Source organism: Cebidichthys violaceus, unplaced genomic scaffold (assembly GCF_023349555.1).
Source record: "Cebidichthys violaceus isolate CVI_PGR_0920_01 unplaced genomic scaffold, fCebVio1.0.p SCAF_6, whole genome shotgun sequence".
NCBI lineage: Eukaryota > Metazoa > Chordata > Actinopteri > Perciformes > Stichaeidae > Cebidichthys > Cebidichthys violaceus.
Genome location: NW_027176816.1, coordinates 13,993,872 through 14,138,050, shown reverse-complemented (window position 1 = coordinate 14,138,050; position 144,179 = coordinate 13,993,872). Strand labels below are relative to the sequence as shown.

Genomic DNA, 144,179 nt, shown 5'->3' with positions numbered 1-144,179 from the left:
TAAGAGAAATTTGTGTGGCGGGACTTTATCTGTCATCCTGTGGGCTCACCACCTGCGGGAGGAACCGCTGGGGTCGGGTGCGCTGCCCCATGGGTGGCAGTGAAGGCCAGGGACCTCGACGGACCAGACCCGGGCGGCAAAGGCTGGCTCTAGGGATGTGGAACGTCACCTCTCTGTGGGGGAAGGAGCTGGAGCTTGTGCGAGAGGTGGAACGCTACCAGTTAGATCTGGTGGGGCTTACCTCTACACACTGCATCGGTTCTGGAACCGTACTCCTGGATAGGGGTTGGACTCTTTTCTTCTCTGGAGTTGCCCAGGGTGTTAGGCGCCACGCGGGTGTGGGGATACTCACAAAACCCCGACTGAGTGCCGCTGCGTTGGAGTTTACCCCGGTGGACGAGAGGGTCGCCTCCCTACGCCTGCGGGTTATGGGGGGAAAAACGCTGACTGTTGTCTGTGCATATGCACCGAACAACAGTTCAGAGTATTCGGCTTTCTTAGAGACTCTGACTGGAGTCCTGTATGGGGCTCCAGTGGGGGACTCTATAGTTCTGCTGGGGGATTTCAACGCGCACGTGGGCAACGATGGGGATACCTGGAGAGGCGTGATTGGGAGGAACGGCCTCCCTGATCTAAATCCGAGCGGTCGTTTGTTGTTGGACTTCTGTGCTAGTCATGGATTGTCCATAACGAACACCATGTTCGAGCATAAGGATGTTCATAAATGTACGTGGTACCAGAGCACCCTAGGCCGAAGGTCGATGATCGATTTTGTTATCGTATCATCGGATCTGAGGCCGTATGTTTTGGACACTCGGGTGAAGAGAGGGGCGGAGCTGTCAACTGATCACCATCTGGTTGTGAGTTGGGTCAGAGGGTGGGGGAAAACTCTGGACAGACCTGGTAAGCCCAAACGGGTAGTGCGGGCAAACTGGGAACGTCTGGAGGAGGCCCCTGTCCGGGAGATCTTCAACTCGCACCTCCGGCGGAGCTTTTCTAGCATCCCTGTGGAGGTTGGGGGCATCGAATAGGAATGGACGATGCTCAAAGCTTCTATTGCCAAAGCTACGGCGGTGAGCTGTGGTCTCAAGGTCTTAGGTGCCTCAAGGGCCGGTAAACCTCGAACACCGTGGTGGACACCGGTGGTCAGGGAAGCCGTCCGACTGAAGAAAGAGGCCTTCCGGGATATGTTATCCCGGAGGACTCCTGAGGCAGTTGCAAGGTACCGACAGACCCGAAGGGCTACAGCCGCTGCCGTGAAGGAGGCAAAGCAGCGGGTGTGGGAGGAGTTCGGAGTAGCCATGGAGAATGACTTTCGGTTGGCACCAAGGTGTTTCTGGAAAACCATCCGGAACCTCAGGAGGGGGAAACGGGGAAACATCCAAGCTGTATACAGTAAGGATGGGACTCTGTTGACTTCAACTGAGGGGGTAATCGGGCGGTGGAAGGAGCACTTTGAGGAACTCCTGAATCCGACTAATACGCCCTCTATGGTAGAGGCAGAGCTGGAGGCTGATGGGGGAGCATCATCAATTTCCCTGGTGGAAGTCACTGAGATAGTCAAACAACTCCACAGTGGCAAAGCCCCAGGGATTGATGAGATCCGTCCAGAAATGCTGAAGGCACTGGGTGTGGAGGGGCTGTCTTGGACGCCCAAAGTGAGAGCTGTGTCCGGGTTTTTGGCAGTAAGTCGGACTCGTTTCCGGTGAGGGTTGGCCTCCGCCAGGGCTGCGCTTTGTCACCAATCCTTTTTGAGGTATTCATGGACAGGATATCGAGGCATAGTCGTGGGGAGGAGTGTTTACAGTTCGGTGGGCTAAGGATTGCATTGCTGCTGTTTGCAGATGATGTGGTCCTGATGTCTTCATCGGGCTGTGACCTCCAGCACTCACTGGATCGGTTCGCAGCCGAGTGTGAAGCGGTTGGGATGAAGATCAGCACCTCTAAATCTGAGGCCATGGTTCTCAGCAGGAAACCGGTGGATTGGCCACTCCGGGTAGGGAATGAGTCCTTACCCCAAATGAAGGAGTTCAAGTACCTCGGGGTCTTGTTCGCGAGTGAGGGAACAATGGAACGTGAGATTGGCCGGAGAATCGGAGCAGCTGGGGCGGTATTGCAGTCGCTCTACCGCATCGTGACAAAAAGAGAGCTGAGCCGCAAGGCAAAGCTCTCTATCTACCGGGCAATCTTCGTTCCTACCCTCACCTATGGTCATGTGGACTGGGTCATGACCAAAATAATTAGATCGCAGGTACAAGCGGCCGAAATGGGTTTCCTCAGGAGGGTGGCTGGCATCTCCCTTAGAGATAGGGTGAGAAGTTCGGTCATCCGTGAGGGACTCGGAGTAGAGCCACTGCTCCTTTGCGTGGAAAGGAGCCGGTTGAGGTGGTTCGGGCATCTGGTAAGGATGCCACCTGGGCGCCTCCCTAGGAAGGTGTTCCAGGCACGACCAGCTGGGAGGAGACCCCGAGGGAGGCCCAGGACCAGATGGAGGGACTATATCTCCAAACTGGCCTGGGAGCGCCTCGGGATCCCCCAGTCAGAGCTGACTGATGGGGCTCGGGAAAGGGAAGTTTGGGGTCCCCTGCTGGAGCTGTTGCCCCCGCGACCCGATCTTGGATAAGCGGGTGAAGATGAGATGAGATGAGACTTTATCTGTGTTTATTAAACCACTTGTTTCAGCGCTTTTAATATCTGTTAACATCATTGTTGGACAGTGAATTCATGTGTTAGGATTCTGATTATATTGGGCTCTTAGATTTTGTATTCATTCACTGAAGCCATGATTACTGGAAAGTCTGGGTGTGACCCCTCTTATAAATGTTTTTTAGTTACCACCAGTTTGCACTGATATTTGTGAAATTAACTGTTTTTAAAATGAGGCAAATTTACCTCATCTAAATATGTGCAAATAACACAAAAGCACTAACACACTGTTTACTTGGCGCTGCAGTTCAGGGTGCACTTGTTTTTGTCTTATTTGTGCAGGTTTAATCCTCTTGAACCCTAACCCTTATAATAAAGGGAACACTTGTGAGATTTGTTCAGATGTGTAAATATCAGTATATATGTTACTGGTTAAGGGTAAAGGAAGATGGCACACAGCACAAATTGAAAATTTTCAGATTCCCCAAAAATAAAAAGGAAAGCCTTTTCAGGATGATTATTTCTTTGGAATGATGTAGCTTGAAGGTTTAAACCTCTCCCAAATCATAGCACAATATGTGAACAGTCTCTCTGCAAAGTCTGACTTTGATAAAGTGAAGCACAACAAAATTAGAGAGGTTTTAGTACAGAGTTCAGGCGAGGTCTCCAAATTGCTCCTTTTGGCACAATGTGTGCCATTTTAATTTTCTCATGTACCAAACTATATATTTCACTTGTATATCACTAATGGTGTTCAATACATCCAAATACAGCAGTTTTGGCTTTAATTGAAGGCCAGAATCCTCTCTGAGCCCTGTCTGTGTGTTTCTGAATTTCTTTTGTTTTTTTCCGATTTGAGCCCATTGTGTATATGCTGTATCTTAGCCACCCATTGGTCGATTTCAGTGATTGACACCTCTTTCGACGCATTAGAGACAATAGAATTGAGCTACACCACAAGGGGCAAGATTGACAGCACTGTTAGCCAGTCAGAATCAACAATGTGCCGTAAACTGTGAAGTGTACAATCTGATATACTGAAAGTGAAATCCCACCCTACGTCCTGCTGACGCCATGGAAATAGACGAAATCTCTTGAGTGAGACACAGGATATCCGGTGAACATAAACTATGGCGAAAATGCAGCGGATTATTGCTTTTTCCAGCGAATTATTGCTTTTCCCAAAATGACAAAAGTAAGGTGCATTTTCTGATCATAATCGATAAAGTGATTTGTGTTGCTGGTGTCTGTTGGCTCATATCTCGGTGAGGCTTTGATGGAGCGGAATATTGCTGTGATGTGCGTAATCCTCAGATTACAGGTTTTTGTTTGAGCTATCGTCTGTGCGTATTGCATAAAATACCACAGCGGTAGAGCCAGAAATGTGGCGAGTGGGTTGTCTAGGTGGTGCTATATGGATTTTAATATTTGGTAATAACTTTAGTTGGCTGTTTGAGTTGGGTTTGGAGCATAACACTATGGCTTGCATAGTGTTACAGCCCAGGCTCTGCGGTTTAACCAGAACTATAACATCATTATATTCGTTATTTATAAGTACATTCTTATTCACCCTGTACGCTAAACTCTGTATGCTAAAACTCTCAGGTTTAACAAGTCGGCCTCATAAACCGTGCAATCTATTTGTGAATTAGGCTCTTGGAATTTGGACACTAATTAAATGCATAGCTATTATCTAATAAAGTAAAGTATAGTAAATATAGAGTGGTTTGAGACACAGCCCAGGACATGCAACTGTTCAATTATAAATGTGAAAATAACACCACAGCACCACCACAACACCTAAAATGATGATCAGTAAGTGTCAAGGGGTGGTGGACCCAAATGCAGACATAGACCAGGGAGTAAATGAGTGAAAAGGTCTAATTCCAGAAAGACAATGGGGAAATGTAGTGGAGCAGCGTCGGACAGAGGACAAGAGGGCAAGGGTGGGGACCCGGGCAGAACAAGGCAGGGCAGATAGACTGGAGAGCCGGAGGGGATGATTCAAACTAGGGGCCCTGGGAGACAAGGTAAGTACAAGTAAAGGGACAGTAAGTATCCAAAATCTCTATTTACTACTTGCTCACTATTGAGTGTCTGTAGGGAGAAATTAATAAGTGAATGATGTGAATTTTGGACGCAGCACTTGACTAGATGCAGCCTTGGTACTTAGCCATGTAACCATGGTGACAATAAGAGTTCATGGGGTGTAGGGGAAAATCCTAATTGTCTGCACATATTTTCCTCCTGTACTCCTGTACTCCTGTCCTCATGACCCCATCCTTCCAGTTGGGCACAAAGGACTAAGAGTGAGGATGAAAATGCTTCATCTCCCTTCCACTCATACTGTATTCTCCTGTGCTGTGCACTGGAGTGTGCTGCTCAGTCTGACATGGCGCTCCAGTTTTAACATTAGCTGTGTTTGTGCACTGTTTCCAGAGGCTACAGTTTCACTTCACAGCACACATGGGACTGCTATTTGGTCATAAACATTTGCTGTTCACAGCACGCACGTAAAAAAAGATTCTTGTTCAAAACAATCTGTAAGTTATTAACATTGCACTGGATTGATATACTTCATAAATCCACCAGAAGTTCAGAGGGAGGGATGTTACGTTGATTAACTATATGATTCTCTTCAATGCCTCTTAAGTATGAGCGAAGGGAATTGAGTCGTACTTGGTGAGAGACGTTCTTTTTATCGTTGTATTGTATCGTATCTTCAGATCGAGCCGTTACCATGGAGATTCATTCTGTGAGGCTAGCCTGCTCCCGACCAGGCTAACAGCAGGCTTGATCAATCCTGGTGTCTTATTTGTTCAGTTTGCAGTCACTCACCAAGTGTCGGTAGAAATTAGATATAGGGGAAAAAAACATAGTGTAAAGGTTGCGGTTAGCTCCCGCCTTACGCACCCCCTGATCTTGGGAACGGATTGGCCAGGGTTTAATGAATTAATGGGGCACAGTGCGAGGGTGCGTTCGCGACAGACAGGGTCATGTGGTATGTGTGCTGTGCTCAGCGGTGACGCGAGGCTGTCCTGCCCGGAGTGTCAATTGGTAAACCAGCCGGCCATTCCGAGGGCGCCTTTGCGTCCTCTACCATTAATGGAGGTCCCATTCGAGCGAATCGGCATGGACCTCATCGGGCCATTTCACTGGAGTGCACGTGAATAATGCTTTGTGTTAGTCCTAGTGGATTATGCAACACGATATCCCGAGGCAGTGCCTTTGCGCAACATTTCTGCAGCCAGGACGCACAAACCTCATAGAGCACCAAATCGAGACTCCCCCGGGCGTGACGGTGCAGTCACGACCCTACAGGGTACCTGAACACAAAAGAAAAGTGGTTCAGAGGGAATTGGCGGCTATGCTGGAGATGGGGATAATAGAAGAGTCCCACAGTGCCTGGTGTAGCCCCATTGTTCTTATAGTCAAGAAAAATGGATCTATACGGTTCTGTGTGGACTATCGCAGGGCGAGTGTCATGATTCGATGCGTACCCAATGCCGGTCGACGAACTCCTGGACTGACTGGGCACTGCGCGTTTTTTTACGACACTGGATTTGACCAAGGGCTACTGGCAGATTCCTCTGTCGCCAGAGTCCAAGGAAAAATCAGCCTTCTCCACTCCGTTTGGTTTGTACCAATTCACCACACTTCCCTTTGGGCTGTTGGGGGCCCCAGCCACGTTCCAACGCCTCATGGACCGGGTGCTGCGTCCACACGCTGCATATACTGCCGCCTACTTGGATGATGTGATCATCCACAGCACCACCTGGGCGGAGCATGTGCAGTGGTTGGGCGTGGTGCTGGAGTCCCTGAGGCAGGCGGGGCTCACCGCCAACCCAGGGAAGTGTGCAGTTGGACGGAGGGAGGTACGGTATCTGGGGTACCACTTGGGCGGCGGGCAGGTGTGCCCGCAGGTGGACAAAACTGCTGCTATTGCAGCCTGCCTGCGGCCCAAGACTAAAAAAGAGGTTAGGGGGTTTTTGGGGCTGGCAGGTTACTACAGATGGTTCATCCCAAACTTTGCGGAGCTGACCAGCCCCTTGACCGACCTGACCTGGGACGCTCATTCACCCTCTGTTCGGACCACGCCCCGCTCCAGCGGCTCCACCGCATGAAGGATACTAACGCCCGGATCACTCGGTGGTATCTGGCTTTACAGCCTTTTAACTTCAAGGTCCATAGGCCAGGGGCGCAGATGGCTGTGGCCGACTTCCTCTCCCGCTCTCGGGGGGGGAGGGGAATATAGAAACTGTATCTGAGTGTGCTGGAGTCATTGCACTCACGAACCCCACGGTGGTACCCTGAGAGTGTTACACTGCCTAATTTCTATCAGCCTGTATACCGTAAATTCCGGTATATAAGCCGCTACTTTTTTTCACACACGCTTTGAGACTGCGGCTTTTACAACAATGCGGCTAATTGATGGATTTTCACAGGCTAACTAGCTTCCCGTCGCCAACACATTTAACCTCGTCATATCAGACCAATGAAATTACCGAACAGGTCACAGTGGACCAATGAAACTGTTTCGGCAAACTCACTCACATTTAATTCTTCAGATCACCCATTTTGCGCTTCGTGCACGCACCCTCATCATGGAAAAGACACAAAGAAATGCATATGATGCGGCTTTCAAGTTAAAAGCAATCCGTCTGGCTGTCAAAGAAGGAAATAGAGCTGCTGCACGTACGCTCGGCATCAATGAATCGATGGTGAGACGCTGGAGACGGCAGCATGAAGAACTGACTCGCTGCAAAAAGACGACAAAAGCTTCATGTATTTTTGCCGAGAAAATGTGTGACGAAGTAATTTACATACCTTCAGGCTGTTCAATTCCGATACTGAAGAAGACAACTTTAGCACTGTTAAAAGCACTGTTCTGAAAAAAAAGCATTTGCGGTATGTGTGTAGCTGTTACCGGCATTTATTTAATTCTAAGTTTAAAAAAATCTTTCCTGTAACATCTTGCCGCATTAATATCTCATGTTTCAACGGGGACACCTGCGGCTTATAGACAAGTGCGGCTTATTTATGTACAATTTCTTTTTTCTTTTAAAATTAGCAGGTGCGGCCTATATATAGGTGCGCTCTATAGTCCGGAATTTACGGTAAATAATTTTTTTTTTTAAAGTATGGTACAATATCAGTTAAGGACTGCTACTTTAGAATTGTGACCATTTTTATTTGAGATTCAATGTTACTGTTATATTGTGTTTAAGAAGACTGCTGTCTGAATGGTTTGACGTTGATGAATATATTATTGCAGAGCATTGTGGAGATGATGATTAGAAATGGCTGATTAAGTTGCAAAGGCCCAGTTCACTAGACCAATTGTTTTGGATTGTAGTGTGAGCACTGGGGTGTCAGGTGGGTCTGTGTGGAAATGGCAAATGGTTTACATGGCACGCTTTGGCAAAATAATAATTGGACACACAGATTATGCATGTGATATTCTGCAAACTTATAGTCAACGGTCGTTTTTTATCCACCTACAACCCTCAGTTGAGGGTTTGATATGAATATATTATTAGCAGTGTTTTGCTGTCAACATCTACTGTGTATAGGTCCCAAATCTATCGCCATGCCATGTAAAGCAGCAGACCCTGCACATATCTTGCACATATCTTGCACATATCTTCCAAAGGTTGCCAATATCAGTGCTGTAGGAAGATCCTGGCTGGGTGACCTGATGTCCTTTAACTCTTGTTGGAACAAGTTTAAAATGTGTCTGTATTTGTGCTTTATTGTGTCAGAGAACAAGAGAGAGCAACATCCTCAGATCTGGCAGGGACTCTGTGTTTTGCTAAAAAGATACTCGAGGAGGTTAACAGATACTCATGCAATTTTATGAGACAGAACAAAATGTACTTACAGCATTCACATTTCAAAGCAAAATATCTTTATTGTCTCTTTTCAGTTATCACACCTTTGTTTCACACACTGAAAAGTCCTGATCATCTGCAGTAATCAGAACACATAAAGCCCTTTCAAATTGGAGATTACAAATCTAGTTGGCACCCAAGTAACTGCACTCTATCACTGGGAGTCTATACAGGCTGACAGAGCCTCTAATGTCGATCACTCAAAACCCACAAAATAGACCAGCACTGCTCTTTTGTTGAGGTTCATGGTCCCATATTTTTCAAGGCAATTGAAGTTAGCAGTGAGAAAGATTTAGGTTATATGAGAAGGAGCATTCCCATTCCAAAAGTGAAAAACAGGGCAACAATTACTGAAACAGCAAATTGGCCTTTGACAATGAACTGACCAATTAACATCTAGAGTATGTCAAAAGTCCCATGTAATGTCTTCGTCAGACATATCCTGAGGGGAAATATGGGGCAACTGATGATCGATACACAGGCAATAGATAGGAATGTTCCTTGTCATCAGATTGAAACATTCAATTTCATGAAGACAACATAAATAGAGATACTTCCATATACTGCTAAAAGGTTACATAAATGAGCTCATCATATCTGAAACCATATGGAATATCACCCTTGGTGCCATGGACACCATACATATATATATACAGTGGAAAAATATGGAAATAGTCTATGTGCCATAAACCCATAACTTTTTGATGATACCCTCCAACCTTTTTATCAAATCTCTATCAAGAAACCTGTGAGAGGAAATTACTTCAATGTCCTTAATGACAGCCATGGACCTGATCAAGAGCACGATTTCTAATGGACTTATATTTAAAGATTATTGTGGATGGGAGTTTAAATTCAATCCTTGGAGATATTTGAAGACAACAGACAATATAGTGGCTATTGTTCATCTTATTAAGGCACTTCTGGCTTCAGCTTTTGGTCTTGGTGGTGGCTCCTTTGCTACAACCCATGCATGTTATGCTATCTCTATTTGGCATTCCTTTATATATAGGCAGCTACAATATAATTCAACTTGTGTATGAAGCATAATATCATCTATATGGTGCTAATTCAGGTCTGCCCTGTTCTATGTATCTTCAAGTGAATCTACAGTATCTAGTGGCCTGCATGTTGTGCACAACACTGGACCAAATGTAGTTTGACAGGAAACAAAGCAATAATTGTGATGGAAATTTTAGATGTTTACATTTTGGATGTATATAAAAAGTAACAAAGTACATTTGCTCAAGTACTGTCAGTACAATTTCAAGGTACTTGTACTAGTTACACTTTAGAATTATCTTCATTAATAAATGTTAAATTGATAGTCGATTAAACTTTAGTTAATAGTCATTTTACTGTTAACAAACAATGAAATGGTAATTATTTAAGTTCACTGATTATTAGTAAGGTTAGTCAGATTTGAATACAATCATCCCCACAAGGCTTTACAACAAACTGTTTCAGCTGGCTTCCACCAGTCTCTACGTCTCTGGATCTTGGACTTCTTTCTGGGTAAAACAAAGGTTGTCAAAATTAGCAATAGATTTTCAAACTCTTCAACCATCAGCGCTTCATATACCAGTGATTGCATTTCACACACAAATGAATACATTTGCTGATGATACAGCTCTTTGGGGAATGAGTTCCTGTAATGATGACAGCTTACAGGAACAACGTCTCCTGTCTGGTTGACTGGTGTAGCAATAACAATCTGCAACTGAATATCAACAAAACTAAAGAATTTGAGTTGGACTCCCGTAAAAAACAGGGAGAGCCAGTACCGCTGGTCATCAACAACCAGGTAGTAGAGAGAGTGGATCATTTCAAATTCCTCAGGACTACAATCTCCTCCTCCCTGACATGGGAAGACATATTTACCAACATCTAGAAGAAAACCAAAGAGCGTTCTTTTTAAGACAGCTTATGAAATTTGGGGTGTCAAATGTTGCAATGTTACAGTTCTACACAGCAGTAACAGGAGGGGTGCTCACCTTATCAATAACTGTATGGTATGGTAATGTTACAGCCCACAAGAAAAAAACTGATGGACAGAATCAGCGCACAGCTTCAAAAAGAATTGGCTGTGTATTCACCACCATATCTGAGCTATTCCACATTTGCATCCAGCGGAAATGTTTGAGCATTTCATAGGGCTCTACACACCAGTTTATTTAACTTAAACACTTTACCTGCTCACTTGACCCTATCCCCACCGACTTTTTCAAGACAAGGAATGAAGAGAGAGCGATTGTAGATCACTCCCTGCTGACCAGCTTTTCTCCCTCACACTGAAAACTGCTACTGTGAAACCTCTCCGAAAAAAACAACCTGGATCCTTTACTGCTAACCAATCTCTGACCAGACCACTTTTTAAGTAGAATTCTGGAGAAATTTGTGTTCAACAACTAAATGATTACCTATATTTTCGCTGTATAAGTTTCAATCTGGCTTTCATCCTCACCACAGCACTGAGACAACACTAGTTATGGTAGCAAATTACCTCAGAATGAGCATGGATGAAAAGAATCTCTCAGTATAGTGTTTTTAGACTTTTATCCAAGACTAACAGCTCAATCCTCAAAATGATTTCAAAGAATCGAATTAGCTGGATGATTTTAGCCTGATATCAATGTGTTAGCCTAAATTAGTCCATTTACATTTGAAGAACAGGGCCAAGATCTCAGCCCCATCCAACAGGTAAGCTGTTGATAAAACAAATGTAAGTGTTTCAGTAACTTGTGAAAACCAAATGTAAAATGGACAGAAGTTAGACATTCGTACTGTATAACATACAGTAAACTGCAACTGTGCCAAGTTACCAGGATCAGTTTTGAGTACATCTTGAAGAGAAAAATTAAGCTTTTGTTGTAAATACATCAGAAAGCAAATTTTCTAATTCACACAACTGGCCTTTCAACAACTAAGATGCTGTTGGGCAAGGCACTTACTCACCAGCTGTACCAGTGGACCCTCTCAGTAGAGGTCTTGGGAAATTCTGAACCTCTGAAAACCTGCGGAATTCTGCACAAACCATGTCTTTGTAGCCCTCTGCTCTCTGGGTAGGGTCTGACCTAAAACATCAAGAATTTTCTACAGTTACTGTACATTATTTTTGCAATTACTTTCCAAGCACAGCTCAGCTGCTTTGACTGGCTTTGACTATGATTTATTAAGAAGATGTAAATAAAGTTGTGGGTTCTGTCACTGTTGGCCACTGTGGCTAAGTCAAGAGCAGGGTCGTCCTTCAATCAGAGGATTGGCGGTTCAATACCCAGCTCTGCTAGTCCAATGTGTCCTTGAGCAAGACACTTAACCCCAAAATTGCTCCCGTAGCTGTGCCTACGGTGTGTGAATGAGTTAGTCTGATAGGCAGTTAGCACTCAGCCCCTGCCATCAGTGTATGAATGGGTGTGAATGGGTGAATGATGACAAGTAGTGTGAAAGCAATTTGAATGGTCAGAAAGACTAGAAAAACGCTAATCAAGTGCAGTCCATTTACCATTTGTCTCATATGTCAGGATCCAACATAAAGTCGGCCATGTCACGGCAAGAATGTATGAAACTGTGATCGTCTCATCTGACACAATGACCATCTCAAAAGACTAAAGCTTCCTATAGTTTGATCCTGCCATAAGTCACAGTTTATTTTTGTGTTGGGTATATACATTTTTCAGACCTGTGTGGACTAACAGTAAAGGAATGGGTTTTTACTGGTCAGCTCCCACTGGGAGACCTTTTCTTAATGGCACCACATTGTAACATCTGTTGGATGTATTTCCCTTGCAGTGTGCAGTGACGTTTGTCCCTTCACCTCCATCTAGAAGGCATTTAGTATGCTCAGTCTCAATGACGAGGACAGCATACGTATTTTTCAAGAATGGCGTAATAGTCAGTACTGTAGGCAGTAGTAGAAATTGCTACATTCTGTGAATGCAAACCTGCTCACAGAGATTCAAGCCTGTCTGATGTTTTCCAAACCAGTCTCTGATTCCATGATAGCTCAAGTGTGATCTTGGTTTTGACAAGGTAAGAGCTTTCTTGATGTGGCATTTTCCTATAACGCCTTTACTCTACTGCTTCACCACAATCTCTCTTGTGCTCATGTTTTATTGAGTTCTGAGCAAGAGTTTAGCAAGAAACACTTGCATTTGATAACTTCCTTCCCTCTTTCTATTCCCCCATCAGTCGTTGCCCTCTTCCTCATCTCCTTTGCTGCCTTTGCTGAGGCGCTGGAAGCAGTGGACTGTGGAAGCAAGGAAGAAGCTGGCCACGATGGCCGCCACTGAGACGGAGATGCCGGAGAAGATGACGATAAGGTAGTCGGTGAGGGTGAGGGCACCATGGCACTCCCGAAAACTGTCTTCAGAGAGTAAACTTAGGGGAACACGACGCCCATCCAGAGGCAGGGAGCACTCTATCCCCTCCATACCTGGGAAGAGAGACATCAACAAGTTAACCAGCTGACAGGAACCCAGACACTGGACTTCCTGCTTACAAGGGTAAATGTGGCTGTTAGGACTGAATAGAGCAAAAGAACAAGGGGTGGGCTGAATGGTTAAAGCTCACATCACATAACTACAACAGCCACGGTTCGACCCCCCTCCGTTGTGACAATGTTGAGGTAAAATAAAGAATTGTGCTGCTCTTGCTACAAATTAATCTAACAGAAACGTTCACTTGCACGTTTGATTGGCAACCACAAGGAGTTGTTAGATGAATTTGTATTGTTTTGTTTTAAAAGTTGAGGTCGGTACAACTTCTTTTCCCCTGATCACCCCTGTTATTTTCCATGGCCCTCTGCTGTGGCCCAATGGGGTGCTGTGTTCTCAATTAAATGAATGAGAGGGTGACATTTTTTGTGCTAATGATGTTCTACACATGCCTTCATATATACACAATGTGAATTTATGGAAAAAATTATATATATATATATATATATATATATATATATATATATATATATATATATATATATATATATATAATATTGGCCATTGGTGATAAAGCAGGACTTTTTGCATGAAAACAGAATAATGTTTTTCCTTTTTGACACCAAAGAAGTAACCAGATCAGTGTAAGTGGTTCAACATTAGTTATCTAACCAATCATTGCAACAGTGCAACAAACCTTAACCTGGCTCTGGAAACATTGCTTCCTATAATACAGTTAATCTCCAGCTTTCAGATGCATTGTTAGAAACTAAAGGTTTTGAGAGTCGTTGACTCAAACCCCCAAAAAGTTTCAGTTTGAAAAACAGCAAAGCATCCTAATAATCAGACCCACTGTAATATTCTGCCTGTTACCTCATAGAGAAGCTTTGTGTGACTGTACATAATATTACATGATATGTGTGGAGTAACTAATGACATGTCTTCCACTTGATCCATTGAATAAACAGGCACAAAGTCTTCATGGCATATATATATATATATATATATATATATATATATATATATATATATATATATGTATATATATATATATATATATGTATACATATATATATATGTATATATATGTATACATATATATATATATGTATATATACATATATATATATATATATATGTATACATATATATATGTATATATATGTATACATATATACATATATATTGAGCCAAAGAGTGACAGAGAAAAACAGCTTATACAATGTTGCTTAAGCTGTATTTGCTCTTCACCCACACAGTTGTGTAACAAAAACACCACACACACACACACACACACACACACACACACACACACACACACACACACACACACACACACACACACACACACACACACACAAACTATACTCTAAATTACAGTTTCCTAAAGTTAACAAGGGTATTGTCAAAACAACAGTAAAGCCTTACTCTGACAGCTGCAGACTTGTAATGATTGGGGGTATGCATATGCATATGCCCCACACTTGTTGTGTTTGGATTAACAACGTGCAAAATTCAAAAACTGTGTGTGCAACAAGGATGAAGAATGCAGTACATACATACTGTGCACGGAACACGCTTTCAGTTTACTTTTCTAGCGCTTGCATAGCTTGCTTGTCAGTCTGTGTGGTGGGAAATTGTGAGCTGCATGCAGATGTCGTCTCGGACCCCTGACTTGGGCAGATTACTAAATTTATGTAGCACTAACACATGTGGTCACATAGAGGTGGAACCATGAATTAGCCTTTAGACAGTGAATGTGTCAGTGAATGTAGTTGCTACTGATCCAGGTCTGTGCAAGTTCCATGTGCTGCTCATTGTTTACAGATGCAAGGCTGGAGTTGGAGTTAAGAAACGATGTGTACTACTGGAATGTTTCACAAGTAGCCAGTTAACATGCTCATTTTGAACCAATAAAAAGCGATATCATTGTCAGACAATAGCCGCTGGGTTCCCAGATTGCATTTCAGCTAATGGGTTCTGTCTCTTTTGTTCTCCACACAGACTGTCTACTTGCATTCAACCAAAGACAGGTGATTAGTCAATACTTTTCAAATATAAATTAATTTAGCGTAAACCAGCTGATACACAGTAAGCATCGTGCTGTCAGGGCCCCTGGGGCAATTGTGTGCTTAGCCCAGTTGGTAAACCAGCCATGGTGTTATCTCTGTAGCTGCTGTAGTACTGAAGCATAGTTACATTGTTTGAGGTGGTGCATGTACCGCTTGGGTTTGCCTGCAGCATATATGGAAGCTACCTGTTTGGACTTCATTGCTGAGCTGTAACCGCCTGACGCACCAATAGTAATCCAGCTTCACACCAGAATGTATCAAAATAGCAGAAACCACTGGAGGTATTAATATTATTATTTTTATTATATAGCTATTTTGACCCAAAGGCTAAACTTCCAATCTAAAAACAGACTTTTTTGTGTAATCATTTTAGTCTCTGCCAGCCCTTTTTAATGAAGATGGCTTTTCTTTTTGGTACCAATGCACTGTAACTCTAAAACATTCCGTCCACTGCACTTCCATCTCATCCTGATTCCTCTGTAGCACTGCTGCACCCAGGAGTCACGAGACATCATTGTCAAGTCTGTGTATATGTGTGTGTGTGTGTGTGTGTGTGTGTGTGTGTGTGTGTGTGTGTGTGTGTGCGTGTGTGTGTGTGTGTGTGTGTGTGTGTGTGTGTGTGTTTGTGTATGTGTGAGTCATTGTAAGACCAGAAGGGGTTTTCCACATGAAAAGGGACTCAGTAACCTCATCACTTGGTGATATTCCAGTCACGTGGTGCTACAACATGCACACACATATAGGTCAATATAAAAAGGATCAAAAACACAAACACGCAGACATTAGCACATGAGCCACTGAACACAATCCCTTACATATATATTTACAAAGGAACACACAGGAACAAGAACACATGTATGTTCATTCACATGGGCACCACGTGAATACAGACAAAAAAAACCATACCGACAAAAAAAGCGTGTCCACAAACACGTACAGGTTTACACACGGGCAGAAGAGTTGTTTCATGGAATGTGCATATATGTGTGAAGTCAGGTGCATGCAGATGAACACATACACACAGTATATGGCACACAGTTACAAAAACACACACAGAAGAAAACACTGATAGGTGTCCACATACATGTGTCGACAGGAAGACAAAATGGCAATAGACAGGTACATATACTAGCTTGACACATATGTATATACACAAACACACACACACACACACACACACACACACACACACACACACACACACACACACACACACACAGGTGCATACACACAAACACACACCCTTCTGAATGTAGCCAGGATCAAAGATACAAAGTGACTGCAAGAAAAAAAACGTGTTTATTCGCTCACTTCCAGAAGCCATTTAGTTTAAAACAATGTTTGTGTGTGTGTGTGTGTGTGTGTGTGTGTGTGTGTGTGTGTGTGCTGTAGCTGTGTACAGTGTCTTTGTTGTGAGGAAGGAGTCTAGACCTAGGTGTCTGGTGTCAGTGTTGTGGTGTCACAGCATCAGATCTGGTGCTGAATAAAGCATGTTGCTTGTTCACCGTTGACCCGACCGATACAAACAGTGGGGGATTGTGTTGACAGAATGTAGGTTGCCTTGTAACTCATTCTTATTTAAAACTCCAGAACCACCACGGCCCAGTTAAAAACCAGCAGGCTGTGTCATTTCCACTGCTACACTTTGTCACTGTATTAAAAAATGGGTCGTTGTTTTTTCAGTGACCTCAAAGTAAAAAGCAGGAATGACATGTTACTTTTGGCATAACGGGTCAATTTCCCTGTGATTCAACGTTCAACGTGATTGAACTTTGATGTCAAAATCAATCGTAGGTTTGTCGATTGTTGACTCACCTACTCTGTTATAATATAGCAACGTGCTAACTACAGTATAGACCTCATTGTACTGTATGTGAAAGTGTCAAGATAATGTATGTATATTTTGTAACACCCATTAGTCCCATGTGTGTGTCTCCTGAGTGTGTCTCCTGATTTCTCATTCACTACACTTGTGCTCAATCGCCTGCCCCTGGTTTTTCCCTCTTCCATCCCCACACATATACTCCCATGCTTTCCCTGTTCCAGTGCCAGATTGTCTTTGTTCTACTCCGTGTGTTCATCGCCTTCCAGCATTATTCTCTCGTGTTAGTTTCTATGGTTTGTGACTTTGCCTTGTTTTTGTTTTTTTATTTTTTTCTGCTCCCTGTCGGATTTGTTTGCCTGTACGGACTGACTTCCTGTGTATGACTGCTTGGTGCCTAGTAAGAGACCTTGCCTTCTATCTCACCTGGTCTCCTGTGTCTATCTCTGCTCTTGAGTCTCTGTTCTGCCCCAAAACCGTTACATATTTAAGTCTGACCAAAGTCTTCAAAGTAACTAAGAACATTTACTGAACATTTGTATTGTAGTGTACAATTGTCAGGTACTTTGTTTGTGTTTTTATATTGTATGCTACTACATACGTTTACTCTAAGATAATTTCAAGCAAATGATGTAGATTTTATTCCACTACACTTATTTAGCAGCTACAGTTACTAGTTACTTTTGTAGATTACAGTGTGAATTTGCAGAACAAAAATTAGCATGTAAAATATGATGTATTGTTATACAGTAAATTACCAGACACCAAAAGTTCAGGGTCAGTTGTGCAGCTGAGATGCTTTTGGTCTGTGAATGGCAGACTAAAACTGGTTTCAACATCAACTGGTAAAAGGTTTAGGCCATTGTTGTTATCATGTACACATGGCAGTACAGGCAGGTTGGATGACATGACATTTCTGCCTTCCCAACTTGTTTTTAACGTTTGCATAACGTTTGCATAACGTTTGCATATATTGTTGAGCATATTTGTTTCAGTTGATAAAGTTGACATGTTTACTAGCTTGTTTTGCCTGCAAAGGTTTGTGATTCAACTCTGGATAGGAGCAATGGTTTCAAATGAGTGCTGGGCATTGTTGAGAGAGTTAGGATAATGAATGAGAAGCTGGGGTCAAAACTCTGGTTAATGGTACTTTTTTACTTTGCTATGCAGCATGTAGAATGGACCATAACATGACATGAAATGATGTGCCGTATATTTGCAGGTGTGTTTGCAATCATTTATGATCAATTTGTCATAATTTCTAAGCATGTAAGAGATGTCATGGATATGGTATAGCCAAAGACTGCACATCTTTTAAATCAGACTTCCACAGAGAGAAATATACTAGTGTATTTTGTGATTCCAGTCTGTCAGACCAGCTACAACATCATGAAAATATCCTGAAAAATGCTCTTTAGAAATGAGTGGGAACTCTGAAACTCCAACTGCTGATGAATGCTGAGATATACAGTTGAAAGTTATAACGGTGGGTATGTAAATGAAAATAAATGAAAGTGAAAAAAATTTAATTTTCCCAAGGGGATAAATAATTTGAAAAAAAAATCTTCTCCTTCATTTATTGAAATGGCATCTAGAGTGTAGTAGGTACAGTTGGCCTGTGTATCAGTATTTGTTTCTGCACAGTTTATGTTTTTGGTTTGATAATACAATGGGAGTTAATTGTGGTGTACGGCTTGCAGAGAACGTGAACAATATTGTTCCAAACATAAGACAAGAGAAATCAGTGTACCTGTGATAAACATGATAAAGTCTTTGAGTTAGTGAAGATAAACTACATTTAACGGTCCAGAGAAAATAATAGCACTGGCTTTTATATGAGGAAGAATAACACTTATTATATATATATATATATATATATATTTGTATGCAATACATGAATTTTAATCATCAGATCAAATATTATGTATAAATGTTCGGAAAGTGATTGGATTTCCTCTGCTCTAGCATGGGACAAAGACTGAGTCTCTGCTGTAATGAGCTTATGTCTTACCCTGTGGGAGCTTGTGGTGGTTCTCTGTCAGCCACAAAAACAGTTTGGCAAAGTGGCAGTTGCAGAGCCAAGGGTTGCCCTCCAGACGCAACATCCGGAGGGAGGGCAAGGATTCAAGGACCATGACGTCCAGCGCAGTGAGACCATTCCTCTCCAGCTCCAGCTCTCTCAAAGACATCAACCCCGTGAAAGCATCCCTGCCTACCATGTTTAGGTAGGGGTTGTTCCCCAGTCGCAGTTTGATCAGACTCCTTGACTCCCCAAATGTTCCTGAGGAGATTTCTGTCAGGTTGTTGCTCCCCAGGTCCAAGAAGACCAATCTAGAGGAGGTGCTCAGGGTCCCTGGTTCCAACTGGGAGAGAGAATTATTCCTCAGGTCCAGGTAGACCAGATCGCTGTAGAGGACCAAGAAGTCGGAAGGGATCCAGGGAATCCAGTTGTTGGAAAGCAGGAGACGGCGAACATCCAGAGGGATGGAATCTGGGACTCTGGTTAGACCTTGGTTGCTGCAGTCCACAGTGTGGTGGTCTGGACACAAACAACTGGATGGGCAGATGTGGCCTCGTGTAAGCAAGGTTGAGGAGATCAAGGCAAGGAAAGGCTGCAGCCAGTTAATGCATGGTATCATTGTCAAGAGGGCAGCAGCATTAAATAGGAGGTGGGGGGTGAGGGGGTGTCGACAGGTGGTGAGAAGAGAGGTCAGGGACACGGATGGATAGACGGTTTCAGATCACAGAAGGGTAAGGGGAAGGAAAGGCCAGACGATGTTGATGGTGTTCAGCGTGGTGCTGGCATCCTTCCCTGCTCTCTGCCCTGCAAAGCGAGAACAAGCCGAAAAGCCATGGAGTAGCGAGGGAGCGTTGTATTCCAGGAGATCATGAAACCAGCATTCTGGATCAAATGGCAGCCTGCTGGCTTTGAGGGAAGAGAGGGGAGGAGCAAAAGAGAGAGTGTGGAAGAGAGCAGGGAGGGGGGGGGGGGGGGGGATTAACACTGAGGTAAATAGAGACTAACGAACCAGAGGCGAGGGGGCGGGGTTAGGGGGTAAGCCATGAGACATGTTTGTGTCTGTGTGGACTCTCAGGAACAGCCCTCCATGCCTCATTAGTCAGCCACTGAGGTAAACCAGCTGCCCTGTCATCAGTTAGATCAGTGAAGCAGAACCACAGCGAGAGTCCTCACTGCCTGAAACCCTATCAGAGTTCCTTTTTCACCCAACAGACCCCAATGAATATGAGGATTCCATCACCATCCATGACTCACATGTGACGCAGTCTCCTGGAAACACCGCTGTTTCCCCCTCTTCCTCCCTGCCTCCTCCTTCAGTCCCCTTTTTTCTTATTCTCGCCTTGGCTTCACTCGCTGGATGGGGATGGAGATAAGCTCCCGTCACCATGACAACGTGTCCAAAACATCTGCCTGTAGCAAAATTTGCAGACATATAGTGGAAATGTCATTTCGGAAAGCGTCTGCAGCTTCTTGCAGGCTGATCATAAACATTTCTGCTCAGGTGACATTTAACTTGAAGGCAGTGATGTATGTTTAATCCAGCAATGATCAGAACATATACCGTATGTGATAATGTGGTAATCCAATCAAACCCACACTAAGGCCTCAGTTATAATTAAAGCTGCAAGCAGCATTGATCGGGCCCTCGCAACGTCACACACGTCGAGGGTACTGGCAGGACTCTGGTTGATGCGGCAATGCATTTCTGTGACCATCATACACTGCATGCACAAGTTAGATGATATTTCCTGCGTCGACCAGCAGCATAGCAAGACCATGTTGCCAGGTCTTAAGCCTCAAATGTTTTGAGTGTACCTCCGATACAATCATAAATGTAAGCCTGTTAAGATCATTAAGAAAATGAACGTGTGAATGTGCTTCAGTATTTGTAACATAACAGACTGTCAGGTTACTGGGATGGAGTTCAACTCCCTGCAGTGTCCTAGTGATTGTATTTGGACTTACATGAAAGTTAACAGAACAGCAGTGTCATTTGTTTTTACTTGAACACTTTAATTTGACACTGTTTTCATTTTAAGCTCTTCTATAACTTTAGATTGTAGTGTGAAGCATTCATTTTAACATTTAACCTGATTCTCATGTAGAAGCTCTAGACAGATCATTAGGGCCCGATCACCGACGTAGTCGGAGCGGAGGACCTATTGTTATTCTAATGTTTTTTATTATTATTATTATTATTATTATTATTATTAGGGCCCGAGCACCGACGTAGTCGGAGTGGAGGACCTATTGTTATTCTAATGTTTTTTATTATTATTATTATTATTATTAGGGCCTGAGCGCCGACGTAGTCGGAGCGGAGGACCTATTGTTATTCTAATGTTTTTTATTATTATTATTATTATTATCGTACCAGTTTCATCGCAAAAAGGAGGTGCTTGGGATACTAGGAATCTTTTGAAATTTGGCACAAAATTTAATCGTGGTGAAAATTCCAGTATTATTGTGGTGTCCAGCTGCGGCATGACATTTTGGCTCGATAGCGCCCCCTACAGAGTAGCCCCAACTTTGGGTTTCACCTAGCTGTATGAAATTTGGTAGGTATGTGGAACGTGATGGGACGCACAAAAAAGTCAAAATGAGGTATATCCTAAACCAAACAGGAAGTCGGCCATTTTGAATTTTATGACGTTTTTGGACCGTTTCAAGGCGCCGTACTTTAACAAACTCCTCCTAGAGATTAAACCCGATTGCCTTCAGATTTGGTCAGTATGCTCTTGAGACCTTGGCAGTGAAACGATACTCAAAGATCAAAAAGTTATCAAACTATGTGTCCGTGGCGTGGCGGCAAAAAAACACCATTCGCCATGAAACAGGAAGTTGTTGTAACTCGGCTGTACATTGCCTAATCTGCTCCAAATTTCTCATATGTCATAACATCCTGACCCTGAACACATGTATATGACAATTTTGAATCATAGTTATAGTGCCACCTAGTGGCAACAGGAAGTCATAGGTTGTGTACTTTGACACCCTACTGCTCATAGATTAATCGGATCCCTCTCAAATTTTGTCACAAAAGCCTTAAGACCTTGATAATGCTTCATTGTGAAAATTGTAGGAAGTTGTCGAAGCGTGGCGACGTGGCGGCTCTGCGAATTTCGATCCTTCGCCATGAACGAATAAACTGATGTAACTCGACTCCGCATCATCAGATCTTTACCAGATTTCACATGTTTGATGAGTCTGTGGTCCTGAAGACATCTACAGAACAATTTTGTATAATAGTCATAGCGCCACCTACTGGTAACAGAGAAACATGCCAAAGTATAGAGACTTTTACTTCCTAAGTAGATAAATCTGATGAACATCAAATTAGTTCCACACAAATATAAGAAGTTCATAATGCCAGTTCATGAAGCTTTTGAAGTTTCGTCAAACGCTGTTGCCGTGGCGACGCAGTCTTCGCCATGAAAAACGAAGATGCTTTTGAGGGGCTAAAAATGCTTGAAACATAAGCAAACTTGGCACACAGATTTAAAGCCAAACGTTTAGTTACATGTTATGGTTCTATTGCTCTAGAGTGGAGAGTCGGCTCAATAGCGCCCCCTACAATTTTTCGACAAAGCAGCCCTCGCAGTACATTAGACCTAGATGTATGAAATTTGGTAGGAATATGTATCACATGTGGACTTAAATAAAAGTCTCTTGGGGCCATGCACTAAACCCAACCGGAAGTCAGCCATTTTGAATTTTGTATGAATTTCTTGTGGTTTTATTTCCTTTTCCAAGTGGTGCACTACGAACTCCTCCTAGGGAAATAATCCGATCAGTTTAGAATTTGGTCAGAACAACCTAAAGACCTTAACGATTAAAAGTTACTAAAAGCTTGATGTTTCATCGGATAACATGGACTTGGTGTCGCGGCAATTTTACATGATTCGCCATCTTCCATCAAGCTTTTGTAACTCAACCTTACTTTGTCAAAACTGCCCCAAACTTGACATGCTTGATTGCTGTCGTGATTTTAGGACTTCTGCATGCCAATATTAACTCATAGTCATAGCGCCACCTACTGGCAACCACGGACGTAAACAGAATTCTATAATAACAGCGGCCCAAACAGGGTTTGTGGGCACACCATGAGAAAAAGACTTCTCTGATCTAAATATGTGCAAACTAAGATGCTTGGAGAACAAAAGTTAATCAACAGTGTTTTTCAAACCATGTCAGTGGGCATTAGTATAAATGATCTGTCTAGAGCTTCTACATGAGAATCAGGTTAAATGTTACAATGAATGCTTCACACTACAATCTAAAGTTACAGAAGAGCTTAAAATGAAAACAGTGTCAAATTAAAGTGTTCAAGTAAAAACAAATGACACTGCTGTTGTGTTAACTTTCATGTAAGTCCAAATACAATCAGTAGGACACTGCAGGGAGTTGAACTCCATCCCAGTAACCTGACAGTCTGTTATGTTACAAATACTGAAGCACATTCACACGTTCATTTTCTTAATGATCTTAACAGGCTTACATTTATGATTGTATCGGAGGTACACTCAAAACATTTGAGGCTTAAGACCTGGCAACATGGTCTTGCTATGCTGCTGGTCGACGCAGGAAATATCATCTAACTTGTGCATGCAGTGTATAATGGTCACAGAAATGTATTGCCGCATCAACCAGAGTCCTGCCAGTACCCTCGACGTGTGTGACGTTGCGAGGGCCCGATCAATGCTGCTTGCAGCTTTAATTAGGGCCCGAGCACCGACGTAGTCGGAGCGGAGGACCTATTGTTATTCTAATGTTTTTTATTATTATTATTATTATTATTATTATTAGGGCCCGAGCACCGACGTAGTCGGAGCGGAGGACCTATTGTTATTCTAATGTTTTTTATTATTATTATTATTATTATTATTATTATTATTATTATTATTATTATTATTATTATCGTACCAGTTTCATCGCAAAAAGGAGGTGCTTGGGATACTGGGAATCTTTTGAAATTTGGCACAAAATTAAATCGTGGTGAAAATTCCAGTATTATTGGGGTGTCCAGCTGCGGCATGACATTTTGGCTCGATAGCGCCCCCTACAGAGTAGCCCCAACTTTGGGTTTCACCTAGCTGTATGAAATTTGGTAGGTATGTGGAACGTGATGGGACGCACAAAAAAGTCAAAATGAGGTATATCCTAAACCAAACAGGAAGTCGGCCATTTTGAATTTTATGACGTTTTTGGACCGTTTCAAGGCGCCGTACTTTAACGAACTCCTCCTAGAGATTAAACCCGATTGCTTTCAGATTTGGTCAGTATGCTCTTGAGACCTTGGCAGTGAAACGATACTCAAAGATCAAAAAGTTATCAAACTATGTGTCCGTGGCGTGGCGGCAAAAAAACACCATTCGCCATGAAACAGGAAGTTGTTGTAATTCGGCTGTACATTGCCTAATCTGCTCCAAATTTCTCATATGTCATAACATCCTGACCCTGAACACATGTATATGACAATTTTGAATCATAGTAATAGCGCCACCTAGTGGCAACAGGAAGTCATAGGTTGTGTACTTTGACACCCTACTGCTCACAGATTAATCGGATCCCTCTCAAATTTTGTCACAAAAGCCTTAAGACCTTGATAATGCTTCATTGTGAAAATTGTAAGAAGTTGTCGAAGCATGGTGACGTGGCGGCTCTGCGAATTTCGATCCTTCGCCATGAACGAATAAACTGATGTAACTCGACTCCGCATCATCAGATCTTTACCAGATTTCACATGTTTGATTAAACTCCAGGCCTGAAGACATCTGCAAGCCAATTTTGAATCATAGTCATAGCGCCACCTACTGGCAACAGTAAGTTAAAGTCTTTATACTTTGGCTTGTTTCTCTAAGTTGGAAAATCAGATCAACATCAAATTTGTTCCACACAAATGTAAGAAGTTCATAATGCCAGTTCTCCAAGATTTTGATGTTTCGTCGAACGCCGTTGCCGTGGTAACGCAGTCTTCGCCGTGAAAAACGATGGTCATTTGGAGAGGTTAAAAAAGCTCGAAACACAAGCAAACTTGACTCACAGATCAGAAGGCCAAAATGTAATTATATAATATGATTTTATTCAATCAGAGTGTTAAATTGGCTCAATAGCGCCCCCTACAAAATTCCGATGAAGCAGCCCTCGCAGTACGTTTCACATAGAATAACAAAATTTGGTAGGCACATGTATCACATGTGGACTCAAATAAAAGTCTCTTGGGGCCATGCCCTAAACCCAACCGGAAGTCAGCCATTTTTAATTTAGTCTGAATTTCTAGTGTCGTTTTTGCAATTTCCAGGCGCTCTACTTTAACAAACTCCTCTCAGGGAATTAATCAGATCAACTTAGAATTTGGTCAGAACAATCTAAAGACCTTTGTGATTAAAACTTACTCAAAGCTTGTTGTTTCGTGAAATGACGTTGCCGTGGCGATGCATTCCTCGCCATGAAAAACAAAGGTGTTTTTGAGGGGCTAAAAATACTGAAAACAAAATCAAACTTGTCACACACATTTAAAATCCTTAATGTAATTATCTGATGTGATTTTGATGCTTCAGAGTGGCAACTCGGTTCGATAGCGCCCCCTACAATATTTCGACGATGCAGCCCTCGCAGTACGTTTCACTTAGATGTATGAAATTAAGTAAGCAGGTGTATCACATGTAGACTTAAAAAAAAGTCTTAGGGGTCCATGCTCTAAACCCAACCGGAAGTCAGCCAATTTGAATTTTGTATGAATTTTTTGTGGTTTTATTTCCTTTTCCAGGTGCTGCACTACGAACTCCTCCTAGGGAAATAATCCGATCAGTTTAGAATTTGGTCAGAACAACCTAAAGACCTTAACCATTAAAAGTTACTTAAAGCTTGATGTTTCATCGGATAACATGGACTTGGTGTAGCGTCAATTTTACATGATTCGCCATCATCCATCAAGCTTTTGTAACTCAACCTTACTTTGTCAAAACTGCCCCAAACTTGACATGCTTGATTGCTGTCGTGACTTTAGGACTTCTGCATGCCAATATTAACTCATAGTCATAGCGCCACCTACTGGCAACCACGGACGTAAACAGAATTCTATAATAACAGCGGCCCAAACAGGGTTTGTGGGCACACCATGAGAAAAAGACTTCTCTGATCTAAATATGTGCAAACTAAGATGCTTGGAGAACAAAAGTTAATCAACAGTGTTTTTCAAACCATGTCAGTGGGCATTAGTATAAATGATCTGTCTAGAGCTTCTACATGAGAATCAGGTTAAATGTTACAATGAATGCTTCACACTACAATCTAAAGTTACAGAAGAGCTTAAAATGAAAACAGTGTCAAATTAAAGTGTTCAAGTAAAAACAAATGACACTGCTGTTCTGTTAACTTTCATGTAAGTCCAAATACAATCAGTAGGACACTGCAGGGAGTTGAACTCCATCCCAGTAACCTGACAGTCTGTTATGTTACAAATACTGAAGCACATTCACACGTTCATTTTCTAAATGATCTTAACAGGCTTACATTTATGATTGTATCGGAGGTACACTCAAAACATTTGAGGCTTAAGACCTGGCAACATGGTCTTGCTATGCTGCTGGTCGACGCAGGAAATATCATCTAACTTGTGCATGCAGTGTATGATGGTCACAGAAATGCATGACCGCGTCAACCAGAGTCCTGCTGGTATCCTCGACGTGCGCGTAGTTGCGAGGGCCCGATCAATGCTGCTTGCAGCTTTAATTCATTTTATTTTTACTTTATTTATTCATCCTGTTCATGAGAGATGCTCTACTTTAAACTGTTAATTCACAGTAAATTGATAACCACTGTAAGCATAACTCCTCAATGTTTGATCAATCAAATGATTGTACATCATTATATACATGTATAAATGATAATCACTCGTGAATACCATCACGTTTCCCTTATAAGTTTCATAAAACTTGGTGGTGAAACTTTTGAAGTTAGGTTAATTACCATAAAACATGTACAAGTTTTAATGAATCTATCTCATCAGCTTTTCACAGTAATCTGGTTTGACATGAATGTGAGAGACGCAGAATCGACAGATTACTAATTCTAAATCCTTCAATCTTCTGTTTGCGTGTGACGTCAGGCCTGCAAAAACAAATTTAATAGTACATAAATATCCCTAGAGTCTTACTAAGTCCTACAGTGTCTGCTCGGAGAAAAAGTTGACAACAGAAATAAATGCACTAAGTGCGCCTGCCGTGATCTCTATCATGTAGGAAAAGTAGGTCACACCAAGTGCCACATCAGGAAGAGGCAGGGCAGCGTTGAACTGTACTGAAGTCAGTCCAGTGACAATGACTCATTTAGTGATTTGGCTCAAGCAAGTACTCAGGAGCAGCACTGGGCTGAGTTGGGATTTTGGTGTATTGTAAAATGGTGAATATATTTTTCGGAGGTCTGCAGCACAGGCCCCCAGACTCTTTCTCTTTTTGCTTTTGCTGCTTGCAAGTCATTCTCTGGTGTCGTCGGTATAAATACGGTGACCAAACAGCTGCTTTATTGCCTCCTCAATGGTCGGCCATCTAGCTCGCTTGTCCTGCTGGAGGTTGTACCATACTCTTTCTTCCAGGGAGATGGAGACATGGGCCCCTATATCTTCTGTCATCCATAAGATGGGCAGCTGGTTGGGGTCTCTCTATTGGCACTGCCAGTCACCACCACTCTTCCATTGGAAAGACCTCTTCAAGGTGTGCGATGAACTCTTTCATTTTGTTCAGCGTATTCTCCTTTTTTCTGTGACGTTTGCTTTTCCACATTAAACAAACTCTCGAGACAAAGTTGCTTGTTCCAGCCTGATGAATCTCACCTGTTCGTGAGGAGGAGCATGTTTGTCACATTTCATCATTAGCTAATCAACTAGGCTAAAATGACCAATTAAGGCTACATTACCTGCTCACTCGGTTTATGGGCAAGTTTCATTGTTACCAAAGATAAAAAAAAAGTGTTGCAAGTTTCAAGTCCTGCTGAACTTCCTTCAGATTAAAGCAATATGAAGTTTTGTTTGTGTTTCAGAGCAGAGCATCAGACCATTGGTGCTTACATGAGCAGGTGGGTCAACTAACAAACCACACAACATTCATGGTCTAAGAGTCAAGGCAAAGTTATTCTCTGGTTCAGTCTCAGCGCTCTCATCACCAGCAGCAGCAGGCAGCTGTTTACAGTTTGCTCTGCACAAACAGGAGACAGACAGAGCATCTAGCATCTAAAGAGACACATGTGACCAAAAGGAGACTTTTAAAGGATTTATCTTTATCAGGAAGTTTGACACAAATCAAAAATCCCTAACAGCACTCTCAATAAAGTTGCTTATTAATGCTCATGCCCTTCTTCTAAGTTGGCTGACAGCAGCCATTCTGTTGACATGATTGGATTTTGCTGCAAAAGGTAGCTCATTTTAAATGTTGATGTGCCAAAAGCTCTCTAAATGTTTTTGCAGTGTGATAACAAAAAAAAGTGGTAACCTAAGGTGAGTGTTTTTGTGTGCGCATTCTGTACATATGCACGCACAGAACACTATTAGCCTTAGTGTGTCAATGTAGGTGCATATATGAATGTGTTTCAATGAACCCCAGTGTCCCCAAACCAACACACTCCTGCCAAGAACAGAAGCAGACTAAGACCAGCAGCAGTGTGACTTTCGCTTTGCGTGCCAGTCCCACTCCATGCTCCAATGGTGCTTCTCACACATACCTGACACGAGGCCATGCCTGCTAATTATAGGTGTGTCGATTTCTCACTCCCTTCAGTTGTACTAATGCAGTTGCTTCTCTTCCACTTCTCCAATCATTTCTGCTTTCCTTGCTCACGTACATGTTGTGGTTTGTTTGGTCACAAGGCAAGTGAGTCTGTGTACTGTTTGAATGTCATTTCACCACCTTTGAATACATGCTGTAAAATTTAACAGACATATCTCATATTGTAATCACTGTTGTCTCTGTACTCAATGTTCATAATGATATATAATGTCCACATTGTTTTAAGGGAATTGTTTTGATATACAAGGCCGTAGAATTTGGCCAGCTGGAGATAAGGGAGGCACAGAAGAACCAGAACCGGGACTGAGGGGGGGCACACTGTTATACCCCTGACGATAACATATGCAGTGGTTAGTTTAGGTGCCAAATCTGTCAAGACTGAAATGCTGAGCTCATCTGCAAGCCGAGTGAGCAGTCATGTCTTTAAAAGCAGCAGTAAATAACAGGACCCGTCATAATAGGGAGACCTGTGGCTCATCACAACTACCTCACATCACTGGGCCTTGACCCTCTCGAGGAGTTTGGTTCCAGAGCTGCAGTGTGTAGCAGTGAGGCCAATATTACTTCTTTACATCACTCTACCTTCTGGACTAGTTGCAGCTCATTCCCTACCAGAGTGGAGATGTTCCACACCATTCACCTGCTGAAATGCATTAGACCCTTACCCTTACCAGTGGGGTCTTTTTTTAATGTGCCTGTATAGATGGATTGATGTACATCAAGGATGGAAATCCATCAGCTTGTTTAGAAATGAAGGAAAAAGGGTCTTCTTGTAATGTAGATCTGATAAACAGCTGATTCAGATGTTTCCTTCTGTATGACAAGTAATCCATGTGTTTGTTGACTGTGCACTGTGACTGAGAAGTATGACGGATCTTCTTACTTTTACCCAGTGGTGGGTTGGGGCCAGCAAAGCCTTCTCTGTTGGCCAAAACAGAATCACAAAGTTATAGCCATTTTATAATTTAATAATTTTTCATAAATACACTACATGTATTCTAAATATGATATTAGCTTATTATCTCATTGCACAGCTACTGTCTTCCTCAGTTGCCCTGCTTCCAGCCTGCAGCACTGCTTCCGCCACAGCTTGATTTAAGTAGAGCTTTTATCCAATCAGATTTAAAAAATCAATCAAAATCTGCCGGAGGCCTGTAGAATTACAAGTGAAACCCTTTGCAGTTTAAGCAAATGGGGATGATATTGTTGATGGTCATAGTCTTCAACCAATCAGATTTTTTGTTTGATATGTTGGACGTATTCTTTGACGTGCCAGACCTTCTGGATGGCCTGAGTACGTCATCATTAATGTGCGGCGTGATTGGTCAATGGGCTAGCATGACTGTTGTGAAGCTTTCTTAGCAGAACTTTGGAGAAGTTCAAGTTTTTTTACCTAGCTTTGTTTTTTTAACACTGGCGGATTTACTGGTAACGCCTTTCTCGAGAAGGATATTTCAAGAAAAGCTGGACATCAGCCCTGACCCAGCCAGGAAAAGGAGTTGTGTGACACTTTCAGTCCAGCAACTATGAACGGTATTTCTGGCTAACAGCGTCGGAGAAGCGTTGCACATTTGATGTGTTTGGAGCTACGCTGGATTTGCTAACCTGAGTTGCCTAACCAAGGCAGCAACAAGACACCATAGCACGACAGGACTCTTTGAAAACTTTTTCAACCCAAGTGGATCTTCAACTCAATGAACACGTTCGCAGGAGGACCTCTAGCTGGAACTGAACCGCACCGATGTACTGTACAACTGCGGTAATAGACTCTTTGTAATCAAAGAAAGGAGGATATACTTTGTCTTTAAGTGAACAGTAGCTTTGGTAAGTGAAGTGCTTTTGTGTTTTTACATCTGCAGTAGCGTTAGTGCTGTGTTCATTTTTCTATTGTGTTATTTTTATGATATGGTTAATATTGTTCCCTCTGATGTGAATCATATTTGAATGGCTCGTGCTCTTCAGTGTGCAGTGGAATATGTGTTTTAGCGTCACAGGTTTGCTGGATTGATTTGTCATGCTTTGTTGTCATATAAATATATGTGACTGGTTCTTATGAGTTTGCTCGTCATTGAATTAATTACGTTGATTTTGACTATATGCATTGTCCATTAATGACAAAGCTGCTTTTACCCCATGATCATTGAATGCTGATACCTTGCATGACTTGACAGTAGACAGAAAACTGAATAGCTTTCTCTTTTATTTTCCTGTGGACCTCCTCTATTGCATGCAAGTTTAAATAAGTTGAGACAATAAAACAAGTGATTTTGACAAACAGAACAAACAGAGCAGCTCACCTGGGTCTCAGCTATGGAGTCAGTCCATAGTGGAAATAAAGCTTTCAGTTTTGATACATGCAACTACTTAAGTGGTAGGAGGACATTTGGAATAACATGTCAAATATTGAGTAATGTGTGAATGGAATTCATGCCTTCGACAGATACTCATGAAAGCAATGGGTCTAGTTTTAAAATATTAAGAGAAAGCATATTCATTGATTCATGAAAAGTTGTTACAGGAAAACTAAAAGATCCGATAAAATAGAGAATCTGTAAGTATATAAACTGAGGGATAAAAATAAATCATGAATATTGAATATTGTGTCAAAATGACAGTGATTCTCTACTTCCCTCTTCTGTCCAAAGCTTGTATCACAGAGTAAAAACCACTATGTGACTTCATGCCTTTGGCTGTTTCATCTATGGATGCACTAACGTAAAGAAGCTCTACAGTGTAATATGGAATATGCCATCTTGTCTCGTTGAATATCAAACAAGGTATTAAAGAATGATCAGTGATGGTATATCTTTGCAGCATTTGTCTAATAATAATCTGCTCATAATCCAAGCAGAAGTCAGTTCATGTCAAAGAATGAAATGCTATATCTACTGCATGTCACCATTGTTTTTGTTTTTTTATTGAAGACAGTTGCTACAAAACTCAGTTTGTTGTTTTCTTTTCTTTCTTTTCTTTTAATTTTCTTGTTTTATACAAAATAAACCAATAACAGTATTAGAAACAATTACAACTGATACATCATTCACAGGTATACCATTAAATATACATTTATACAGAAAAGCATAAAATAGAAAAACAAAAATCCAAGTGAGATCACAGTGGTAAGGGCTGAGAAGAGAGGCGTGTTTGGCTGTGGGTGACCCCTCTGGAATCTAACATTGACCCCTGTGTCATGTGCTTTGGATCAAAAAGGGTCCAGGAAATACAGTTAGAACTCCTGTCTATGCAGAGTAAAATGTTTTCAGGGCCACCCCGGATCAGGCAAAAAGGAAGATTGTGCAGTGTAAAAGGGAACAGGTACTCCATAGAGCTGAAATATTGGATTCTGAGACTTCAGACTGTAAAACAAGGACACTGAAAATGTACGTACAGTTCAGTTATTCAGAATTTTGTGGAAGTATGACACTACCCTTTAAATGAAGTGTCTTATTTTTCTACCACTGGGGGTGACAGAGTTGGTTCACTTTCTTTCAGACAGTGAGATGAACAACAGCAGGACTCAGTGACTCTGTGCAGTCTGCAGCAGTCGTGATGTCACATTGGGGTTGCCAGGTTCGAGGTTTACAATTTTTGAGGCTATGACCAGTTTGTAATGACTCTTGTAAAATCCGATAACAATATATATTTTTTACAGACATGGCACAGAGCATCATATATATATATATATATATATATATATATATATATATATATATATATATATATATATATAAACAACGTGTGTCATAATTCAAGTAAAACCGTGTTTTGACTCCAGTTCTGTAATACACAGACATGAGGTTGCTATCCATCTGAACATCTCACACCAACAGAGAAAGCAAATGAGCAAATTTCTCATCATTCCTTTAGAGTCAGAAAGTGTAGAATGTGAACACTTCCAACTTGTTTAAAAATAAATAGGAAACCTATTGCCAGAACCATAACCATTTCAGCTCTATGTGAGTACTGAGAAGCTGCCACAGTGCAGCTCAGATATGGGCCAGCATATGGACGGAGCACGGCACACACACACACACACACACACACACACACACACACACACACTGAAACACTTACAAAAAGAGTGGTTCTCTTTGAACTGTACATAGAGAGGTCCTATTCAAGTGAGGTTTCTATTCTCTTATAGCAGTGCATCTGTGGCTGGATCTAAACTTACATTGTCATTTCATAATACAAAAACAAACAAATAGAAATAATATCAAGTGGAGGGAATGAGTGAATGTGTCTTGCTGTATCATCTTTCACTGCTACATAGTAGGGATTTTCAGTTGCTAGCTCTTCACTGAAATATCCAGTTGTTTTGTGTGAAAATGTGACACTTGCGATATATCCCACATACAACAAGTATTCACTTTGCTTTCTTTATTCTTCCAAAATGAATATGTCATTTTGGAAAACAGATTTGTGAGTTAGTGCAATCCAATTGAGTCCATGTTGATAGCAGACATTCATCCAGGCTGACATACGGATCACGTGTACTGTCACTGAGGGCCACATTCACACCGATTGATTATTTTTCCCTTCATTGTTCGAATACTCTTACACAATAACAAATGGTTTAGGGTGAAGGGTGTTTGTCATATTCTCTTCTGTCTCACTTATTTTGATGGAAGAGCACAAATATAACCATCCTGGTCACTAAGCATCATGTTTATATGCTCACATTTGTAAGACAGGCTCTAAATAATTAAAAAGTAGAGGAACTGGAACCAGACTGTGAGAAGTGGATTTCTCAAAAACACATCAAGTGATGCCAGTTTGAACAGGATCAGCTGAAAATTGTGAGATGTGCAGACCATGCATATGTACAGTGTCTTTGTGCATCTGTAAAACATATAGGACCTTTGTTACAGTAATGCCACATGACACAATAGTGCAGACCAATATTGAAAACCCAGACTAACCAATATTTATTGTATATCAAAGGGAGGGAGAAAATAAAAAAAAAGAAAATGTGTTCAAAATAGATGTGGGAGCACTTATTTCATTAAAAATTAACCAAGCAAGTTGTGTGACTCTAGGAAGTGTGACACAGAGCACATCCACAGTTTGCAGACAATGTAATTGTCTAATGCACCTGTGAGATGAGATAGTCTCTTACAGTCCACTAAACATAGAAAATATGTTCAAACAAAAACATGCACCACTGAATATTATAAGTAAGTTCCATGTATTTCTTCAAACTCCAGCGTATGACCTCACTGTGTGTATCAGAGGAGGAGGTCAGAGTGCGGGGTCGGATTAACCCACCACAGCCTTTTGGCCTGGGTTTTCCCACTTTGCCCAGTTGGTAATCCAGCCTGGTGAAAGTGTGAGAAAGACATGAAATAAACAATAATACAAATTCCAGTCTGCACTGCACATTTTAAGTGAGAGTTTGGTTTCTGTTTTACCTCACAAATTGTGATCAGCGAGCAGATCAGAAAGCATTGCATCCCAAAACATCAACTGTTAGCTGGGAGGAAACCTGACGGATTTGGGGGTTCAACGGAATCTGTACATAAACAGTGAGTTGGTAAACCTGTGCTCTGTGCTGGTACAATAAAAGGATGAGGATAATCTTTCTGTCGTCTGAAGTATAAATTATTGTCATAACCACATAGTATTTATAAAAAGCCCAGTTTTATCAAAATTCACCTTTTTAAAAACAAACAAAGTAGTGTTGGGAGAATGATCTGTTTCTGTGAAACCTAAAAATCACCCAAGCCACTGTAGTTTCTGAAACTGTTGGTGCAGTACTCAGCATCTCACCTCAGCAGGTTAATTTTGAACCATAAAGGGAATATGCACATGGACAGATCATCAGATATTTCATGGTGACAATATGGAGAACAGGACTTGCATGTCCAACAGAAAACCTGAGAGGAGAAACACTCACTGTCCTCACAAGAAAAAGAGAGCATCCGCTGTTTGGTCAATAATACATCCTCTGTTTACAGCTCTAATGGCCGAGTTAATCATGTCAGTCACAAGCAAAGGCAGAAATACTGGTACACTCTTGTGCTTTTGGCTGCCCGAACCAAATCAAACCTTAACCATAGGGGACGACAGTCACATGGATTGTCATGTAATGGTTTTGGAAGCTACTGACAAATGCTGTTGGCCTTCCAATTTCGGCATAAGATCAAAAAAACACTCAAATCGGTTTTGTTTTCTAATAACTTTTGAATTTGGATATATTTAGATATTGATACACTCAAAGTGGTGACTAGACACCGTTCAGCTTTTTGTTGGGGTCTATGTCAAAATAAAGCAAAGTCTATTCATATATAGATATGTAAGATAACGACTGTGACTTTTCATAAACAACTGCCTGTAAAAAATGAAGCATCGCTCCTTTACCTCCAAAACACAGGTGCAGCACTGAGAAGACTTGGATTGCAATGTATTATTTGCTGACTCAGACTTAGTAACTCTAATGCTTCACAGTGAATAGGACAGTGAAATCTCAGTGAAGGACAGACAGTGTATAGTCTACATTTGCATATCGTGCATTTCAGGTGTATGTCAAGGTTAACAATGGTATTTTCTTGGCAAGAAGAGTTGTGTAAAACATAAAAATATCAACCGATTGGCTTTTAAAAATATCAGTAGTCATGCCATTTTGTGGCATTTTCAGACGACCAGCTCAAGGGATTCATTAAGGAGGCCACTAAGGAAGTCTCTGGGTTGATAGATGCGTGGTTCTTTCATTTGTCTCAGATGTCCAGTGAAAACAACATCTGCAGCTTGTGACAGCACAAACATTGAAATATGTTGTGACCTTTTTAAAGGGCAAAATTTCTTCACTTCATTCCAGTCTGGGAGCCAACAAACAGTGCACACAACTTTATCTTTCGTAGTAGAGCAAAGAGTGTTAGCTTCCATTAACCAAAGAGCGAGCTTTTACCGCTGCTGCACTAGTAGTAACCACAGCGACAGAGCAGACTGCTGGTCAGCACATGGCTGCAGTATGTTCTGCTCAAGCCTTTCTGTGCCTTTTTGACATAATGTGATTTTATGGTGTTGGATAGTGTTTGGCCACTGCCATTGATTCTTGAACATTACAATTTCTCCCCTACATTATTATATTTAATATTTTTTTATTTATATTTTTTTTATTGATGTGTTGGTCTCATGGTTTCTCACATTATACAGTGATAGCCAGGTAAGCTAACAGTCCTGGTTGATTTGGTGCCACCTGTGGTTATTACTTGTTACATCAAGTAAATTAATGTGTTTATAGTGTAGCCAAACAAAAGAGACTGAAATACACGCTTACAGATCCTCTTCCTAATGCATGGCACTGGCTTTTATGTTTCACATCAGACACATTAACTAGTGATTGAGTGCATAATTTCCCGTGTGTCCCTTGTATGTCAGCACTTTATTTGAATCTTGTGTGGATTTTGGAATTCCAGCAAAAATCAAACTGATAAATGGAGAGGGAGTTACATAATGCAGATCCCTTTCATGTCTATTGTTGTAAAACTGCCCCCGTTAAGAGTAGAAAATGTTGCTGAGTAGAGGTTTGAACAGGTAACTAAAATCACCAGGGTCCCGGCACTGTGCCCTGTGGCTTCTCAGTCAAAATGTGGAGGACCGACATCACTGTGTGACAGCTAGCAGTAAGAGCCTGCTGTCAGTAAGCACCTATGAATTCTCCATTAAACTAAATGGGTGCCACCAACTGTAAGCTCATATAGTAGGTTGCTTTTTTCGTATTCATTAATTTTCATTTCCAACAGTGAGTGTTGTACAAAAAAGTGCAAGGACAGTTTTGGAAAGTGATTTCTCACTGAATGTTTGAACTTGGTGGTAGTGGAGCCAAGTATAATGTGTTATCATTGAATAGAATAAATCCCAAAAAACAAGGTATCCCATCAAATAGACATGGACGGCGCTGTTTGAAGACTGGGTTTAGATGGCTGTCTTTATGGTCAACACCAAGCCCCCCAGCATGACTGTTCCCTGAACATACAGCAGCTACAAGGAATCTACCAAACTTCCGCAGGTGCTGCAGACTAATAGAACCTTCTGGAGAGAGTTTGGAGGGGGTGGGGGGGTGGACCGAAGTCACAGTCTGTGTCCTCAGAGGGTTCCAGGAGAATGAAGGGTTGGTGGCGGGTGGCTTCTGGGCTTCCTCCTGTAAACAGAGTGTGTGCTCCTGGTCTGCAAGGTCACACCTCCACTGAAGTGATCAGGTTCATCTGGGCCCTCATGGACTGGATGCTGTTGAGGATCTTCTTCTGGTGGCCGGCCAACGTCACTCCCACTCTGATGATGTCCCTAAAGAAAAACATTTTGTCAATTCTACCTCAGTATACCACAAGATGAACACTTCCAAGACCTTCACGGCTTCCTGAGTCGCAGTGGAGTGTTTTGCCTTAAGTTTAGTCTCTCAGGCTACATACAGGCCGCCTTTGCCCTGTTTGAGGAACATATGAACATTGTACTAAAACTCATCTGCATGTTTTTTGTGAAGAATTATTGAAGCTATGTTTTGACTTTAAGTTGCTGTGTAGTTATAATGTTAATGTAATGTAATTGGAATTGATCAAAGATAAGCCAGTAAAGCATTCTTCTTAATTATCTAATGCAATCAATTCATCGTTATATTATTATAAGTTGGTTTAGCACAGATATTTTAGAAGAGTATCGGCTGACATTTCTGCTAAGGGTGCAATGTAGAAGGTCTGGCCGGAGTTTTAGGTTAAAACAACTGAACTAATGTTATCAACAGAATGTAAGGACGTTAAAGTGTTGACATTATATCAAAGATGTCTATGTATTATGTTGCAGAGATATCTAGTGAAATGAGCATGCTAACAAGCTAGCCAAGCAAGCCCGTTCTGTGTTGTAATACCACTTGTATCTCACGAGGCGAGTCACTAGATTTAAATCACATATAACTAACAATGATCTTGATGATCCGTATCATCACCACATCTCTCTAAGTGTGATCTTTCTTCTTCACAGTGTGGATATATTAAAAGTATCTAACATACTCCATGGTCATTTGAGACACCACATCAAAGCTGGTGAAGCCTTCGTTGGTAAAGTTCTCCTTGTACTGGCCCATCTTGATGGCGTCCAGCCACTCATCCACTATGCTGAATGAGGAGAAGTCTGGAGCAGTGCGATCAAGCAGAGGTAAGTGAACACTGGTGGACAGAAAGAAGACAAAAGAAGAAGACAACATCCTGTGAGAAGGTTGATTTGTGATGGGTGTAGGTCATCCACAGTGTGAAGTGATGGAGGTCCTCTCCTTTTCATACCTTGATGACAGTGGTGTCGTGGCCTTGAGGCTGTTGGGGTTGCGGATCATCTTGTCCAGGGTGCTGACGATCTGGCTGAATTTGGGCCGGTTGTTGCGTTCTTTCTGCCAGCAATCCAGCATCAGCTGATGCAGTGCACTAGGACAATCCATAGGGGGCGGCAACCTGTAGTCCTGCTCTATGGCATTGATAACCTAGAAGAATTTAGATGAAAACTAATGTTGAGTCTCAGAACATGACTGGAACCTCATCCAGTTAAGAATTCAATAGATAAGACACACAATCAAAACCAAAATGAAAGGAAGTGAAACCGACGTTTGGTTGTTGCTTTCTGAGATAAACCACATTATAGATGGTGCCAAATGGTGATTTAATCAAAATTAATAAATACATTTGTATTCGTTTACGATAAGTGCATTTTTTTCGACGGTATATGCTACCACCTGGTCCCGAGTGCCCCCGAATTTGGGGGCGTCGTGCTTAACTTCTAGTAGCTTGTCTCCAACGCATACAAGTTTGACTTGGTTTATGTTCAACAAAGAGTTTTTCTTGACCAACAACTGTCTTCTTTTACACACTGTATCTAGTTAATTACCAGGTATAGAGGTAGATATTTAAACCTGAGACACTTTGGTTACCAGAGTTGGAGCTGTTGGCCAGCATGCTTTTTAAGGTTAACAGTTTAAATCTAAACATAACATGGATCTCTGTACTGGACATACTGACAAATGAAAGTCATTTTAATATTCTCATCTGACATATTTGCACACAATGGTATTTTTTCATAATAATGGCTTTTCATTAAAAATAATTTGTATTACTTTGTTTAATTTGATGTCATTTATAATCTAACTTAATTAATAACACATTGTTGTTAATCTTATTTCAGTTTCTAAGTCAATTAAATGTTTTATTCAATTACATTTCCAATTTGACGCAGTATCTAATTGATTTAATTTTATTTTTAATTTCAATATTAATTACATTTTTTATTTCTGAAATAAAAAACGTAATGTAGACTCAATGAAAAAAATAAATCAAATAAATGTGGTCACAATGGTCGACAGTTGTGCAATCATAGTTTGCAGGAGCTGCAGGAGCATATTTTACTGCCACCTGACTGAATTACTATACACACCTCTTCACCAGCAACAGATCAGTTAACAACATCAGCTTCAGTTTGAGTGTCCGGTCTAAGCAAATTAGTTCAGTTTATTATATTAGTTAGCTGAACTTGCTATGAACGTGTCCAGGAATGAAAGTAGGCCAGACGAGTAACAGATTCAGTGCTGGTTACAAAGGACATACTGTTACCTCGACCAAACCGTCAATGAAGTAAGTTGTAATATTCTAAAACTAACTGTTAGAATTTTTAACGTTATGTCAACATTCACAAATTCAACATGTTTAACATACACGGACTACTGACTGAATAAACACAATAAACTACTGTAACTACTGAAAGAAAAAGACCTGTAAGAAACAACCAGCAAAGCAAAAAGTTAACTTGTTTCTTCTCAAAACATTATTTGTTATGTAATTAATGTCATCTGAAGAAAAACACAGATTATTATCATTTTAAGAAAAGTTACAGTAAATGTGCACATTGTGTGAAAAGACAGAGCACATGAGGAAATGTGTCTCCTTCTATTTGACTAACAGAACACCCCCCCCCCCCCCCCCCAACACACACACACACACACACACACACACACACACACACACACACACACACACACACACACACCAATACTGTCTGCTATCATTATGTCAAGTGTTGTTGTTTTTTCTCTCTACATTATATCGACTCGAGAAGAAAGATGCACTTACAAGTTGCATTTGCTTTGATGACGAAGCCTGAGATGAGTTTGTAACACTTTCTTCTGGGAATAAAGCCCCTTAACTAATACCCTCAGAACATGCAATAAACAAATACAATTCTAAACATGGCAGCTTTAAAATATTTTATTTACTAATATTATATTATCGTTTATTATTATTTTGGCTGAATGAGGCCCCATCATTAAATACATTGGCGTATCACCTTTCTATGTGACGACTGTTATATGTAGTAAAATCAAATTGCTGGCTGATATTGCTGGCTGATTGACAGGGCTTTACTCACATCTTGATTGCTCATGTCCCAGTAGGGCCTCTCTCCATATGACATCACCTCCCACATGACTATGCCATAGCTCCAGCAGTCACTGGAGGAGGTGAACTTCCTGTACTGAATGGCCTCTGGAGCCGTCCACCGGATGGGAATCTTCCCTCCCTGGAAAAAAAACAAGTGTGAACGTCAACAGTGGGCCGAAATACATGTGTCATTCCATCACCGATGTTTTTCTAGAAACCTATTGACCTATTGGCCCATTTATTTTTGTTTGTTTTATGTCCTGTTTTGCTTCCAGTAATTTACTTAAATTCATAATGTAAACTACAAAGTAGTCCAATGGTTTTTAACTTTTTTTTATTTATTTAGTTTAATTTATTATTGAAATTATTTTTTTAATCAAATCCAATCCAATCTAGTTAGTTTTCATGGTCCTATGTATAGATTTAATTATGATTCCACATTCACTGACACAGTCCGGTCACCTGTCAACCCTGCCCTGCTCTTAGCTGAGGAGTTCAGTCTCTCAGGAAAAGTGTTTCCAAGCAGCTTTGTGAAGAGCTCTTAAAATCAAACACAGCCATTGAAGTCTGTAATGAAGACTCACCAGAGCGCTGGTGTAGGTGGGGTCTGATGTGTCGTCCTCAAGGAAGCGGGACAGGCCGAAGTCAGACACTTTGCACACCAGGTTGCTGTTGACCAGGATGTTCCTAGCTGCCAGGTCCCGATGGACGTAGTTCATGTCACATAGGTACTTCATTCCTGCTGCTATGCCGCGCAGCATTCCCACCAGCTGGATCACTGTAAACTGCCCATCATTTTGCTGTAAGAAAAATAACAAAACATCAAGTTAAACTTTGTCTTTTGTGATGACTAATGCAAATGACTGAACACAAATGACTGAATACTCCTGACTAAATTTGGAGAGACTGTGAACATGTTGCTGAAGTGAAAGAATAACAACAATTGGTAGTCATGTGGTCAAACTCTGTCCTGAACAGAGGATCAGATGGGGAGGCTGTGTAACGGGATAATCCAAAAGCCTGTAAGGAGTTAGGAGTGAATTCAATTTGAACCAAAACCTGAAAGTTGATTGCAGATCTGATCGACTTGATTTAGAAAACAAGAGACTCTTCTGAGGTGAAGCGAGATGGATTCAGTTTGATGTCTGTGGAGGTAAACTTAGAGAACCAGACGGAACCCAAGAAAGCCAGCAGAAACTTTGATTATAGAATACAGGCAAGATGGAGAGAAAGCTGTCTAGAGTGTCAGTGGCGTAGTTACTAGTTACCAAGCACACACACCACACACACACACACACCTACACATATTTTGCACCTAAACTAGCTACCGTATATTACACTATAGTCTCGACTCATGGTCAAACATTGGACATCATCAACATAAATCATAATTGCATATCTGTATATTACAAAATATCAAATAAACTATTCATATAATTTAATTTTTCTTAGTTTATGTTGAATAACCATAACATTTTGTTGTAGATTGTTACTGACTACTTTACCCCCCTCACCCACCCTCTCAAAAGCTATTTGAAATGTTCTCTGTAGGAGATTCGTCATCTGAGCTGTGATACATTCATTTGGAGGTTTTCCCGGGCAAATATTGTTTGTGCTGTCTGATCATATCAGCAGCTTGAACTTGATGACTCGCCTTGATTTGTGGGCTTTCAATCAACTTGAGCTGGTTCTATCGGCTGTAAAAGACAATGAGATGTGGTTGAGACCACTTGGCTAGCCCCCTGTTCCCAGAGACCAGCTTTCATGAACTGTCACTTTAATGAAGCAAAGTACACAAAATGCAGGACAGATACATTTACAGTATATAGTACTAAGCTGTCAAACGCTTAGATTTGTTCATCACATTGCTACCATAGTAAAGCTTTACCACGGCCGTTGTGTGTCTATGTGCATGTGCAGACTGATTATAAAATGTACTGACAACCTCATTGCAGCAGGTGCAGTACAATGCATGAGCTGTCAGTGTGTCCTTTACCCTGAGGAAGGAGTCCAGGGATCCGTTTTCCATGAACTCAGTGATGATCATCACAGGGCTGCTCTTGGTCACCACCCCCTCCAGATGGATGATGTTGGGGTGGTCGAACTGGCCCATGATGGATGCCTCGCTCAGGAAGTCCCGCCTCTGGCGATCAGTGTAGCCGGCCTTCAGTGCCTTAATAGCCACCAGGATCTCTCTCTTCCCTGGCTGCCGGAGGTTTCCACTGCACACCTCCCCAAACTCACCTGACAGGAAGATGAGAGCAGTCAGTGGACTAAGAATAAAGCCTTGATCTAAAACTTCGAGTTACTCTATCACTATCAGAGTTTTCTCTGACATAATCTTCATAGGAAAACTGTGTTTTTATCTTGTTAGACAGTAACATGACATGTTGCATTCATATGGCGAGGCCTGCCCTGATGTACTAAGCAGTGAGTACCCTCAGAGCCCTGCTGAAGAGTTCCAGTAAGTACCCAAAGATGCCCTCTTTTGAAAACCTGGTCAGTCCTCACTGACTTTATCTGATACCATTTCCATTTTCATGCACTGTTTTAATTTACCTGCACCAATAACTTGTTCAATCTTGACACAAGAAATGTCAATCTCCTTGGCAAACTCTCTGACTGCTTCATTAGGGTCCTCATACGTGAAGGGGTCAATGTAGATCTTCATTCCTGGTGACACTTCAACAGAGAGATAGAAGAGACAGCAACAGCTACACACACACAACTGAAACATACCAGCATCCTGGATTTTTTTTTTACATATTGTGACGACCCTCCTGCTATCATGCACTGGGTGCCCCGTTGTGTTTTCCTGTGTTGCAGGTGGTGATTGGAGGCTCGTCAGCCAGATGAGCAGCACCTGTGCTGGTGTGGCACGGGCTTTACAAAGAGCTGTTCAGTTGGCAGCGAGGGGGCAACAAGGAGGACCACTGTTGATGGGCTCACGACCGGTGTTGCTGCCGTGGCGTACCTGCTGGGAAATATTGTATTACCTGTGCTTGGAAGACAAAATAAATAGTTTCTTTTTTGGCCGCTAGCTTGTTGTCTCCCCGCTTTTGTTTCAGTTTATGAGCCAGGCTGTGACATATGGGGGCTCGTCCAATTCTAGTTGACCCGGTGTCTGCATTGTGGTAAAATTAGTACCAGCTGTAACATGGTAGACGAGGTGCCAGGTCTTGATCTGTTGCGCAGTCTGCTTGATGGGAAAACGTTTGAGTCTGGTAAGTAGGCTAATTTGGTTTTGTGTTGCCGAGCTGTTATGGTGGTGATTTTGGTCAGAGTCTGGGTGGTCCTTTTTACACACTGAGTAAGTTACTGTTATTCTGTCCCTGTTAGGCTGAAGAGCGGACTCCCTTTGGAGGTCGTTGGGGGGGTTCTGATAGTGTGGTGTGAAAGTGGTTGGAGCGGTTGTCTCGGGAGCACGTTCGAGGCTGCAGGTGGGCGGCCAGTTTTTGTTTGTTTTACCGGGCCTGCGGGTTTAAGTGCGTAAATACCCACCACGAGTAGCAACCTGAAGACTAGGGGGGAGATTAGTTGGTCTCTGGTTAGGCAGTTGGAGGGACGGGATTACGGTGAAGCTTGGCTGTGTATGCGCCGTTTGATTGCTGGCTGTGGAGTAGCCTAAAAGGATTTCCTTTAGTACTTTTTGTTTTGTGCACGCAAAAAAAAACAAAAACAAAAAAAAAACACTGTCTTCTGTTGAGGAGTTTTTGAGAGCTCCATCAGAGGAGTTTTTGGATCATTGTTCGCGAGAGCAGTTGGAAAAAATTGCTGAGCATTTTAAGATGGATGTGGGGGATAAGCGCTTGAAGGAGAACATGAAAAACATCTTGTAAGAAAATCTGTTTGACGTGGGTGTTCTCCAGGCTAAACTATATGCTGGTGGGTCCGATGCGGACACGTTGGGTGCATCGGTTTCTAGTGAAGGCCCGGTGAGTGACGTTCCAGAGTTAACGTTTGAGCAGCGCAAAGAGTTACTCTTGTTGCAAGTCGAAATTAAAAGAATTGAACTGGAGGAGCGCAGGTTGAGCTTGAGTGACGTTGGTGGTGTGAGGCAGGTTGCTGCCGGTTCTGCTGGGCCATCACGTGCTTTTGATGTTGCCGTGAGTTTGAGGTTGGTTCCTCCATTTTGTGAACAAGACCCGGATACTTTTTTTTCGCTTTTTGAGCGGGTAGCTGAGAGTAGAAGCTGGTCGGATGTTGACCGCACGTTACTCTTACAATGCGTTCTCACAGGTAAGGCGCAGCAACCTTATTCCTCGCTCAGTGTGGCTGATAGTAAGATGTATGCGTCTGTCAAGGCTGCCGTCCTAAGAGCCTATGAGTTGGTGCCTGAGGCATATCGCCAGAGGTTTAGGACTTGGGAGAGGTCTGGAAGACAGACACACATGGAGTTTGCCAGGGAGTTAACAACTCACTTCAACCGTTGGTGTACTTCACTGGGGGTTCATTCTTATGATGCTTTGTGTGATCTGATAGTTCTGGAGCAGTTTAAAGATTCTGTGCCCAGTCACATTGCTACGTATATAAGTGAACGTAAAGTGAAGACAGCGGCAGAAGTAGCCACACTGTCGGATGAGTATATGTTGACGCATCGTGGTGACCGTGAGTCCAGGCCTCGGGATGATGGTGTGTACAGGGGGAGTGGCGGTAATTTTCAACCAGCTGGAAAACGATGGGAGGAGGGAGCTGGCCCTCGGCAGGGTAAACTGGAAAGGGTCACACGTAGTCAGCCGCATGTTGAGGCCAGTGATTTATGTCATTACTGTAAGGGCAGGGGCCATTGGAAGGCTGAGTGCCCGAATAAAACAAGTTCCAACAGTGGGTTGAGTAGTGCGCATGTCAGGCCTGTCGCACTGACTGCTCCTGTCCGGAAGGTCAGTCATGTTACTACTCCCTGTGTTCTTCCTTCATGTGAGCAGGGGGAACTGGGAGTGGATGGCGGCTTGGAGCAGTCGGCTTTCGCAGCTTTTGTGTCTACTGGACATGTGTCACTGCCGGGGAGTGATGTAAAGGTACCGGTAAAGATACTGAGGGATACAGGGGCTTTTAATTCCTTCATTGTGAGTTCCGTGCTGTTTTTTTCCCAGGGTACTAACACGGGGGAGTACATACTAATGCGGGGAATGGCTTTAAATGTACTGCCTGTGCCATTGCATAGGTTGGAGCTTGACTGTGGGTTGGTTCAGGGCGAGGTAACCATGGGGGTACGCCCTGCATTACCAATCAGAGGTGTGGATATCATCCTGGGAAACGATCTAGCTGGTAACCGGGTGTGGGCTGACGGTCCGCCACCTCCTATAGTAACATCTTTTCCCTCTGTTACGGAAATACCGGATGAGAGTGCTCACTGTTTCCCTGATGTGTTTACAGCTTGCGCAGTTACACGGGCTATGTGCCGTGGGGGGGCGGAATCTGAGGGTGAGCAGACTATCGCAGACAATAGTGGGGCCTTCTCTGTGGAGACACCCAACTCTCTTTTGTCGGATTCCCGCAGCGACTTGACGGCAGAACAACGGGCTGATCCTGCGCTTGGTGGGCTGTTTGACCAAGTCATCTCGGGGGTCGATGGGAAGAGTGCGGCAAAAGGTTATCTGCTGGTAGATGGTTTGTTGGTGAGGAAATGGGTGCCACATGGGGAGAACTTTGTGGGTAATCCTGTTTTTCAGGTTGTGGTCCCATCCAAATTCCGGGAAGAGGTGCTGAGGACGTCACACGATCAATCGGGGCATTTAGGAGTTCGAAAGACGTACGACTATGTTCTCAGGTATTTTTTTTGGCCTCGTGTGAAGAGGGATGTGTCCAGTTATATTAAAACATGTCATACATGTCAAATGACAGGTAAACCAAACCAGACCATCAAGCCGGCTCCTCTGGCTCCAATTCCAGTGATCACTCAGCCATTTGAGCATCTTATTATTGATTGTGTTGGTCCATTACCGCGTTCAAAGTCTGGAAGCAACTATTTGTTTACAGTAATGTGTCAAAGCACAAGATATCCGGCTGCCTATCCGTTGCGTACCATTACTGCTAAATCTGTGGTTAAAGCGCTGACGCAGTTTATTTCCATCTTTGGAATTCCCAAAGTCGTTCAAAGAGATCAAGGTTCCAATTTTTCTTCGCATTTGTTTGCTCAAGTTTTGAAACAGCTCCGGGTGAGACATAATAAAGCCTCTGCATACCATGCTCAAAGCCAAGGGGCATTGGAGAGGTTTCATCAAACTCTCAAGTCTCTGTTGCGGGGCTATTGCGTTGAGCTAAATCAGGACTGGGAGGAGGGGCTTCCCTGGTTACTGTTAGCTGCCAGAGAGGTTGTGCAGGAGAGCACTGGGTTTAGTCCGAATGATCTTGTGTTTGGGCATACGGTGCGCGGACCGCTGACTTTACTGCATGATCCAATTGCACAGCCTGAACCCCCTCAGAATTTGATTGATTATGTTAATGTTAATGATGTTCTGCCTCGGGGGAGAGTGTGCAACAGCAGGTTGTTAAACCTGTGTTAATGGCAGGAACTGTGGGAAGACAGTTGCAGGTTAATTTGACGGTACCTGAGGATGATGGGGTGGTCTCACCTGATGAGTCTGTTGCGAGGCCGGTTAAAGAACTCTGAAACACTGGGTAACTTGGAGTCTTTGCTTGAGCATTTGGCAAGGGAGCAGTTCGCAGAAATGTCTGCTCTTATTAATGACTATCTGTGTTTGTTTAGTGACGTGCCAACTTGTACACATTTGATAGTGCATGACATTGACGTGGGTGGCGCACAGCCAATTCACCAGCGTTTTTACAGGGTGTCAGAAATGAAACGCAAAGTAATGGAAAAGGAAGTGCACTATATGCTCGACAATAATATTGCCGAACCTTCTGCTTCTAGCTGGGCATCTCCCTGTTTGCTTGTGGATAAAGCAGATAAAAGCCCTCGATTTTGTACAGACTATCGTAAAGTAAATGGGGTAACTAAACCAGACGCTTATCCACTGCCGCGCATGGAGGATTGTGTGGATCAGGTGGGCTCAGCTCACTTTGTCAGTAAATTTGATTTACTCAAGGGATATTGGCAGGTGCCACTGTCTCAACGAGCTAGAGAGGTGTCTGCCTTTATAACTCCTTTTGGGCTTTTTTCTTATTCAGTGATGAGTTTTGGGTTGCGAAATGCACCGGCAACCTTTCAGCGACTAATGAATATGGTTGTGTCTGGACTGGACGGCTGTGCCGTGTACCTTGATGATGTCGTGATCTACAGTAATACCTGGGAAGAGCATGTCTACCGCATCAGGAGGCTATTTGATCGGCTGCGCGACGCAAACCTGACTATCAACTTGGCGAAGTGCGAATTCGCAAAGGCAACCATCACCTATCTTGGGAAGATAGTGGGCCAAGGGCAGGTGCGACCGGTACAAGCGAAGGTGACTGCAATTGAGCAGTATCCAGTGCCCACCACCAAGAAAGAGCTGATGCGATTCTTGGGTCTGGTGGGTTACTATCGCAGTTTCTGTTGTAATTTCTCAACTGTGGTAGCTCCATTGACGGATCTGCTGAAAACTACAGCAAAGTACGTCTGGTCAGATTCATGTCAACAAGCCTTTGAAAATGTTAAAACTGTCCTGTGCTCACCTCCCGTCCTTGCGGCACCTTGCATGGATCGTCCGTTCGAGTTGCAGGTGGATGCAAGTGATGTAGGTGTAGGTGCTGTGCTGTTTCAGTATGACGGAAATGACGTGGAACGCCCTGTGAGTTTTTTCTCTAAGAAATTTAACTCTTACCAGTTAAATTATTCAGTCATAGAGAAAGAGACTCTTGCCCTTGTGTGGGCACTGCAACATTTCGAAGTCTATGTGGACTCTGGGGTTCCTCTGGTGGTCTATACAGACCATAACCCTATAACTTTTCTCCATTCTTTGTGTTGCCAGAACCGCCGTTTGATGCGATGGTTTCTGTTCCTGCAATCTTACTGTTTGGACATTCGCCACATTAAAGGCTCAAAAAATATTGTGGCTGATGCTCTGTCAAGAGCACCTTTATCTTGAACTGTTAACTCTTTTCTGTATCATTCATGACTTTCAGTCTTCCTTTCCCCTGCCACTCTAAAAAGTCCTTTTTATAGGCTGGGGTGCTGGCTTGCAGGAAGGAGATTTGTGGGGTTTTGTTCAGAATCTGTGCATTCTGCATAGGTTTTGTGGGTTGCTAAATATTGGTTTCCTGTGTGGGATTCCTGATAGGAACCCTGTTTTTATGGGGGGGGGTGTGACGACCCTCCTCCTATCATGCACTGGGTGCCCCGTTGTGTTTTCCTGTGTTGCAGGTGGTGATTGGAGGCTCGTCAGCCAGATGAGCAGCACCTGTGCTGGTGTGGCACGGGCCTTACAAAGAGCTGTTCAGTTGGCAGCGAGGGGGCAACAAGGAGGACCACTGTTGATGGGCTCACGACCGGTGTTGCTGCCGTGGCGTACCTGCTGGGAAATATTGTATTACCTGTGCTTGGAAGACAAAATAAATAGTTTCTTTTTTGGCCGCTAGCTTGTTGTCTCCCCGCTTTTGTTTCAGTTTATGAGCCAGGCTGTGACAATATTCTCCCAAATCAAAAGCTGACATTTGGAACATCAGTTGCTATCTTTCTGATGACAACATACTGTGCATAGTAAACAGTGTTACTTACTGTGACCACTGGTATAATGTTGGAGTTTGTCTGTGTAGTCTGATTCTGGTCTGTCAGGACTTCTCCTGCTGAGGACAAAAACACAGAGGCTTGCATCTCAAGAGATCCGTCCCCATGAACTGTACAGCTCCGTCCACTGATGTTGTGTGATATGGATGAAGCACTGGAAAAATCTGGTAAGTGGACCTTGTGTTTTGAGATTGTTTTGCCAAAACACACAGGCAGTGAGGTTTTATATCAGTAAAGAAGAACTTATGTCTGATGCACAGTACTTTGGTAATGAGCCGTTGTGGTTTTAAACTTAAAACCTTTTACTCATATCACAAAAAAACACAACAACAAAAAACATAATACGATAGTACTCAAAACAACATAGTGAAATGGGACCTCTGCATTTAACCCATCCTAAGCATTAGAAGCAGTGGGTTGCTGGGAAGTGTCTGGGGAGAAACTTGGAATCCAGTGTCTTACTCAAGGATTTAGCGAAACATTGCACAGAAATGCCGTCTACTGTTACCGTTGCCGGTATTCTCTCATGTCCTCATGCACTAACATGATATCCGGTTTATACCCTAATGCTTGATTCCATGGGATTACAGCATAATTAAAGGTAGACCCGCACTATCCTGAGCCACAGCCGCCACAGAATTCTATGAACAAGTGAAAGGGGATATATATAATATTGATATATACACCTATTATTTCACTACTTGTGCACATAACAGCCCTGTCTATGTTTACCTTTACGTGTACAGTTTTGTTGTCCTGATCCCAAGCTTTTATTTCTATTTTAGTACATCAAGAAAGATAAAAAAAAGTTGTCCAATTCCTAGTATGTGATTGCTCTCCATTCATGAGTAATTCAATTGCAATTCAATGTGGGATCATTAGCATGACAGTTTAAACTTTTTAGCATCTTTTAGTTCATTGTTTTGGTTTTATGGCACATTCAGTGTGAGGTTTAGTTTACTGCAGATAGTTTGTGAGCTGATCTTACAGCTAGCAATGGAATCAAGTTACCATTAGGTGATCTTTTAACGATACTTAAATGGAAACACATGTTATTATTATATTGTTTCATGGCCTGTAACATTATTGGCTCACCTGCGGCAGACAATTATGAAGACAGTGATGGCAATGATGAAGACTACCCCTGCAGCAGCAGAACCAATGATGAGTGGGAGCTTCTCCTGGATACTGGAGTTATATTCTTCTACAAGTGAAACAACAGAAAACCAAGAACTGTGACACATGTTCAGTGATAGATGAGATCACCTCGTAGGAAGCACCTGGGGTGAACGTATGGGTGAGTTGGTCAGTAAAACTGATAGCCATTCCTACCTTCAGTCATTGTTTGGAAGTACATTTTGCCACTAAAGCGTCCAAATCCAGCGACAGTCCGAGCCCGAACCTGGAAGACATAGATAGTTCCAGGCTTCAAGCCTCGTATGACTGCTGTGTTGGTCTGACTCCTGGTTAGAGATGAGTTCCACTCTGCCTGGTTCTGAAAAATAATCAGACAAATGGATTTAACTAAAATGACTGGAGCAGTAAGATTGACACTTTAGAATCAGGAGTCATGATGTCTGTATGAGCCATAAGTGACTAACTCTTCATCATCAGCACTGATGTACCTTCTCATAATACTGCAGCTCATAGTCCAGAATCACTCCATTGGGCTGATCAGGCTGGGACCAGGACAGGGTGATACTGTTTGGGGCTCTGCCAACCTGGTGGATGATAGACACTGCTGATGGTGCTGAGAAGAAAACAAGGAGAAGCGAAGTTAGAGGCTGTAGAGAAAAAACTGACCACCGAAACTGAAAATATAAGCTGTTGGTCTTTCACTCAAAGGGAAATCAGGCCTGTAAGACGTTGGGCTAGACTCACCAGCCTGGTTGGTGGTGATGTTGACGGACGTGTACTGTGGTGAATAAGGACTCTGGTCAGACACTCCATTGACAGCTTGTATTTCAAAGGTGTACTGTGTGTGAGCCAGGAGGTCGTTGATGTGGACGCTGGTGTCGGTCAGTCCCAGCTGACGAGGGACAAATTGCACATTGTCTCCACAGCGGGTGCAGCCACCCCGCCCACGGCCGCAGCTTTTACATATGATGTTGTAGACAACGTCTTCTCGGCCACCGCCCTCCTGTGGGGGGCTCCACTCCAGCCTCAGAGAGGTCTCATTCACGATGGAGATGACGTTCTGTGGAGCTGATGGAACAGCTGGAAGAGAACAGGGTGTTATACTAACACTGTACTTTTTACGTTTTTGTAATTGAAACACTGATTCATTAGTATTTATGTACTTCTACTTTCCATCACTACAGCTTACTGCCTCTTCTGGGTTTATTTTCAGCCTGTGTTGTTTAACTAATACCCAACATATGACACATACATGAAACCAACACCTTTACTTCTAAAGAAGTTTAATTTTCGGCAGGTGCTCTTAAAGCACAGACCCGAGAGGTATCTATGACAATAACTCTCATGATGTGTATACTTGTTTACAGAAGCTCTGAGAGGCAAGTGAGAAAAAATAAATTCTGATGATCCAGTTTTTAAGTCTGATTTATCTTGTTTTCTCTCCTGTGCTTAAGACTTAAGAACAGGAGAAAAAAGTTCCTTATGTTTTCTTTTTATCTGTAAAACTGTTGAAAAAAATGTTTGGCAGGTGAAATGTTTTTTGTGTGTTTGTTGTTTTACTACTAATTTCAGCCACAAGAGGCTGAAGTGCACCCGTCCCAAGTTTCCAAATAGGACTAAAGCATTCCATGTTTTCCTTGACAGCAGTTTAGGGCCTATTAAAATAGAAAAGAGAGACATGTCCAGTCCATGTCGATAGCCCATGGTAGCCCCTGTCATTAGTGTATGAATGGGTGTGAATGGGTGAATGATGACATGTAGTGTTAAAGAGCTTTGAGTGGGCGGAAGACTAGAAAGCAATGGGTCACATAACTACAGTTCGGATTGTGTTCGTCGGATCTGTTAAAGGGTCTCAACTCTCTCTCTTAGACAAAGGGAGGCCGCATGCCTCCTACTCCTGCATCTTTTGTCAGCAGCGTAGGTGTTCACTGCTGTTTGCAGCAGGTACACATGACAGTTTGTGTATACATACTTGTACAGGGCATCTGTGAAGGGTCGGAGTCACTGCGGTAGTAGCCGTTGCGACAGACACAGTTAGTTGCTCCCTCACTGGTGGTTCGGCTGTTTATGGGGCACTGCAAACATTTGTGGTCTCCCTGTGCAGCCTTGAAGAAGCCTGATCCACATGCTGTATTGGAGAGAATGAGACCAGCAAGCTTAGGAACAAAATGCATAATACACTGTACAAGAGGAAAAAAGGTCGATAGTGTCAGCTTAAAATCATGTTGGCTATTGGCTACTTTGGTATCAGAACCATCAGTATTAGTAGTCAGATTCAAAAATACTCTGTCCAAGCTTTTTCATCTCTACATTTTCCCCGCAGGGCATATGTTAGCCCAGACATCTGCATCTCATAAAGGTCAGCTCATCGTAGCGACATGTACTCGGACTCCTTCAGATGCTGTCAGTTCCACTGTCCACAGGATCATAAGACATGTCAGAACATGTGGAGCTGAGGACACGGTCTGGGATTACAAAAGACATGAAAGACAGAATAGGAGAAAGCAAGAGAACTGTAGTATCTATTACTGTTTTCCTTAGCAGACCCACGTGACCCTCTAAACCAGAGGTCTTCAACAGGGGGTCCGTGACCCCTAGGGGGTCCGTGGAGGTACTGCAGGGGGTCCACGAAATTTTTTGTTGATTAGACAATTTTTTTATTTTTTTTTCCACAAATTGAAATGTCCATAATAATAATCCAATATATTATAGCAAATGGATAAATTGAGGTAGAAGATGTTATCTTTCAGTCAGAAATGCACACATTCAGCGACACACAGGAGGTCTCTCAAGCTGGGCACCGGCACTCACAGCACGAGACTAGCCTGGACCTCTCCCTTCAAGCAGTGTTGCCAACTCCTCAGTAAGGAAAGCAGCTATGGGCTGTCCTAAAAGTCGCTAGAAGTCGCTAAATGACGCCATTGCCTAATTTGCATAATTGTAAAAAGTGAGTAAAAAACACCCTAAATATGTTTAGAACTACAAATGTACTTTCTTCTGTTGATTCTTTTTTTATTTTATTTTTGCCATTGACCCAATTGTTAATCACCGTCATAACATTGTCAGTCCGTATACGCGGGAGTTTCTTTATTTATAAAAATATTCACAGTTACATCCCGCTCTGTAAACCGGAGTGGGATCAGTGCGCATGCGCGATTCATTTGCAGTAGGATGCGGAGAGCGTCGCCTCTCTGCTCTGACTGCAGCTGGGACTGCGCGAGCCTGTGAGTGCTTTCGGGCAGCCCACGGTAACACCCGCTGCTCATTCACGACAGTAACTGTAAAATGGTACATGCTTTCATGTCAGAGTTGAAACACCAGAAAAGTCTCCAACAGCACCAGAAAAAGTCGCTAGATTTGTCAATAGTAGCTTTTGACAAAAAAAGTCACCAAGAGGGTTTGGAAAGTCACCAGATTTAGTGAGATAGTCAACACTTCAAGCCTCCAGCACACAAAGAGGAGGACCCGCCCCTATCGCTGCTGTAACAATCATGAGGCCGCAGGTTACATGCTGGCTCTGTCAAGTTCCCCGTGATTGACCGAGAGCCTATTCAGTCCCCAGCTGACTAAGATCCCAGACGCATGCTGCAATATTATTTGAAGAGAAGATACCGTTGTAAAAAAAATAAAATAAAACTTTTTTACTTCACCCACGAATCCATGTGCAATCATTTTTGCAAGATTATCCTGGCTAAAACACTGCAGCTCCTATCCACAACAGCCAACTACTGAGTCCAATATATTACTATTAAGTGTATGGACATTGTTATGAGCGAAAATGGATCGTTTTGTAACTCGACCAAAAAACGTGAATCTGTCCATTATTTTAATAGTTCTGTATTGTATGCAAGATAACGTATGTTTATACATGGCAGTGGCACTAATAGGCCATCACTCATTTTTCGTTTCCACATATATGTTTAAAATAAAAACGTCAATTTGAATAGCTTGTATGCATGGTTATCATGCAATTGACAGACAATGTTGATATTGGCATTGGTATCAGTTAAGGTATGTTTCTAAATGGCAGTGGCACGGCCACCCTACGCACTGTGCCTTGCAATGTTTAAAATAAAAACATGAATATATGAAACTGTGTATTATTTGAATAGCATAGTATTGAATGCACAATAACAGGGTATGTTTATACATGGTACAAGGCCCAGTTTAATACAAAACACAATTTTATACAATATATATAGTAGGGGGTCCCTGCTCCATCTCTCTATCAGTTTGGGGGTTCTTGGCCTGAAAAACGTTGAAGACCCCTGCTCTAAACAATAAGCAGGTATTGCTAATTTGGTTTAAACCTGCATTCTCTCTAATGTCCTATCAGGGGGCGACTCCTCTGGTTGTATAGAAGTCTATGAGAAAATGACTCTACTTCACACTTGATTTGTTACCTCAGTACACATTGTAAACATGAGTTTATGGTCTCAATTTCTAGTTCCAAGTCTTCTTCAATACAGCATGATGTTCATTTAGTAAATTATGGTCCATTTAGAGTCAAATAGACCATAAAGCAGAGTATGCTTTAGGGTGGGGCTTAGAACTTTAAAGGAGCAGTGTGTAAGATTTTGCAGCATCTAGTGGTGAGGTTGAAAACTGCAACCAACTGAATACCCCTCTGCTCACCCCTCCCTTTCCGAGTGTGTAGGAGAACTACAGTGGCCTTCAGGTTATGAAAATATAAAATGCTCTCTCTTGAGCTAGTTTTTAGTTTGTCTGTTACGGGCTACTGTAAAAACCTGGCAGTGCAACATGGCGGGCCCCGTGAGGAGGACCCGTTCACTATGTAGATCGTACCTGGGCATTGTACGGCCCCCGGGCCATACCCGGCACTTTGGCTGTCGCCGACTGGCCCATCAATGGGAAATTAGGAATAAAACTATAAATAAGTGTCTTGGCCAGGTCTCCCTTGAAAAAGAGATTTTTAATCTCAATGGGACTCTCCTGGTTAAATAAAGGTTTATAATAAAAAAATAAAATAAAAAGTGTACATCATGTGTAACATGATGTACACTTTAAAAATGTACTTTATTATTCATTATTTTCGATTTGGAATAATTTTATTTTGTTTGTCATTTAACGATTCTGTTGAAGTATGTGAATTTTTTCTTGAGTTATTGTTATTTAGCGTTATTTTATTTATTTATTGTTTCCTGCAGAAATAAGTCTCAATCTTTTTGCACCTCCTAAGCCTCCTTAGTCCTGTCTTCCCCTCACAACGGTGTTTTACGTTGATGAGGGTAAGTCCTGTGGAAAAATGCTGCTATATTATTTTGTGGTATTCTCCTAAAATGGAACTGTTTAGGCTACACACTTTAATAACTGCAAAAACGATCACGTTATCCAGCTGTTACGTGTCATTTTGATCGTTAAAATATAAGTTTTGTGGCCGTTTTAATTTAGTCTTTTAGGTGCCATTTGCGTTCAAGTCAGGCAGACAGAGCGCTGTCATAGAAAATATATGCAGAGTTTGGCGGTCGTTCCCCTGTGTAAACTCTGTTGTTTTTCCATGTTTAGGGAGCAGAAGTGCAGAGAGAGAGAGAGACGAGACGTAAATGTATGTGCCTTGTACTGTTTTCTGCAGCAGCGGCAAATAAATGCTGGAAAACTATCTCCTTCAATGCCCTTTCCAAGTCTGTTACACATGCACAGAATACAGCTGCATTGCTCTGTAAACTTTCATTGTTATGCAGATGATACTCAATTATATCTATCGATCAAACCAGATGAAACCAACCAGCTTGCTAAACTTCAATCCTGTCTTAAGGACATAAAAACCTGGATGACCTGCAACTTCCCGATGTTAAACTCAGACAAAACTGAAGTTATTCTACTAGGCCCTGAACACCTCCGAAATCAGTTATCTAATGATATAGTTTCTCTAGATGGCATTGCTCTGGCATCCAGCTGCACCGTAAAGACTCTCAGAGTTATCTTTGATCAGGATTTGTCTTTTAACTCCCAGATAAAACAAACTTCAAGGACTGCCTTTTTTTACTTCTGTAAAATTTCAAAAATCAGGCACTTCCTGTCTCAAAGTGATGCTGAAAAACTAGTTCATGCATTTGTTACCTCTAGACTAGATTACTGCAATTCCTTATTATCATGCTGCTCTAATAAGTCTTTTAAATCTCTCAAGTTGATTCAGAATGTTGCAGCTTGTGTACTAACAAAAACTAAGAAAAGAGATCATATTACTCCTGTTTTAGCTTCTCTGCACTAGCTTCCTGTAAAATCTAGAATAGAATTTAAAATTCTTCTATTTACCTACAAAGCCCTAATTGGTCAGCACCATCATGTCTTAAGGAGCTTATAGTACAATATGATCCTACTAGAGAGCTGCGCTACCTAAATTCACACACTCACCACATTTAGGAGTAGGCTTAAGATTTTCTTTTTTGATAGTGCTTATAGTTAGGGCTGGCTCAGGTTTGCCCTAAGGTTTCTTCCTCTTTTCTCCCTGTTGAAGGGTTTTTTGGGGGAGTTGTTCCTCTTCCGATATGAGGGTCGTGGGACAGAGGATGTCACATGTGTACAGATTGTAAAGCCCTCTGAGGCAAATTTGTGAATTGTGATTTTGGGCTATACAAAATAAATTGAATTGAATTGAATTGCTTTTATTTTGAAGGTGACTGTTGCTGTTGTTTTTCTTAATTTACGTATGTTAGTACATTAATGAATGTGTGCGCACACATTCACACTGCAATGTGTTGGTGATGCGGAGCGGCACAGACATCGAGGCTTTGCTAGCTAAGCTGCAAAAGCAACATGCTCAGAAGATATCGGTTCTCTTTGGATCTACCTACATATGTGAACAAACATTCTCCGTGATGAAGTTTAACAAATCCAGACCCAGAGCCTCTCTCATTGACCATCACCTCTCATTGACCATCACCTGTCAGCTGTCCTTCACATCTCACCTCACACATTCAACCTGACTTCAGTGCACTCGTTCACTGAACTGAAAAACAGAAAATGAGGTAATTGGACTACAAACAATACTAATAAAAGTGCTAATTTTGCAGAAACATCCCTGTCAGTGTTTTACTATTGTATATGGATATTACATATGCACATTTCTTTGGATCATTATTCCTGCTGCAGATGTTTATGGTGGAGCTCATTTTAACTCCTTTATACTCTGTTGTTCAGTTAGGGTAGTTAGGATGGGTTTGAAAAATGATAATGTGCAATGTAACTAGTAACTAAAGCTGCCAGACAAATGTAGTGGAGTAAAAAATACAATATTTCCCTCTGAGATGTAGTGAAGTGGAAGTACAACATTGAATAAAATGGAAACACTCAAGTACCTTGAATTTGTACTTGAGTACAGTACTTAAGCAAATATACTTAGTTACATTCCACCACTGATCATAACATTTACTCTTACCACTCATAGCTTATCAAAATCATACAATTTACTGCTTTTTATAAAGAGGTGGAATAATATTGATCAGGGTTGAGTTCAGTCTATTGGTCCGGCCCTCCACAACAGTCCCTGTTTCTCTTTCCCTTTGGAAAAAATAATTGCCCACCCCTGATGTAGATAGATCCCCCTAAATCCTCACTGCTCCTTCAACCCTTTCACAGGTTGTTTTCACTTCATGAAAGTTAATTGTAACATCCTTGGTCGCCTAAAATGCCTTACTCAGTGGTCGGTTGTACTTAGCTTCATGCATTCACATCAATTTTGGTTGCGCAAAAAAAAAGATTTGACTGAATCAGAATCAAAAATAAAGATGCCCATGGCCAAAATACAGACTTAAGACTTCAAAACTATAGTCCACAAACCAATGGGTGATGTCACGGTGACTATGTCCTTCTTCTTATATACAGCCTGTGCCTGATACTTAGACCTCATTAAAGTGTATCATTGCTCAGGCCCTCCATTCAGAAAAACATTGTTCTTTTTATTTGTCTTTTCATATTCATTCATCTTTAATGCACCACTCACTATCCTCCTTTGCTCCCAGGGAACAGTTTAAATTCCTAAACAACAATGCATCTGGTTGTGTATGTTTTAGGTATATTGTCATCTCACTTTGATCTATAAATACACAACTGTATTCAACTTTTACTGTTACAATGAAGTAAAAGTGTGTATGAAGCTGTATACAAAAAACTAATACAGATTACTGGTTACTGTATGAATGTCTCCTGATCCTGCTATGTTTGTACAGCATGAGGACACCTCCGTAAATAAAGATAAACCTATGACAGCAGCAGCCAATCAGGGATGAGAGAACACTCTCCTGAGTCAGAAAAGCCATCACTGAACTTAACACAACTTTGCAATATTCAAAGATGAGAAGTAGTAATAAATATAGATGAGGAAAAAACAAGGGGACAGAGATGGCTGCAAACTCATGGAGATACATTATGAAACAAACAAACATACAGACAAAAAACAACAATAGCTATTCTGGAAAAGGGAGAGGAATCATGTAACATCAGATACAATACAAACCATCAGTTCAGTCAATGAGTCAACTGGGCATCACGACAAAATCAGTACTATTAAAAACAATGGAGCAGACCAGTAGACCAACCTGTACACTGCTGGTTGCAGCTAAAAACATCCTCAATACAGTAAATAATAATGAAGATCAATGAGTATTACTGAACTCTCAATTACTGACTCCTTGGAAGCCGAGTGTCTACAGGGTATGCCTCATATCCGTGATGTTGCTGGTTTAATTCCAGCCGGGCACCTTTGCCACTCTACGCCCTTCTGGCTCTCCTCTCTTGTCTGCCTCTTCACTCTCAAACTGTCCAATAAAGGCTAAAATGCCCCAGAAAATGATCTTAAAAAAACATGAACATTGTATTGTACTGTATGTACAGGAACTGTACTTTTAGGTCTTCAACTGTGTTCTTCCTTTATTGTATTATTATTGTGGTATAGGTTTTCTGTTTTTCTGTTTTTATGCTGCCTTGCTGCAGAAAGAATCTCCACTTGGGCGACAAAAAAGACTGAAACTGACCTTAGTTGAGATATAAAATCCTACCCAGAACACAAATCACATCAAAACTCCATCTCATGGGTGCAGTGTTGTTTTGGTGATGTCCTCATGCCTCAGCATCAGTTCACAGACATAACAGTGAGCCTGACCATTAACTACAACACAAATTATTAATATTATTATTTTTTTAAGTCTGCACTCTTATTTTGAAAAGCCTCTTCACCAGACCAGAAAAAACATTGTTTTTCATATTACGCCAGTACATTTGTTAGTGAATTATGTTGAATTACATTTAGTCTCTGAACCAATCAGAAAGGTTAGACTCTATCAACAACAACCAGGTCAGCCACCAATAAGCAGGAACTAAAGTCTACTATCCTGTCTATTAAACAACAACAACAACACTAAAAGGTGACAGAGGCAGGCAGGCAGAAGGCTCTAGCAGTGAACTGATCTTGTCAGCCTCTAGACACTTTGATGGCGAAGACATGTGACGGTATGCTTGGCTTAAACATGCACATATGCATCAACACAGCCTGCGGAGCATCTGAATATTTACAGGAGATAAGGTAAGAGAGACATTCAGTGGGAGTGAAGCAAACATACAGACTACGCAAACTACATGTAATGCAATAGAAAGGTATATATATAAGCAGTTTAAATAAGTGTTCAGTCAAGTAGTGCAGTATAACAGTTTGTGGGTCCCTATGGATATTTATGTTCGTGTTCCACACGTTACCAGTCATTAAGTTCGCTAAATGTCACGAGATTACATCACCTACTAACTTGCATATATGTGTTGTCAATTACCTAACTATTTCCATATAGGCTATACAAAGCTAAATTTAAATGACTCTAACTGGCTTTATCAGAATTTTTATGAAGGCAGTTGTATAAGCTGTATTGACATTTTGCATCTTGTTTTTAATTGCTGCATTTAAGTTGGTAGCATTGGCTTTAAGTGGAACTGCTGTGTTAACTAGTTGTAGTTAGTTATGAGTAAAATATTTGGTGGCTTTTTAGTTTTGTTTATTTTTTGTCAGGCAAAGATGCAGCTGAAAGCACTCTCAACGACATACTACAAACTACCAGCTACAGAGTTGCTTCCATTTTTAGTCTTAGTCAAAGATCTCACTACTATTGGATGGATTCTGGATCTATTGCCATGATATTTTATACAGACATTCATGGTCCCAAGACGATGACTCCTACTGACTTTGGTGATCCCAATTTGTCACCATCAACTTGGCTTGAGTGAAATATTTCACTGGATATATGACAACATTGACCTGCTGATGGCGCTATGAGATTAAAGGTCAGGCAAAGCCGTTTGGAATCATGCGGAGTGGACCACAAATGTACATCCTTTTACTGCCATATCCAATATTTCCTGAGATGTATTTTATTGTGGACCACAGTGGTGGACCGACTTGGCCTGTCTATATTTTCATTCCTACAGCTATGCTGCTGGAGTGGCTAAAACGGCTGAACTGTGGATATGACTACATTTTCAGCTGACTGACTAAAATGTTCTGCTCCTGACACAAGAAGGTAAGCACCATACTCAAGAAGGCACAAATCTGCTGCAACAAGAAATCAAGAAAACAAAACAGAGGTAACATATAGTAGGCAGGCTCCTTACCTCGGCAGACTGTACCATTCTCTACCGCCTCATACCCGGCTTTGCACATGCAGCGCCCAATGGGCACCATCCACTCCCCATCCCCGTTACAGTACAGCTTGATGGGTACATCCACCTCCTCCCCATTGGGAATACACACCCCTCTGGCTGCCACCAGAGAGGTGCTCTCCGCTCCAGACAGAGTCTCAGGAAAGATGGCACCATTCTGAATCACACGGGGACATTTCCTGTAGAAGACTCGAACGGCAATGAGTGACATGCAGGCGCCATAATCCTGGAAAGCGAGGTAGAAGCCATTGCGCGAAACAGGTCCAAAACTCCGAACTTCACTGTTAATCTTCATGATGCGGCCACCGAGATCAACCTGAGAGAAGCTCTCATCAGCTGCTATAGTGTCCACTTTCACCCAGGGGTTTTCCATCCAGGGTGGGGATAATTTAGTGGCCGTGTCTGAGTCAGACTCATAGTAATACAGGTTGAAGGTCTCCTTGCAGGAGCCAGGGACATTGGGTATGGAACTGCAGTCGCGCACTGAGAACTTCATCTGGACATGGATGCGCTGAGCACCACGGCGGCGGATGTATTTGGTGCGTACCCAGTTGTTCTGGCTGCTATCGAAGACATTGCACACCTGGTATGTTCGGATGGTGTTCATGTTTTCATCATACCCGCTAACTTCTTCCCACTAGAAGACAGACAAGAAACAAAATATTCAGCAACACATAACAAATGTACAAAAACTACAGCTACTTTGACAGTAACAGTTGTTCTAAAGCAGCAAAGCACCTTATGATGTTGATACATAAACATGAGCTGCTGATCAGTGGGACTTTATGGTGAATCACAGCAAAGAACACTCGTTCATTCCCAATTCTTCCATTGACGCAGTCCTAACAGTGCCGGAGTAACTATCGTGCAGCATAACACATCACAAGTTTCACCGTAGTATTTTTTTGTTTTACAGCAATTAGACTGATTGCTCCAAAACGATCGCGACAATCAGTGGTGTCCACTACCCTGGATATCATCTAAAAATAAGGAAGTTTGATGGGTAAACACAGTTTATGTATTTATTTACTTTTGTTTTTTTAAGGCATTATGATTAAGACTGATAAAGAAGATACGGATTGATTATACGAGAGCTGTTACTGGCTTTATTTCCACACTTATTTCCACACACAGCTGAGTTTGTGTTTGCCGGACCTCCAATCAGCCCTGTGAACATGCCAGCACAGTCATGTTCACTGCAGTGGGTTTTACACACAAATACATTATGTATATTATACTATATATGTATATTATTGAAAAGTGCTGGCACTCTGTTCTAGAATGATTTAATGCTATTTGAGGTCATCTTGAATGGGGGGGCTCGACTATAGACAAGACTTTTTACTAGTTTCTTCGTGGAGAAAAAGGTACCATTAGAAAAGCTGGTGTCGATGTCAACAGACAGGGCTCCCACCGTGACGGGTCGGAATGCAGACTTCATTGCGCAATGCAAAGGTGACCCAACATTTTTACATTACCACTGCATCATTCACCAGCAGGCGCTATGTGCAAAAGTAACCGGCTTTGATCATGTGATGACTCCTGTCGTGAAGATCATAAATGGCATCCGCTCCAAAGCCAAACAACAGAGGATATTCATAACTGATCATTTGTATAAACATGGGACAGAGTTCATGATTTGTTAAAAAAATTTACAAAAGTGGTTAATACAAACAAGACATGATTTGAAGATATGACAGTTAATGATTTCCTAAAAAATGTTAGAAGTGATAATTTGTACAAAAAATAAAACAGGTGTGATTTTGAACCAAATGCTACAAATGTGCTTATTCATACAAAACTGTCAAGAAAGATAAAAAAAAAATAAAAAATATATCAGAGATGTGATACCTCTGACTTTCAAATGTTGAAACAGATTAACAGAAATAAATGTTGCATGTTTAAATATATCTGTTTCCTACCATCATTGTTGTGGAAATCATTGTTAATAATTAGTGCCAGGGACGAGACATCAGTTACCAGCCTGGTGTCTTTCTAAAATAAACTTCTGTCTTTACAGGAAATCAGGTAAAGGCAAGACAACTACTTAATGGGGGTTAGGAAAAGAATATGGTTGAATTTAACTTGACTGACAGACAGAAATGCTCCCAAGTTATCTTTTTGGAAGATCAAGTCAAGTCTCAAGTCTTTTGTAATGAGTGTTCTATCATCTGCTGCATGCCATCTGATCTGCTCAGAACACTGCAGAGCTATATCTAAGTACCTAAAGCATGTATGTGGAGGTGAGCATGGCTGATATTCAGCTGCAGGAGAAACATGTGGGGGGAGGCTCATGAGAGCAGTACCAGGTGAGTTGATTGACACGGTGGTCAGTTGTCTAGTTCAGTGATTCTTAACCATAGGGCCCACAATTGGGCTGCGAGCGCCACCTAGAGGGCCACAAAAAACTTTCAGTTTTGCACCTGTGGGCCTCGAGGGCCGCAGGACCGCATAGGTTATTAATTGAAGACACCAGAGATATTACTGTTCTCCATGAGACACTGAGTTACAATATAGCTTCCCACCACTTGGTGGCGGTAATGCGTCAATCAGTTGTTTAACAAGCTCCAATAAGCAGAAGAAGGCACTCAGCTAGCCTGTAGCTAAAGTTATGGAGAAGTATTTAAAATAGTTCTGGGCAAGTTAATTAACGGCGACAATTATTTTATCGCGCATTAACGCAGTTTTTTTTTTTATTATTAAACGGACATTTTTAACACAAGAACCAGGCAGCGAGCGGTGAACAACTGTTTGTGTGGCGTCTCTTCCTGCCGCCCCCCCCCCGTGCATGTGAAGTTAGCAGAACTTCACATGCACGTTACTGACCCGGTACAGACTCCCTCCAGGTTCACATGCTTCACCTTCATTCCCCTGGGTCCAAAGTCCCTCCAAGTACAGCTTCTTATCACCCTTTATGTACTACATTTATAACTAATACCACACATAGTACAAAGTACTCAGCGTTGCATATATGTCTGACCAAAAAAAAACAAAAAAAAAGATTAATTTAAATATTTATTTTTCATTTTTTAAAGTTGTTTTGTTTGGAATATGTATAATAAGCATATCATTTAGTTATCCTACTGAGAATTTAACAAACATAAAAAACATGATGTAGATAGGTTTGCAGTTTTCAAGGTGTATATTTCAAATTGCATCTATTACACACATGAAAATAAAGTTGTGAACACTGGCTGAATGTCTATGATCAGAATCATTATAACTGTATTTTAACTACTGTGTAAAGGAATACTGCTGTTCAAAATAACCTGATTTGTTTAAAGTGTTTGCAAACCAAATGTTATTGCACTTCATATAGCAGTATTTTTAAAATAAAAGTGCACAATACACTACTTTTGAATTCATTATTGAATTTGGCGCATAACAATGCAATTAATCGCAAACAAATCATGCGATTAAAATGTTAATCGTTGCCCAGCTCTAATTTAAAACAAAAAAATTAAGACAAAAGTGGTGCCAAACCCCCCCAAAAGTCTAAACAATCCTGACTTCATTAAGTACGGCTTTGTGAACGGAGGTAATGAGGCAGAGCCGAGAGCCCAGTGTGTGGACTGTTGTGACTGTTGTTATTGTTCATTTGTCACAGATATGAAGAACAACTTCTGGTTCTGCCATGCAAAAATGAAGACTGCTGAAGCATATAATTCGCAGATTATAAGGCTATATTTTCATTTGCACTTTATTTAAATTCTATTTATAGTTTATTTAATTTGAAACTTATTATTTTGAATGTATTTTATTACCACATATTTAAAAAATTTCCATTTTTTTCTCAGTTTTTTTGAGAGTCCCTCCTTTTTTCTGTAGTAAAACCTAATTATTAGTTATTTTTTGTGTTAATAAGCCTGACTTGAGCCTTTAAATTTGTTCTTGTATTACCTTGATTTGTTCCATGAATTGTTAGCCTGTTGGGCGTCTTGTTGTATTTGTACAGTGCATCCGGAAAGTATTCACAGCGCTTCAATTTTTCCACATTTTGTTTTGTTACAGCCTTATTCCAAAATAGATTAAATTCATTTTTTTCCTCAAAATTCTACACACAATACCCCATAATGATAACGTGAAAAAAGTTTGTTTGAAATTTTTGCTAATCTATTACAAATAAAAAACGAAGAAAATCACATGTACATAAGTATTCACAGCCTTTGCCATGACACTCAAAATTTAGCTCAGGTGCATGCTGTTTCACACTGATGACCCTTGAGATGTTTCTATAACTTGATTGGAGCCGACCTATGGTAAATTCAGTTGATTGGACATGATTTGGAAAGGCACACACCTGTCTACATAAGGTCCCACAGTTGACAGTGCATGTCAGAGCACAAACTAAGCCATGAAGTCCAAGGAATTGTCTGTAGACCTCCGAGACAGGATTGTATCGAGGCACAGATCTGGGGAAGGGTACAGAAACATTTCTGCAGCATTCAAGGTCCCAATGAGCACAGTGGCCTCCATCATCCGTAAATGGAAGAAGTTTGGAACCACCAGGACTCTTCCTATGCCAAAGCTGCTGTTCACTATGTTCACTATTTAAAGACAAAGTCCATCCTCCTTTCTTTGATTACAAAGAGTTCATTACATTACATTACAGTCATTTAGCAGACGCTTTTATCCAAAGCGACTTACAATAAGTGCATTCAACATTGGTAATCAAAAGAACTACTAGTCACCAGAAGTCATAAGTACATTTCCTTTTCCAAACAAGCATCTAAGAGCATGAAGCAGAGCCTAACTCAGAGCCAAAGTACAGTGCAGAAACAAGAAAAACAGTTAGTGCTATAAGTAATATGAATACAATAAGTGCAACAAGCTAGTATGAATACAATAAGTGCTAAGTGGAAGGCTCAGGGTAGCACTTCCTGAAGAGGTGGGTTTTCAGCCTGCACCGAAAGATGGGCAGCGACTCCGCTGTCCTGACGTCAGTGGGAAGTTCATTCCACCACTGTGGGGCCAGGACAGAAAACAGCCGTGACCGAGTCGATCGGCCGCCAGGACCTCTGAGCGACGGGGCAATCAATCGTCCCGAGGCAGCAGAGCGAAGTGGTCGGGCGGGGGTGTAAGGCTTGACCATGGCCTGGAGATAGGAAGGAGCTGTTCCTTTCACTGCCCTGTAGGCTAGCACCAGAGTCTTAAACTGGTAGCGAGCTCTTACAGGTAGCCAGTGTAGAGAACGGAGAAAGGAAGTTGTGTGGGAGAACTTGGGGCGATTGAACACCAGGCGAGCTGCGGCTTTCTGGACAAGCTCCAGAGGTCTGATGGCCGACGCCGGGGCTCCGGTGAGTAGAGAGTTGCAGTAGTCCAGGCGGGAGATGACAAGAGCCTGGATGAGAACCTGCGCCGTCTCGTCACTCAGGAAGGGACGAATCCTCCTGATGTTGTAGAGCAAGAATCTGCAGGAGCGTGTGACGGATGAAATGTTTGCCGAGAACGACAGTTGGTCATCCAGGGTCACACCCAGGTTCCTCGCAGTCCGAGTTGGCGTCACCACGGTATCATCAATGGTGATGGACAGGTCCCGGTGCGGGCAACCCTTCCCCGGGAGGAACAGTAGCTCAGTTTTGTCTAGGTTGAGCTTGAGGTGGTGTGTCGTCATCCACTTCGAGATGTCAGCCAAACACGCAGCGATGCGCGTCTCCACTTGGGTGTCACCGGGGGGAAATGACAAGACCAGCTGGGTGTCATCGGCATAACAATGGTAGGAGAAGTCATGCGAGCGAATAACAGAACCCAGAGATGTTGTGTAGAGCGAGAAGAGAAAGGGGCCCAGGACTGACCCTTGCGGAACCCCCGTAGTCAGCATGCGTGGTTCCGACACGGCCCCCCTCCAGGTCACCTGGTAGGATCGACCCGTCAGGTAGGATGCAAACAGGGAGAGTGCAGAGCCTGAGACGCCCATCCCCTCGAGGGATGAGAGGAGGATTTGATGGTTCACAGTGTCAAACGTCGCAGACAAGTCCAGGAGAATCAGGACAGAGGAGAGAGAGTTAGCTCTCGCGGCGTGAAGCGACTCTGTCACGGCAAGGAGGGCCGTCTCTGTTGAGTGACCCACTTTGAATCCGGACTGGTGGGGGTCCAAAAGGCTGTTCTGGTGGAGATAGGAAGACAGTTGGTTAAAGACAGCACGTTCAAGTGTTTTGGATAGAAAGGGTAGAAGAGAAACCGGTCTGAAGTTCTTGACATCAGAGGGGTCAAGTGATGGTTTCTTCAGAAGGGGGGTGACTCTGGCGGTCTTGAAGGCCGTGGGAAAGCATCCTGAAACAAGAGATGTGTTGATGAGGTGGGTGAGGAAAGGAAGGAGTTCAGTCGCAATAGACTGAAGAAGAGGGGAAGGGATCGGGTCAAGGGAGCACGTGGTGGGGCGGTTAGATGTAACAAGGTTGAGGACCTCGTTAGGGGAGAGAGGAGCCAGAAAGGGTAAGATGGGGCGTGGAGATGGGAGGGAGAGCTGTGGGGGCAGGATTGGACAGGGAGAGAGGGGCTGAGAGAAGGAGGATCTGATATCGTTTACCTTCTTGTCAAAGAAGTTGGCGAAATCATCAGGGAGAAGGGAGGAAGTAGGAGGAGGGGGTGGGGGTTGGAGGAGTGAAGTGAAAGTTTCAAAGAGTTTTTTAGGATTGGAAGCAGAGGTTAGGATTTTAGAGCGGAAGAACACAGCTTTAGCAGTAGATAGAGAGGAGGAAAAAGTGGAAAGAAGAGCTTGGAAGTTAAGAAGGTCCTCCGGGAGTTTGCCTTTTCTCCATTTACGCTCAGCCTCTCTTAGGCTCCGTCTATCAGTACGCACTGAGTCCGATAGCCACGGGGCAGGTGGAGTTGGGCGTGCAGGCCTGGAGGTGAAGGGACAGAGTTTGTCCAAAGAAGAAGTAAGGGTGGAGAGGAGAAGATCAGTAGCAGTATCAGGGGATAGGAGAGAGAAGGATTCAGGGTCAGGGAGAGCAGAGGTAACAGAAGAGGAAAGATCGGCAGGGGAGAGGGAGCGGAGATGACTCCGGGTAGAAACCATGTGGTTAGGTGGAGGAAGTGATGGAGCAGAGGATAGGGAGAGGGAGTAGGACATGAAATAGTGGTCAGAGAGCTGGAGGGGAGTGACAGAGAGGTTAGCAGTAGAACAGTGCCTAGTGAAGATAAGATCCAGCTGGTTGCCGGCCTTGTCGGTAGGAGGAGAAGAAAAGTGGTAAAGGTCAAAGGAGGAGAGGAATGAAAGAAGAGGTTCAAGCTTATCGGTCTGGATGTTGAAGTCACAGAGCAGGATGAGCGCCAAGCCATCGTCATGGAAGTGCAAGACTAATGTGTCGAGCTCCTCCAGGAACTCACCAAGAGGCCCTGGTGGGCGATACACAACAGCAATGGTGAGCTTGACTGGATAAGTGACAGTAACAGCATGAAATTCGAAAGAGGACGGGGAGAACTGAGGAACAGAGACAAGAGAGTATTTCCATTTTGGGGAAATTAGCAGGCCAGTATCACCACCCCGCCTCGCAGCTCTGGGAGTGTGAGAGAAAGAGTACACATCTGACAGAGCTGCGGGTGTGGTGGTGTCTTCTGGTGTGATCCAGGTCTCAGTTAGAGCAAGAAAGTTAAGGGAGAGCAAGGAAGCGTAACCTGAGATGAACTCAGCTTTCGGCACTGCCGACTGGCAGTTCCAGAGCCCCCCCGCCACCATTTGCTCGCCCCGAGCTGAGAGAGTAGGATAGATGAGGTTAGTGGGGTCACGGCTCCTGAAAGCTGCCCAATGTCTACGCAACCGCCGGGCAGAGGACCGGACACAAATAGGATGCAAACACATAGTAGTACACGCTTGAGAAGTCTTAGCTTGACGAAGTCGAGCTTGAAAAAGTCGGCCTGTTGCCTTCGTTTGCCAGACGCTTGAAAGCTGACGCTTCCAGCAGTGGTTAAGTACAGCTATCTACTGATTGCTCATTGTCTGCCAGGAGTGGAAGCTCCTCCTTTGCAATCAGTGAACCAGGCTTGATCAAACAAGCCGTTTCAAACAAGCAGAAACTCAGATAGCACTTCACAACTGAGGCCACTGAGATGGATACAGTTCAATACCACGGTTGTACAGTAACGTTACATCGGAGCAAGAGGTCCTTCTCACGCCAGTGATGACAGTCGAGCCTCCCCAGTTGAACTTCTTGAATACGTTTTAATGCGTTTGAGGGCTGAAAATGTCCGCACGACAGAGGCAGTAGATATTGGGTTTGTCACCGCCAAACATTCCAAAACACAAAAAAATGTAATGTCACGTAAAAACGTCTTACATATCTTTAAACTTTAACTACTACAAAGTTATGCTAGCTAGTTTCACAACAGTCACGCTAGCCCACTGACCAATCAAGCCGCAAGTTAATGCTGATGTACTTGTAGGCCAGCTAGCAGGCTCTGGCATGTCAAAGAATACGCCCAACTTCTCCCCCCAACTGAGCGATTGGGGGAGAAGGGCCTTAGTCAGCAAGGTGACCAAGAACCCGATGGTCACTCTGACAGAGCTCCAGCGTTGCTCTGTGAAGAGAGAAGAACCTTCCAGAAGGACAACCATCTCTGCAGCACTCCACCAATCAGGCCTGTATGGTAGAGTGGCCAGACAGAAGCCACTCCTCAGTAAAAGGCACATGACAGCCTGCCTGGATTTTGCCAAAAGGCACCTGAAGGACTCTCAGACCATGAGAAACTAAATTCTCTGGTCTGATGAAACAAAGATTGAACTCTTTGGCCTGAATACCAAGCGTCATGTCTGGAGGAAACCAGGCATCGCTCATCACCTGGCCAATACCATCCTTACAGTGAAGCATGGTGGTGGCAGCATCATGCTGTGGGGATGTTTTTCAGCGGCAGGAACTAGGAGACTAGTCAGGATCGAGGGAAAGATGAATGCAGCAATGCACAGAGACATCCTTGATGAAAACCTGCACCAGAGCGCTCTGGACCTCAGACTGGGGCGAAGGTTCATCTTCCAACAGGACAACGACCCTAAGCACAAAGCCAAGATAACAAAGGAGTGGCTTCGGGACAACTCTGTGAATGTCCTTGAGTGGCCCAGTCAGAGCCCAGACTTGAACCCGATTGAACATCTCTGGAGAGATCTAAAAATGGCTGTGCACCGACGCTCCCCATCCAACCTGATGGAGCTTGAGAGGTCCTGAATGGGAATCCCAAGAATGGGAGAAACTGCCCAAAAATAGGTGTGCCAAGCTTGTAGCATCATACTCAAAAAGACTTGAGGCTGTAATTGCTGCCAAAGGTGCTTCAACAAAGTATTGAGCAAAGGATGTGAATAGTTATTTACATGTGATTTTCTTCGTTTTTTATTTTTAATAGATTAGCAAAAATTTCAAACAAACTTTTTTCACGTTATCATTATGAGGTATTGTGTGTAGAATTTTTAGGAAAAAAATGAATTTAATCCATTTTGGAATAAGGCTGTAACAAAACAAAATGTGGAAGAAGTGAAGCGCTGTGAATACTTTCCGGATGCACTGTATGCAGGTTTACATACACATGATAAATAAATGTGATGATCACATTGTATCATGTCATTTATTTGACAAGGTTTTTGCTTGTTAAACTGTAAGTGAATTTAATTTTGTTATTGAATACAAATCAAACCAAGAGTGCGATCAATTAGTTAAATCAATACAGTGTTAATATTTGAATGGGCCCCGGGCCACTTTGTACTTGAAAAGTTGGGCCCCAAGGTCAAAAAGGTTAAGAACCCCTGGTCTAGTTAGTCTCTCCTTTTTATGCAGTACTGTGCTGGACCTCGTGTGGCTGAGACAGACCAGGACACATGGCGACGCTGACTTGACGGAGTACAGTGAAGAGTTTTGATTAACTGATCTCTGTTCCATAAAAGTTACCTGGTCTGTGAAATATAGCCTGCTGTCACAGTGGTCTCCTTGCTGGGGAAGCCACAGAGTTATGATCACCTTTTATCTATTAGCATACAGCATCAGTATTAGTGTTGTCACAATACTGGGATTTCTTACTCGTATTGAATTTACATGTAACTATTTCTTATCCCACAGGGGAAAATTATAAAAACACAACATTTAAAATTTTTAATCAAAAGATAAATATAACAACACCAACTTAATCTGGTGCACTTTGAGAGCAAAAGTAAGAGGCTGGATCTAAGAAGAACTTAATGCTCTTGTAAATATTTTGGTGATCTTGTAAACAATTAAATCATCAATTTTATACAACTTTATATTATTTTAAGGCTTAAATCTATGCATAATTAAGGGTCTAAGTCATAGCCCCTAGCTGTCTGCTAGATGTCACCTCAGATAATTTGCTTTGGATGATGGGCTGCCGTTGGATGACCCCTGTTCCACCGGCATCAGTTTTCAAAGGAATGTGAGGAACTTTAAAGTCCTTGAAACTCGAATACCAGAAAGCACCATTCAGCCATGTAATTTTTTCGAGATACTGATCTGACAGAACAGAGAACTCTGGCAAGAAAAAAGGAGTAGGTGTGCGCTTTAGGGTGAATAACGTTAACATGAATGCACAAATTGAAGGATTGCATTTCACTGATTTGACAAATATATTGATTTATTGTTTGGGGAAGTCAAGTGTTCAAGTTTTTTTGGTGAGTGAAATTGTACCAACTGTTAAAGCTGTGAGAAACAAGACCACAGGGTTAACGTTAGCCAGTTAGCAACAGCCTAGCTTGTTAGCCTTAGCTAGCTTGGCAGCTTTGAGCTAGTTGTACATGTTTCAGCAACCAGGCTTCATTAGGCCCGCCTCAGCTCCATCCATGCTCAACCTCTTTGCCCATTTTTGGACATCATTAGACATTATTTTCCTTTTATTATTTCCCATTAATCATCTCATGACCCCTCAGAATTATCTTGTGACCCTTTGGAGGGGCCCACTGCACTAAACTAGCTTACTGTATATTGAGTAGCTAAAACTATCTCCGCCTGGTGCAGCTACAACAGTGACATGCTGCTTACACATCAATTCATCAATAATACAAATCCAATAATGTCTTTCATCATAATATAAACATCACAGTGGACATTTTACTGCAGAACCACTACTTCTACTGCTACTACTTGTGTACTTTTACGGCTGGTACTTTATGAAGCCAGTAATACTTGTGTACTTTAACTGCTGATATTTTAACTATGAAGCTGAGAATACTTCTCTACTGTTGTACTAGGATTTTGAATACAGAACATGGTTGTACTGGTACTTTTACTTAAGTCAAGATCTGACTACTTCTTCCATCAGTGTAAGTTACCTTGTAGTATTCATTGTTTTTAGACTCTTTGGTCAACATGTGTAAACAGTGAGACAGTGGTCTCTCTAAACTGGATATCAGAGCATCAATACAAGTGGGTTCATCCACAGTGAGATACTGATTCAATCATTCTCCCTTCATCGGAGGTATTTCAACCAAAAGAGGTCGGTGTAGGAGTTTCCAGATGTCGATCAAAAGATATTCATATTAAGTCATCACTGCTCCCGTCACATCGTAACACAACGTTTGTATATTGGCTGTAAGTTTTACAGTGTTCCTGGAGTCTTGGTTTGTTCCACTCACCCCCTGTGATGGGTGGATGGTCCAGCCCAGTTCTGCTGTTGCTGTCGTTGAATCCATTAGTACTTCTGCAGGGGACAAAAATGAAAAGATCAGAGTTAGAAACTTATATATAAGTTTGTTACAGAATATTAATTTCAGTTATTGTAATTTTTCTGCGATATAGCCTTTGACTTGTTTGATTAATAGAAATATTGAATTTCCTTATAAACAAATCACACACATCCATTCATAAGAACTAGCCACCAGTGGTGGGCCGTCAGGGCTGGTCTAGACAGAATCAAAAAGTTATAGCTATTCTATAATTTAATTATTTTTCATAAATGCACTACATGTATTCTAAATATTTTTACCATTAGCTTATTATCTCATTGCATAGCTACTGTCTTCCTCAGTTGCTCTGCTTCCAGCACAGCTTGTTTTAAGTAGAGCTTTTATCCAATCGGATTTCGCTCCTATGCTGTCTCAAAGTAAAAAAATCTGCCCGGAGGCCTTCAGAATTACAAGTGAATCCCTTTGCAGTCTAAGTAAACGGGGATAATATTATTGATTGTCATAGTCTTCAACCAATCAGATTTTTAGTTTGACATGTTGGGCGTATTCTTTGACATGCCAGAGCCATCTAGCTGGCCTGCAAGTACATCAGCATTAACTTGCGGCTTGATTGGTCAGTGGGCTAGCGTGACTGTTGTGAAACTAGCTAGCAGAACTTTGTAGTAGTAAGAGTTTAAAGTTTAAAGATATGTAAGACGTTTTTACGTGACATTACATTTTTTTGTGTTTTGGAATGTTTGGCGGTGACAATTCCAATATCTACTGCCTCTGTCGAGCGGACATTTTCAGCCCTCAAACGCATTAAAACGTATTCAAGAACTTCAACTGGGGAGGCTCGACTGTCATCACTGGCGTGAGAAGGACCTCTTGCTCCGATGTAACGTTACTGTACAACCGTGGTATTGAACTCTTTGTAATCAAAGAAAGGAGATGGACTTTGTCTTTAAATAGTGAACAGCAGCTTTGGCATGTGAAGTGCTTTTGTTTCTACATCTGCAGTTGCGTTACTACTGTGTTCATTTTTCCATTGTGTCGTTTTTATGATGTGGTTAATATTGTTCCCTCTGATGTGAATAATATTTGAATATAATCACATTTTGTGCTACACATAGTGCTAATTTTAGCTAAAGAGCACAACATTCTGACAGCCCATCTGTCTGCCTTGAAACATCTGCTCTCTCTGTCACTACATTCATAAGCCTCTGAGCGTGGTCCTAATCTCTGTGCCCCCCCCCCCCCCACAGAGTAGAAACCATGTCAGGTGAAAGCGTGCTGCTATCCAACACATCTTCAATTATTCACTGCATCCTCAGAGTCTGCTGCTGGGTAAAGCCTCTTCCTCCTGTTGTGTTTGATGGAAGTAAGCGATGATCACAGAATCACAGAATGTTAGTAGCTGCAAATCACAGCTCACAGATCATCACTACCTCCATGTTCCCGAATTACAAAAGACTGTTCAATCATTGATTTGTATAGCACCTTTCATACATGTAAGAGCAGTTTAAAGTGCTACACAGATGACTGACAAAAATAAGTGTGGACCTTGAACAACAGAACGGACAAAAGCAATTCAGCAACTTAACAATTTGAGACCAATGCATGCAAGTCAATAATATGATTAAAAATGTTATAAAATAAATTAAAATCTATAACAGTAATATCAGTAAAACCGTGTGAAAAATAAAACACTTTGACGTAGCAGTGGTTTTGTTCTAAGGCTTTTATTGTCTGCCTTAATGTCACTCCTTATACACACAACTGCACAAACTCACACACACAATCTGGCCACTTCAATGAGTCTATGCATAAAAGGAGCTATTAGCCTACAAACAGAGCAGAAGGAATTCACTGAACGCCCTCAGACACGCTGCTTTCAGTTTCACGTGTCTTCAGCCAGCAGAGGACCAAAACATTCACACTAACACAGTGGATTATTGGTGGACTAAAGGTGTGTCAAAACCAAATGCCAGTTGCCATTATTCTAATTATTGTGACACCAAGGATCGCTCTGTAGAGCTGCAACTACGAGTCGATGAATCAATAAGTCGATCAGCAGAAAATTAATTGGCAACTATTTTATAATGAATTAATTGTTTCAATCGCCAAAACTTCTCTGATTCCAGCTTCTTCCGTTCACAAGTTAATCCATAGAAAAGATAATGGTTAGATTAAACATTTGCATAATGTCACGATTTTCATACTGAACAAAACTCATGTGATTTAGTATTCTAATTCCAGAACATTGAATGACTCACAAGAGACATCTGAAACATCCTTTCTGACAGCATTCGGAAGTCTTGTAACTTTCTGAAAACAAATACTTCACGCTGCCAGGTGTGCAGAGGTGAGAAAGTAAGGGTTTGAACTTCTCTCTCGAGCTCTCTCCTTATTTACTCACTTACTGTGTGTATCCCCATTTGTTGAGAATACAAAAATGCAGCCAGGAGGAGGCTCTGACAGCAGCCTTTTAAACTCTGCAGACCCAGTTACATAGGCTGTCTGATAACATAATGGTGCCATTATAGTGGAGCAGTGTTCCACATGTTGCGTTAACTGATCTGTATTTGTATGCTAACCTTAAATGTATCTGCTACAGATGTTTGCAGTGAGAAAGGTGGAAACAGGGCTTTCTTTAACATTCACAGTGGGGCAGTGGCTGTTTTCTTAGTAAAAACGTCCCTGATAATATGATAATAAAAACAACAACATGACACCTTTTAAGTACTGTTGATGATTCTGTGTGGGTGGTCAGCACATAGTCTAGACTGTTCCACAAATACAAGTGAGTGCAAATATGTGTTAACATTTTGTCGGGTTTGTGGCCAAGCAACACTCACAAGTCATTACAGTGATTTACTGGAGGAAAATAGATCATTAGACTCAGACAGAGCTTCAGAAAATTCCTGAATTGTGGGCAGTATATCTGTCATGGTCTGGGCTGTGCTCCTCCCCCTAATTGACCGATGCAGCTGAAAGTACTTTCCTAATCAAGCTCCAGGCTTCATATTCTCCAGCACTGCACTCATTCTTTGCCAGATCGTTCAGTTCGCAACCAGGAACTAATGCTACGGCTGAACCGCTTGTGAAACCCTTTGTCTGCCTCAGGTTCTCTGCTCCTCCAGCCTGCTCCCAGCCTGCCGACCATTCCTCCAGCCTGCTCCCAGCCTGCCGACCATTCCTCCAGCCTGCTCCCAGCCTGCCGACCATTCCTCCAGCATGCTCCCAGCCTGCCGACCATTCCTCCAGCCAGTTCACAACACTCCAGCACCTCGTGCTTTCAAATAAGACTGTTTAACCATTTCTGCTCTGCCTCTATTCTGCTCTTGGGTCCAGCATCACAATCAACATGACAGAACGATCTGACCAAGTGGACCCAGCAGAACCGGATCAGGAGTCCACCTTCCAGAGGGCCCTTTCAAACCAAGGAGCTCTACTTGGACAACATCAGCAGTATCCCCAGACCCTCTTTGAAAACAGCCAGGCAATGGTAACCCAAATTGCTCAATTATCTAATCAGGTGACTCAGTTAACCGCTCAACTTACCCCGGCAGCCATTACCACACAGCCCAGCCTGCAGCTCCCTCCAGCTTCTTCCCCAGTGCCTCCTTCGCACAGAGTCCTACGCTTCGAACCCGGAACCCTACTCTGGAGACCTGGGTAAATGCAGAGGTTTTCTCCTCCAGTGTTCCTTGGTTTTCAGCCATTGACCTTTCCCTCAGACATTTCCATGGTGCATTATATTTTGGGGCTGTTGAGAGGAAGGGCATTAGTTTGGGCAGAAGCCTTCGATGCTAATCAGGCAGTTGCTACCCTTTCATATTCTGACTTCATTTGCAGAATGAAAGGGGTTTTCGATCATCCAGATCATGTTGGGAATGCTGTAGCCCGTATGAGCAATCTCCGCCAGGGACCCAGAAGTGTTGCTGACTACTCGGTGGAGTTTAGAACGCTGGCAGCAGATTCTAGATGGAATGATGAGGCACTTCGTGGGGTGTTTTTGAAAGGACTCAGTGATCAAATAAAGGAGGAACTGGCTTTTCTTGATGTACCTGTTGACTTTGACTCTCTGGTTTCCCTAGCTATCCGGTGTGATAATCGCCTGCGGGAGAAAGGCAGAGAGAAGACTGGCCATCCCAGGCAGTTAGCTAGTTCCTGCCCGTCACCACCTTTAGCGGTATGGGGAGCGCGCCCATCCTCCATGCCTCCAACATCTACTCCTGTTTTCCCCCCTGTGGAACCTATGCAGTTAGGTCAAGCTCATCTTTCTCCTGCGGAACGTCGTCGTCGCAGGATGAGGGAGGGTGAGTGCCTTTACTGTGGCCAGTCCGGTCATTTTTTAGCCCTCTGTCCAGTTCACCCAAAAGACGGGGCTCGCCAGTAGCAGTGGGGGTTCTGGCGAACCATTCTGTTTCTCCGGACCAAACTCTTCCACCCAGGATGCAAATCCACGCCACTCTCTGTCACAACCAACTCTCTTTGCCTTTCCTAGCTCTGGTCGACTCTAGTGCGGAAGATAGTTTTCTAGACAGAGACATGGCCCTCCAGTCTGGCATTCCTTCTGAACAATTAGAAACCCCCCCCCTCACAGCTACCGCCTTAGATGGCAGTGTTATTGCTTCAGTCACTCATCGCTCAGCTCCTGTGTCCCTTGTTCTGTCTGGCAACCACAGTGATACTATTCAGTTAAACATAATTTTGTCCCCTAACTCCCCGCTGGTTTTGGGTCACCCTTGGTAAAGGACACACAACCCACACATCGACTGGTCGGCAGGAAGTGTCAGTGGCTGGAGCTCATTTTGTCACTCTTCATGCTTGCAGTCAGCCCTGTCCCCAGCAGATGTTGCCGTATCACCATCCAGCTCTCAGCCTCCAGATCTGTCCACCATACCTGCTGAGTATCATGATCTAGGTTTAGTGTTGAGTAAAAACCTAGCCCTCTCCTTGCCCCCTCACCGTCCTTACGACTGTGCCATTGATCTCCTCTTCCAACCAGCAGGCTCTATAACTTGTCCCGTCCAGAGAGGGAGGCCATGGAGAAGTATATCAAGGAGTCACTGACTGCTGGTATAATCAGACCATCCACATCTCCTGTTGGTGCTGGATTCTTTTGTTTCCAAGAAGGACCACTCCCTGTGACCCTGTATTGACTTTCGTGGGTTGAACAATATAACCGTTAAGAACACGTACCCCTTACCACTAATAAACTCTGCTTTTGAGCCACTCAAGGGCGCAACCGTCTTCACTAAGCTGGATCTCCGGAACGCCTACCACCTGGTCAGAGTCAGGGAGGGGGACGAATGGAAGACGGGTTTCAACACACCACTGGGGCATTTTGAGTATCTGTTAATGCCGTTCGGCCTCACAAACGCTCCTGCTGTTTTCAAGCCTTGGTTAACGATGTGCTAAGAGACTTCCTCAATTGTTTGTTTACCTGGATGACATTTTCTTTTTTTTCCCAGAATGTGTCCGATCATGTCTTCCATGTCCGTCAGGTTCCCCAGAGACTCCTGGAGAACAAGCTCTATGTGAAAGCCGAGAAATGTGAGTTCCATGCCTGTTCGGTCGGCTTTCTGGGGTAAATCATTGAGAGTGGGAAGGTAAGGGCTGACCCAGAGAAGATCAAGGCTGTGACAAATTGGCCCAGACCTTGAAACCGAAAAAAACTACAGCAGTTCCTGGGTTTTGCAAATTTCTATCGCTGATTCATCAGACTACAGCAAGATAGCTGCCCCGCTAACCAGACTCACCTCCATCCCTTTCACTTGGACCCCAGAGGCGGAATCTGCCTTCTCAGAGCTAAGAAGGAGCTTCACCTCAGCCCCCATCCTGATTCAGCCCGATCCCTGTTGTCAGTTCATCGTGGAAGTTGATGCCTCAGACAGTGGAGTCGGCGCAGTGCTCCAACTCTGACGAGAAACTCCATCCTTGTGCCTTCTTCTCCCGTCGCCTCTCCCCTGCCGAGCGGAACTACGACTTGGGTAACAGGGAGTTGTTGGCAGTTAAGCTCGCGTTGGTGGAGTGGAGGCACTGGCTTGAGGGAGTAGAGCGACCCTTTATTGTTTGGACTGACCATAAGAACTTGGCCTATATCCAGTCAGCCAAACGTCTCAACCCCCGTCAGAACCGGTGGGCATTATTTTGTGGGCGCTTTAACTTTACACTGACCTATCGGCCTGGCTCCAGAAACATAAAACCGGATGCCCTCTCTCGCCAGTTTGTCTCGGAGGAGTCTCCGTCCAGTCAGGACACCATCCTTCCGCCAACTTGTGTTGTTGCTGCGGTTGCCTGGGAGATTGAGTCCAAAGTTAGGGAGGCTCAACGGACACAGGCTGACCCAGTTAACGGTCCCCAAAATTGTTGATTTGTTCCTGACTCTGTCCGCTCTCAGGTCCTCCAGTGGGTGCACACTTCCCGTTTCGCCTGCCATCCTGGAATGAACCGTACCTTGTCTCTCCTGAAGAGACATTTCTGGTGGCCATCCATGGAGACGGATACCTGGGCCTATGTTGCAGCCTGCGCGGTATGTGCTCAAGGAAAATCCTCTCATCGCCCACCAGCTGGTTTACTACGTCCACACCCTGTTCCTAGCCACCCCTGGTCCCACATCGCTCTCAACTTTGTCACTGGTTTACCCCCTTCACAAGGTAACACTGTCATCCTCACTATCGTTGACCGTTTCTCTAAGACTGTTCATTTTGTGGCTCTGCCCGTGAGACTGCCAACCTCTTAGTGCACAATGTCTTTCGCCTCCATGGAATACCACTGGACATCGTCTCAGATCGGGGACCCCAATTCATCTCTCAGGTATGGAGGTCATTCTGTCAAGCCCTTGGTGCTACTGTCAGTCTCTCTTCTGGTTTTCACCCACAGACCAATGGCCAGTCGGAGAGGGCTAATCAGGACTTGGAGTCCGCTCTACAGTGTGTAACCGCCACCAATCCCACTGCCTGGAGCTCACAACTTGCATGGATTGAATACGCCCATAATTCCCTGACCAGCACTGCCACAGGTTTGAGTCGTCTGTGGGCTATCAGCCGCCCCTGTTTCCCTCTCTAGAGGGTGAGATGGCTGTCCCATCAGTTCAAATGCACCTCCGGCGCTGCCGTAAGGTCTGGAAAGACACCTGCTCTGCTCTACTCCACTCAGCTGAAAACAACCAGCGCATTGCAAACCGCCACCAGACACCAGCTCTTGAATACAAACCAGGTCAGAAGGTGTGGCTTTCTTCCAGAAACATTCCGTTGACTGAATCGAGGAAACTGTCCCCACGTTACATTGGCCCTTCTATCGTGGAGCGAATAATTAACCCAACAGCTCTGCAGCCGAAACTGCCTCACACCATGAGGGTCCATCCCACATTCCATGTATCACAGATGAAACCGGTGTCCACCAGCTCCCCCACCTCCCACCCGGATGATTGACGGTCATCCTGGCTACTCGGTTCGGTGGCTCTTGGATGTACGTCGCCGTGGCAGGGGTTACCAGTACTTGGTGGACTGGGAGGGTTACGGTCCGGAGGAGAGGTCTTGGGTCCCTCGGTCCCTCATCTTGGATCCTGACTTCGTCAGGGAGTTTCACCGGACTCATCCGGACAAGCCTGGTGGGTCGCCTGGGGGCTCCCGTTGAGGGGGGGGTACTGTCATGGTCTGGGCTGTGCTCCTCCCCCTAATTGACCGCTGCAGCTGAAAGTACTTTCCTAATCAAGCTCCAGGCTTCATATTCTCCAGCCCTGCACATTCTTTGCCAGATCATTCAGTTCGCACCCAGGAACTAATGCTACGGCTGAAACCCTTTGTCTACCTCAGCCTCAGGTTCCCTGCTCCCAGCCTGCCGACCATTCCTCCAGCCTGCTGACCATTCCTCCAGCCTGCCGACCATTCCTCCAGCCAGTTCACAACACTCCAGCACCTCATGCTTTCAAATAAAAGACTGTTTAACCATTTCTGCTCTGCCTCTATTCTGCTCTTGGGTCCAGCATCACAATCAACATGACAATATCAATTAATATTCGCCGTAGAAATGCATACAAATGTTTTCTTTAACAAAGTGGCTACTTTTTTAACTTTTGGACAGTTTTGAAGTTACACATGACTATAGTCCCACCTAACAATAACATACAACCACAAGATTTGTGTTATTCATGTCTCAACAGATTATAACTATATTATTAATGTCGGCCTTGTATTGCTTTTCGGTGTCAGGCCGACATGCAAGCATCCACTGTTGCACCCAAATGGCCCATTTTTCCGGCTGCTCGCTTCCTGTTAGTATCAGCAGCGATTAATGAGGAGCTGGGAGGGAGCGGCGAGCCAGGTGTCAGAGCCGCCGCTAAACAGGAATAAAGAGGCCATGAGCACTGACCCGCAACAGATTCCCACAGACTCAACCAAGAAGGGAGCAGGAGACTGGAGATCTGAGTGTCTGTGCCACAGCAGTGAAACAGCTTATGGTACGCATTAATTTACAAGGAACTCGTATGAGTTAAAATTGTATTACAGGAACAAACTAATTTAATGAAGATGTTTTATTTTATTTTGTAAACATGTAAGCTGCTTTTCTAAAATCTGTACTCTGTTTCCAAGACATTTCCAGGCAGTTGAATTAGGAAGTCTGGTAAAGAAAACCTGACCTGGCTGCAGGATAAACTCTCTGTTCTACATAAAGCTAAACATTTGAAGGGTTCATCTTTATCAATGAAGACTTCTCTGAATCCATCCGCCAAAGAAGAAAAAAAAAACTACTCCCAGCAATGAAGGCAGCTCGAGGGAGGCGACATTGCATATTTGAGATGCGACAAACTTATTGTCCATCCACCTTCCCAAAACCCACATCAACAAAGAAACGTTCAAAGTCTGGCTCCTTAGTCTCCAACATTAGGAATGTATTAAGTGCTTTTTAGATTTTTTTTTTTTTGTATCTGTAAACATGATTCTTTACATATACTATGATCTACAACAAATCTGATCTGGAAGGCCAGACCTTTACGCCTTTTGATCCCTCTACCAGTGACTCTTATAATTTTGATGACTCAGATTTACATTTTTTTTCATCACTTGATGTATCTAACCTCTGTAGTTTTTATGATGAAACTCAGTTTAATGACTTTTGTGTTGCTCTTAATTAATTCATTATTTATCTTTACTGAAGAATGATTTTTCGGTTTTCAGTAAGCCATGTCAGAAACATGGCTTACTGAGGACTCAAGAGAAATCTTTAAAATACCAAAATACAATTCAGTTCACTGTGTAAGAGAGAATAGATCTGGAGGTGGAGTATCTCTGTTTATTCACGGTGACTATGAATTCAAAATTAGGGATGATCTCACTTTGAAGTCAGAGAGGGATGAGGTGGAATCTGTGTTTTTAGAGCCCTCTGGTGGAAAGAATGTTATTGTTGGTGCTATTTATCGCCCACCTGACTCTGTCATCAAAGTTTTCAATGACAGTCCGGGTTGTTCTCTTGACCTGATAAACAATGATAAACTTTGTTACATTTTAGGAGATTTCAATATAAACCTTTTAAAAAATCGACTACATACTCCTACTGGGAATTTACTTTTTCCCTCTTATTCATAAAGCAACACGAGTTACAGAAAATTCAGTGACATTTTAACCAATTCTTTGAGTGAAGGAACCAAATCTGGAGTCTTGTATTCCGAACTTGTCTGATAATTTTCCCATTTTTCAGTACTCTTTAATCAAGATTAAGAGAGCTAAACATACTAAGAAAATTATGCAGAAAAGAATTATGAGCAAATCAAATATTTCAAAATTTAAAGATATTCTTACCAGTATTTCATAGGATGATTTATATGTGGAGAATAACGCTGATTTGGCATATCAGAAGTTTATGAAAGTTATTAACCTTAGTTTCAATTGTTTTCCAATTTGTTTTTCCACCAAGAAAAGCAGTCAAGTTAGTAAGCCCTGGTTCACTATACATTTACTGAAGCTGCGGAGGAAAAAAAATAAACAGAAAATATGTTTCAAATCCCACGCCTCTTACTCATGGGGCTTATAAATCCTGTAGAAATAATTATACCCATATCATTAGATCTACAAAATAGAAATATTTCAGTGATTTAAGAAGTGCTCAAAAAATATAAAAACCACGTGGAAAGTAATAAATTACATTACAGTCATTTAGCAGACACTTTTATCCAAAGCGACTTACAATTCAGTATCTATCTACCGTAGACGCAGCCACGGTCACCGTCTTTGCTGCACAATAAATCAGGTGCAGCAAAGAGAAAGGACTACCCAAAAGCTTCCTTCAGTCCTTTTGGATGGTGACATTTCTCTTGACAAGCCATCTGATATCGCTCAAAAATGTAATGAATTCTTTGTAAATATTGGTCATGAATTAGCTAATAATATTCCGGCTTGTTATAGGAATCCACTGGATTTCATTCCAACAAATGTCCCTATTATCTCTAATTGTATGCCCCTAAATATTCAAGAAATAAGTGATATAATTGATGATCTCAAAATATCTTCAGCTGGCCATGACAACATTTCTGTATTTCTTGTCAAACAGGTGAAACAGTCAATATTGCAGCCACTTGTTCACATCTTCACCTTGTCTTTGAAAACAGGAGTTGTGCCAGAAGATTTAAAAATTGCCAAAGTTATTCCTTTGTTTAAAGCAGAAAACCCATGTTGTTTTAACAACTATAGACCCATATCCATATTGCCTTGTTATTCAAAAATACTAGAAACATTTTTACACAAAAGGATTATGTTTCATGTAGAGTCTAATTCAATTATTTACAAACACCAGTATGGTTTCTGAAAAAAATCATTCAACTTATATGGCTTTACTTTACCTTGTTGATAAAGTTATCTCTGCACTTGACAATAATACATTTACTAGCAGTATTTTCATAGACCTTTTCAAAGCCTTCGATACAGTACACCATCATCTTTTATTGGAAAAACTGCATTAATATGGATTCCATGACATTGCATACAAATGGCTAAGACAGAAGACAGTTTGTTTGTGTTAAAGGTTGTTATTCAAACAAAGCCAGACTAATATGTGGGGTTCCACAGGGGTCCATTCTTGGACTAATATTATTCATTATTTATATTACTGATTTGTCTAATGTGTCAAAAAGCCCTTTTCCGATAATGTTTGCAGATGACACAACCCTAGTTCTCTCTCATTCAAATTTCAATTCACTGTTTATGGAAGCTAATGCTGTTTTAACTGTCTATGATACATGGGTCAAATTAAATAAACTATCTTTGAATATCAAAAAATCGAATTTTATTATTTTTAGGGGCAAAAAAATCATACTCTAAGGATTTATCTAAAATTCAAATTGAATGTGTTGAGATGCCTTGAGTGTCATCTACAAAATTATAAAAGTACTTTTCCTACTACTTTGCAAAAAAAGTTTGGTTTGTTAACGGTTTGTTAGGATCGCAACCTGATCAGAGTCATACATCTCATCTGCTCCTCTATTTCAGAAATTGCAGACTCTTACTATTTATGACATCAATATTTCTCAAACTTGTGTTTTCATTTATAAGATACTTTCAGGTTAAGGGAATATTTCTGATCATTTCAAGACCTACTACAAAGTCAATTCACAGGTTCACTCTTACTCAACTCGTCAATCTTCACATCTTCATCCTCCTAAATTACTGACTAGCAGAGGTCAATTTTCAATAAGATTTAAGGGAACCAAATTATGGAATGACTTTTCCCACTTAACATGTTTCTATAAAATGTTTCCAAAGGTGCCTAAAAGAAAATCTAATTGCTGTTTTGTAATTGCTTTTTATGTATCATTGTTCATGTCTTTCTTGTTTTAGCTGTTATATTACATTTATAGTTGTTTCACTCATAGGGACTTGTAGCATTACCATTGCTTAGGAGTTACTGCCATAATTACCTCGGAGTTACAGTGCATTATATTGATGAACCAATATCCCTGAACAAACAAGCCCATGCTTACCCTCACACACACACATGCTCGCACACACTCGTCACAGTTACATTATTTTTTCTTTTCTTTCTTTCATTCTTTCTTTTGTTATTTGTAACGTAATGTCTTATGCATATTTTACTTTATGTTTGTAATTTTGTAAAATTTTAATATTATATAGGTGGAGGCTTCAAATAAGCGCAGTTGGCTTCCTGCCTCTTTTTGCACTGTGATATTCATTTATCTCTGTTATATTTGTTATATCTATTATTATTTTAAATGTTATTGTTTGAATTGTGCAAAATAAATGAAATGAAAAAAATAAATAAAAATGAGACACATACTGGAATCTTCTTCTAATGCCACCGTTGTTTTATTTCACGACTTGCTATGGACATGTCGGTCGGTGTGAGACAGATATTGAGGATATATACTTTATCTACAAATAAACTAAATGACATGTACAAAACATATGAATGCAGTTTTTCAAAAGGGAAATTACACAATCAGGGCTTCAGCCATCCTGAAAAAAATAATAAATTCAGTATTTACATGGTGGCTAGTTGTCTGCTCTGACAATATTGTATAAATAGTGTGTCACAGGTACAATCTTTATATACTGTAGATTGTATACTTGGTATGTACTATATATATATATATATTAGGGCTGGGCAAGTTAACGCGTTATTATCGCGTTATCGCATTTAAAAAAAAAATGCAATACACACTGTTGATGCCAGCAAATCACACAAACAAACAGTGGAGGGAGGCTTCGGCAGACTACGTTGGATGCAGCGTGTGGGAGAAGTATAGATAAACAAAAGCAAGACAAGCTAACAAATGCCACAGCGAAGTGGATAGTTACAAACTGCAGACCGATTAGTCTTGTGGAAGATGTCGGTCTGAGGAACGTTCTTAGGATCGTGACGAATGACGGCACGTATGAGCCTCCCTCAAGATGCACCATCACAAGAAGAATACACGAATTGTATGATAAGGAGAGGACTACAAAAGCGACGGTGTTACGACGTGCACCAGCTGTTGCTCTCACTGGAGACTAGTGGACATCGCTGGGTAACCATAATTAACTCAGAGTTAGAGTACATTATATTGATGAACAATGGAAGCTGCATTCACATGCTCTGACTGTCATGAAAACAGAAGACAGACATTTTGCTGAAACGTGCGCGGAAAGTTTGATTCATGTTGCACAGCAGTGAAACGTTTCAAATAAAGACAGCACATTTAGCACAGATAGTGCAAGAAATATGATCGCTGCTGTGTAAAGTGTTTGCAAACCAAATGTTATTGTACTTTTGTTCATATAGCAGTACTTTTAAAATAAAAGTGTGCAATACACTATTTTTGAATTAATTATTGAATTTTTCGCATAATATTTTTTTAATCGCGATTAAAAATTCTAATCATTGCCCAGCACTAATATATTTGTAGTTGTATACAGTGTATGTATGTATTATCTTTTTTGCTTTCTCTATATTTTCTTTAGGCTTTATATGGGCACTTTATTCTTTAATAACTGCATCTTTATACAAAATAGCCATTGATTGATACTAACTATAGACACTGCCGCTACATTTTTCGTACAAAAATACATACATAAAATAAAACAGGGTCACTTGAGATTAAATGGACCTGTGAATTTATCACCTTACTGCCTGTATTCAGATGCATTTTGCCAACCAGACGGCAGGTGTTCAGAACAGCAAACATGAAATCTGTCATGATCATAGAAAGAGAGCGGAGCTTAGAAGACCCAAGTCTATATTTGTTAATAATGAAGAGCAGTACTGCAGTTGTGTATTTAAAATGCAGGCGGGCTGGCATTGATTGGAGCAGGGAAATGGGGACAGAATGGGCTGGCGAGGGCGGGGGTGCATTAGTATATGTTGCCCTCCTTTCGTGACTAGACATTCGTCATGCAGCTCCTGAGTCTCCACAGTTAGATCACAACTGACTGGATGATGCTGCTGGAAATTAAAATGACATGAAGGAACGACTGACTTGCCACACAAATGACATCCTGTTCAAGAAGCACTGACGCCTCATGATTGTGATTTAGGGCTGGAATTCATATTTCAGTAAAACTTGGGTGTGATGCTTTACCACATCGTAGACAGCAGAGCTCACTCTCTCTTTTTCTGTCCAATAATGGCTCCTCCCCTTCCCACTGGCTCCATCTGTCCTTGCATTCCTGCAGTATATATATAGAGAGAGCTCTTGTTCTGCCTTTCTCTGCATGATTCAATGGAAAGTAGGGCAAAGAGGAGGAGAGAGTGGGCCAAGTCCAGCACACATAATCCTTGTAGGCTGCGCCACGCTCTGTATGCCATGCTGGATTAAACCCACAGGGATACATCAGCGAAATTCACTTTGTTTTATTTCCAAGCGCTGCCTGCCATGCTGCTGTCAGCATCAGCTTTCATACTCAAAAACAGTTTCCTGAGTTATTCTGATTGTTTTCTTAATTAGCTATCACACATTATTGACCTTGATGCTGAATGTAACCTGACTTGTAATGTAAAGGTTAAGATGTCAATAGATATGATTTAAGTAGAGATAATTTTTGCATTCACCCTCACTGGTCAGTGCAACATCATCTCTTACACAAATTACCATCCAGTATCAGGTTCTTGATATTAGCTAATCTTGTGGCCTGAGTCGTAGATGGACCCTTTTTCAAAATCTACTTTACACATGTTTTTCAGTTCAGTTCAGTTGGGATCATATATCCTGGAATTACAGCCTATTCATTCAGCCTGAGAGGTTATTTAATTGTCTTATTCACACTGTTTATCCATCTGTACCTGTATCTTAGTTTCTGGTGTTCACCATGTGGTTGAAACAAAGACATGGGGCCTACATGTCATTTCGAAAGCCTGGACTGGTTTAAAACATGCCATCCCCCAACAGGCGTTAAATCTGCACCTATGTGTGAGATTTGGTTCAAAATCAGCTTACTGGTGTCTCACTGGACGAGGGCAAAGGAACCCCAGAGGGTCCCTGTGACACAGCCTGACATCACAGGGACTATAAACATCAGCGCATACTTTTTCTCTGCGCCGTCCATGCTACTCAGGTTGCTGAAAGGAGGTGTATAACAACATTGGAAAAACCCCTAGGTGATAGTCTCAACTTCGCTGGAGGAACAATAGACGGTTTTGCATCCTGAAGGAGAAACGGATAACTTGCCACTTTAACCTGCAGAAGGAAGATCACGGAATTCCCGGATTTTTCAAATCGACATTCAATGTTTTCTCTGCCGCAATACAAGAATCAGCGCGCCGTTTAACACGCCAATACAGAGCGGTTCTGGTCACCAGATCTCTGCTTGGAGAAATTCAGCCTACAAATCAGAAGACAAATCCACACTGTCATACAGAGGATTTGTTTGCCGCTTGACTTGCAGAGAGAGTGGAGTCAAGAGGTCTCCAGTTCTAGGCTTAGAGAAATTCCGTCTACAAAGGAACACTAACCGCTACAAAGTGATCTAAAGTAAGAGGCTTTTGTCTGGGCAGAGATAGGTCATTGTGTGTTTATAACCTTGTTTGTTTTGTTTCAGTTAACTGTACTATTTACCATGTTAGTGTGTATTTTATGGACCACTGAGTCCTGTTCAGTGTTGTGCAACATAACTGTTGTGCTTGTTGTTGCTGTAATGGTGTTGTTCCACGCTAGTTAACTTTGTTGTGTTAAATCCGCCACCGTGAGTAAAGTCAGTAAACTGTACTTTATTAGTTAAAGGTCCTGTGCCTCAACTGCCGAGTCTGAGTTCACCAGTCGGGTTTCTGTGTGATAAAGTTACAGTTACTATACTTTACTGCTGCAGTGAGGATTTGCCTTGTTTAGAGTGCTTTCTTCTTCTTATTAAACAAACCCACTCACACACACATTTATGTCGTTACGATTATTTCAGACACACTTGGCGTGCAAACTCCATTGTGTGTCTTATTCCCCCGTTAAATAACCATGGCCTCGCCGCCATTGTTAAGTCTTGCGTAATCAGTTACGAGACTTTTATTGATATCAATGATTTAGTTTTCATACTAAAAACTAAACACGCTCCTGCCAGATCCCAACACTGGTTACCTTGTGCTACCTCTGTAAAATCCAGACTTGCTTTGGAAAGCAATACAGCACTTTCGCTGCGGCAATGAAGGTGGTGAACAATATAATTTGCATACTGGCACTATTCATTGACCTGTCCAAAGCTTTTGATATTGTTAACCATCTCATTTTGAAACAGAGGTTGAATGATAAATCAGGTGGTTTATGAATTACATATCAGAAAGATCACAATGTGTCCCGCCTTATGGGCTCATCTCTAACTGGCTAAACATTTGTAATGGTGTACCCCAGGGTTCTGTCTCAGGTCCGCTGTTTTTTATTATTATTAATGGTTTAGGTCAAAGTGTGGATGGTGCCAGCCATTGTCTTTATGCTGATGATACAGTGATACATTATTACATTATGGAGAATGTTGCCAAATTGCAAACTGTTTTGAATCTTATTAGGGCCCGAGCACCGACATAGTCGGAGCGGAGGACCTATTGTTATTCTAATGTTTTTTATTAGGGCCCGAGCACCGACGTAGTCGGAGCGGAGGACCTATTGTTATTCTAATGTTTTTTATTATTATTATTATTAGGGCCCGAGCACCGACGTAGTCGGAGCGGAGGACCTATTGCTATTCTAATGTTTTTTATTATTATTATTATTATTAGGGCCCGAGCACCGACGTAGTCGGAGCGGAGGACCTATTGTTATTCTAATGTTTTTTATTATTATTATTATTATTATTATTATTATTATTATTATCGTACCAGTTTCATCGCAAAAAGGAGGTGCTTGGGATACTGGGAATCTTTTGAAATTTGGCACAAAATTCAATCGTGGTGAAAATTCCAGTATTATTGGGGTGTCCAGCTGCGGCATGACATTTTGGCTCGATAGCGCCCCCTACAGAGTAGCCCCAACTTTGGGTTTCACCTAGCTGTATGAAATTTGGTAGGTATGTGGAACGTGATGGGACGTACAAAAAAGTCAAAAGGAGCTATATCCTAAACCAAACAGGAAGTCGGCCATTTTGAATTTTATGACGTTTTTGGACCGTTTCAAGGCGCCGTACTTTAACGAACTCCTCCTAGAGATTAAACCCGATTGCCTTCAGATTTGGTCAGTATGCTCTTGAGACCTTGGCAGTGAAACGATAATCAAAGATCAAAAAGTTATCGAACTATGTGTCTGTGGCGTGGCGGCAAAAAAACACCATTCGCCATGAAACAGGAAGTTGTTGTAACTCAGCTGTACATTGCCTAATCTCCTCCAAATTTCTCATATGTCATAACATCCTGACCCTGAACACATGTATATGACAATTTTGAATCATAGTAATAGCGCCACCTAGTGGCAACAGGAAGTCATAGGTTGTGTACTTTGACACCCTACTGCTCACAGATTAATCGGATCCCTCTCAAATTTTGTCACAAAAGCCTTAAGACCTTGATAATGCTTCATTGTGAAAATTGTAGGAAGTTGTGGAAGCGTGGCGACGTGGCGGCTCTGCGAATTTCGATCCTTCGCCATGAACGAATAAACTGATGTAACTCGACTCCGCATCATCAGATCTTTACCAGATTTCACATGTTTGATTAAACTCCAGGCCTGAAGACATCTGCAAGCCAATTTTGAATCATAGTCATAGCGCCACCTACTGGCAACAGTAAGTTACAGTCTTTATACTTTGGCTTGTTTCTCTTAGTTGGAAAATCAGATCAACATCAAATTTGTTCCACACAAATGTAAGAATTTCATAATGCCAGTTCTCTAAGCTTTTGATGTTTTGTCGAACGCCGTTGCCGTGGTAACGCAGTCTTCGCCGTGAAAAACGATGGTCATTTGGAGAGGTTAAAAAAGCTCGAAACACAAGCAAACTTGACACACAGATCACAAGGCCAAAATGTAGTTCTATAATATGATTTTATTCAATCAGAGTGTTAAATCGGCTCAATAGCGCCCCCTACAAAATTTCGACGAAGCAGCCCTCGCAGTACGTTTCACATAGATTAACAAAATTTGGTAGCCACATGTATCACATGTGGACTTAAATAAAAGTCTCTTGGGGCCATGCCCTAAACCCAACCGGAAGTCAGCCATTTTGAATTTAGTCTGAATTTCTAGTGTCGTTTTTTCAATTTCCAGGCGCTCTACTTTAACGAACTCCTCCCAGGGAACTAATCAGATCAACTTAGAATTTGGTCAGAACAATCTAAAGACCTTTGTGATTAAAAGTTACTCAAAGCTTGTTGTTTCGTGAAATGCCGTTGCCGTGGCGATGCATTCCTCGCCATGAAAAACAAAGGTGTTTTTGAGGGGCTAAAAATACTCAAAACAAAATCAAACTTGTCACACACATTTAAAATCCTGAATGTAGTTATCTGATGTGATTTTAATGCTTCAGAGTGGCAACTCGGCTTGATAGCGCCCCCTACAATATTTCGACGATGCAGCCCTCGCAGTACGTTTCACCTAGATGTATGAAATTAAGTAAGCAGGTGTATCACATGTACACTTAAAAAAAAGTCTTAGGGGTCCATGCTCTAAACCCAACCGGAAGTCAGCCAATTTGAATTTTGTATGAATTTCTTGTGGTTTTATTTCCTTTTCCAGGTGCTGCACTACGAACTCCTCCTAGGGAAATAATCCGATCAGTTTAGAATTTGGTCAGAACAACCTAAAGACCTTAACGATTAAAAGTTACTAAAAGCTTGATGTTTCATCGGATAACATGGACTTGGTGTCGCGGCAATTTTACATGATTCGCCATCATCCATCAAGCTTTTGTAACTCAACCTTACTTTGTCAAAACTGCCCCAAACTTGACATGCTTGATTGCTGTCGTGATTTTAGGACTTCTGCATGCCAATATTAACTCATAGTCATAGCACCACCTACTGGCAACCACGGACATAAACAGAATTCTATAATAACAGCGGCCCAAACAGGGTTTGTGGACACACCATGAGAAAAAGACTTCTCTGATCTAAATATGTGCAAACTAAGATGCTTGGAGAACAAAAGTTAATCAACAGTGTTTTTCAAACCATGTCAGTGGGCATTAGTATAAATGATCTGTCTAGAGCTTCTACATGAGAATCAGGTTAAATGTTACAATGAATGCTTCACACTACAATCTAAAGTTACAGAAGAGCTTAAAATGAAAACAGTGTCAAATTAAAGTGTTCAAGTAAAAACAAATGACACTGCTGTTGTGTTAACTTTCATGTAAGTCCAAATACAATCAGTAGGACACTGCAGGGAGTTGAACTCCGTCCCAGTAACCTGACAGTCTGTTATGTTACAAATACTGAAGCACATTCACACGTTCATTTTCTTAATGATCTTAACAGGCTTACATTTATGATTGTATCGGAGGTACACTCAAAACATTTGAGGCTTAAGACCTGGCAACATGGTCTTGCTATGCTGCTGGTCGACGCAGGAAATATCATCTAACTTGTGCATGCAGTGTATGATGGTCACAGAAATGCATTGCCGCATCAACCAGAGTCCTGCCAGTACCCTCGACGTGTGTGACGTTGCGAGGGCCCGATCAATGCTGCTTGCAGCTTTAATTCAGATTCAGCTTTCACATCTAAAGCTGGTTTTAAATTAAGCTAAAACTACAGTAATGCAGTTCTCAAATGCTAGGAAGAAGCCTGTGAACATTGAGGATATCATTACTGCTCAGGGAAAGAAGTTGGAAGTTGTCTCATTGATGACTGCCTTTTTTTTAAACCTTAGGTTGTCAATCTAAAAAAGCTGAGACTGAAGTTGGCCATCTCTGACCAAGGCTCGCTCCTTGGTACCTGTTCATTTATAAAGTAATTCTGGGCAAAACTCCGATCATATATTTGCACTTTGATTGCACAGAAATCTGACGATAGTTATAGTCTGTTTTCTGTTCAAAGTGCATGGACTGAACTAAGAAAGAAAACTTTTATGTGCTCTGAAAACACTTGAAACTGTGAGAATTGGTCTCTCTGATGGTCCCTGATTTTCAAGCTATCAAATAAAATGGTGAATAAAATAATTGGAAATATTCCAACATGTAATGCATTTCTTATGTCTAACTTTATTGTTGTTGTTATTAACTTAAATTTGTAAGTGTATTTTAGTGCTTTAAACTAATGTAAACAACCTGTCTGGGTACATGCAGAATTAAGACCACTAAATCCGAGCCCATGAAACGTCCACATCGGTTTCAAGTCTAATATAAACATTAGAATAACAATAGCTCCTCCGCTCCGACTACGTCGATTCTCGGGCCCTAACAAGACCAAGTAAAGCTTAAAAATGCAACAAACAAGTCAATATTCTTCATCTGGTAGTTGTGCGGTTGTTGATAGTGACAATAAATTGTTATACAACAAAAACAATTTTGAATCGCCTAAAATTGAAGACGGTAAAAGAAATATACGAGAAATGAATTATTCTTACACAATGCTACAGGCTACTATGAACGCGCCCCAGGTCTGATTTGAGTTTTTATCAAGTTTACCTTAGGTAAACGTTGATTAAGGAAGTGATTCAGCATTTAATTCAATACCATGCCTCAATATAACAGAGGACTCCTGTGATAACTTTAGTCCGACCCAGATCGATCATCTTATCGATTGACAATGACAATAGACTCTATTGCCCCTCTAAAAAAGAAGATAGTAAAACAAAGGAGGTTCGCTCCATGGTATAACCCTAACCCCCAAATTAAAGCAAACATCATGAAAACTTGAAAGGATATGGCCCCTCGCAGGTTTCCATGGATCGTGGTAATACCTGGACCGAGGTTGTACCTACTGCCGTGGCCCTGCTGACACCCACTGCTACTATTATTATTATTATTATTATCACAATTCTACTACTATTAGAACTATTACTGCTTATATTATCATTATTAATCTGTTATAGCCACTTCTGCTGTTATTATTAGTAGGCAAATTTGTGACTTGTAATATTTGGCTATATATTATATTGTTATATTATATTGAATTGAAATATGAAGTATGATATATTTCTTCAGATTTGTGCAAGTCTAAACTGTGGATGCTCGGATGTTTACATAGTAAAGACACACTGTTTAAGAACTACCTGCACGTGTAAACTAAATAAGTGCTGTGATTTTTCTTTGGGTAACTGACAGCTCAGTGACAGAAGACGTAAGTCAATGGTTATAGTAAGAGACATCTCAAAAATGGATATGAGACTAAGATCTGCCCCAAAGCCTAGTTACAATGAACATTCATCTTTTCTCTCGTTATGTTTAGTGTACTTCTATAGAGTGCTGCAGGGAGAACGTATTTTTATAGTCCAACAGGAAGTTAGCATCAATTCCCTCGAGATAAAGCCAATGGGATTTTTCCATTGGATTTTGGCTTATTGCAGATAATAAGCTCTGTGGCAAAACAAGTTTATGATACTTACACGTTTTGTTCAACAAGAAAATCTTCACAAATGAACACCACTTTTGAAGTGTAAATGCAATTGTCAGAAGTAAAAAAACTAACTTTCCTCTCACTGAACAGATACTGTAGCATATGTACTTGAATTTGCCTGCTGGCCTCGATGCCATCAGCTGCTCTAACGATTAAAGCAGCATACAGTGGGATTCACCATGTGACATGATTAAAAAAGTAAACAGAAAATAGAGAAAAAAGAGAGGAAGCAAGAGATAAAAATTCAAAGCAGTCCATGGGTGGTTGGATCTGCCCTACCATTCTCCATTAGAGATGAATTAAATTCAAACGGACGTTGCGATGTAACACAACACTATTTTCAAATTGCAAATTTAAATCTTAGGGGAAATGCTCAGAACAAAGTGTGGAACCAAAGTCAGTGTGATCTTGAGTTTGTGTGATTTGTTACAAAACTGTTACTGACTGGAGATCAGTAATATTCAGGTTGTTGAGATTTTATTCATAAGTTAAATCAACATGTTAACATGACCATTGGGCTTCAAGTTATCAAAAAATTTTTTAGAGTGGCAGAGCTATAGTCAGGTGTTGAGATTTTGTTCTTTTTAATATTTCTGCCCTTTAGTTTGTGTGATTTGTTACTGTAACTGACTGGAGATCAGTAAGATTCATATTTATCTTTTAAATGTTAACATCCACTCCTGGCTGTTGTTCTGCTGTGCTTCGTAGTTATTTGTTCAGATTTTATTTAAGCTAAGTCATGATGATTATATTATATTCTACTGTGATTGAAGGTTTTTACAGTTCAATAACTAAATAACAATATGTTATTCATAACAATTAATGCAACAATTCATCCAAATTCTACAGAATACGAGGCCTGGGTTACATGAAAGAGCAGTTTATATGTTGAGTGTATCCAATGTTGTATTGGTTCTGCTATAGAATAGGTTAATTGCTAATACGAAATAGCATTTTTTTATTGCATACTTGCAATATATTATTCTATAAAAGTCTATTTTCTCATATTGTTCAGCCCTACTCTGCAGTAACGAACAACTTTCTGACAGAGAATCAACTTTCATCGGTGCAAAATCAGTTTCTGTCTGTCCATCTTCTTGGGTAGAATTTGGATGAATTATTAATGTATACAAAATAATAATACTTCAGCAACAGCTTACCACTTAGTACAACCTACATCCTCAAAAATCACCGCTGTAATCATTATTACTCTTCTCCAAAAATATGCAGCAATGAGCCTTCGGAAAAAAATGGGTGTTTGCTTTTGGGGTAAGAGAATGCTTAATAACACATTTTTTCGGACTGTTGGTCTTTTAGAATAATAGGCCTTTAGAACAATGGGCGGTCCCATTCTCAACAACTAACAGCTGAATGAACATATGGCTTCTGATCGCCTATCAGCTGGGATACGATGAAGATAGAAATGTAGCTGATATGAACTTGCTAACGTATATGTTGGTCACAGAACAGGGCTAGCCACAACAGCTAATGTTGTGGGTCCGATTCAGCTATGTATAGTGTAATTAATGCTAGCCCTTCAGACATTCTCCATCTGGATAGGTTTTTGTTGTGTGGACTGGACATGGGCACTGTTTAGAAGGATTGCAGGGTTTCTGTTTTCCCGCACCACATTTTCACATTGCAGTGGTAAGAAATCACTCTTTTAGTTTACATTATTACCTTCACCTTTACATTAAAGCATTCCAAACTCCATCTGCTAATGGAAACTTTGATACAGTTAATATGCAGCAAAAAAGCATCTGTGTGGACGTTCAGTTGGGATTGTTTTGTTAAAATGAATTTGAAATTTGAAGCTTAAACTTTTGAGTCAACATGGATGAGAAGTCTGGAGAGCACTATGGATGGAATCATAATAGCTACTGACATGTCAAAAGATCCATCTCAATGACAACTGAGCAAACATTCACTGATACAATCTGTGGGAAAAAGCTAGTGAGTGGACCTTGAGTTGGGATTGTTTTATGAAATGGAGCGAGTATTTCAGGTATTACTTTCTGAAGACATCAGCATTCCATGATAAACATGAGTCCTGTGAAGACTTATGAAGCAAACGATGAATTCTATGTGTGAATTCTATGTGTGAATGTCTTAAAACCTGTTTTTGCCACAGGAGTTCTTTCTCATCTCTTTCTTCTACTGTAAAAGAATAATTTCTGATGTTGATGGGTCATGTTCTGAGTCTGTAGGACTTTGAGTGTGCACATGTCACTTTGCAAGAATGACAAAATGTGTTTTTCAAACTCCTCTACCTTTACATGACATGTAATTGGAAAAGCTTCTCAATATAGTAACACTATTCTGATACTACATTTTTTTCTGCTGTCTAATACTGTCAAGCTCTGATAACTACATTTTCTCTTGTCAAGGCATTGTACTGCTGGATAGCACCGTCAGTGCAGAGACTGATTGAGCAGATGTCACATGGACTAAGCCCACTGATCTCCTGGGGAAAGAGAACATGCTTCAGTGGATTTATGCTTTACAAAAAGTTATGCTTCAGTGGGTTCACAGTCTCAGTGTTTTGTTGGGGAAATGCTCTGAAGTACTTGAGCCTCCTTCCTTCGGGGAAATATAACGCCCGCTAGAAGTGTGACTAAAGTTGGGTGTTGTCTAATTATTTGCCATCAAATTCAGTCCCTGCATGTGTATCATCTAATTTTATAAATAATGTTGGAAGGTGAAATCTATCTCTGAAATGCTGAAGTGAACATCAAAAAGGTTAATCTTTTGGGAGCAAAAAATGTGCTCTGCTGCAAATGTAACAGGAAAGATGTTTATTGGATTATGAGACATGACATGTAAAGTGATCAGTCAATAAGAAAGTATTTAGTCAATGACAACTCTTTGTCATGCTGACTCTACTCCAGCACATTGAATTTAACTGCTGGTTTATAGGAGGCTCCCAGCAACAGCTGAAAGAAAAGCAAGTATGCGTCCTTCGTCAATTACGCTATGGAAGCTTTGAACACACTACCAATAGATCTCAGGGCCAGCTCACTGAATATTTTATCAAAGAAAGGGATAAACTTATCTTTTCACTTTAGCCTTTAACTAGCTATGAATTTCTTGATACAGGCCTGAAACACTTTCTTTGCACTTGCTGCTGCAATTCTTTTAAAAAGTAGCCGCAAATGTGGGGACTGATTTTAATATTTTTAAATCAATTGTATTGTTGTTATCAGTGGTTGGTAGATTTGGACGCATAAACTGTGGTGTGTGTTCTGCCACACTGGGTTGTCTTTTCAGGGCAGTCTTCTGGCTGTACTCGACACAGATAAGCAGTGAGGTTAGATCCTTGGGAAGACGTTCTGGGATGGATGAAAAATGCCTTTGTCGGTGTAGTTGACTGTATCTATAGCGAATTTGTGTCAGGCGGGAAATTAAGAGGGTCAGACTCCTCGGTACCAAATAATAATTATGAGTTTACATTTAATAAGTCTCAAATGACCACCACTGAAGTTTTTAAAATGTTCATTCTATGTCTATCTCACTTTATTGTAATGCATTTATTTTATGAAAGGTGCTATACAAATTAAGTTGAATTTTATAATAATAATAATTATTACCATTATTATTATTATTATAACATGAAACACTGGGCCATCAGTTGGATATAAAAGTGACATTAAGAATATAATGACTTCATCTAGATGAACTTTACAGCAATCAAATAAAATAATACAAATTAATATAATAAAGTGCATGTCTTTTTGGTTTTTATTTGATTCCATGTTTAAAAAAAAAAAAAAATGTAGATGGCATGTGGTTATGTAAATAGACATGTCAGACACAGACTAGACACAATTAACACTTAAACCCACTGAAGAGAGTTCATGGACTAGCTGCTCCACAGTGGACAAGGTCTGGCCATGGACGTAACACTGCGGTGTCTCTCTGTCATGCTAACACACATCCAGTTATTAAGTTCCCAAGTTTGGTGAAGCGACCACGAGCCAGTGAAGAAGTGGGTCAGGCACTGTTGAGGGCATGGATGATGCTCGATGTTTTCTATCACTGCCCAGAGCATAAAGAGCACTGCGCTGCTCCAAACACTGAATATTGATTGGTTTAGGTAACTGATTCCACTGAGAAATGTCAGCAAAGGGCACTGAGACCGGGCTGGCTTCTTTCCAAGAACAACAAAAAGTAATGAGGACAAATGTTAGGTTGAATAAGGCCAAATAATAACTGAAATGTCAAATCTTCTCACATTTTGTGTAAGAAAATATGAATAATAATGGATATAACAAAATCAAGTCTATCTGCTGACTAGAGAATGTCATATAGAATAGAACACTGAAAACAGAGAAGCTGGTTCAATTATATACAGTACAGTGTTCAGCCTGTTGAGATGTTGAACTTTAAGCGATACAACAAACTACTTGATTGCCGATCAACATTGATAAAACACCTATCAAATGACAGTACTGAGATCAGATGGTCCCAGAAATGTACCTTCGCAGAAAGGAAATGCAAAAAAACAATTATAATGTCAGTTGGATTTGAAATAGTTATTGTTTTGAAGGAATGCATATGTTTTGCATAATTTGTTAGCATATGGAACAATCTCAGATTAATAAGAAAATAAAAACAAATGATATATGTAATTAAAGCTGCAAGCAGCATTGATCGGGCCCTCGCAACGTCACACACGTCGAGGGTACTGGCAGGACTCTGGTTGATGCGGCAATACATTTCTGTGACCATTATACACTGCATGCACAAGTTAGATGATATTTCCTGCGTCGACCAGCAGCATAGCAAGACCATGTTGCCAGGTCTTAAGCCTCAAATGTTTTGAGTGTACCTCCGATACAATCATAAATGTAAGCCTGTTAAGATCATTAAGAAAATGAACGTGTGAATGTGCTTCAGTATTAGTAACATAACAGACTGTCAGGTTACTGGGATGGAGTTCAACTCCCTGCAGTGTCCTACTGATTGTATTTGGACTTACATGAAAGTTAACAGAACAGCAGTGTCATTTGTTTTTACTTGAACACTTTAATTTGACACTGTTTTCATTTTAAGCTCTTCTGTAACTTTAGATTGTAGTGTGAAGCATTCATTGTAACATTTAACCTGATTCTCATGTAGAAGATCTAGACAGATCATTTATACTAATGCCCACTGACATGGTTTGAAAAACACTGTTGATTAACTTTTGTTCTCCAAGCATCTTAGTTTGCACATATTTAGATCAGAGAAGTCTTTTTCTCATGGTGTGCCCACAAACCCTGTTTGGGCCGCTGTTATTATAGAATTCTGTTTACGTCCGTGGTTGCCAGTAGGTGGCGCTATGACTATGAGTTAATATTGGCATGCAGAAGTCCTAAAATCACGACAGCAATCAAGCATGTCAAGTTTGGGGCAGTTTTGACAAAGTAAGGTTGAGTTACAAAAGCTGGATGGATGATGGCGAATCATGTAAAATTGCCGCGACACCAAGTCCATGTTATCCGATGAAACATCAAGCTTTGAGTAACTTTTAATCGTTAAGGTCTTTAGGTTGTTCTGACCAAATTCTAAGCTGATCGGATTATTTCCCTAGGAGGAGTTCGTAGTGCAGCACCTGGAAAAGGAAATAAAACCACAAGAAATTCATACAAAATTCAAATTGGCTGACTTCCGGTTGGGTTTAGAGCATGGACCCCTACGACTTTTTTTTAAGTCTACATGTGATACACCTGCTTACTTAATTTCATACATCTAGGTGAAACGTACTGCGAGGGCTGCATCGTCGAAATATTGTAGGGGGCGCTATCGAGCCGAGTTGCCACTCTGAAGCATTAAAATCACATCAGATAACTACATTCAGGATTTTAAATGTGTGTGACAAGTCTGATTTTGTTTTCAGTATTTTAAGCCCCTCAAAAACACCTTTGTTTTTCATGGCGAGGAATGCATCGCCACGGCAACGGCATTTCACGAAACAACAAGCTTTGAGTAACTTTTAATCACAAAGGTCTTTAGATTGTTCTGACCAAATTCTAAGTTGATCTGATTAGTTCCCTGGGAGGAGTTCGTTAAAGTAGAGCGCCTGGAAATTGAAAAAACAACACTAGAAATTCAGACTAAATTCAAAATGGCTGACTTCCGGTTGGGTTTAGGGCATGGCCCCAAGAGACTTTTATTTAAGTCCACATGTGATAAATGTGCCTACCAAATTTTGTTAATCTATGTGAAACATACTGCGAGGGCTGCTTCGTCGAAATTTTGTAGGGGGCGCTATTGAGCCGTTTTAACACTCTGATTGAATAAAATCATATTATAGAACTACATTTTGGCCTTGTGATCTGTGTGTCAAGTTTGCTTGTGTTTCGAGCTTTTTTAACCTCTCCAAATGACCATCGTTTTTCACGGCGAAGACTGCATTACCACGGCAACGGCGTTCGACGAAACATCAAAAGCTTAGAGAACTGGCATTATGAACTTCTTACATTTGTGTGGAACAAATTTGATGTTGATCTGATTTTCCAACTAAGAGAAACAAGCCAAAGTATGAAGACTTTAACTTACTGTTGCCAGTAGGTGGCGCTATGACTATGATTCAAAATTGGCTTGCAGATGTCTTCAGGCCTGGAGTTTAATCAAACATGTGAAATCTGGTAAAGATCTGATGATGCAGAGTCGAGTTACATCAGTTTATTCGTTCATGGCGAAGGATCGAAATTCGCAGAGCCGCCACATCGCCACGCTTCGACAACTTCCTACAATTTTCACAATGAAGCATTATCAAGGTCTTAAGGCTTTTGTGACAAAATTTGAGAGGGATCCGATTAATCTGTGAGCAGTAGGGTGTCAAAGTACACAACCTATGACTTCCTGTTGCCACTAGGTGGCGCTATTACTATGATTCAAAATTGTCATATACATGTGTTCAGGGTCAGGATGTTATGACATATGAGAAATTTGGAGCAGATTAGGCAATGTACAGCCGAATTACAACAACTTCCTGTTTCATGGCGAATGGTGTTTTTTTGCCGCCACGCCACGGACACATAGTTCGATAACTTTTTGATCTTTGAGTATCGTTTCACTGCCAAGGTCTCAAGAGCATACTGACCAAATCTGAAGGCAATCGGGTTTAATCTCTAGGAGGAGTTCGTTAAAGTACGGCGCCTTGAAACGGTCCAAAAACGTCATAAAATTCAAAATGGCCGACTTCCTGTTTGGTTTAGGATATAGCTCCTTTTGACTTTTTTGTACGTCCCATCACGTTCCACATACCTACCAAATTTCATACAGCTAGGTCAAACCCAAAGTTGGGGCTACTCTGTAGGGGGCGCTATTGAGCCAAAATGTCATGCCGCAGCTGGACACCCCAATAATACTGGAATTTTCACCACGATTGAATTTTGTGCCAAATTTCAAAAGATTCCCAGTATCCCAAGCACCTCCTTTTTGCGATGAAACTGGTACGATAATAATAATAATAATAATAATAATAATAATAATAATAATAAAAAACATTAGAATAACAATAGGTCCTCCGCTCCGACTACGTCGGTGCTCGGGCCCTAATAATAATAATAATAATAATAATAAAAAACATTAGAATAACAATAGGTCCTCCGCTCCGACTACGTCGGTGCTCGGGCCCTAATAATAATAAAAAACATTAGAATAACAATAGGTCCTCCGCTCCGACTAGGTCGGTGCTCGGGCCCTAATAATAATAATAATAATAATAATAATAATAAAAAACATTAGAATAACAATAGGTCCTCCGCTCCGACTACGTCGGTGCTCGGGCCCTAATAATAATAATAATAATAAAAAACATTAGAATAGCAATAGGTCCTCCGCTCCGACTACGTCGGTGCTCGGGCCCTAATAATAATAATAATAATAATAATAAAAAACATTAGAATAACAATAGGTCCTCCGCTCCGACTACGTCGGTGCTCGGGCCCTAATAATAATAAAAAACATTAGAATAACAATAGGTCCTCCGCTCCGACTACGTCGGTGCTCGGGCCCTAATAATAATAATAATAATAATAATAATAATAAAAAACATTAGAATAACAATAGGTCCTCCGCTCCGACTACGTCGGTGCTCGGGCCCTAATAATAATAATAATAATAATAATAAAAAACATTAGAATAACAAAAGGTCCTCCGCTCCGACTACGTCGGTGCTCGGGCCCTAATAATAATAATAATAATAATAATAATAATAAAAAACATTAGAATAACAATAGGTCCTCCGCTCCGACTACGTCGGTGCTCGGGCCCTAATAATAATAATAATAATAATAATAAAAAACATTAGAATAACAAAAGGTCCTCCGCTCCGACTACGTCGGTGCTCGGGCCCTAATAATGTAACTTGAACTGCATTGTCCAAACAACAGGGCCAACAATAGGAATTCAATGAAAATAGAGGATTATTATTTACTTTGTAACGTTACTCCTGGAGGCTGATTAGCACCATGTACTGTATCTAGGGCTGCAACTAACGATTATTTTAATAATTGATTAATCTGTCGATTATTTTTTCGATTAATCGATGAATAGGCGGGGAAAAGGCGAGTAAACTATACCACCCCTACTTTACTACTGCAATTAACGAGCTAACGCTAATTTGTCATGCTTGTCAAGCTGGATAACGAGTAAACACCAGCACCAGAAGAGCTATTGGAGGGACGTTACGTTCCTCACTTCAAAACGGAACAACAGTAGGATTCTGTAGTGACTTGCCCTGCTGTTGAACTCCCTTCCTCCTCATCAAGGACTCCCAACATGTTTACGTTTTAGGTGCTGAATCATCGCCGTAGTGCTCCCGTGCCATGTCTCTTTTGCATATCTTGCAATTAACACACCTTTTCGATTTATTTAGTGTGAAATGCTCCCACACCTTGGATGACTTAGGTCGTACTGATTTCTCTGCCTCTGCCATGTGTTTCAGAACAACGTTACGGGTCTCTTTGATGGTCTTTCCTCTACCTCCGCTCTGCTTCGCTATTTTTTTTTTTTTTTTTTTTTTGCTCTGCTCTGCTCCGCGCTCAACTCAACTTTTTTTTTATACTCAAACATCTCCGCGACATATTGAGTGGCGTAATAGTCGCACGACACAACGAATCGATAATGAAATTCGTTGCCAACTCTTTTAATATTCAAATTGTATCGATTCGTTGTTGCAGCCCTAACTGTATCTAATCACAAGTCTTCCTGTTCTGCAAGAAACAGTTATCATGCAACCAAACACGGCACTGTCTCTGTGTGAGCTTGTGGAGGAGAGACAGCATAGTGTGAATGGCAGCAACAGCACAGGTTGGTACAAGACATTGCAATTACGTGCAATACAACTCCCGCTGAGAGGCAACTAGCAGGCATGATACTCTGCTGGATGAGCACTTGGTAACATCTGTGCTCTGCTGCTAAATGTACCCAACCAGGTAAAAAACAGCCAGTGTGTGTGTGAATGAAAGGAGAGTGGAAGCAGAGCAGAGAAAAACAATGTATAAAGGACCAGTGCTGACTGGATTTCCTGTGACATGGCTGAAACTGTCAGGTCTTAGGGGGGTTACACAAGGGGAAGTGAAGGGAAGATGGCAGCAGAGCCAAAGCAGGTCCAACTGTAGACCGTATATAAAAAGTGGACGTAGTCACCATGACATCACAAATTGGTTTGAGGATTATGGTTTTGAAGCCTTGAGTTTGGTATTTTGGCCGTCGCCATCTTGGTTATTTGCAATCAGTGAACGGAAGAGACCATATTTGGACTATGGAAGGGTTAAAGCCGTGGTAGCGACCTGTCAATCACAAGGTAGCCCCGCCCGCAAGCATACCCTGCTTTATGGTCTATTTGACTCTAAATGGACCATAATTTACTAAATGAACATCATGCTGTATTGAAGAAAACTTGAAACTAGAGATTGAGACCATAAACTCATATTTACAATGTTTACTGAGGTAATAAATGAAGAGAGAAGTCATTTTCTCATAGACTTCTATACAACCAGAGAAGTCGCCCCCCTGCTGGTTAGTAGAGAATGCATATTGGCTTCCCGTTTCAGAATTGAAAGTTACCATGGGTCAAACCCTTCTTACTGTTTCCATAGGTGAGCTGTTATCGATAATAAGTGGGTTTGATGGGGATCAAACATGAAGACGTGAAACCTCCATGTTAGCCAACTTTATTCGGAAGAAAAAATAAAGGCAAGCAGTTGAGCTATGAGCCAAAGGTTGACCTACAGTTTTGTTGTGCAATGAGGGATAATTAGTCACATCATCTGCGCTCACTTTCAGTTTGACTTCCAAATAGTTTATATAATCTGGATAAACGGTTGGCCGATTGGAACATCAAGAACTTCATCAAGAACACTTCAATCCCCTGTTTCTGGGGTGAACTACTTTCACTTCTTGGAAGTATGCTCAGAAGGTAGAGCCTTGTCCCTCAATCAGAATCAGTGGTTCAATCCATGATTCCACTTGTCTGTGTCGATGTGTCCTTGCATGGTAGCCCCTGCCATCAGAGTATGAATGGGTGTGAAAGGGTGAATGATGACATGTAGTGTTAAAGAGCTTTAAAGTGGTCGGAAGACTAGAAAGGCAATATACAAATACAGTCTATTTACCATTCTTCCTGTATATTTGCGAAATCTGTGACGGATTTCATTTTTTGTTGGTGGCAAAAGAGCCAAAACATCTGGCACATAGTTTGTTTTAAGAGATGTTACAAACTAAATGGCCAAAGGCATGTGGACATCAGCCATTTCAGACATAATTGGGAGTTGAACAGATGATTCTGACACCATGAGCATCAATGTGCTGCTATAACAGCCTCCACTCTTCTGGTTTCAGGCTTTCCATCAGATGTTGGACCTGGCTGCAGGGATTTGCTCCCATTCTGACACAAGAGCAACAATGAGGTGCAACACTGATGTTGGCTGATGTGGTTGGTGTTCCACTTCACGTTGTTACTGCATACTTTGAAGAACGCTATTGTCTAAAACATCTGTGTATGCTGGAGGATTAAGATTAAGACCACGTCTACATTTTTGGCCGAATACTGGCGTGTAGGATGCTTCCCGAGAACAGACTCCTGGCAGAAAGTGGAGATTAACCTTGAGGATGACTGGATGTTACAGGAACTTACAAGCATATGAGCACATTTACAGCTTCAACACTGTTAGGATCACAATAAAATCACGCATTAAATCATTGACTGAGAAAACTTTCCAGCCCTGCAGCGATTCATCATCACTGGAGCAGCCTGTCCTCTGATGATGGCAAATAAACAATTTGGCTTCCAGCCTGAGAGAAGTCTCAAACAATCACATTACCATCCAGACATGGGAACATTAACAACCTTAAATGTCTTGGAAGCAGTCATATAGAGATTTTATTTTTTTATGCAGCTTTGTGTTTTAATGTTTTAAGTTACAAAGTGCCATTGAGAGTTTGAAACAAGGTAAATAAATGAAGTTCAGTTCTATATAACACCAGGACCACCAGCAGTAGTGTTTTATTTCTTATTTTATACTATAGTACTTTACTTTCATTATTAAGCTCTGAGTCATCTGCATGTTCACTGATGCAGAGCAGGGTTAATGCATGTTAGGGATGACAGACATGCAGCACATCTAAAAATACTACCAATGTCCCTTTTCTTATCCTGTTCAGTAGGAAATAACAAGATTTTTTACTAATAATTATTTATTATTATTATAATAATACTAATATTATTATTATTTATACTAATAATTTACTAAATGAATATCATGCTGTATTGAAAAAAACTTGAAACTAGCTATTGAGACCATAAACTCATGTTTAAGACACTTCAGCATTGGCAAATGTCCGTGGGTAAGATTCTGAATCCAAAATAGCTCCCAAATTGTTGGCAAATTCGTGCATGTGTGCTTGAATGGACATTTGGTTTAGGTTGATGGGCTGGTGGCACCTTGCATGGCAGCCTCTGCCATCACTGAATGAATGGTTGGAAATACTAGAAAGGCTCTATATAAATGCATGTCCAGTTACCATCGACATGTATACCTAAAATACATAATCACCCACTTTATGTATATAAAATAAGCTATTACATTAATCATCCATAATGTATTTCTTTGCACTATTGTATTCTTGTTTGATACAGTATATAAACTTAATGTTGTTGTCCATTGATGCTTTTTATATATATATATGTATTAAGCTATTGGTCAGTGAAGAGCTATACATGGACTTTCTGTGCTCTTTATGTGGCCAAATCTAACAACCTAATGCATATGTAATCCAGTAGCTTATAGAAAAACACATGTTGCAGAGGATTACAGTATAGGCTACAGACACATCATAACCAGCTCAAAGTGAACAATTACATTTATCATAATAAAAAATATATACAATTCGGGCCAGTCGAGACAACTCGACTGCACTGATGAATGTGCTTGTCAAAAACAGAGTAAAATCCAGAGAAGCAGATTAATTCCAGACTAGCCTACAAACATGTTTGCAGCCTCAGGCTTTCACAGCTCAGTGAGCGTAAGCAGAGCTCCACCCAAACAGTTCTTCCCTGTTTTCTACAGGAGTCCCCCGTTGTAAAACGTGGTTAAAATATAGTGTGATATGTTTTGTGCGTTAATGTCCCTCTCGCTGACCGCGCGCCGCGCCGTCACGACACATTCAACCACACTCAAAGAAGAGTTGAACACCGGCTTACCTTCGACAGCCCGTACCGTTGGCAGTATCCATAGAAAATATAAGATATCCATAATCATAGTCATTCCGGGCACTGGACTGTAAAAAGCCAATGCGTTCATAGCGCCGTCCAGCAGCGGGCCATTGACTGTGGATTGATTCAGAGCTGCAGGGCATCCTCCTCCTCCTCATCACCAGCAGCAGCAGCAGCAGCAGCGGGATAATGGCTGAGGAGCTGCTGCACCGGCCAGTTTGGGCGAAACCAATAGGAAGGGGCGGAAAATCACAGCACAACACCGGCATCCCGCTGACCGCAGGGTTTACCTGCAGAACTCGTCCTGGAGAGGAAGTGAAAGAAGTATTATTACTGAACGGTTTGTTTAGGATGAGTTACAAGTGAAAGTGTTGATCATAGCAGTACTGTTTATTTTCTATAAAGGAAATACACGTATTTTCTCAAGCACTATATGCCTGCTATTGCACTATTTTAGGTAGTTGTATTTTAGGGGAGACAGGGGTTGGTTGGCACACTTTTCACTTTTCACCCCGGCATGAGTTATGTTAGAATAAATGCACCAGCAGCAAATGAAAGATTAAGGTCTCAGTTAAATATGTTTTAATGTATACACGATTTAGAAAATTAGGTGATTTGTGGTGTCATGTGGTGCATTTGTGGGCACACTTTATGGAGTTGATTGGCACAATGTTAAAATGCTATAGTTACAAAAAAGGAAGAGCCCAATAGAAACAATTACAATTTTAAATCAAACAAGAACCCAAAAAATATAGATTAAATAAAACATCTTCCCATTTTTAAAACCATGTTTAAGCAATTCATCACTAGAAATGTTTAATTACTTTTGTGATCAACCATTCAAAATAATAATAATATTAACTAACAATATGAACATTATGAACGTTTTAAATTTTTCAAAAATATGTTTTAATCTATCAAAATACCCCAACAAAACATACAGTAACAGTTATATTAATGGACACATTTGACCTACTTTTGTGATGAAGCCAGCTACCATCACTCATCAAAGACTTTAAAATCGAAATAAAAATGTATAGCTTATTCCTATGTCTAGTAACTAGAACCAACACATTTACAATAGCTCTATCTAACACAGTTTTATAAAACATTTAGACCACAGAACATGTTCTACATTTGATACTATACAACTGAAATGTTACCCTCACCAGGTAGTTATTGATTTTCAAATGTTTTACCATAGTGGATGAGTGTGTGCAGTCGCGGGCTGTGTGTTTTATACCTGGGCCTTCACTACTGTCCTACTACAGTTGAACCCCCTCTTAATAACCTCATTATGACGCCACAGATACTGTTATTATTTGTTTTGTGTAAAAATTAAGCTCAGCACCTACAAATGCACTAACTGCAGAGTGCCGATGCATGAATACGCGCATGACGGGATGCTGCGTCATTAACGGACAATGCATACACTGATAAAAGTGATTATGAGAAGATGTAAATGTAACACAATTAAATATATGATATTAACAATGAAAATGTATGTTTTTATCTCTACAAGAAAAAATATAGTCCTGGACTTAATCTGCATTTGTTTAAATGACAAGACATTGTGCATATTTTCCTTAACAAGCTGTATCTGCGTAATCCCAGCCAATCTTCTTAAGTAAACGCACACAACAAACATGTTATTGTTGTATTTACTCTGCTAAGTGTTGGAAGTCACGTGATTACATTTCAAATGCGAGGTGTGTTGCCCATCACTCTCAAACACTCACAAAGTCCGTTTACCTCTACTTTTGGACCGAACATCAACCGAACCACCTCGGCAGAGGAACGGACTGAACTTCAAGGTAAGAATAAAGCTAGCAATGTAAAGTGAGTTGGTTATACTACAGTCTTTCCAGTATTCTTATCTTTGTAGAAGTAAAATTAAAGTAAACCAGAGGCTTTTCTTGAAGCTAATGTTAGCAAGTAGCCTTAAACTAGAGGTCAAGTGTGAAATAAATTAAAGGCTGTAGCAGGGTTTAGCCAGTATTTGCCAGTTTTGTCTGGTAAAATGTATTTAAAAAGCAACAAATGAAAAACGTTTAAAATGTCCGGTAATAATGCTTGGTCATGCTAGCTTAGTCTTTTTTTTTTTTGGCAAACTCCAGGCGGGCTGTCATGTGCCTTTTACTGAGGAGTTGCTTCCGTCTGGCCACTCTACCATACAGGCCTGACTGGTGGAGTTTTGCAGAGATGGTTGTCCTTCTGGAAGGTTCTCCTCTCTTCACAGAGCAACGCTGGAGCTCTGTCAGAGTGACCATCGGATTCTTGGTCACCTTGCTGACTAAGGCCCTTCTCCCCCAATCGTTCAGTTTGGCCGGGTGGCCAACTCTAGGAAGAGTCCTGGTGGTTCCAAACTTCTTCCATTTACGGATGATGGAGGCCACTGTGCTCATTGGGACCTTGAATGCTGCAGAAATCTTTCTGTACCCTTCCCCAGATCTGTGCCTCAATACAATCCTGTCTCGGAGGTCTACAGACAATTCCTTGGACTTCATGGCTTGGTTTGTGCTCTGACATGCACTGTCAACTGTGGGACCTTATATAGATAGGTGTGTGCCTTTCCAAATCATGTCCAATCAACTGAATTTACCACATGTGGACTCCAATCAAGTTATAGAAACATCTCAAGGATGATCAGTGGAAACAGTATGCACCTGAGCTCAATTTTGAGTGTCATGACAAAGGCTGTGAATACTTATGTACATGTGATTTTCTTTGTTTTTTATTTTAAAAATTAATTAAAAATGGAAAAATCTTTGCATGTTGTATAGGCTTTAAAAAGGCATTTGATTCAATAAGGCACTTTTTTTTAAAGTTATTGAAAGTGGTTTAGGGGATAAAGCTTATGACATTATCAAATCAATGTACATGGAAAACAGATGTGCAGAAAGGATTGTCTCCAAAATATCAGTATTCTTTAAACAGGAGCATGGAGTGAGACAGGAATGCAGTCTGAGTCCAACTCTGTTCAATATTTACATCAGTGAACTGGAAACGATGTTGGATCATTCTGTAGCCCCAGAAATTAATGTTCTACGCTGATGATCTAGTTCTGTTGTCCCCAACAGAAGAGGGTTTACAACAACATCTGTTCTGGAGTAGTACTGTCAGAAATGGACACTGACAGTCAATCTGGAAAAGACCAACGTTAGAGGAGAACCAGATTTCAGGGAAACAGGCAGAGATACAACTTCACTCAAATAACTACTTAGAGGTTGTCTTTTGGAGAGCTTTGTATGCAACTATAAGATTTTGAAAGTCTACAATTCTCCAAACACACCAATTATGCTTTATGGAAGCAAAATATGTGGCCCTATTTCAAAACCAGAATTTAAGAACTGGGAATAAACTTTGTAAAATTGTATTTAAAGTTCACCCACAAACCCAAGCAATGCATGCAGAGCATAACTTTGTATATTCCCTGTCAAAATCCAAATTAAAAAAAAGATCAATTCAATTTTGGCAATCAAGCTGATCAAAATTCTTTTGCATACAAAGCTCTCTTGAACAATCAGCAATCTCAGGAGGATACATTGAGCTAAAGGCTGGACTAACCACAAACAATCCTGAATCATCAATCAGAAAATGTGAAACAAAATTAGAAGATACATATACAGAACAATTGAGAACATGTAATTAAATGCAAAACATACTCATATGTTAGCAATTCCAGAACAGAGATATCCAATTAGCAGAATATCTCAAAATAAAAAATCCAGTAAAAACACATTATAACAAAATACATAGTTTGTTACCACAAACTTAAAAAATATAAAGAGGTCTCTATTTAAAATTGTGGAGACCAAAAGAGTAACGTTTTTGTACACCACGACATTGAAACAGACATTTGTTATGTACATGTCCCAAATATAAAGACTGCCTTCCGCTTTTTTGTTAGGAGAATACAAAAGTACAGCATATATATACTGTATATATATATATATATATACGTATATGTTATACAAGCATAATATATATTCAACATGTATACATATTGAACATGCACAGTATTTGTTTATTAATATCAATAATCAAAATTATCCCATAATAACTTATTCTTATTTTTGTTGTTGTTGTTGGTTTGTCTTTCCTATGCTTTGGAAACATTGATGTAATGATTCTGTCGTGCCAATAAAGCAAATTGAAATTAAATTGAGAGAGTGAGAGAGAGAGGTAGGGAGAGAGAGAGAGAGCGATAGAGAAAGGAGGGGGGGGAGTGGGGCGAGAGAGAGAGTACTCTGAGAGGAAATAGAGCAGAAGAATATGAGCCTGACAAAAAGGAATCCAGCCTGCCTCCAGATGAGTGAGGGTTGCAAAACAACAGATTAGAGAAGCCCAGGGCTTGTTCCCATGGAAACCTTGCCCCAGGGAGATGGCGACAGGAATGCGGCATATTGTAGGTCAGACGCGCCATCAGCGATCCAATCAGACGTAATCTGTCTTGACTTGAGGGTCATAGACTGAGCAGTAAAGCTGGTGCCTTTCTGTGGCTGCTCTCACTGTCGAGGTTCCAGTCTGAGCTAACAGAACAGGAGGGGTGGAAGAAGAACTCAGATCCTTTACTAAAAATAGCAGTAATGCCACAGTGTAGGAATACTCTACATGTAAATATCTGCATTCATTTTTTTGCTTGAGTAAAAGTACAAAAGTATTAGCATCAATATATAGCTACTTAGATATAAGTATGGTATGGTACAGCTGGTAGAGGCAAGGTTAATTAGAAGTATGTACGTCCGTTCCCTATATGAAATATGGATGTAGTCTCCGTGATGTCACCCATAGGTTTCTGAGGAGCCGTTGTGAAGCTCAAAGTGGGCGGCTCCGGGCGGCGCCATCTTGGCAGTGACACAGCCAACTCTAAAAATGGACAAAGAGGTGGATCATAAGTGGAGCTGAAGCGAGCCTGGCGATGCAGCAGAGCAGACAGCTAGCAGCTAGAAACCTGAGACGGCACCAACCTGCAACTCAAAGAGGCCCCGTCCTTAATTATGCATAACTTTATGTCCTAATATAATTAAAACAGCTGAGTTTTATAACAATTAACCACTTGTACAGTTGTCATGAACGGGGATTTTAACTATAGAGAACAAGCCTTTAACCAGGCTGCAAACAGGTTTATTTCTGCTGTAAAGTTGGTCAGTTTTTGTCACTTCCGTGTTGGCTTCTTTTTTAAGGAACGAAGGTTGCTGCTTTGTTACATCACATTATGTAATGGAATAAAAGTGCAATGTTTGTCGTATTTGATGTAGTGGAGAAGAAGAATAAAGTAGAAGAAAATGAAAATATTCAAGTAAAATACAAGTACCTCAAAATTGTACATAAGCGCATTCATTGAGTAAAAGAACCTAGTTATTTTCCACCTCTTCTCAGCAGAGCAGTGTCTCTTTCATCAATGGTGGATTGCATGGACCAGGTGTAAACACTGGATAAATATAAAACAACACAGCCAGAAAAACTACAACTGGCCAAAAATAAACAACATGCTGTACATAATGTATGCCCCAAGTAACACATAAACCGTTTTTGATCTGAATTTATTCAGCAAACAGTTATTTTTACTTACAAAAAAAATTCTGAATTACAGATCAAGGCACGCTTTGGATTCTTTGGCTTTTTGAGGGCCCTCCACATGCTGAACCCTGGGTATTTAGTTCCACTATTCTCAATGTGAAAAAAGAATATATCAATTATAATTCTTAAATCATGTGACAACACTATGTATGGTTAAGGTTTTGCACAAAAAAAATTGGTTAGGGTTAATGAAAAATTATGGATTGAGATAATATAATTGCCTCATTAAAGTCAGGGGACGTTCGTCGTCATAGTTACAATAATAAACACATGGTTATGGCTGACTGTCAGTTGGAAAAAGGGAAAAGAAGGTGATCCTGGAAGTGAATCTGAACAGATACTCCACTCAACTAACTTGCATTCCTTTAAGATGAACTCAGATTTACAGTATTAATGATGAAAAACAGCAATTTCAGGATTTTTTTTTTTTAAATTATGGAAATCCAAGATTTAAAATATTCCCAGCTCTTATAACAACTGATAAAGGCTCTCTATACACATTTATACATAGATACAGTGAAACATTCATAAAATATAGAGCATATCAAATTGCAAAACTGATGAAATATTCCAATATTTGAATAAAAAAATATTTTTGAAACTAAAAAACACTATATATCACTTCTATGTATCACTCCTGATGTTCAATGAATCAAAAGTCAGAAGATTGGGCTTTTTTTTGAGTGTTTTAAGCTCTTTCTAAGCCCTTTTTATGGTCATTTTACTGCTTCAGATTCAGCCCACTCTCTCTGTTTAGGGCTGTATCTCAGCCCCCCTTTCTCCGATTTTCACCATTGAGACCTCCTTCGAACCGTAGAAGCCAATAGAATTGCCTGGATGATTGACAGCACTATTAGCCAATGGGAATGATAAATGTCCCATCTGATGGCAGATCTGAAATCTAATTTGCTGGGCTTCCAACCCTCCCAAAAAGCCGAGGAGTGTCGGAGAGACACGAATCGAACTGATTCACACACAGCACATGCAGCTGGAACACAGAGTCGTGGAAGTACGGAGATATTTCATTTTTTCGCTGAGATTCGACCAAAAGTGAGTACAATATTCGATGAAAGCTGTGTGACTTTTTTGTGTTCGAAGCTGAATATCTCTGCGATGGTTTACCGGAGAGAGAAATGGAAGATATGTCCGTAATCTCCGTCAAGCGGACATGCTTTTTCATGCTGCATGTTCCTAGGTAGCACGTTGCTAACGGACAGTAGCAGCTGTTTTCTCCGGTCTTTTCCAGTCATATCGAGTTATGATTTATGATATTTTGTTATTTGTTTGCTTGGCTGATGGGAGATGTGTTTGTCTCATGTAGAAGTGACCTAGTTCATGTTGTTCCCAGGACGCTGAGGTTTCTGCAGAACTATAACATCATTATATTCGTTCTTCGTGGGTTCTCTGCCAGTTACTTTTAACACAAAACTCTCTAAGTTTTTATGTACTACGTCCCCCATTTGGGGGACCCTCGGGCTTAAAAGGTTTTAAATCAGTGCATGATAATGGTAGATGCTTCCTTTTTTATACATATGCCAAGGCAATGCTAATCTTAACCATAACCCATGACGTTAGTGCAGAGTGTCACCTCTCTGGACACGGAGCTCTGCCCTCCGGCAGCCCCAGACATAGCAGCAAATTCTTCATCTCTGCAGCTGCTGATTCGGTTATTTTCTATTGCTCCTTTTGTCAAATGGTTCAATGTGACTTTTTCATGTGATTTTCGTTCTTGCTCTGTGACAGATCCATCCATACATCCATTGTCTTCCATTTATCTGTGGATGGGTCGCAGCTAACAGCAGGCAGCAGGTTAACCAAGGTACTCCAGATGTCCCTCTCCACAGCAACATTTTCCAACTCTTTCTTGGGGACCCTCCTACCAATTGGACATGCCCAGAAAACCTCTAAAGGGAAGCGTCCTGATCAAATGCTTGAACCAGCTCAACTGGCCCTTTATGACACAAAGGAGCACCGGCTCTGTGGATGTCTGAGCTCCTCACCCACTTTATCTCTAAGGGTGAGTCCTTGCCTATTCACGATCCTTCTTATTCATGGGTCACTACCCAAAACTCATAACCATAGGTGAGGGTAGGAACATAGATCAACTGGTGAATTGAAATCTTTGCCTATTTGGCTCAGCTCACTCTTTACCTTCAGAGTACAACGCCTGCATCACTGTCAGAACAATCTCATGCTCCATTTTACCCTTGCTTGTGGACAAGACCCTGGGATACTTGATACTTGGGGCAGTGACTCACTCCCAACCCAGAGTGAGCAATCCATGGTTTTATGCGAGAGAACCACGGCCTCAGACTTGAAGACTGATTTCGAAAAATACTCAAAAATCAAGTATTTAATAGTATAAAAAAACCTGTTTGTTGCTGTAAGAAGAATCAATGTAATATGTTACCACCATGTCTGGAGATGAGGCTGAATCTCCTGGCAGATGAAGATCATCTGGAATGCATAAAAACAAGGCCTTGTGTAAAAAGGATGAAAGGTAAACAAGATCATAAAGCAAAAAGTCCAATAAATGCCAGATAAAAACTAAAGCACACAACCTCACATACTTCCTGATTGGAAACTGGGCTTCTCCTATAGCCGTATGGCACCACAGCAAGATCCTCTGCCACTGGGAGAATGGCATCTTCAGGCAGGTCAGCTGTGCCCCTCTGCAGAGCCTCTCCAAATGTTGACTTGGCCAGCACTCCACCTGCACTTGTCCCACCAAATGCATCACACCCAGATCGTCCACAATCTGAAAAAAGGTTTCTGACATCAACTACAGTCAAAAGGACAATTATTAAGGGTTATGGATATAGATACATATATGAATGTGATAAGTGAATCAACCAACATTTTGTTACATAGTTAAAGAAAATAATTAAAACTAAAGTCACCATTTTGAAATGTGCATTTTATTGAAAATAGTACTTAAATAAACAGTAATTAAAGGAGCAATGTGTAATATCTATCATACAATCTCAATTTAAAGTCATCATTTATGGTTGTGCTCTCATGTTCTGTTTGGTTTGTTGGGATTTTTATGTGAATAAAGTGACATCTATGTTATATAACTGAGCCACAAGTACAATCATTTTCTAAAACCAAGACTCGAAAAATAAAGATAAATGTTGATACATGTTCTCATTATGTGTGAGTTGAAGAATTATTGTATAATCCATGATTTAACAAACCTGTAAAATCCCTGTTTTCAGGGATTTTGTCAGTAATTCAACCCATTAAGGTTGAATGTTTTAGAGTACAATGGAGAGACTGGATGCTGGATTTTGTATTATTTAATTTGAAGTCAACAGTTCCATCTAGTGGCTGGAGAGGTAACCCCACACAAAAACATCATGTGGAGGCAACAAGTACCAACTTGAACATGGAGCATTTTGAACACCCTGACAACAGCTCCTAAACCACCTGATATCAGATATTGGTATGTGGACGACACTCTGTCTAAACCGCACTGCTCCAGCATCGACACATCAGTAACATCAACCCACACTTCACATGAGTGGTAAGCTATTATTCTCGTCACATGTATACAAGTAAAAGCTGAAGGAGCATAAAGACCAGAGTGTACAGGAAACCCACTCAATCTAAACCTTTACTACCTCCTAATAACCGTCAATTTCTATACTTTTACTGTTTTACAACCTGTTTCATTTTTATTCTCATTACGCATATACAATTATTACATTTCCTGATTGATTGATTTGATATTTATATATTTGTTTCTTGTTTTATTTGCGTGATTTTCTTTTTATACTTATTTAATGAGCATTGTTGGAGGGAGCCTGAGATCTATTCTGAAACACTTACAACATAACGATCAGTGGAGAGGAGGCTCCTACACAGAACTACTATCTATCTATCAATGAGGATAGAGATATCGGAGAAGCACTCCAGGTCAAATGATGATAATCCTGTTCTGATTTACTGTAAAACAGGGACATTCTCCTCAACAGGGACCACCAGGAGGATCCACCAGTGAGACTCCTTTATCAGGCTGAACTGTCAGAATATTAAGTCACAAGCAGCCAGCACTTACCACAAACCTCTGGTGGTACACCCTAAAAGGTACCCCCCCTTCTACTTAGCAACTTTCTTTCAAATGCTCTTAAAGATTTAAAAAAAAAAATCCTCCCCCGTACAGATATGGTGATGAAGTCATCCACTGGATGAGTGATGCATGTGTGGAATTAACCCTGGAGGATGTGAGATGATTTGATTGTAGAGAATGAGTGCTTATCAGGTTTCCATTCCACAGCTCCATACATTTGGCTTGCGGCTGAATCTCCCAGCAGATTATGACGTCACAGTGGAGTGGGAGAATCAGCCCTTCATCTGGAGCTAGTCAGGATTAAGTGCATGTAGGTAATGCTCTGTAGTGAATGCTCAGGAGCAGTAGAGCTGAGTTCATGCAGTCCTGCTGGCTTCTCCCCTGTAGACCTCATAGAAAATGAAATTGTGGATTTTAGCTGTCTAAAGATGAGGAATGACAAAAGGACAATGAAAGACATCTGCGGCTTGTTTTCCCTCCTTTGGTAAGCTAAATAATCTGTTTTGCAGCTGCTGTTTGTGAGAACAATTTTCAATTTAACTTGTCAATGGAAAAAGAAAGTCTTCGTTAACCGTTATTAAAATCCTAAAAGAGGCTTGTGCTTTATGTTGAGGTACACTCATTCTTCAGTACGTTTTACTAATACTAACATTGTTTTTTTTTTAGACTGAAACTACTACCCATAAGAACCAGCAGGCAAGATGAAGGTGAAATGGACTATGCTGGGCATGGTTGTCTTCTTTCTGCTCTCCGTGGTCATGACCTGCTGCTTCATATGGCAGTATAGGATGCCAAAGCTGAAAACAGGTAAAGTCTATCAGACCAAAACAGATTTACACCCCCGAAAACCCGCACATGACTTTCCAACCTGGAACTAGTTTTGGGCCTGCACCTCCTTAGCCTCTTTGGTGTAATTGCTCGTTTGCAGGAGCGGCAGCAGGATTACACAAAGCTGGAAATAGTAGCAGCAGGATTAGCAGCTGCGTTAAAGCTGATTTTAACTCCTGCTGAGAGACAAGAGGAGCAAATGTGGAGCTGAGCAATGCAGGATGTTTCTGGGTGAAATGACAACAGCCACGGCCTTCAGTTGCTCAAACGTTGTGTGTAATATAAATCTGAATTTGTCTCAGTGTTCAGAGTGTACTGTCTGACTTAGGGATGCACCGATCCACGTTTTTCACTTCCGATACCGATACAGATATCTGAGGTTTAGTATCGGCCGATACCGATCTGATACCGATCTAATAGAGAAAAACAGTGCTGAATCGATTTAAAAAACGCAGCCGACGCTACGCGCCCCCAGGTTGTCCATCGCTTTTCTCATGTTGCTGGCGTTGTCCCTCAGAATCACGTGGATTTTGCTCAACGGAATTTGCCACTTGTCAAACATTTCCTCCAGGCTAGCTGCTATCGCTTCGCTGGTGTGTGACCCACGAAAGTTTGTTGCATTTAACATTGCACTGTATGGCACAAAAGTTTCATCCAGCCAGTGTGCTGTTAAACTTAAAAGTGACACTGGGGAAACGTCGGAGCTCCAGATGTCTGTCGTGAAACTTATCGATTTGACATCTTTTATCTCCTTCAATATGTGTTTGCACACTTTACCGTGCAGTTCAGGTAGCGCCGTCTCCGACAAATATTTTCGGCTTACCATGGCGTAGCGTGGTTCCAGGTGGTTAACTAGCAGCCGGAATCCCTTATCCCCGACAACTGAGAGCGGCTGCCCGGTTCCAGATGGCTGATCCTTTCGCTCGCTTCATTTTGAAAACAATCTATGCGGCCAGTTCGCTAGCGCATGACGTTACGCAGAGCACAACGCATACAATTGGACTGAATAGATTTGCCTTTATGGATCGGTCACATTGTCACCGATACCCGATCTAGAATTTTTTCCTATATCGGGACCGATACAGATATTGATATCGGATCGGTGCATCTCTAGTCTGACTGTGACAAACATGAGGTTACATAATACAAAACACTCATCTTTATAACCCGGTACTGCTGGGAAAATGAAAGCAGGTTGACATATTTACAGCACTTAATAATAAACCATACAGTAGGATTGTTTTACAGCTACAAGCTGCATTTTTGTTCTATCAAAAACCTGCATTCCCTCCTACCTACTACCACTAATAAATCATGATTTTAGCATTTCAATTGTAATATATATTTTACAAACGAAGATGAAGAATACTGTCCTATCAAAAGACTGTATTAGTAATAATGTATAGATAGGTATAGGTATAAAATACCAGTAACAGGTCCAGAGTAAATCAACCACCCAGCTGGACAGGTTTTTTTCTCACTTTTAGAAGCATGCTTGTCATTTACTTTTACTAAAAGGGCCAGTAAAAAATATGTTTTGAAGAAAAAATACATTGAAAAATGTTTCAGTTGTGATCATTAAAAATAATATTCCATTAACTTCCATTGTGTTGAGGTTGAGACATCTCAGAACCTGGACCAGTAAAACCAAAACTATCTGCACAGAGAGGTGCACTAATAGTGTTTTCTTTCATACTTTCAGTGAACCAACCCTTTAACATGCTGCACATAATATAATTAAAGATGTGCCATTCCCTTGCTAGTTATGTCTGTGCTTATATTCTAAGCTTGCCATTTCTTTTCGTGGAACCATTGGATGGACCGCTTACTTGAGGGAGAAATGTGGAGAGCATCTATTAATTTGATTTTTGAAGAAAGGATAACCAAACAAGAGGCAAGGCTATCAAGACTCAGGTTAGCAAGATTTATTCGGACGACAGAAAACTACAAGACAGACAGATCATTGATTGGAAGGAAAAGATCATCAATAAAACATGTCCATTAAATCCCAAACAGAGGGAAGCATGAAGTTCATGTTTATGGAAATGTCATATGGATTAAATCCAACTTCTTTCTCTCTTTTGCTAACCCCTAACCCTTACCCAAATGCCAAACGCTAAATGCTTAACTACAATGTTTTTGAGTTCTGCATGTGAAAATCGCACAAGATATAACGTGAACAATAGACAGCATTGGAGTTTGACTTGGTAAGGCTAGCAGTTTCCCTCTGCGTCCTGTCTTTTTGCTAAGGAAGGCTAAAAATGTCCTGGAACTAGTCGATCTCTGACTCTAGGATTGACAACAAACAGCTGAGTTTCACAAATGGTCAACATCTTATAACATGTTTAATTAGTGATCATTTGATCCATTTTTGGATGTCTGCATCTCTGGTTGTACAATTGGGGTGTAACAGTGACGGATGAGTTGTGTCTACATGTTTCATATGTGATAAGCCTTTTATCCTTTTCCACAGAAGTGGTTGGAAAACAAGAGGCAGTAGAGGAGATGTGCCCTCTCTTTCCTGAGCCTGTGCCCCTCACACATCCCATCACATCGCTGAGAGTGGCCTTGGAAAGAGTGAATCTCTTTTTTTAATCAAATTTTTCTTCATATTAAAATGTTTTGTCATGGGAATATTCTGGGTATGCTTGTAGTTTTCTTACTGAATCTTCGCCTAACAGATAGATGTGCTCCTGAGGTCGAGCGTTCATACCACCAAGCTGCCAGCGATATCAGCCATCGTGGTTTTAAATGACTCTGTTTTGTGGAATGGAAACTTTGGCAAGAAGAATGTAAGCGACCCCTCCTCATCTGCCCCCAATGAGTACACAGTATACAGGTGAGATTTACATCTGGTGTCAAAGAGATTAACATAAAATATGACAAAAGGGAAGTGGTGATTTGTCTAAATGCCAAATACTTAGTCATTCATAATAATGATAGTCAGTCAATAATATTAGCAACTCCATCTGAACAATAATCATTACCCCATGATGTAACCTGCAGTCACATTCTTCTATTGGATTGCATCTGATCTGACGCTTACATTTAGAATTAGGATTAGACATCATTGTATTAAGTAAGCTCCATATAGGATCAGTGATCAATGAGACTGAACCACTCAATAAATGAAGTGCTTTAATCGGATCTGTGCGGCAGCAGTGGAGATGCTACGTATTAATAAACCAGGATACATTTAATCAATGATAATATGCATGTGTTACGCTCACTTTAATCACTGTGATTGCAGAATTGCGAGCCTCTCTAAGATCTTCCCCACACTGATGCTTTACAAGCTGTGGGAAGACGGCCTTGTGGACTCTCTGGATGACCCTTTGGACAAATACGCAGACAACTTCACCATTAAGGACCCTCTGTGGAAAGGTGGGGGGCCAGCATCGTCGTCAGTCAGGACCCTCGGCAGCCACTCTCCTGGACTCACCTTACGCAGGATGGCCAGCCAACTCTCTGGTAACCACACTTTTTTTGTCTTTAATGACATAGTGACCATCTTTGATAATCAACATTAAAGCTCAGTTGATAAATTTAATTTAATAAAAAATACCTTTTTTGTCATATTTCTGTCACTATATCCTCACAGTAATGCATTAGACAGGTAACCTTTGGAAAGAAACTGGTTCCTCTGCCCCCTGTTAGTGCTGCAGAGATGACGTATTTGTCGGCAAACCTGGTTCCCTCAACAAAAATCCAATGGGCTTTTTCCATTGTATTTTGGATTATTGCAGAAATTGGCTATGTGGAAAACCAATGTTTATGATACGTGCACAATTTATTCAGCAAGATAATCATCACAAATGAGCACCAATTTTTTTTATTATTTTGAAGCGGAAATACAATCAGCAGAAATAAAAAGCTAAAGTTAGGCTATAAACAAATTACAATACGGTCACATAATTTCACGTCACCACCACTAAGGTAGAGGCGGTCTAGTCGGCGTGATGACATTCTCATTTAGCCACTTGTTAGCAACCGCCTGTTTTAAGATCCATAAAAGCTTGTAGGAGATTTACTGATGTATTTCATGTCATTGAACAAAATGTTAAAATCTCTTCAGCTTGTGTTAACCACAGACCTTATCTTGGCATCTAACCAAAAACACATTTGCACGGAAGTGCAAAATACAACTAATTTCAGGGTTTCTCATTCCTGCAGCACTATATGGCATTTGATGGATTCCACTGGGCCTGAAAAAACACACCCAATCAAAGCCAAGGAGTCAATTACTCTGATCAATATTATGTTACAACATTGCCCTTTTTCACCTCAAATGTTTTCATAAAAACTTAATTAGTGTACTGTTCAGCTGCAAAATGTGAAAGTTTGTGACCCAGCCGTCATGTTGAAAGCGGTCAAGCCAACACCAAGCACCGGCCACAGACTGGAGCAAGCTTTCTTTTTACAGATTATGTGTCACATGTACTACTGTGAGGATATAGTGACAGTTTGAGCAAATATGACAAAAAGTCCCCATGGAGAAACGGTCAAATAATCAGAGCTTGGAAGTTGGGAGTATAAGAATGGGGATGTCATAAGTAATCTTTTTTTGCAGGTTCTTCATTCATATGCAGAATGTGTAGGCAATGGGACAACACTGTGGTATCAGAAGCGTTCTGGTTTCCCTTTGCAGTCCGTGTAGTATTGACCAATCATGCACAAGCATGTACAGGCAAGCTTGTACAGGCTTTGGTGGAATGCAGGTAAACAGTCCATGTGGAGAGCGAATGAGGCAGAACACTGGCAATCAGGGAAGCCACTGGCTATCTTTTATCAATGATTTAGCTTTTTATTGATTTAAAATTAGCTTAAACTGGGCTTACTTGTGAAACAAGATTCACGTCGTCTCTCAACTCCAACTTCAGACCCGCATCTTGCAGTTGCTAATCAGACTGTAAACAATGAGCAGCACATGGAACAGGAAGTCTAGGCCCAGATATCTGCTGGCTGCAAGAACTAAAAAGGCATTCCTTCTACCTCGTTCTGTTCTTCAAACAGTGGCAGAAGCAGTTGTGTGAAAGATGAAGAAGGAGGTTGAGAGAGAAGATCCTAATTTCACAACTTCACACACAACTTCATGCCCCTTTTCACCCACCCTTTTTACCCACTACCTATTTTTGGGCTTTGCTACAAAAACCAAACCACCCCTACTGGATATCATTACCTGGACAAACCACGCCCTGATGGCCATGGTGGAGGAATTGCCGTTCTTTACCGCAAACTCATTAAAACCAGCCTGACTAACATCCAAAGTCCATCCTCATTTGAACACCTGACATTCAAACTCTCTGGTCCTAAACCCCTGATTATTTCAATTATCTACCGCCCCCCCAAACCCAATCCTGCCCTCCTCTCTGACCCATATGAGCTCCTTACCCAGCTCTGCTCCATCTCACCTTCCATCCTGTTGCTCGGTGATTTCAACATCCACATCGACTCCTCAGACTGTAAAACAGCCACAGAATTTTTGGACATGCTTAGATGCTTCAATTTCACTCAACACATTGATTTCCCCACCCACAACCGCAGTCACATCCTGGACCTGATCTGTTCCACTGGAATCACCATCCACCACCTCTCCGGCTCTGACCTCACTGTCTCCGACCACCTAGCTATCATCATGGAGATCGACATCCCCATCCCAGAACCCAAACACACATGCACCATCATTCTCTGTAATATCAAGTCTGTCTGCCCCTTATCTCTGTCAGCCTGTCTCACTGACAAATTCTCCACACTCACTCCCTCCCTTAGCCCCTCCCTCACAGACCTGGTCAACCTCTACAATAACACACTATCCAGCTTGCCCTTCTCAAAACCAGAACTGTCTCTTTCACCCACACTGCTCCCTTGTTCACCCCTGAACTTTGCCTCATGAAATCCCGGAAACGCAGACTAGAGTGACTCTCCAATAAAACTGGCCTCACAGTACACACCCTGGCTTACAAGGAATACATACAGCAATGCAAACTGGCTCTCAACGCTCCACCTGCTACTCTGGTATTATCCGCTCTGGTTCCGCCAACCCCAAGGTCCTCTTCTCCACAATAAACAAACTCCTCAAACCTATGGACAATCTCTCCCACTCCTCCACAGCTGAGAAATGTAATTCCTTCCTGGCATTCTACCAAGAAAAATGTATACCATCTACAACCCACTGGCCACTTCCAGCCCTGCCCCATCCAACCTTGTATCTGTAAATCCCCCACTAACTCTCCCAATTCTCACTAATCTCTCGCCCAGATCTTAATAATTCACTGTCTAGCATGAAGACTCCGACCTGTGACCTGGACCCTATCCCTTCCACTTTAGCCATGTCTTGCCTCCTGGCCCTCCGCCTACTCCTCCTCTCTGTCATCAACTCCTCCCTGTCTACTGGCTCCGTCCATCCAGCCCTCAAACTCACTTTAGTCACACCCATTCTCAAAAAGCCTGGCCTTGACCCTGACATCCCCAACAACTATAGACCCATCTCCAATCTCCCTTTTCTGTCTAAAATACGCAAACACACTGTTGCCCACCAACTAAAAACCCACCTCGACTCGAACCAACTCTACGAACCATTTCAATCTGGATTCAGATCTCATCACAGCACAGAAACTGTCCTAATCAAAGTCACCAACGACCTCCTCCTCTACTCTGATGACCACTCTCTCAACATCCTAATTCTACTCAACCTCAGTGCAGTCTTTGACACCTGGATGCAAGCCAACTTTCTCAAACTCAACAGCGACAAATCAGAAATCGTCATCATCGGCCCCAAATCACTAAACAAATCCCACCACAACTTCTCCCTCTGCATTGATGGCACCACTGTTCCTGCTTCCACACGTCAGTAACCTTGGTATCATTTTTGATCAAACCCTCTCCTTTGAATGCCACCTCAATCACATCACTGAAACACTCATCCATGCCTCATCACCTCTCGACTGGACTACTGCAACAGCATCCTGTACGGCTCATCCACCAAAATCATCAACAAACTACAATACATCCAGAACTTTGCTGCCCGTCAGTTCTCCCACTCCACCAGAGACCACATCACCCCAGTCCTTCAAAACCTCCACTGGCTCCCCATACAGCAAATAATCCAGTTCAAGATTCTTCTCATCACATACAAAGCCCTTCATAACCTCGCCCCTTCATACCTTTCGGACCTCCTGCATCGATACGCTCCCAGCTACAACCTCAGATCCACTGATGCCAACCTCCTTACTCCCCTACTCCGTCCAAACATCGTACCTGGGGGGACAAGGCCTTCTCCATTGCTGCCCCCTCCTCTGGAACTCTCTCCCCCAGCACTTCACATATTCTCCGTCACTCGCCACTTTCAAAACTGCACTTAAAACTCACCTATAATCATTAATAAATTAGTTATGTATGTTTTTTGTGCTGTTCCTTATTATTATGTCATCTATTTTGTTTATATTGTAATTGCTTCTATTGTTTCTGTTTTTTAGCATGTAAAGTGTCTTTGAGTACCTTTTAAACCGCTATAAAAATAAAATGTATAATTATTATTATTATTAAAAGACACATAAATAGAAATCCTGCATTTTGACTAAACCCTGCATTGAACATATATTGTGAGGTGCAGAAACATCCAATGGACTAATAGAATAATTCCTTAGATTTTGGGCGGTGGAGCATTTGTTGTGCACATCTACAGAAATGAACACTGTGTATCCATGTCTAATACTTGCGCCTCTTGAAGTGGCAAGTTAATAACAAAGCTGTTACATTGTGTAACTGGTGCTTCCACATCCCATCATCCCATTTATCACAGTCAAATAGCTCAGCAGCAGTGTGTGAAGGAGGCACATTGGTCATAATGTAGGTCTAGTCTCTCATACTCAACACGTTGTTTCTGTTAAGGACAAGTCTCCCACTACAGCACCTTAGCTAACCTGGGCTCACATGAACAGAGAGAGAGAAGCTATATTTACACTGAGCTGTGTCCAGATATAGAGCTAACCAGCTCTGTGCACTAAGAATGAAAAGGAGGGATTAACAGAGGGGGATGCACTGCTGAGAGTACAAGTCTTTCAGGTACAGCTATTAGAATTCTTCTGAGGAAGACGTGAATGTATGTACCAAAATTCATAGTTATCCATCTAATCAAAAAAATCCCCCCATGCTATAGAGGAAAAGTCAGATCACCATAGTCAATGGAAAGTATTACTGGGGGCCGTGCATGTCCACACAAAATCATGTGATCAAGTAGATGTTGAGATACGTCACTCTATAAGTGTAAAGATTGACCTAGATGGTTGTGCTAGATAAAAAGTCTGATGCTCATCATAGTTATTAGGATACATCCTGTTGGGACCTAGAAAGTCTCAGGTATTTTGCACTTGACCAAGGTGATCAAATAACAGATTTAGGGGCAAATTCACAAAAGGGTACCTGGATGACATAGTTTACAGATTTACTCACCAGTTTTGCTCACTGGTGTTTTCTAATATTTTCACAGGGTTACCCAGAAGATTAAGGTCAACTAATCTTCTTTGGAGTGGAGACACACAGGCAGCCCTTAATTTGTTACAGGATGATGTCCTTGTGGCTGATCCAGGCACCAAGTAAGACTCTGTTCCCTTCCTGTGTTGCTCTATTTTTGACTCTAGTGACTTTGGACTTTCCGTGCATTTCTATATTCTGAAAAGAAAAAGGAGGAAGCATTTCTATATTCTGAAAAGAAAAAGGAGATTATTATGCATAGAACAAGGATCCTCTTGGTATTTTGCATCCAAAAAGAGCTTGCAAACCTTTCTGACATTGCTTTCTCTTTTCCCTCAGATGCCACTACAGCAATGTTGCTTTTTCCTTATTGGCCAACATCTTGGCCCATAAGGTGACTGGCTCAGACTTTGAGAGCTGGGTGTCAGACAATGTTCTGGAGCGACTCAGCATGGAGGACACAGGTTTCAACTTAAATCTAGCCATTCAGAGGCAGATGGCTGTGGGTGTGTACAGCAATGGCCAGCCAGCTCCCCTCTACAACCTCGGTTGGTACCGACCTGCAGGCCAGATGTTTTCCACAGCAGCTGACATGGCCAAGCTCATGATGGCTCTTCTGGGCGCATATGGCGGGACCTTGCTCCGCCAGGACACCCTGAACACCATGCTGACCCCGCTCTTCCGATGCCACAGCGGCTACTTTGCCAACTCCACCGGCACACCTTGGGAGATCAACGAGCAGTTTGGCTATGATGTGGTGAGGAAGGACGGCGACCTGGACGGTTATGCGGCCAGTCTCTCCCTGGTGCCACGGCTCAAACTGGGACTGGTGATCCTAATGGCTGGGGTTCGGCCTGCAGACCAGGACCTTGTGAGCCAGGCCTACAGCTATCTCATCCCTGCAGTGGAAAGGGCTTTCAGAAATGCTCGACAAACTCTCAGACCGCCGCCCAACCCAGCTCCATATGTGGGTTTTTTTACTTACAGGAATATGACCTTCTATGAGATTAAGGTGGACCCAGACGGGGTGCTGGTCATGCAGCAGTTTGGACCACAGGTGGACACAACTGTCCCTTCCAAGTACCGAACTATTCGGCTGGATTACCTGCAGGACAGGGTGTTCAGGGTGGTGTTTGAGAGCCCATACCCTTGCAAGCTGAAGGTTAATAGCGCCTCTGTCTCCCTGGAGGCACAGGACAGACAGCTCTTCAACTTTTACCTCTTTAACAAGAAAGGCATGTCGCCAGGGTTTGATTCCCCAGGACTCAACACTTACAAGGTGACAAGGATAGCTGGCAGACCATACTTTACTTCATAAATACAGGAACTCAACCAGTTTCACACTGTGAAGGACAAATGCAGTAGGAAACTTGATATGGAAAACACATGACAGTTTTCAACTGTTGTGTCACTGGTCATGTGATACTCTCTTGCTAAGGTCAATATGGTTAATCAGAACTTGTATTTTAATATTATTTATTTAATACACCTCTGCTTATAATACTGTACCAAAACAATAATTTAGTCATATCCAAATGTCCAAAGGAATCTTTGAACTAGCTACAAGCAAAGCAACACTGATGACAGTACTGTTTAAATGTTTCCTTAGACGTGTTTGGTTAATGGACGATGTGGCAGTATTCCTCTTCAACCTTTAAGTGCCTACAGTGTGACCTAGAAAGATGAAAAACACAACTGTTGAAATGTGGAGTGGTCAAGTTTTTCAACATCTAAATCCACCATGGAAGCATGTGAAAATGCTATGAGCAATAAAGAGAAAAGTTACAGAAAAATATGCTAACTAAAACTTGTGGTATAAATGTTTATTAAGTTTGTATTAAGCATGAATTAAGAGTTTTAAGTGATAATGTACATGTGAACATTAATATACATGCATATGTTTACTACATATTGATAGACTAACACTGAGGTGATGAGAAAAATATCCATTGAACAACCCAATATAACAACCCATATCCACACACAAGAAAAAAAATGATTAGAAACATTTAATATAATAATTTCAAATCAGCATCTAAAATGAGAGTATACTTCCCTTTTAACACAGTGTTCACAAAAAACTGAACCTTATATGTTTAATGCAGTTTTATATTTATATTATATAATTACATTTCTACTTGCATGCTTCCAATAACAATATGTACCGCTGGGATGGTGAACATGATAAACTAACAGTACCTATGCATCTCCCCTTTACATACTTACTTTATGATAATCCGATGCTGTTTGGGGCAAAAACCAAGTCGTTTTTTTGCATGCAGTATAAATTAGTTATTTTCAACTAATTCTCATAAGGGTGTGTATATATTATTTCTAAATTATATATGGAATCGCATTAATTGGGTATGACTGGAAAGCTGAGATTACATTGGGATTCAAAGAGCCCAATGTATTCATGTGTGATGCTGTGATTCCATATAGTAGTCATTTTATTGTAGTGAGACCAAACTTGATGTCACTTTATAAAATGACTTCCGGGATAATCACTCATGAAACTTTACAACTACAACTTAAAGACCTTGGGCATTCAGAGGACGGATACCTGTCCTATGTATATTGACAATAAGAGGTTTTCTGAGCAGTTTTAAAAGCTCGCCATCCAATCACCAAAAAATGCAAAATACATGAGGAGACTCTGTTAACTATTGACAATATACATGTGGCGTCAATTCTACGGTGCATGTACAGTTTTGCATAGTTTGTTTTTTTTAAATATCTGGGTCAAGTGAATAAAAACAATTGCAGTCACTAATGATGGTTGCTTGGCTATTAAAAAACAGTGTGTTTGTACAGGATGCCTTGTGCTATGGAGATTATCTCTGACCAATCAGTGGTCTGCAGCTGTTTAGCTCCGCCTTCTAGGATTGGGTCAGCTCGCTTGGAACCTTGACCAACAAGTACCAGGTACTATCCACAACTTTGCCCAATGAAAACCCCCCAAAATATGAGTTGAGTGGAGTGGTGGAATTGTAGCATTAGAGACTGCTGAACATAGTGGGGCATTTAGCAGCTGAAGAGACAGACATTTTGTCTCTGGATTGGGAGTCTGGGGATGTTTGTGTTTACAGCAACTGGACAAAAAAGCAATGAAAGCAGCTTTACCAATTACTGTATCATTGGAGTTTAGAAGTTTTAATTTAAAAAAGTCGAAGATGGCTGCAATAACAAAAAATCATGGGAAATTATACCCTAACCTATTCATCTCAATGATGGCTATAATTATAAGGGACAAATCTGATGAAGTTGTAACTTCACCTGACAAAAGTAAATGTCTAATATGTGACACAATAAAAAAAAATCTCAAGCCAGACTTTCGCTTCTCAATAGCTTTTGCTGAGCTAAATTTAAGATGCGTTTGAGTTTCCTCAGCGAATGTGCTATTCCAAAGATATGGGTAAGAAAATACAACGCAAAAATAAACACAGAAAATAACTCATAGCTCTCATTTCACATTTGGTTTTTATTTATCTATTTTTCAATTGCTCTTTTTTAACATTTTGTTTCATTTATGTATTAATTTACATGCTCTTATTCTTTTTTATACATACACAATAATGGTCTTATAATAACATAATAATAAGAAGAATTGTGCCCTTGGACAAATGTAGTTGATGACCCCTGACCATTCCCATAGTATATATGCTGTTCTAAACTAGACTAAGGCTAGTGCGGACATCTGTGCTTAGAATCCCATGTAGAGTAAAAGAGGCCTAACCTTATGTAACTACATGTTGGCTGTTAGTTATCTGAGGCCACTTTATCATGTGTACATTGCAGAGTGCTGTACACATGGTAATCAGTTAAATGAATATAAAGCAATGAATACCCATCATTTCTCTTCTCATTTTCCACAGCATGGGACAACAGTGCAGCTTTTATGGCATTATAAACAGTATGTGTTGTTTATCATTAACTACCCTTCAGGCCTCGCCCACGATCTGAGTCAAACCCTCCATAAATACACTGAAGCAATGCTGTGTACAGAGCAGTGCTGAGAGACGCTCACAGAGGAAAAAGAAGAAGTTTGTTATACATCACAGGCAGCAAGATGAAGACCACCATCTGTGTGTTAGTCCTCCTCATAGTTCTGTGCAAGTCCTCCAGCGCTGTGACTGTCACGGTAAGAACACCTGAAACCTGGAACGCTCCAGCATTCAACCAAACCTCCTGTTTAGGTTTTCTTGTGATTTTGTTTTTGCAATTCTTTTTCAATTCTTATTTGAAAGTCTTTATGTAATCTGGTCCTTTTTGTGTGGCTGTTTGATTATATATTCTCGTTCTAATATTATTGTAGAATTTTTGCAAGTTATATATGAGCTGTTGGCTTGGCTTTCTCTGGCATTGACTCTGATGAGCTCTCTCATCACAAATTATTTTGAGGGAGCTTCTCAAATGAGGCCTCCACATTTACTGTAATACTTTTGTGGTAGTTTGTTATGTTCCACCTGTATGTTGGAAGTAATGTATTGTTCTTATCTCATGTAAAAGACTAAGGGCCGGGGTATACTGGTCTATAACTAGTTTATAGCACGTGTTGTACAACACATGCTAATTAAAGTGCTTTGGAGCACATTTTCAGACAGTTGCTCCTGGAAGACATTCACGGTGTTGCACTCGGTTGTACACATGAAAAGTAAATACAAAAATTGAGCTGGGAGAGAAGTTCAAACCGTGGCTCTTTTCTCACCTCTGCACAGCCGAGGCCTCCCTTTGAACTGTGGAAAAAATGACAAACGAAATGGTACCACTTTCTAATATGGCACGGTGCAGCCCTCAAAGAAACATAAGTAAAATTAGTGAGTACCAGGTTATTTTTGAGGCATCAGATCATTTCTGGATCCTGATGTACACCTGAACCCAGATAGTTTCCTATTTGCACCAGAAAAAAGGTTTTTGCTCATGACCCCTTAGGGGCATTACAAGTTACACTTTATAAAGTGTCAATAATTATTAATATTTGATGTTAGTAAATCATTTGATACTGCTTTAGACTTCACCATCAACAGGTGGGTTGCCAGGTTGAGAAAATCCCTCCAGCATTACACTAATGTATCCCCCCACCTTCTGGAACAAAATACAACTTATTAACATTCAGTGCATTACTGATGGGTTCACACAAAGTGTGGAAATTACATAATGTTCATGTATTATTATTTGTTTCATTATTAAAGCCACTACATAAAACGTAAAGCCTGGGACAAGGGTGGTACATATCAATAAAAACCTCATAATATGCAAAGTATGCAGGTTAGTAAGTCACAAGTCAATAAGTGAAAGTGACTGTAACACAAGTAAGTGTCCTGTGGTATTTCCAGCCTCGCTGGACATGGGCTCAGAGCTAACACATGTCATTCCATATAGGAGGGAGACTTTCACTTCTCCCTGGAGTCAGTGAAGGCACTGGGGGTGTCACACCTGTATGTCAAGCTGGGTTTTTGTCCTGTCTCCATGTTTGTTTTGTGACTTCCTGTTTTATTTTGGAAATTAACTCTCCTCTCGTTTCAGGTTCCTTGCCCTTCCTCATGTGTCACCAGTCTGATTGTCTTCCCTGATTCCTGATTGTGTCCACCTGTTCCCCCACTTCCCTCATGTGTACTTATAGTCTGCGTCTCCCCTTGTCCTGTGCCAGTGTGTCATGTCCTTTCGTCTTGCACACCCGCCTTATGCTATTATCAGTCATAGTTTTGTCTGTCTTGTTTCTTGTTTCCTCGGTAAGAGAGATTTTGTTTTGCATTTTGCCTTTTCGACCATTCAGCTCTTCGAGTTAAATCGGAGCATTTTTATTTGTAGTTTAATACCTTCCTCGAGAAGTGATTTTTGGTTTGGCTTTTGCCGTTTTGACTTTGCGGCTCCTTGAGTTAAATCAGAGCATTTTTAGTTCTACTTTGTTATTTTCTTCTTTCCTCGCTAAGAGAGGTTTTTGTTTCCAGGGATTTCCCTGTGCATTTTTGTTGGAAATAAAAGATCGTCAGCTGAACCTCTACTCTGCGTCCGAGTCCTCATCAAAAGCTCCCTTTGTGACAGTACACACTGGCCAGAATGGACTCTGCAGAGAAGGACCAGCTGACTGCGGCGCTGCGCACTCAAGCCTCAAGGCTGGCGCAGCATGAGGATCTGGTGGCTGGCCTCGATCGAGGAGTCAGGGGACTAGCTCAAAGCCAGGAGGGGTTTAAGGCCACCATAACCACGCAGGTGGGACTTCTCAGCACCCAGGTGGAACAGATCCTCACCCTCCTCTCCACAAACCCAGCCGCTGCTCCCGAGCAACCTCCCAAGCCTTCTGAGCCCTCCCCCGTAGCCACACATGCAGACGCATGCACCAGGCTGACACCCCCGGAACAATACTCTGGGACCATCGGACAAAGTAGGTCATTCATTATTGAATGCGAAATGCACTTTGAGCACTCTCCTCTTCACTTTCACGCAGAAAGATCCAAGGTCGCCTTCATGATGTCTCATCTCACGGGAAGGGCCAAGGCGTGCTTCTCTGTGCTCCGCCTAAGAGGTTTGCCGACGCTCTCAAACTCGTCTTTGACCCTGTGGCGACAGACCGAGAAAGGGCTCCGTAGCTCAGCCGGATAAAACAGGGAGGAGAGCCTGTTTGTGATTACGCCATTCGCTTTCGCACCCTGGCGACGGAGAGCGGGTGGAACACCACGGCCCTATACGATGTTTTTCTGAAAGGACTTTCAGATCTGATCCAGGACCTTTTGGTCCCATTGGACCTCCCTCTGGACCTCGATTCCCTCATCGCCATCCGCACAGACAACCGGCTGCGGGAACGGAGGCGGCAGCGCAGGTCCAGGTCGACAGCCACGGCACCTGGTTCTTCAGCGGCTCTCTGGCACGCCGCATCACGTCGGACCTCTCCTGAGCAACGTTCACGACCTCCCGCCAGAGGAGAAGAGGAGCCCATGCAGATGGGAAGGGCCCGGCTCTCTCAGGAGGAGCGGCAGCGGCGCTATCAGGAGGGCAGGTGCTTTTACTGTGGCGAACATGGCCACCTCATCACCGCTTGCCCCGTGAAGGCCAACCTGTTGGTGAGTCATGTCACAGCAGTTACTCTCACCCCACGACGATTAACCACAGTGAAGATTAAACGCCACAATAAAGACCTCGAGCTGGGAGCCCTGATTGACTCAGGGGCAGATGAGAGTCTAATCGACTGGGGTTTAGCGTGGAGACTGGGGCTTCGGGTTAACCCACTGAGTAAGCCTGTTAAGGCGAGCACGCTCAATGGAAGCGCATTGTTCACTATAACACATGTTACCGAACCAGTAGATCTTCGCATCGCCGATCATTGGGAGCGCATAAGGCTGTACCTTATATACTCACCTCTGCACCATCTCATCCTCGGGTTTCCGTGGCTAATTCGCCACAACCCACGCATAGATTGGCTCACCGGGGACATTCTGGCGTGGGGGGAGAGTTGTAGGAACCAATGACGGGAATCACAGCCCCAAGAGAAGAACCCTACTCTTAACAGTGTTTTTACTCACTCTATCACAGACTCGGAGACCACTGATCTGACCAAGGTTCCAAGCTGCTACCATCATCTCGCAGAGGTTTTTAGTAAAAGCAAAGCCACAGCCCTACCGCCTCATCGCGCATTTGACTGCGCCATTGATCTCCTGCCCGGCTCCACCATCCCGAAGGGCCCTCTTTATTCGGTTTCTGGGCCTGAGAGGCAGGCCATTAAAGACTATATTGAGTCGTCTCTGAGAGCAGGTTTGATCCGACCTTCCTCATCCCCAGCAGGGGCTGGTTTCTTCTTTGTGGGAAAAAAGGATGGAATTCTTCGCCCCTGCATTGACTATAGCCCACTTAACGAAATCACAGTTAAGAACAGATATCCCCTTCCCCTCATGACTACAGTATTCGACCAGCTTCAACAGGCACAGATTTTCACCAAACTGGACTTGCGCAACGCTTATCATCTGGTTCGCATTAGGGAAGGGGATGAGTGGAAGACAGGATTCAACACGCCATCCGGACATTATGAATATCTGGTCATGCCTTTTGGTCTCACCAACGCCCCAGCAGTTTTTCAGACGATGATAAACGACGTGTTGAGAGAATTCTTAGATCATTTTGTACATGTTTATATTGATGACATTCTGACTTATTCCCCCGAGCTAGACACTCATAAAAATCATGTTGAACTCGTCTTGCAACGTCTCCTAGACAACGGGTTATACGTTAAAGCAGAAAAGAGTGAATTTCATGCCAATACTGTCTCCTTCCTGGGCTTTATCGTAGCCCCTGGAAGGGTTCACATGGACCCGGCTAAAGTAAGCGCTGTAGCCGAATGGCCAACACCTGATAGCCGCAAAAAAGTGCAGCAATTCCTCGGTTTTGCCAACTTTTACAGGCGGTTTATCAGAGGCTTCAGCGCGACAGCAGCTCCACTCCATGCTCTCACTTCTCCGCAGGTACCTTTTCACTGGTCCGCGGACGCAGCCTTCCGAGAGCTTAAGCGGCGGTTCACCACAGCATCCATCCTCACGCTCCCTGATCCCGCTCGCCAGTTCGTGGTGGAGGTGGACGCCTCTAATGACGGGATCGGGGCCATTCTCTCCCAGCGAGCAGTGTTGGATAACAAGCTTCACCCCTGTGCCTTCTTATCTCGACGGCTGACGGCAGATCGTGAGCTGCTGGCGGTGAAGGTGGCGCTGGAGGAGTGGCGGCACTGGCTTGAGGGTGCACAGCACCCGTTTCTGGTTTGGACAGACCACAAGAACCTGCAGTATATTAAGAAAGCTAAACGTTTAAATTCCCGTCAAGCCCGCTGGTCTTTGTTTTTTTTTTTAACCGTTTTGATTTTTCCCTATCCTACAGACCGGGGTCAAAGAATACCAAGCCTGATGCCCTGTCCCGTCTTTTCAGCCCTGAGCCTGTGGCCATGGAACCTGAGCCCATCCTTCCACTTAACTGTGTGGTTGGAGCGGTTACCTGGCCTATAGAAACCGAGGTGAAGCAGGCTAACGGTGAGACCCCTCCACCTCGTGGGTTCCCAGATAATCGTCTGTTTGTCCCCGTTAATCTGCGCCCACAGGTGATCCACTGGGCTCACTCGTCTTTGCTCACCTGCCATCCGGGCGTACGTCGGACCATGTTCGCCATCACGCAGAGGTTCTGGTGGCTGCCCATGGAGCCGGAGGTCCGGGAGTACGTTGAGACATGTTCCGTCTGCGCTAGGAACAAGAACTCCTCCAGAACCCGTGCAGGCTTGCTGCAGCCGCTGCCCATTCCGTCCCGGCCGTGGGCAGAAATCTCTATGGACTTTGTCACGGGGCTCCCGATCTCCAAAGGTAACACCACGGTTTTGACCGTGGTGGACAGATTCTCTAAAATGGCACATTTTCTAGCCTTGCCCAAGTTGCCGTCAGCTAAAGAGACGGTCGATATTATGATGAACAATGTGTTTAGGATCCACGGATTCCCCCAAGACATTGTGTCGGCTCGGGGGCCCCAATTTGTCTCACGGTTCTGGAAGGAGTTCTGTAAGCTCATCGGAGCCACCGCTAGCCTCACATCTGGGTACCATCCCGAGGCTAACAGCCAGACGGAGCGCCTCAATCAACAGCTGGAAACCGGCCTTCGGTGCCTGGTGGCCCAGAATCCTGCGTCCTGGAGCCAACACCTGACATGGGTAGAGTACGCCCATAACTCCCTTCCCACCTCCGCCACTGGTATGTCTCCCTTCCATTGTGTGTTTGGTTACCAACCTCCTGTTTTTCCCGAGTCCGAACCAGAGGTGTCTGTGCCCTCCGCCCATGCCTTAGTCCGTCGCTGCTGCCGCCGCATCTGGGCAGCAGCACGACAGACACTAATCCAACAGGGGGACAGAGTAAAAAGAGCAGCAGACTGCAGGAGGAGACCGGCACCTGTATATCAGCCCGGCCAGCAAGTATGGCTCGCGGCCAAGGAACTACCCTTACAAGTGGAATCACACAGTGAAGAAATTGTTGGCAGTACGTAAGCGGGGCCGGGGCAGGCAGTTCCTCGTGGACTGGGAGGGATACGGCCCAGAGGAACGACAATGGGTCTCTCCTAGCCTCATAGTCGACCCGGATCTCATTCGGGACTTTTATAGAGATCACCCGGACATTCCAAGGCCGTCTGGTATTCGGCCTTAAGGGGGGGGTAATGTCACACCTGTATGTCAAGCTGGGTTTTTGTCCTGTCTCCACGTTTGTTTTGTGACTTCCTGTTTTATTTTGGAAATTAACTCCTCTCGTTTCAGGTTCCTTGCCCTTCCTCATGTGTCACCAGTCTGATTGTCTTCCCTGATTCCTGATTGTGTCCACCTGTTCCCCCACTTCCCTCATGTGTACTTATAGTCTGCGTCTCCCCTTGTCCTGTGCCAGTGTGTCATGTCCTTTCGTCTTGCACATCCGCCTTATGCTATTATCAGTCCAAGTCATAGTTTTGTCTGTCCCGTTCTTGTTTCCTCGGTAAGAGAGATTTTGTTTTTCATTTTGCCTTTTCGACCATTCAGCTCTTCGAGTTAAATCACAGCATTTTTATTTGTAGTTTAATACCTTCCTCGAGAAGTGATTTTTGGTTTGGCTTTTGCCGTTTTGACTTTGCAGCTCCTTGAGTTAAATCAGAGCATTTTTAGTTCTACTTTGTTATTTTCTTCTTTCCTCGCTAAGAGAGGTTTTTGTTTCCAGGGATTTCCCTGTGCATTTTTGTTGGAAATAAAAGATCGTCAGCTGAACCTCTACTCTGCGTCAGAGTCCTCATCAAGAGCTCCCTTTGTGACAGGGTGCTCTGATAACTGGAGATGATGCAGCAGCAGAAAAGGAGCTCCAGCTGGTGGAGGCCAAAGCAGCAGCTGTGTGTTCTCACCCCGCTCTGTCCCAAGACTTCAGACCTCTGTGTTTGACGACAAATGCTAGAGCATCTCTGGCCAGACTGGGTAAAGTCCATTTTTAAACACAGTTCTGTGATGGTCGGGTTTCCAGTGATGGAAAGCTAGTGTATTTATTCAACTACGCAAATGAGTAAATACACTAGCTCATCGCAACTCACATCCACACTGGGTCATAACTAAACACTTGTATTTTACAGGGTCACAAATCAAACGGATTGGAAACTACTGACTTTAACCACTTGATTTGGAGGGCAAACTGAAAGTGAGCACACCTGAGAGCTGATAATAATCCTTCACTAATCCTTTTTTTTCCAAAATAACTTTGACTAACTTTGTTTCCAACCTGTCTGGTCAGTAATGTGTTCCCAGATTTAAACAACGTTCTGAGTTTATCTGCTACGGATTCAGGTTGAGGTGTTGTTGTCCAACTGGTAGCAGAGGCCCAAAGGCTTCAAAGCTTCAAACAAACTAGTTTGTATGACGTGTTCTCGGACCACATCTCATGTGTTAATAGCAGTTTTAAGTGGCCCCATGTTGTTTGATACAGAGGTCTTAGGGATGGTGATGTTCCTCGTTCAGTCTATGCAACACTTTGGTCCACAGTGAAGTATCTCAACAATACTGGCCAGATTTCCATGATATTTCGGTGGACATTTCTGGTCTCCAGCAAATGACTTGGAATATTTTTGGTGATGGTTTTTTTTCCTTTTTCAGCACTTGTGGCTTCCCACTCTTACGCCTGTGAGATCTGTGAATCTGTTGCCTGCACTGGATGTTGAAAGGGAAACCTGCATTGTGATGTCATCTGTCACAGAATGATTTCTGATTTTGACAGTATTCAAAATCAAATGTAAAAATCATTGACATCTTTTTGTTTGTGATTATTGATTATGTGTTTCTTCTGATCTATCTTCTAAAGTTTGTTTAGTCATTAGCTGAAGGTGTCTCAACAGAGCAGAATACATGTTGTCAAAGTTTTGTACATCTTTCAAAAAAGGATTTGTTTGAAATCTCAATAAAATATTTGAATTCATAAAAAGGTATATTTTTCTTGATTTCTTTAGAAACTTCCTGTCGGTTTCAAAGCAGATTAGGATGTGTTAAGGCTGAGTGCTAAAACAAACACACTTGACGTGGATTGAATTCCTAACTCGGTAACCTTGACTTAAGAGTGTTGCAGTTGCGTCATTATCACAGAGGTCCAGTGCAGAAAAGTGAGCAAATAACTGCTAATGTAACAGCCCCAACAGAGAGAGACGGCAGGTGTATCCATTCAATAATGTTATCAAGTGAAGGGGCTGATAAGTCAGATGATTACTAATTTACCCTTTGCTAAGTCTTGTCCCCCAGAGCTGTAAGTGCTACCAGAGCTGTAAGAGCCACGTTACCATGGAGCCCACACTGTCACCAACAGGCACTCCCTGATGAAATATAATCAGATTTTTGGTAAAACAAAAAAAGTAATTTCAGAGAGAAGCAGACAGGTTTACAATAAGTATTTGAAGAACCTATCAGGATGTTAAACTAATTCAGCAGTGAAAACGGGTTGAAAAGAAAAGGTTAGAGGCTACAGCTACGGATCACAGAGTAAAAGCGAACCACCAAGTAATAACCACATCACCTAGTGAGACAATGAAAGAAGGAACAGCACTGTTCCTGTAAAGCTGGTAGGTCTTTATTCACATTTACAATCATTAAAAAGCACAAGAAGCATGTGTAGACATTCAGTATACCTTCAGTAGCTAGCATAGCATAGACATGCTAAGATTAGTTAGTGACGTGCTAACGTACTCCGCTAATGTTAGCCAATATCATGTTCTACCTCTCCTGGTAGCGAATCCCTATTACAAGTTTCACCATGATTTGCACCAAATCCACTAAACCAGCCTGAAAATGAAGAACATCTGAAACCACTGAAGAGAGTTTATTGAGCAGAGACGAATAGTTGTCAGGCCCTGGTCAGTGCTGGCCGATGCTACGCTAGGATTGGCCAGTCTGCATTCCAGCGACGGGTCTGAGTGCATTGTCATTTCATACTTACTGCAAATGCTGCACTAATTAAAGCTGCATTAATGCATATAGTTTATATTAACAAGGTGTCATTCTTCGGGACAAACCCACAGACCACAGTCCCCTCTACAAGAGACACATGACTCAGGAGTCCTCTGGTCTGCCTCTAGCTTCTCAAACTGAGGAACTGCTTTTAGAGCCACAGTGCTTCGTGATTTGTGATTGAATACTTCCATCTTAAAATTATTTTTATTATTCCAACTCAGCTAGTTAAGAGATACTTCCAGCCTGGTTTCCAGTAGCAGCAGACAGCTGACATCCTGTACTGTAACTGTCTGCTGTCAGATGGTGTGCAGGTAACAGTGTGTCAGCTGCCTTCTCCTGCTGGGAATGAGGATGATGAGAGCGCTGAGATAACCAACACAGTCTCAGTAGGTCAAAATCTAGAAATTAAAGTTGTCTGAGCAAATACTTGAATTTGAGTAGCTTGAGAATTCTGATAAAGTGTATTGCATGAAATGTATATACAGTGCCCTCAGAGTATTCATCTCATAAACAATTCTGAAATGTAGTTTTGGCTTTGTCATGAGGTATAGTGTAGATAGATGAATTCATTTGAATTATTTTAACATCAGGCTGCAACATAACCAAATGTAAAAATGTGAAGGGGTCTGAATACTTTATGAATGCTCTGTAGTTTCTGAGATCTGTTTGCCAGAAGAGTTTATAACTGGGCTTCTGGGGTTTTACCCAGAGAATGAATCATGTAAGCTGGAACATAGACAGAGAGGTATTTATTGCAACTGATTCCACCTGAAAACAAGCAACTTAAAAAAGGGAGAAAAAAAAATCCATCTACATATTGTACAAACACTTTGGATATTTCCATGCTTCAACAGGATTGCTGACCAGTATTGGACAGTAAGTGTCCTCACTATGTGTGGAGCACTGTGTCTTTATTCATTCATGTAATCTGTTTATGAAATCACAGGTTGGCATGTCTGAGGATAATATTCTTGAAGGGAACTCTGTCTGCCTTTCACTGTCGCCACACTTCAACTCCAAGTTGCTTTGTTTGAAGTTGAATTGTAGAGACATTGACTTTATTAACATTTTTGGTCTATATAAAATAACATTATATAGACCAAAAATAATAAATAACACACAAGAGACATGGACTTGTGTGTTATTTATTATTTTTGGTCTATATAATGTTATTTTTGTTTAACTATTGTTATTTCTCTTTGAACTGCTTAAACATAAAATTGGTTTCTGAGAAGCTCTACAGCTCCAACTAGAGCTAACTAGTAGGGCTGGGACCATACACATATATCTTTTTTTGAAATGGTATATCCAAACAAACTGATTATTTAATACATTTATATCATATTTTAAAATGGATCAACAGTTTACTGTGTATGAATTCAAACTGCTGTTAGCTTTGTGCCACCAGAGTGAAAGTAATAGTAATACTAGTAATAGTAGATAAGAAAGTAATAGTAATACTGCAGGAGAAGCGATGCGTAATGCAAGAGACATCAGCCTCAAAACGGCCACAGGTTAGGGGGAGAGCGTACTTTGAAGCAGCCTACGTCCACACACACACACACACACACACACACACACACACACACACACACACACACACACACACACACACACACACACACACACACACACACGGGAAACAGAGGGGTGAGGAGGCGCTGAGGACACAGAGGGGTGAGGTGCATGCTTACAAACAGAAATCATGGACTCATCGTGACACGTTTTGTTAGAAGTGTGGGGGGAGCGGTTTATCTTAACATAAAAATAAACATTTCCACCATAAATTGGTGCATTAACAATTCACCAGAATGCAGGAAATAAAGTGTTTGACCCCACCTCTCACAATCTGAATAATGCACCATTGACTTAAAACCAGGTTTTTGTTGGTCAATGGGGCAATCCCTGTCTGCTGCCTCAAGATAGCAACGCGTCAAAAATGCTCCTGTCCACAGCTCATTTTAAGACCAACAACATCATGGTACATTTGCTACTTAGTCAATGTGGGCATAAAAATGACAACTGCGTTGGCCTGAAACTACCAATGACAGTTGCTCTGGTAAAAGATAGAGCCCATAGACTTCTTTTTAACATAAATTAATTCTCAGAAATAATTGTCATGGCATTGACAGTGTTTGACCACTTCTGATATCAATGACAGCATGTCAGCAGGAAACACTCTTTCTCTAAAGATATTTTTGAGAACATGAGGCTCTGGACGTTGGAAGTGTAGACAAACTAAAGTGCAGAGTGACGTTTATTTTACTGATGAAGATGGGCGGCATTTCCCTTTAATGGCGGCAACTCAAGGATGTATGACAGCAGTAGAGTGCAGAGTGAATGTGGCCTCATCACATTTTCTGGATCATGATCTGGAATTTACCTGCAGAGATATAAAGAACAGAGACAGAAGAAAGCGTGTGTTAGTCCACACTTCATTCTTATTCAGTAGTAAAAACTATTTCCTTCTGCTTAAATATGTTTCAAATTCATACTCTAATCATTCACACCCAGCTCTTGGAAAAAAGGCAAAAGTTAAGATTTTTCTTTTCTCTGATTGGATGATGGACAAGTGATGTGTGTCTTACAGGCAGGCATGATGGACACCTCAGCAGTCACAATACTCTTCACTCCCAGGTTGGACAGAGCTCCTCTCACCAGACCACAGGTGAAAGCCAGATACTGCAGAGAGACACACATCTGTGTTACAAGAGGAGTAGGGATGTCCTGGCATCACATAGAGGCATGTCTGACGTACATCATCAGCTATATAAATCCTGGTTAATGTGTGTTTGCTGTGGGTACAGTGATCTGCTAAAACACTGAAAATGGACAGCCATGAATGAACTAAAGAAATACAGCAGTGTGTGTACGCGTAAAGGAGGTTAAGGTTTAAACTGCATCATGCTGAAGGAGGTTGTCTAAATCCTGTCCGGTTATCTACATTACCCAATACACAGCATTACGAGAAACACCAAAGGTGAGCTGTGACAAAGGCTTTATGTTCTTAGAGAACTACTCATACACATAAAACTCTAGCTGTGTACTGTGAACCTGTTAATGAAACTAAAATCTAAAAAAGATGAAGCGTGATTTGACAGCAGATGCTCAATATTAAAAGATTTGGATTGTGACCAGGACGACCCTGCACCTGAAGGTAACAAAGTGAACATGAGTAACCTGCAGGCTATTTGCTTACAGCTTATCTACACTCTGCAATGTTGCTAATTTAAAAGTTATCTTAATGGGACTCTAGAGCAGAGTGAAGTCCTGCTGGTCTGGGATCAGCTGCCTCACAAACGGGAAACTGCAGAAAGTCATAATAAAGTACAATTGTCTGAAATGGAGGCAGAGCACCTTTGGGGCGTGTTCCAGGTACTGCTTCCCAGCTGACAGCTGACTCAGTAATCGGAACTTGTTGTCCTGGAGAACATAGATGCCCTAAAACACAGCATTCAGCAGTACAGCTGGTGAATAACACTGATATTTATTTGTGTATTATGTATGTTTGAAACAAAATGAATGATGTCAGTTTGTCGGGCTGGCTCATGTTATGTTAAAGATAACCTACTGTATGAATGAGAGTAACTACAGAGAGCTTGCCTGGTGATTGGTTCGAAGGTTGTCGATTTGCTTCTTGAACACGCAGGTCCAGAAGTCTTTGCAGACAAACTTCATGATGTCCAGCTCATCTTTGAACCGTGCTGTGTCTTTTGTAAGTCTGGAGAAAAGGAAAAGCTGTTCACATGAAGTCCAGAGGCTTGACACTGTTCATACCATTGTTTTTTTTACAAGAGACCCAATGTGTTAGTCCCACTTCTCAGCTTTGTCAGTGGCTATATACTGTATGCAGTGTCATTCAGTCTTTTGTGAAACAGCTGGTCACTGCAGTTTAAGTCAAGCAGAACTCAAACAACAGGAAATGACACATGTATTTGGGGACTGTTCTCCACAGTTGTTCCTCTAGTGAGTTTATGTGGCAGCAGGACGGTGTGTGTGTGTGTGTGTGGGACTGAGTCAAAAATAATCTATAGTGTGTGTTCATGGTAATGAAGGAACATGTCAGTGCAACAGTGTGGCTCCTTCATGTGTTTTTATAGTTTTGGGACAACACTGGAGCTCTATGGCCCAGAGGAAGAACATATATCAGGCTTTGATATATACACATACTCACACTCACACTCACACTACTTGGTAGTAGATACATTCAGTAGTCATGTTTCCTTTCAATTGTCAAGCAAATCTTAAGCAATTTAAGCAAACCTTTTAAAATATCTAAAAAAGAAGTGCATTTCCATCAGATAAACCCAGTTACAGCGTAGTTTGGTCTGAAGTTATGTTAGACTCCTCTGTAAGCATGGCTGTAATCTGCCAGCAAACAGAAGAAGTAGAGGTTATGAACTGGAAACAAAACAAGTCGGCTTGGCCATCAAACCATCTATGAGAGGAAATAGAGAGAGGCCTTCAGGAATTGCTCTTTCATGTCTTTTCATGCTAGTATTGGCCATGTGTAATGCAGAGACTAAGACAGAATAAATGATTAACCAGGAAGTGGTGGAAACTGGTTGAATTACAACATCTAGGTGTGTCACAGGATGCCATAGGACCCAAAAAGATAGGAGTCCTTTACAGGAATGAATGACACTGGATCCAGTTCACTTCATATGTCCATGGTGTTTTTTTTTTTTAAATCAAACTATGTTTCCATACAGCTTATTTTGATGCAATACTAATGCACATACAAATATGGTAGTGTTGGTTTGCCTCTGCATATCAGATTTCTTGACACCTTTTAAAGTATTATTATTGTAATAATTAAGTTTCATTTGTGTTGCCTCGTGCCTGTAATGTATAACAAATATATAAAAAAACTGGTTAACCGCTCATATTGTTCCATTTACAAGATGAAAATTAAGTAAATAGAATCCATCAGAATATATGAAACAATGAAGCTCTTGGTCACCTTTCAGAGAGTCTAAGGAGGTCCAAGGGATTAATATTGAATCCATAATGAGCCAGTGACTCAAACACTTATTTAGCATTGAATGCAGCCAGAACACTGTCCAGACTGCAGACACATCGTCAGTGAAGGGTTACCTCTCTATCAGACCATGGCCCACTCTGAAGCCCATATTCTCCAGCTTGGCGATATTTCGTCCATTCTCCTGAGCGAAGGACAGAGAAGTGATGAATAACACAGGTGACGACTACTGACTGTCCGGAGAAAAGTGCAGCTTACTGACACTCTTACCGTCTCTGCGTTCTCAGCTGACTTGTAAATGTACTGAATGACTTCGTTGTGTAAAAACTGGAAAGGAGCTTCGTCTGCCATTGTTGTTCCCTACACGCTGTGGTTCGGTCTGTTAGCAGCTGGTTCACCGGGTCACTCACACTGGGACCGACATCATGACACCCACAGAGAGACCTGTATACAGGACCTTTATTAAATAACGTTACACTCCAACACTAAACAAACGCGTTCTGCTGCTTCCTTGTTGAGCTCGTTCACCCGCCGGTGAGGGGCAAAGCTATAAATAAATTCTATATATATTCTGCACCACTACCGCCACCAGCCGGCTTGGAGGTGAAACTGCGTGATCAAAATAAACAGACATGTTCTGGAAATAGCAATAACAAAGAAAGTTAATTTAGCTTTTGTTAAACTTTTTAACAATAATCTGTTGTTTTTTTGTCTGGCGATAATACTTGTAATGTAAAAAAGAAGAATGCAAAGACAGAATAGATATGTTATGTTGAACACGCAGGTCCAGAAAACTATCAGAAAGTCACACATGTTCCTTCATTACCATGCATACACAGAGCTTATTTTGAGTCCCACATACACCGTCCTGCTGCCACGCATACCAGTGCATAATGTGGATTAATCCGCCGCTGAAAATAGTTCTGAATTTATGCATATATGTATATCCACCTGTTTGTTCATGTTTTGTTTGTTTTGTT

The 144,179-nt window shown here is 41.7% G+C and overlaps 6 protein-coding genes across 7 annotated transcripts; 2 read left to right on the top strand and 4 right to left on the bottom strand.

Moving 5' to 3' along the window:
- Positions 1 to 12,351: 12,351 nt before the first annotated feature.
- Positions 12,352 to 19,655, bottom strand: lrrc38a (leucine rich repeat containing 38a). The gene is made up of 2 exons (XM_068733430.1): positions 18,876 to 19,655; positions 12,352 to 12,969 (listed from the first exon to the last, which is right to left on the bottom strand). The coding sequence occupies exons 1-2, from the start codon at positions 19,501 to 19,503 to the stop codon at positions 12,722 to 12,724; spliced, it is 876 nt and encodes a 291-aa protein (XP_068589531.1). The 5' UTR covers positions 19,504 to 19,655; the 3' UTR covers positions 12,352 to 12,721.
- Positions 19,656 to 32,411: 12,756 nt separating this feature from the next.
- Positions 32,412 to 106,449, bottom strand: ephb2a (eph receptor B2a). Of its 2 annotated transcripts, none has more exons than XM_068732522.1 (16): positions 106,297 to 106,449; positions 72,111 to 72,175; positions 60,494 to 61,178; positions 51,852 to 52,007; positions 50,624 to 50,959; positions 50,368 to 50,492; positions 50,075 to 50,237; positions 49,838 to 49,946; positions 48,734 to 48,801; positions 42,637 to 42,759; positions 42,074 to 42,321; positions 40,662 to 40,877; positions 40,067 to 40,216; positions 37,942 to 38,135; positions 37,672 to 37,827; positions 32,412 to 36,952 (listed from the first exon to the last, which is right to left on the bottom strand). In XM_068732522.1, exons 1-16 carry the CDS (start codon positions 106,394 to 106,396, stop codon positions 36,844 to 36,846), a joined length of 3,003 nt encoding a protein of 1,000 aa, XP_068588623.1. In that variant the 5' UTR covers positions 106,397 to 106,449; the 3' UTR covers positions 32,412 to 36,843. The 2 variants fall into 2 exon arrangements, with proteins under 2 accessions (XP_068588623.1, XP_068588625.1); XM_068732524.1 differs by having other exon boundaries at positions 48,734 to 48,798.
- Positions 65,424 to 66,509, bottom strand: LOC137888985 (uncharacterized; the record flags this gene model as incomplete). Its single annotated transcript, XM_068732525.1, has 2 exons — positions 65,424 to 66,194; positions 66,378 to 66,509. Coding segments are annotated over 2 exons (903 nt in total), but the record flags the coding sequence as incomplete, so codon positions are not given.
- A 10,215-nt stretch (positions 106,450 to 116,664) lies between the features above and the next one.
- On the top strand, positions 116,665 to 126,581 carry LOC137889525 (putative beta-lactamase-like 1). The gene is made up of 6 exons (XM_068733414.1): positions 116,665 to 116,770; positions 119,265 to 119,368; positions 119,473 to 119,630; positions 120,042 to 120,262; positions 125,280 to 125,385; positions 125,603 to 126,581. Exons 1-6 carry the CDS (start codon positions 116,665 to 116,667, stop codon positions 126,579 to 126,581), a joined length of 1,674 nt encoding a protein of 557 aa, XP_068589515.1.
- A 2,709-nt stretch (positions 126,582 to 129,290) lies between these two features.
- On the top strand, positions 129,291 to 137,132 carry LOC137889450 (guanylin-like). Its single transcript, XM_068733316.1, has 3 exons — positions 129,291 to 129,404; positions 136,055 to 136,208; positions 136,878 to 137,132. The coding sequence occupies exons 1-3, from the start codon at positions 129,333 to 129,335 to the stop codon at positions 136,940 to 136,942; spliced, it is 291 nt and encodes a 96-aa protein (XP_068589417.1). The 5' UTR covers positions 129,291 to 129,332; the 3' UTR covers positions 136,943 to 137,132.
- A 690-nt stretch (positions 137,133 to 137,822) lies between these two features.
- trappc6b (trafficking protein particle complex subunit 6B) lies at positions 137,823 to 143,733 on the bottom strand. The gene is made up of 6 exons (XM_068733457.1): positions 143,470 to 143,733; positions 143,316 to 143,383; positions 141,822 to 141,939; positions 141,576 to 141,659; positions 140,807 to 140,900; positions 137,823 to 140,601 (listed from the first exon to the last, which is right to left on the bottom strand). The coding sequence occupies exons 1-6, from the start codon at positions 143,548 to 143,550 to the stop codon at positions 140,570 to 140,572; spliced, it is 477 nt and encodes a 158-aa protein (XP_068589558.1). The 5' UTR covers positions 143,551 to 143,733; the 3' UTR covers positions 137,823 to 140,569.
- Between the last annotated feature and the right edge of the window lie 446 nt (positions 143,734 to 144,179).

Bases quoted from the DNA above. Each gene is read 5' to 3' on its own strand.
- lrrc38a (XM_068733430.1), bottom strand. From the start codon at position 19,503: ATGATACCATGCATTAACTGGCTGCAGCCTTTCCTTGCCTTGATCTCC. The intron at 12,970-18,875 runs GTAAGACATAAG...CTCTCTTCCCAG, and splicing joins CCACCACAAGCTCCCACAGG to GTATGGAGGGGATAGAGTGC.
- LOC137889525 (XM_068733414.1), top strand. From the start codon at position 116,665: ATGAAGGTGAAATGGACTATGCTGGGCATGGTTGTCTTCTTTCTGCTC. The intron at 116,771-119,264 runs GTAAAGTCTATC...CCTTTTCCACAG, and splicing joins GATGCCAAAGCTGAAAACAG to AAGTGGTTGGAAAACAAGAG. The intron at 119,369-119,472 runs GTGAATCTCTTT...TTCGCCTAACAG, and splicing joins TGAGAGTGGCCTTGGAAAGA to ATAGATGTGCTCCTGAGGTC.
- trappc6b (XM_068733457.1), bottom strand. From the start codon at position 143,550: ATGGCAGACGAAGCTCCTTTCCAGTTTTTACACAACGAAGTCATTCAG. The intron at 143,384-143,469 runs GTAAGAGTGTCA...TCCTTCGCTCAG, and splicing joins CAGCTGAGAACGCAGAGACG to GAGAATGGACGAAATATCGC. The intron at 141,660-141,821 runs GCAAGCTCTCTG...GCTGTGTTTTAG, and splicing joins ACCTTCGAACCAATCACCAG to GGCATCTATGTTCTCCAGGA.
- ephb2a (XM_068732522.1), bottom strand. From the start codon at position 106,396: ATGAACGCATTGGCTTTTTACAGTCCAGTGCCCGGAATGACTATGATT. The intron at 48,802-49,837 runs GTGAGCCAATAA...TTTTGTCCTCAG, and splicing joins TTCATAATTGTCTGCCGCAG to CAGGAGAAGTCCTGACAGAC. The intron at 42,322-42,636 runs GTAAATTAAAAC...TCTTCCTGTCAG, and splicing joins TGAACAAGTTATTGGTGCAG to GTGAGTTTGGGGAGGTGTGC.
- LOC137889450 (XM_068733316.1), top strand. From the start codon at position 129,333: ATGAAGACCACCATCTGTGTGTTAGTCCTCCTCATAGTTCTGTGCAAG. The intron at 129,405-136,054 runs GTAAGAACACCT...CCTTTGTGACAG, and splicing joins CCAGCGCTGTGACTGTCACG to GGTGCTCTGATAACTGGAGA. The intron at 136,209-136,877 runs GTAAAGTCCATT...TTCCTTTTTCAG, and splicing joins AGCATCTCTGGCCAGACTGG to CACTTGTGGCTTCCCACTCT.